The 114,320-nt window shown below is 37.7% G+C and overlaps 1 protein-coding gene, 1 non-coding gene and 1 pseudogene across 9 annotated transcripts; 2 read left to right on the plus strand and 1 right to left on the minus strand.

The window, feature by feature from the left end:
- The first annotated feature begins 22,145 nt into the window (after positions 1–22,145).
- On the plus strand, positions 22,146–109,982 carry PUM2 (pumilio RNA binding family member 2). 8 transcript variants are annotated; one of them, XM_054569255.1, is made up of 22 exons: positions 22,146–22,257; positions 29,506–29,604; positions 44,509–44,577; positions 50,832–50,940; positions 55,435–55,622; positions 56,195–56,364; positions 59,572–59,842; positions 60,075–60,168; positions 64,317–64,442; positions 67,412–67,554; positions 69,452–69,581; positions 78,879–79,022; positions 79,133–79,426; positions 83,936–84,172; positions 97,644–97,911; positions 99,310–99,439; positions 101,416–101,550; positions 104,315–104,452; positions 105,039–105,164; positions 105,347–105,468; positions 106,219–106,411; positions 106,990–109,982. In XM_054569255.1, exons 3-22 carry the CDS (start codon positions 44,527–44,529, stop codon positions 107,119–107,121), a joined length of 3,201 nt encoding a protein of 1,066 aa, XP_054425230.1. In that variant the 5' UTR covers positions 22,146–22,257; positions 29,506–29,604; positions 44,509–44,526; the 3' UTR covers positions 107,122–109,982. The 8 variants fall into 8 exon arrangements, with proteins under 8 accessions (XP_054425230.1, XP_054425221.1, XP_054425239.1 ...); XM_054569246.1 differs by lacking the exon at positions 29,506–29,604; XM_054569264.1 differs by lacking the exon at positions 29,506–29,604 and having other exon boundaries at positions 101,416–101,544.
- On the plus strand, positions 58,589–58,696 carry LOC129068060 (U6 spliceosomal RNA). Its single transcript, XR_008528877.1, has one exon. It is a non-coding gene; the product is annotated as a U6 spliceosomal RNA (small nuclear RNA).
- Positions 75,463–76,971, minus strand: LOC129067894 (charged multivesicular body protein 2b-like; annotated as a pseudogene).
- Positions 109,983–114,320: the final 4,338 nt, after the last annotated feature.

Here is a 114,320-nt window from a genome sequence, read left to right on the forward strand (position 1 = left end):
TCCAGAGTCATTCCCATTATCTTCAGCCATACCTTGAACTGACACAGGGGCGGGGGGAAGAGAGAATTACAAATCTCACAGGAGCTACTCGTATGATATCAGCAATGCCCTCCTTTGTTTAATTTAACCCCCAGGGATGAGGTCGATGCCCTGACCCAGATCCTGTCTTTGCACAGCAATGTTTTCCCTCCCTCGTCCTAGTTTCTCCACCTCTGCAACAAGATATGCGTGTTTGTGTATTCGTCCTGACGATTTGGATGTAAGCGTCGGAATGTTAATTCAATCTACTTTAGACAATGTATATATTGTGTTAGACACAACCAGTTTTCTTTCTCCCAGTCTCTCTCTCTGTTCCTGCCGCTCTTTCATGCAAATCTCTGTGCCTTAGCTGCTCGCTTTTAGGCTGACTGTCCCCCACAGAAGTGTAATTATGACTGCTGACAGCTCTAGGCTCATATCAACACAATATATAGGAGGGATTTTCCTCTCCCCAACCTCAGTTTGAAAAAAAACCCTGGGGAATAATTCTGACTGAATTAGCTTGGTGCCTGGGTTTGTCCCTTGGATAAATCACTGTGTCGCTGAGAGTGGCTTAGCTTGGTTCTTGCAGGGCCTCTAACTGGAAAACACTAAAGGATACTTTTTAAAAACACCAGTAACCACTACAATGTGAGCCTCTGACGGTTCAACACAGACACAACCTACCTTTGTATACATACCCTTCCAATAATGGTTACGCTTGAAAACTGTGACTCTCGCATATTAAAGAAGGTCCACATTCATTACGATAGTTTCAAAAACAGCTCCAACAATTCCTTTCTGTGTATCCACGTCCTTAGACAGTCCTAGTGACTTAATAGTAAACTGGCTCTCTGAAAAGAGAGAGAGGGAAAGAAAAGCCCTAGATGGTAACATTTACCAATTTCTGTGGGTAAACATCCCATTATGGCCAGTTTCAAGCTATCGGCAGTTTAACAAAGGGCTTGTGAAATTCCTGGAAATTTTATAATTTGCTCTCAAGCTCTCATATCATTGTTCCCTTTCTTACTAATCCAGGATTGGGTATCATGTGACTTTACATGGCAATAGCAAAAACCTGAAGCAAGCAGAGACTCAAAAGGGCTTGCACATTGAAGCTTACCCTAGCTTGCTCTACTTGGAACCCTGACTTCAACCATGCGAAAGAGCTAGGTGAATGGGCCAGATGGTGAGATACACATAACCAATTGCTCTGTTCGCCTCTGCCAACAGCCAGAAATGGGGGGCGGGGCAGGAGGAGAGACTGGGCCATTGACTGAAAGCCTCTGAAATTGGAGAAGGCCACCGAGGCTTGAGTGAGCCCAGCCAAGACCAGCACAACTGAGCCAGCCCAAACTGTTGATCACAGATTCATTAACTAATATATTATCACCATGTTAAGTCATACATGTTAAGGTAATTTGTTATACAGCAAAAGCTACTTGATACACTTAACATACTCCCTAAAGGGAAACAACCAAGAGTTATACTCAGTCACTACACTCTGCTGAGTCCAGATTTCTTAGTAATCTTCATTCCTCTCTGAAAGTTTAGGATATAGTTCATCATCCTACAGTGAGAAATCCTCATCATAGTAAGTGAGAAATTTAATCACCTCCAAAACACCTGGTAAATAATACTGGCGAATACAACAGGATATCATAAAGTCCCTTTCAGAAAAAAGAGAAAGAAAAGCAACATATCTAGCGTACTGACATTCGTCATTGTTTGTGGCAGCCCAGCATTTGAACATCTTTCTATATATGAGACCCTCACGTCATGAAGCAGAATCTGTACCTTACTGAAGAAGCTAAAATTTACTCTTCAGACTCCCCTCCAGCTTGGGTATGGGGGCACACAGCCCCGGTTCTGCCAATCAGATGCACTCGCATTTTGAATCAGAACGTGTTGATGTGAAAGAGCAGAAACCGCATGTGGTCAATGAGTGCTGGCAGCGGGGCAGGTTCTAGGGACAGTGACTTGTGCCCGCCTCTGTGCGGTGAGAAATGCACGCCTCAGGGTCTCTCCCACTGTCCTCACTATGTAATTTGTATGTCACGATCTGGAATGTTGTTTCTGCCTTCATATTCCTCAAACCAATTGTTTTAGTCCTTCCCCCTGCCCGACACACAGGATGCCCCAGTCGCCAGCTCTACAGAGTGTGGTGGGCGACTGAAAGCTCTGGAGTCAACTACCCAAGTTTGAACCCTGGCTTGTTGGCTGTGTGATCTTGGGCAAGTTCTTTAACTTCTCTGTGCCATTTCCCCCTCCAACATATGGGTAATAGCCAGAGGGAGAGGGGGGTGGGGTAGGTGGGGGTGGGCAAAGCAGGGGAATGGGGGACAGAAAGAGATTTTGTTTGTGGCAATGGGCGCACAATGCAGTGTACAGAATGTTTTACTGAGTTGAATACTTGAAACCTGCACGGTTTTGCGAACAATGTCACCTAATAAATTCAATTTTAATAAATTAGAGAGTGTTGCCCTGGCTGGTGTGGCTCCGTGGATTGAATGCTGGCCTGTGAACCAAAAGGTCACTGGTTCAATTCCCAGCCAGGGCACATGCCTGGGTTGCAGGCCAGGGGGTGTGTGAGATGCAACCACACATTAATGTTTCTCTCCCTCTCTTTCTCCCTCCCTTCCCCTCTCTAAAAATAAATAAATAAAATCTTTTTTAAAAAATTAGGAAACATCATTTTATAAAACACACTAATTGTATCAGAGTGTATTGCCACAATAACGCTGTGTGACATCTCGAACTCGGTAGCTTGAAACAGCAATCACTTACTTTGTGCGCACCCCTAAAGGTGGTTGGAGCTCGGCAGACCTGCCCTTGGCCTGGCTGTACTTCAGACTGCAGGCTTGAGGGCTGGCCGGCAGCTCGGCTCTGTGTGCCTCTCATCCTCCTGAGACCAAAGGGCTATGTTGTTCACAAGGCAAAGGCACCAGAAGGCAAGAGAAACTCACAGTTCATCCTCGGACCTGGTATCTGTGTTAGCTCTATGTCCTCTATTCTTAATGCCCCGACATTTGGGGGACTTACCCACTCAGGGAGAGGCCGCACCCCTCAGGGCCAGCTAATTCCTAAAGATGGGAAGCGACCTACCTGGGAGCACCCCCTCTATCCCCCTCTCACATACCAAGCCCCGGTTACTCCAGCCCCAGGGCATCCGGGCCCAGGCCCAGGCCCGGGCACCTAGAGGCCACCCTGAAAGCCCAAAGCCTGCCAGGGTGATCCCGTCGAGCCTGTCCTTCGCTATTTACCTACCCAAAAAGCGTTAGCCATAACAGTCAAGATTGGTAAAAATTATTATATTTTCAAGTTAAACTTTTAAAAATCAAATGATACCAATGGAGAACAAGCAACAGACTGGGAGAAGATATTTCCGATTCATATGACTGACAACAAATTACTGTCCAGATTATTTATGTAAGATGTATAAGTCAACATTTATAAATGAGTAAGAAAAGATGTAGCCCAACTAAAACTTTGGCAGTAAGTCATAAATCGGCTATTCACAAAATAAGGGGAAGGGAGGATGAATGGCCAATTAAAACATAAAAAGATGTTCTACCTTAATAACAATTATAGGAATGCAAAATAATGTTAATGAAATAGATTCATTTTAAATGTTTTTAAACTTTCTTGATGGAAACTGAAAAAAAGTGGAACAAATGGAAATTCAAACCATGATCAAGGTTAAGAGATTAATTAATATTTAATTAATTTTAATTAATTAGATATGCTGGTTCTAAGGAGATTAATTAATATTTAATTAAATTTTAATCAGTTAGATATGCTGATTCTAAAGTTCCTATGGAAAACAATCAAACAAATGAGAAAAGCCAGGGAAGTTCTAAAATAAGAGAATTTGAGGGAAGATCAGCCTTATGGGATATGAAGATATATTATAAAGCTAACATAATTAAAAGTATAATACTGACACATGAATAAACAATGGACCAAATTAACAATCCAGAAACAGACATGCATGTTGATGGAAATATAGTTAATTATAAGGTGACCTTTCAAATCAATGAGGGAAAGATGGATTCTTCAATAAACGGTGTGGAGACATCTGGGTAGCCATCCAGGAAGGCATATTAAGATATATCCATACTTAGTGCCTTTACCAAAATTATTAACAAATGAATCAAGGATTTAAATGTAAGAATAAAAATCCTAAAAGGACTACAAGAAAGTATGAAAAATTTTGTTTTTATATCACAAAACCCAGAAGCCATGTGATATGTATCTGCCAGAGTCCAACCAGGTGACAGAAACCACACAGCAATTGAATTAATAGGAAAAAGTTGACATAAAGGAACATCAACTATATAGAACTACTGAAAAGGCAAAAGAACAGTTTGTGTGAAATAATAAGGAATATGTATATTGGTCTCTGCCCTCAGTCTCTGCTAACATTTGATCTTTGACCCTGGTTCCTGACACAAAGTTCCCAAAACTCTTGTAATCCTCTGAGTGACAGAGGTGCCAGGAGCTCCCTTTGTTCTAATAGTTGGTCTTTGACCCACGCCTGACACCGAGCTCCTAAAATTCTTGGAATTTCCTGAGTGACAGGATGACTGAGAGCCCCTTGTGCAGAGAACTAAATCCCTTGGGGCTTCCTGGACGAGAAGACTATCGTTTGTTTGAACGCTGTGGCTCCTGGTGGGCTCCCGGGTGAGGACCCAGAAAGGCCAACAGGATCGGAGGCTTGGAACTTTCAGCCCCGACCCTTACCCGCCAGCGAGGGGGATGGGAACAGAGGCGGAGCTAATAATCAGTTATGCCTGCATGACGAAGCCTCCATAAAATTTCCCAAAGGAGGGCTTCAGGGAGCTTCTGGGTTTGTGCAAGGTGACGCACCCCAACGCCACGGGGCAGGAATCCTGCCCGGGGGATCCTTCCAGATCTTGCACTATGTATTATTGGGTTGGCTGAAAAGTTGATTTAGTTTTTTCCATAAAATAAAAAACACACTTTTCATTTTCACCAATAACTTTACTGAGTTGGACATTTTGAGTATGTCAGCTGTCTCCCGTGAGGTATGACGTTGATTGTTCTCAATTAATGTTTCGATTTGATCACTATCAACTTCACCTGGTTTACCAGACTGTGGGGCTCCCTTCAGCGTGAAATCTCCAGCACGAAACTTCACCAACCGCTCATGACAGGTTCAGTCAGTGGCAGCACCTTCTCCACACTTTGCACAAATCTTTTTTGTTTCCGTTGCATTTTTACCTTTCTTGAAATAGTAAAGCATAATGTGCCGAAATGTTGCTTATTTTCTTTCATCTTCAATATTAAAATGGCTACACAAAAATTCACCAATTTTGAATTTTTTTAAGTGCACATTGATATGACAGCTGTCACAATACAATCTAACAACATTGTTTTGGATGAAGTTAAAAGCAATTAAGCACTACTGAAGCCATCTTACCAGAAAAAAACAAATGAATTTTTTGAGCAACCCAATACATCTCTATCTGGCTGTTCATCTGTATCCTTTCCTATAGACATTATTACAAACCAGTAAACATAAGTGTTGCCCTGAATTTTGTAAGTGTTTCCCTGCATTTTGTGAGCTATCCTAGCAAATTATCAAACATGAGGAGGGGGGTCATGGGAACCCCCAATTTATAGCCAACCAGGGAATTACAATTAGCATCTGAAATGGAGACAGTCTTGTGGGATAGGGCTCAAACTGTGGGGTTTTCACTAGCTCCAGGTGGTTATTGTCAGAGTTGAGTTAAATTGCAGGACACCCAGTTGGTGTCCCCTGAACACTGAGGACTTGCTTGGTGTGGAAAAGCCTCACATTTGATGTGAGTAGTAGTAGAATGAATAGGAGTTAAAAAGAGTTTGAGCCCTGGCCAAGTAGCTCAGTTGTTTAGAGTGTCATCCTGATACGCTAAGGTTGCAGGTTCAATCCCCAGTTAGGGCACACATAAGACAACCAATGAATGCATAAGTAAATGGAACAAATTGATGTTTCTCTCTCTTTCTCAAGTCAATTTTAAAAATTTATTTTAAAAATAAAATTTGAAAAAGAGCCTGAGAGTAGAAATGAAACAAGTGTAGAAAATAAAACAAAATACAGCTCTTAAATATCTCATGAAAACATTGATACATGGAGAAGACACAGTGGAGATGCAACAAGAACCTAAGTGAAATCTCCAAAGAATTAAAACGAAGACAGCTGAGCTGAACAAATGTTGCAAGGAAGTGTTCCTGAATGAAAGGCAACTTGAAACCTGTGCACCAGGAGAAATTGACACAAAATGGTTACTGCCAAGACTTAGTAGATCTTAAAAATAAACAACCTTTCTTCCTCTTTTTTTCCCTTTTCCCTTCCGATCAATTCAGTGCAAAAGTCACTTGGTGACACCAAGCACAACAGGCAGGCATGTAAGGAGTGAGGGACGGGCTGCCGCAGTCCCCAATAGAGTAGTGTTGGAGCCCGAGCTGAGTAAGGAGGGCATCTGGGTAGAAGAGTGTAATAGAATGTATGCTTGTGCGCGCCCCCCAAAATTCCTATTTTGAAATCCTCACCCCCAACGTGATGGATTTAGAATATGGAGTTTTGGGGAAGTGATTACATTACAAAAGTGAAGGCTTCCTGAATGAAATTAATGTCCTTCTTAAAGGGACCTCAGAGAGCTCCCTCGCTCTCTCTTTCTACCACGTGAGGACACAGCAAGAAGTCGCCTATCTGTAGCCTGGAAGAGGGTTCTCATCAGAACCCAACCGTGTGAGCATCCTGATCTCAGACTTCCAGCCTCCAGAGCAGTGGAAAGTAAATTTCTGTTGTTTATCAGTCACCCAGTCTATGCTACTTTGTTACAGCAGCCACAACTGACTAAGATAAAGAATCCTTCTCTGGGATGTTGCAGCCTTAAGTGGGCAAACAGGGGCCATGTGGGAAACAGCCCGCTGATGCAGCCCAAATGTGGGGAGGAAAGTGTTTGGCATGGGTGTTAAATCCTGCAGGGTGAGGAGGGCTTCTGTGTGGCGGCCCCCTCAGCCCAGGGAGTTAGAGCCCCAGGAAACATGAAAACGGCCTCAGTGCAGGAGGCGAGGTGTCCAGCGCGAATCGTTGCACCCTGACCACGACCAGGGGCCGTGGGGAGCAGTGAAGGTGAAGGGGCTGTCCCACTCAGCAGAGCTCCAAGCAGCAGGTTGTCAGGACCATGTGTAGGTGACAAGAAAGGCAGACAAGGAACCACGGAGAGGTAAGATGTAAACGAAGAACACCACTCCCACAGCTGGGACCCAGTGTGCCTACCTCAGCATAGCACACAGGGCCCAGCATGACCAGGAGGCCGTAGGCTGCCCTGACCATGAGGCTGGCCCCAGAGCTGTCCACAGGGACCAGCACGACTGCAGAGACGTGATTGGAGACATGGGCATTGCTGGTCAATCTCCCTCCCTCCCCTGCGTCCCACCGCTGGGCTCTTACCGCCACCCTCTCACTTTCTTTCTTTCTTTTTTTCCTTTACTTCTCTACATCTCAGAACTTCAGTAGAAACTACCTGTAGTCTATTCGAGGTAGGTGGTCTGAGCCTTGTGCAAAAGTCAATGATTATAGCAGTCCAGGGGTGTCTGAACCACAGGACAAGCAGGCTACTCTGAAGACTTCGGTTCTGGCCCCAGCTGCGTCTGGCACCTTGCAGACTCAGACCCGTGTAAATGCTGGACGCCTCCGCCCAGTTCCAGAAAGGAGAGGTCTTCATGCAAACTCCTAGTACTTTCCCTATAGGGCAGTTGGTATGGAACTAGCTGAAAAGGATTCTGCAGTGAAAATGGAAACTCCATGCAATTATAGGTGGAAAGGCAGTGATGTGAGGAGAATATCAACAAAGTTATCCAGAGGCACTCTTTCCAGGTCAGGCAGCTTGGGACCAGGGACACGGATAAGAAAGCCTCAGAATTAAGGACGAGGAAGATACGGACGCAGCCAAGACAGAGAGGTTTTCATCAGTCACACCTCAGTGAGGGTTTCACCGATTCTACAGTGCAAAGAAGAGAGTGAATTTCAGGCCTGAATGACGCTCGGGAACACACCTGTAGTAAAACTTTCTGCGTTGGTGGATGCGTTCTCTGCCTGTGCTGCCTGATACAGTAGCACTAGCTGTATGTGGCTGCTGAGCACTCGAAATGTGGCGAGCGCAATTGAGGAACTGCATTTTTAATTTTACTGAATTTGCATTAACTAAAGTACCCAAATAGGCACATGTGGCTAGTGGCCACCATACCGGATAGTGCTGCTTTTATAAAATTTAGCATCATTATATAATTGACGGTTGGTATATTGTGTTATTTTGGTAGTTTTCGATGGTCTTGGATAATCAAAAACTTGGTTTTTGTATAGATAAAGTTCTTAAAGAACCCTTCTTCACTCATGAAAGTCAAATTTGCAGGGCTCTGGAGTCAAATATAGGCAAGTTAAGAGAACACAGTTACTAACTGTGGTCCAGATGATAGTTTCCAAAGCAGGCAAAGCAAACGAGAAACCCCTTCCAGAAAGGCAAGATTGGAGCACAATAATGACCAGCTGCTATCTGGGTTTTGTCCTTGGTGTTACAAAGGGGCTCTGTGATTGGTCAAGTGCAGGGCAGATACTTCCAGTGGAGTGGGATTCCTCTGTGATCCCACCCGTACCTAAGCCTCCTCCACCAACACCTATCAGACCGAGTCCTGAAGAACAAGTGGCATTGTTCTCTTCGGACCAGCACCCATGGGGTCTCCCATGCACAGGCAGTAGCAGAGTAAGGGTACCAAACTTGGGGAAAGAAAGAATAGATGGGGAATGAATGGGGCAGAATGGGGTCAACAGGAAAGGGAAATAATCTGATGCCTGAGGTAAGAAACCAGCAGTTTTCAAGACCCCTTTGGTGAGGATTTGTTAATGTATAAGCGGCATGGTCCCCTTCTGGGACCCATAAACCAGTTGGAAGAGGAGGTATGAGACAGGTTGACCCCGCTGAGGGTCCATGGGGCCTCTGCCCTGAAGAGAGCGGTAGACAGGAAGTTTAGAGTTTAGAACCGCCACAGAAATGTGGGGGAAGCAGAGGAGCCATTCTGGGGCTTCCTTGGTCTGAGAGAACCGAGCAGGCTGAGGCCTGTTGGCTAAGACTGACCTCAACCAGTCCTCCCAGAGCCATCTCCCACTTGTCAGACCTAAGTGTCTTGTAGCTTCAGTCGGGGTCCCAGAGAGGCCACTGTCATGTTGTTGTGCCTGGTGCAAGGGGAGACCCACTTGCGGCCCCACCTGCTCTCAGCAGTGAGCAGGCGCTGGGGATGAAGAAGAGCCGCTCAGAACCAGGTTAATTTGCTTCAGATGCGGTGTTTTTCCTGTGAGCCTCGCGGGCTGCTGCCCCCTCTGGCAGATGGAATCCTTAGCGTCTCGCGGGACTCCTAAAACTATAACCCAAGAGCCAGCACATCTCAACAGCCCCTGGGTGCCAATTCACAAATCAGGTGTCCTGCCCTTGCTCCCACACGCCCTCTCTGGGCTCCAGGGCCCTGCAAATGTCCCTCCAGTATGTGGGGACATTCTTAGGGAGCACCACATGCGTGCTCACAAACCAGCCACCTTCTCCTTGTTCGTCTCCTGCGTGTGGTCCTGCGGCGAAGGCACCTCATCTCCTGCTCATCACAAAGTGCCCCTCATGAGAATGCCGCGTCTGTCCTAAGAACACTCTGTGTTCCCAGATCTGCTGATTGAGGTGCCGAAGTGCTGGCCTCCGGAAAGGAATTTCCCTCATTTTGTGCTTGTCTCACCCAAATCCCAGACCTCAGCAACCTGTAGCTGCTAAATAAGGTCTTTTTTTTTTTTTTTTTTTTTTTAATTTAACCTAGCTTTTTTTTGCCCTGGCTGGTATGGCTCAGTGGACTGAGTGCCGGCCTGTGAACCTAAAGGTCGCCGGTTCGATTCCCTGTCAGGGCACATGACTGGGTTGCAGGCCAGGTCCACAGTGGGGGGTGCCAGAGAGGCAACCACACATTGATGTTTCTCTCCTTCTCTTTCTCCCTCCCTTCTCCTGTCTTGGAAAATAAATAAAAAATAAAATCTTTTTTTAAAAAGTAATTTAACCTAGCTTTAAATAATAACGAGATCCTCCTCTACCTCCTGCCTCCCTGTTTCTGGGGTGGAAGCGCCATTGACAGCACCTCCCTACAGGTATTTTGAAGCCTCCGGGAATGCTTATGCCAGCTGTGATGTGCGCTCCTCATCACTCACCAGCTTCCCCTGCCTGGAGAACTGGTGTTTAGGGACATCCCCGGTGCCCAGACTCTGCCAGTGCTGACCTCTGGTCAGCCCCATAGCGGGCCTGGGCTCTCTCAGGAGCTCCACATACGAATATGCCCTGAAAACAACAAAGTGTAGCTCTCAAAGCTCAGAGTGCTCTGATAAAGAAACTGAAAAGTCTACAAGACCGAAAGCTGTTTCTGTCCTCCCTTGAGTCAGGGAACAGCAGTGCTGGAAGCATCCCCAGAAACGACCTAAGGTTATGCGATAGTTCTGCTTGTGAGGACAGCCACAGGCCCCCGGGGCTGGTCACTCCTGGAACTCAGGATGGGCTGATGGGCCAGGCACGTCAGCCTTTGCCTGTTCTTAGCCTCACCCAGCTGTGTCAGGTATACACCCAAGTGTTCACAGGTGCCTCCACCCCTCCAGCTGCCAGAGAGAAGACAGCCGTCACAGAAGTCCTGCTACTCCCAAAGTCCTATAGGAAGTCTGAGCTGAGCCTGTGGCCCCGTTGCTCATGGGGACTGGGTGACGCCAATCTCTAAGACCTCGGGGTTCTTGTGCCCTGCTGAAGACTCCGTGGGTCTCCTGTTGCCCTCTAGGCCTTGACATCCAGAGGACACCTGCCCGTGTCAGACTGACCCTGGGCTCCAGCGTCAGGGTCTGAGCTCTGTTCTAAACTCCCAACACAACTGGCTTATCAGTTATCCCTCTCCCATCTCTACTGGAGATTTCCTCACCCAAATATGCTGTCCTGAAAAAACACCTTCATTTTCTGCTTCCCCCATAGGCACAGCTCTCCTTCCTGCCATCCACCCACCCCCGCCCCCCAGCAAGCCACAGAGCCCGTGCCCAAGGCAGCTCCAGCGTGGCAAAAAGAGAGGGCGTCCGTCAGCAGGTGGAGCTCTGGGGCCAGAGCACAGGGCAGCAGGTGGCAGAGACATCCCTTCCTCCCTGAGGGGGTTAGCGGTGAGGAGGGCCGTAAGGGGTCCTCGCGGGGAGGAGCAGTGATGGGAGCCTCCAGAGGCTCCCAGTGCTTCCCTGAGTCACCAGCAGCCTCGGTGGCACAGGCAGCGTCGATCCCTGCTGCAGGTGGAGAGGCAGCCCGGCCGCCCTGCGGCTGCCGCCCCCATGGAGACAGAGGGAGGACCGAGCGTGGCCCCTCCCTGTGGCCCTGTGGTCCATATTCCAGGAATCTCCAGCTTCTGGAATGGCCTTCTAAGGCCTAAAACCACTCTTGGCACAAAGACAGTGAATATTCACCAAATGAATGGATGATGCCGAAAGTCAGGCCTGCTTACCCACAGCTGCTGGTTTCAGGGCAAATCAGGGTGCGGGTCCTATACCCTTTGTGTGTCGGGACAATGCCCCATGCCCTCACTGTCTCAGTCCCTGTCCTTCAGCAAGAACGCAATGGCACGGCCACAGTGCCCATAGTCTCACTGGGCATGGACAGAAGCAAGGCTGGGGGGCCCCTGTGACTCTCATTTTTACTGGTTTGGGCAGAATCCAGAATCCTGACGTCGCTCTTGTCAGACTGGTTTAGGTGAGTCCGATTCACAGGCCTACACTTCAAAAAAATGTAAACATCTCTCCCACAGCCCACCCTGACCTCCCTGGGGCAGTTGCCCGCTCTGGTGAGAGTGGACACACAGCCAGGGAGCGCCCTTCTTGACCAAGTCTCCTCAGAGGGTCTGGAGGAAATCCCTAGTACAGCTTTTTCCCAGAAATACCCAGGCAAGTGCAAGCAGCCACTTTCCCATGGGGAGTTTATTCGCTCATTCCACACGTGTTTCTTATGTGCTCCCTGCATGCCAGGCACTGTTCCAGGAGCTGGGGTGCGGCAGGGAGCACAACAAAGTTCCTGCGCTCACAGAGCTTACATTCTAGTGTGGGACGACCCAGGAAACAAGCAAACTGTGCTCAGGGAGGTGCTAAGGGCCCAGGAGAAAAATCTGCCAGAGTAAGAGGGATGTAGAATGGCAGGGAAGGACACTGTGCGTATGTTATCTGAGGAAAGGTCTTCAGAGAAGGTCTTCCCAAGAAAGTGAATCTGAGCAAAGACGTGGAGGAGGTGAGATATGTGAGAATCTGCAGGAAAATGGTTCAGGCAGAGGAATTAAAAACACAAAGACCCTTAGGTAAGAGCGTCTCGTGTGTCTGAGGAACAGCCAAGTGTCCAGAGTGGCTTGAGTGAGGATGAGAGGGGTAAATCTGATAGGGAGGCATTGCAAATGCCACGGCAAAGATTCTAGGTTTAATCCGAGCGACATGAGAAAGCATTAAAGAGTTCTGAGCAGAGAGGAGACATGATCTGACTTGAGTTATAAAAGGAACACTCTGGCTGCTGGGTGCAGAATAGACTAGATCTGGGCAAGGGTTGGGGCAGGGATACAAGGCTTTGCAGTATTCTCGCTGACAGGCTGTGATGGAAACAGTAGGAAACGAGTGGAATCTGGATATACTGCAAAGGCAGGGCCGACAGGATTTTCTGAGGGATTGTGTGTGCAGCACTAGAGAAAGATAAAAATCACAGATGACCCCCGGGGATGACTCCAAATGTTGGTCTGAGCAAACAGGAAGAATGAAGCTACCACCCCCCCTCCCCCCAAAAAATGCTTTCAGGGCTGGGATCTTGTATTTCTCTGAAGAGAATGAAAATCAGGAATCAAAAAAGGGCATGCCAAGAACCACTATCTACCCAAGAAGTCGACCCTGCAAATGTGCACGCTGACGTTCATGTAAGTACACAAGGGGCCCAATGGGGACATGACACCTACAGTGGGCCTACGGGTACAAATGCAGGTGAGGCCGGGGCTCCTGGGGACGGGAGGGGGGCGGGCGGTGACACTGCAGTGTGCTCTGGGATATGCATGAGGTACGAGCTACACCCAGACAGAATGCTGTTAAAGCAGGAGCCTGGAAGAGCAGTTGACTCACCTCATTTTGACCAATGTATGTACTAGACCTTTAACTTGAAGAGTCCAGTAAGATTCAACCAGCTCTAATATCATCTACAGCAACACCTTGAGGTTATATTGAGGACTTTGTGTAAACATTGAAAGGATTAGTTGAGAATGAGAAGCACACTACTTAAAAATGAGAACCACAATCAGTTTACTCTGCGTTCTCATAGACAATGAACTATGAATGCTGTGCAGAAGGTTCTAATCTCGGCCTTTAGTTTCTCCTCATTTAGAAGCTGCTGAAAATCCATTAATTAGTGTGGCCAAGAGAACAGTCCCTTCCCCTCAGTTTTTCTCAGTCCATGGGTTCTTCCATGTCCTGCTTTGTGGGAACCATGCTGAGATTGTCCCACATGGTGCAGTTTGCTCTGGGATCTTTACTCCTTGCTTCAAAGAATTAGTTACTATGCATGGTCAAGATTCATAGAGTTTGCTTATGTCTGTACTTCAAAGGAAGATGTGTTTCTCTCTAATGTACTCTATAAAATGCTGAATGTTGGCTCTACTTGTCCACCTGAGGAGGCTGCCTGGTGGGCAGTTCTTTCCCATGCCACGTCGTGTTTTCCCTCTGAGATCAGCCTTCTCTGCCGGTTTTGGTGCGGTGAGAGACATTGTGGAGCCCTTTTGACACACACGGCACACAGGGGACCTCACAGTGAGGGCAAGTGAGTAGGAAAAACTTTTTGTTTCCCCTTCTATATAAACTAAATGGAAGGAAAAAAACCCCCCGCCATTTGTCCCTCTACTACTCTCAATACTTCACTTCTGGTCACCAAGCGTAGTGACCACCCACATCAAGCAATTCTCCAGTCCCCTGTGAATGTTGGCTGGCGTCCTACAATTCGATTCAGCTCAGTCCTGACACTGCCTCCCTGGGGTTATTGCAGACCCCACAGGTTAAGGGCTAATTCCACAAGACTTCTTCCCCACTGCCCCCCAGCACACGCGCTTCAGAGGCCAACACAGGTCCAGATTGTCACCTGTGCTTCTTACCTGTTGACTGTAATTTGCTGGAGAGGCTCACAGAACTCAGGAAAATATTTACTTACTAGACTATGGGCTGATTATAAAAGGATACCACTCCAGCGCACTCCCCCTCTCTGCGGCACAGCTGCGCTGTCTCTCCTTCTTCCCCCTCTTCTTCCCCTAGGCACTTACCTTTGCCTTTCTTTTTCCTACACTCCAAGGGCCCTTCTTTTGCCTCTGTAACTTGTTTCCTGAACCTGCGCAGCCCAGCTGGCTCACTACCTCTGGAACTTTCTAAATAAACTTTCACTTATAATGTGAAAAAAATAAAATAAAATGATACAACTCAAAATGTCCAAATGGAAGGAAGAGATGCATAGGGCAAGGTATGGGCGAAGGGGTGTGGAGGAGCATGCTGACCAATCCGGAAGCTCTGTGAGCTTTATTGTTTAGAGTTTTTATAGAGGCTTTATTAAGTAGGCATAGCTGATTGAATCACTGGCAGTTAGTAATTAATTCAACCTCCAAACCCTCTCTGGAAGTGGGGAATGGGACTGAAAGTTCCAAGTCTCTCATTACCTGGTTGGTTCTTCAGGCAACGGGCCCCTATTCTTAGGGGTTTTCCAAAAGTCACCATATTAACATAAACTCAATAATAGTTTCAAAAAGATTTCTTACGAACAAAAGACACCTTTGTCTCCCTTACACTAAGGAAATTCCAAGGGTTCTGGGAGCTCCCTGCCAGGAATGGCGATGAAGACCAAATATATATTTCTTCTTATTGTTGGCATCAAGAAATATCCAAACCTCTAGAGATTCTTTATAGGACTTTATTTGAACCAAATTAATGACAATGCCAGGAAGCAAGTTCTTAAATGCGCTAGAGGATGACAATTTTGCAGTTTCTTTTATACTTTTAGAATTAAGGAGGAACTGTAAGAAAGATTACATGGAAGTGGGCATTTCAAAGGTGGGTTAACCTAGATGCACAAGAACAATGAACAGGGCTTGTCTAAACCTTTTACTAAAAGAGTTATATGCTAGAGGCATGACTACCCACCATGACCTGCCCAGTTAGGAATTTATGATCAGATCACCCTGCAAAATTAGTTTGGGTTAGATTTATTACAGCACCCCTTTTTTGTCCACATTATAAATAAAAATATCACAGTGAGCCTCCTGCACTACTGGGAAATTTTCTAGAATATTTTGTATATATTTTTCTGGTGGGAGGGCACCTCTAGTGCATCTCTACTGACAAAATGAGAAAACATAATCTACTTTCAAAATCTCCATTCCTGGCAGTCTATCAAGTACAAGATACCAGTAGATTTTTCTTGACATCATGGACGAATGGTGATTTATTTTTGAATTTATGAGCATAATTTAACTCTATGACTCACCTGCTCACAGCCTCAGTCACCCTGACGGTGTGTGAGTCATCCTCTGGGAATTGTTGAAGTGTGACCTATCTGAGGTAGTGCAGTCTCATGGTCCAGAGTTGTCTGTGCCTTAGTCTGAGACACTGGACAGTCACACATCTCCTTGTCTCTAGGATGTAAACTTCCTTATGTTAAGCCAAGAAAAGCCCTGCTCTCCACCATGCCCAAATTGGAGAACTAGCCAGAATTTTCCCCCTGAGAAACCATAACAAGTATGGAGAACCTCACCTGATTTAGGCATGTTCATGTTCAGGGAAATGCCCCTGGTTCTCCCTCTAATGTTCGGTTAGCCTCTCCTTCAGGGTCAATAAAATATTTAAGGTGACTATAGCACAGGCCTCAAGCTTTCAGAGAATACAAGCAAACAAACCCTCAGCCACCATAGTTTACCCAAGCTCGAACAACTGTTCCCAGAACCCAAAACATACCACAGTCCAGATTACCATTGTTTTATTGCATGTCACAGGAGAACAATAGATAGTCAAGATTTAACTAACAATAGGGTCTTCGTTTTACAAAGGCTTTAGGGCAAGGGAGTAGAATTCAAGCCTGCACAAACCTTGCTGCTCTTTAGAATACCACCAGAAGGACAGAAGGAAATTGTGGAAGGACTTTGAGATTGAAAAGAACAGCTTTGGAGAAATGCTCTACTTGAGGCTGGACATTTCACTTGGAGACCAAGGGACTATTCTGTGTTATGCAAAGTCACCAGACTAAGAACATCTAAGAAAAATTTCCTCATAATTTTGACAATGGGAAATTGATATAAATCAAGCCTCCACAAACATGCAATTCCTTAAGAAATGGGGTTCAGTCCTGGAAGGGGTAGGGGGCTTCTGGCAGCTATGCACAAGCTGGTCAGGACTCTTGCTTTGCGTTAGCCCAGAGAGAGGATTCTAACAGACCAAGCTGCAATGAGAAGACAAGCCAGGAGGTAGAGTGGACGTCACCAAAATTTGCCATCTTCCAGGACACTCTTAGTTGACAGAATAAGAGGAAATCCATGGGAACAGACAGCCCCTTGCCTGGATGGTTTGGGTGTTGCCAAAGAACGTTCAAGAGAATGTCACCTGAGTGAAGGGAATCTAGGCCCTCCAGCAAGAACTGAATTTAGTGCTAGGATCTTCCCCTCCCCCAACATGGTTTGCTCAGGCTACAGAAAGGCGGCTTAAAAACCATATCCAATATTCAAACTGTATCTCTGAAGGGAAGACACATTGGTCCCAGATGAGTGAGAAAGCTGTCAAAGATTTCATTCTCATCAGCTCAAAGCAAAAAGAAAGTGTACCAGGTCTGTCTAAGGTAACCTTGATTAGAAAGAAGAAAAAGAGGACTTTCCATTAGGCAAACAGACTTAAAAGGGTGGGGGAAGGAGTACATCACACAAAAAACAGAATACATAATGAAATTTCAACAAATCAATAGGTAAGTGATGGATCAAAATAGGGTGTAAATGTTATAAACCCTGACAAAGTGAAAAGCAATATAAGCAAAAAATTAGGAAGTACAGGGAAGAAGTGAAAGGAAGCAAAAATGTGCTTGCTAATCTCTCATACTTTTTTTTTTAGATTTTATTTATTTATTTTTAGAGAGAGGAGAAGGGAGGAAGAAAGGGAGAGAAACATCAGTGTGTGAAAGATATATCAATTGGTTGCCTCTCACACCCCCTCAACTGGGGACCTGGCCCGCAACCCAGCCATGTGTCCTGACTGGTAATTGAACCAGCTATCTTTTGGTTTGCAGGCCGGCGCTCAACCCATTGAGCCACACCAGCTAGAGGTCTCATACTTTTTGGACTTTTACACAAGTAAAGAGAAACTCAGTTTTGACCAATATTGAAGCATATAGTTTGATAAAGCTACTCTGTCCCATTGATGACACCTGTAATTTTGTTTAACCTTTGAGAAACCTTTAATAAATCAATCTCTTGCAATGAAGAAACATGCATCTAAGCAGTTGCTTTAGTTATTTCTTTTGTTAAATTCAAGTAAGGCCAAAGTTAACACTGTATTTTAAAAATAGCACATACAGATGGAGACTATTCCTGCTCACATCAGTCTGTCTGTGTAGCTCTTATCCATTCTCTACCTGTATCTACTCAGGTAATAATGGTGTTCATTAAATGTGGATATTAGTATTTCAGTGACATTAAAATTGGAATAATTTGAACCCTTCTGTATCTCTTGTTATAAAATAGCTATGAAAGGGGTTTCTAAGAAGTCTCACCCTGGCTGGTGTGGCTAAGTGGATTGAATGCCAGCCTGTGTACCAAAAGGTCCCTGGTTCAATACCCAGTCAGGGCACACACCTGGGTTGCAGGCCAGGTACCCGGTTGGGGGCTTGAGAAAGGCAATCAATAGATGTTTCTCTCACACAATGATGTTTCTCTCCTTCTCTGTCTCCCTCCCTTCCCACTTCTCTCAAAAAATAAATAAATAAAATCTTTAGAAAATACATAAAACATAAAGCCTCCTTTTAAATAAAAAAAAAAGGACAAATTCCATTTTAAAAAAGTCTTATGAGTAGTCCCAGTGGAAAGGGGACATTTGCATAGGCAATATTAAAATGGCATTCTACTCTCTTACACTCTAAGATGCAATCTGTCTAAACTGGTGGTTCTCAAGACTACATTTTATAAACCACTGAGGAGCTTTCTAAAAATATCAATATCTAGGCTTTAAATTACATGATGAAATCAAAATCTCTGGGCAGGGGCCTGGGAGTTGACATATTTTAAATGTTCCCAGGTGATCCTGATATGTAACTCTGGCTGAGAACCATTTGTCTCAACAGGCCATGGAGACACATTCCTAAGATGCAATTTGTGATGACAGAAGGTCAGGACACTCATTCCACCCTTTGCCTCTTCCAGCCCACAGGACCTGTTACTAAAGAAGAGGGGAATAGCTACTCCAGGTAGGCTACTAGCAATCTTGGCCACAGTCTGGGTTGCTTGTGGTCATAAGACGCCTGCCAGCAGGAACTGGGTCAACATGCTTTCTTGTTTACATCATGAAGGAAAGAGGCTGGCTTTTTACCCCAGATGCTCTGAGTTTCGCCTCTGTGTCTTACTGGCTCAAAATGGATGGCATACCCATTACAGAGCCAGTTCCTATCAAGCCAAATGAAATTACTGTCATCGGTTTGCCAATGCTTCTTAAACTTTTTTGTGTCGAGGAATTTCCCAGGAATCTTGTTAAAATGCAGATTCTGAATCAATAGGCCTAGGAGTGGAGCCAAGATTCTCCATGTCAAACAAGCTCCCAGGTGATTAGAATAGCTGTCAGGCGTCATTCACAATGCCCATCTTAACGATATAATATTTATGGTAGCTGAGGAGTGCATTCTTACCTTGTAGGTAAATCTACAAGAGAAGCCAATTATAATCAGAAGGTGCTTCATGAGCAAGGCCAGATTGCAAAGCATGTGTGAAGACCCAGAGGCAAGAAACTGCTCACCTTGCCTGGAAATCAGGAGCTAGAGACAGGTGGAGTCAGATCACTAAAGGGTTTGGCTCTTCTTCTTCTTCCTTTTTTAAAATTCTCACTTGAGGACATTTTTTCCCCCATTGCTTTTAGAGAGAAAGGAAGGGAGAAAGAGTGCGAAACATTGATTGGCCACCTTCTCATATGCACCCAGACCTGCAACCTGGGTATATGCCTTGACTGGAAATCAAACCTGTGAACTTTCGGTCCATGGGATGATGCTCTAACCAACTGAGCCATACTGGCCAGGGCTAAAGGGTTGGGCTTTAATCTGTGTTCTGCAGAGCACAAAACCTGTAAGAGATTTTCCATGAAAAAAGCCTTTTACAGTCAAATTTGTTTGGAAAATGTTGCATACCATGTACCTCATTTGAATATTTACAATACATATTGCTAAGAAGTATGGTAGTAAAAAAGCCTTTTCTCAAATAGAGACAATATTTCATAAATAGAACTAGATATATGACTTGTAGAGCCCAGAGTAAAATGAGAATGAGGAGGCTCTTTTTAAAAAACTATTAAGACTTCCTACATGGTGACAACAGAGCATTAAACCAATTGCGGAACAGTTCTAAAGCTTGAGGTCTTGAGTGACTGCACAGGTCACATGCCCATGAAACTGCCCTGTTCATGGGGATATTGGAAGCATTAAATGAGACAGTATATGGGAAGTACTTTAGTGCTTGCATACTGTAAGCACTAAAAAAAATAATAACTGTTATACACATGGCTTTTAGTTAGGACTCTTGGTTGTAACAGATTTATCTAGTTTAAGCAAAAAAGCAGAATATGCTATAAGGATCCAGGAATATGTTACAGAATCCAAGGGTAGAGGCAGCCAGCAACATACAGGGAGAAAAGGAAAGAGAAACATGTTCAGGATTCTCCTTTTCTCTCTCAATTCTACTTTTTATGATTTCCTCATCCACCTGGTGGGATAAGTTGGCCTAGAGATCCCTGGATCAAGAGACTTCCAAGAGGGAGATTGGGGTGTCTTAGTACCAATTTCAAATTCTGAGGAGGAGTCTGATGGCTCCACATATTTTTACTTCAAGTAAACAGCTGTATCCAAACTCTTTTGCTATCATCAGCCCAACAGAGGGAGAAAGAGAAAGCAGGCAAAATATGCACATCCCAGTATCTCCCACTGATCATAAGACATTTCTTTTTTTTTTTTTTTAAGATTTTATTTATTCATTTTTAGAGTGAGGGGAAAGAGAGGGAGAAAAACATCAATGGGTTGCATCTCACACACCCCCAACTGGGGACCTGGCCTGCAACCTAGGCATGCGCCATGACCAGGAATCGAACCAGTGACCTTTGGTTTGTAGAACAACGCCCAATCCACCAGTCAGGCTAATCATGGGACATTTCAATGCATCTATTAGCACTGAACAGAACATGCTTAGGAAATACAGGCGTGGATAACAGGAAGCAATGAAATGGCTGAAGGAAGACATGAGTGCCAGGAACCAGATTTTCATTTCAGATGGTAGTGATCAGAATGACTGGAGAGCAAGGCTAGTTAAGAAACTACTACAGAATTCTAGACCTGAGAAGCGGAGGAAAAGACTATCTCCAGAAGCATTTAGGAAGTAAAAATATGGAAGGCTTGGCAAGTTGCCTACATGGGGAAAGGCTTATGAGGAAGAAACAAGGATGATTCTTCCTTGGGGGAACTGAATAGTTGGTGGCACTACCAACTGTTGAAATGTGCAAGGGTTGCGGGTGGGGTTGGTTTTTAACATTTGGTGCCAGGAAGGACATTAAGTGGAAATATCTAGAAGCCTGAAATTTAAGCCACAGGTAAATGGTTTTAATAGATTTCCATGTCATTGTTTTTTCGTAATAATTGAAAACCAAAGAGCTCATGCATTCACTATATGATGATTAAATTGTCCTCTGGCCCAGGTACTGGGAAACATATAAACGGTCCTTGGAGGCCCCTCGTGGAGCTTAGAGTCAGGTGGGAAGATTAGTAAAGTAATTACGTTTCTAAGTAGACAATGTCGCGAGAGCCAAAAGTTGTGCAGACATGGAAAACAAATCGGATAAGATGCCAGCGCCCTACCACGTTACAGCTGTGTGTCAAGTAGAGGACACGTGTTGGTTCTCCAGCCTGGACTGAGACTACCAAAGCTACGAAGCCAGTGTCCAACTGCGGAGGGGAGGGTGCTTGTGAGGGCTCACTTCAGGTGATGAAAATTAGCCAGGAGTGACAATCACTGGCCCAGCAGAACAGCCAGAGTTTTCTTTGTGTTTATCCCAGCCAAGCACTGTAGGCCAGTAATTTGCTGAGCTGGCTCCACTTGCCCAGGAGGCAACGACTAGAATGACAATGCACTTAAAAGATCCACTTTTTCCTCCAAAATGCGTCTCCATAGTCCTGCTGCGAGGAAAGGGGTAAGGATGAAATTTAGAGGCTTGGATTACTGAACGGCTCCTCTGGGTGCCAGCACCCCGGAAGCAGAGTGCGAGCAGTAGGGACATCGCAGTTAAGGGAGAACGAGCTACCGAGAAGGAAGCGGAAGATAAGCGAATTCTGCAGTTGAGGCCCCACGCGGGAAGACAGCCGAACGCGGCGTTCGGAAAACACCACGCCCCCGCCGCCCAAGCCGGACGCTCACTCCAGCCAGGGGCCACTGGGTAGCCCAGAGCCAGCTGCGAGCCCGCAAGGTGAGGGCGGGGAGCGCACGCCGGAGAGACGGATGAAACGTGCGAGCGCACAGAGCGTGCGCAAGCGCAGAGCTCCAGCCGGTCGGCGCCGAGAGCGCGGGAGAATCGTCGGAAGCTCCAGAGCGGAGCCGCACCTCGGTGAGTGCTTCCCTCCTCCCTTTTCTCCCGGAGTGCATTGCGTGCGCCCGGTGGGCGGGGGGAGGGGAGGGGAGGCGGTGGCGGCAGCCATGTTGTTGTGAGTCTCTGTGTCTCACCCTCGGTACTTCGGTGGTTCGGAGGAGGAGGAGGGGGAGGAGAAGGAGGAGGTGGGGTGGGGGGGAGGGAGGTAGGTGGAGAAAGAAGATATTGCCGCCACCGAGGGCGGAGGAGGAGAGGACGTTTAAGAGCGACGCCGCCGTGTGCCCAACGGTCGGTGTCCCCGGCTGAGGCAGCGCGGCCGCAGCAGCCCCGTAAGTCAGTCGCGCTTGCTCCCTGTCCCCGTGCTCTGGCGCCGCTGGGGCTGCTCCCCGGGCTTTGTGTGACGGCCTGGGCGGGAGCCGCCCGCTGGTGGGAGGGCGGACGGGGCCTGTGGGGTGCCCGGGACGGCTGCGGCCTGGGGCCCTCTCGCACAATGCAGGGGGAGGGGTGCCGGAAGGGGGTGTGCGCCCGGCAGAGGGGTCTTTAGGCTTTCCCGCTTCCTTCCCTCCCCCACGCCAAAGCCTCGCGGTGCGGGCGCTCTTCCCCGCCCCCCCTCTCGGGCTCTGGGGTTCCGGCGCGCTTCGGGTTAGAGACCGAGCCGTCCGTTCGCCCAGCCGTTGGGTTCGGAAGGGAGGGGGGGCTGGTGGATCCAGAGAAGCGTGTGTGTTGGAAGTGGGCGAAGAGGAGGGAGTGGGTTTAGGAAAACAAGCGTGGGAATTCTCGAGGGCCCCAGTGTGTTCAGGAAAAGCTTGCGGTGGACAGGTGTGGGGTGTGAAAGAAACAGCGATTCGGGTTCGACTCGTTGGGTTCCATTAGTAAGGAATGTTGTGTTTTTGTTCTAGAGACAGATTAATGGATACTCAAAAACATGTAAATTAAGATCAAAGGAAAGATTAGAGGCTTTCAAACATTACAGCAGTAGTTTTCCATCTGAATTGGGCCACATTTAGGGAAAACAAATTGTTTAAGGTTTTATGCCCACACACGCTTGTAAAAGTTAGTGCTACTTCTGAGAACATAGCGAGGGAAAACCCGCTTTTCGTAATTTTTCATTCTAACTCATTTAATTTTTTTTGGTGGGGGGCAGTATTGCGGACAGAATGGGCGTACCTAGACAGTCACGTCCATTAAAATTCGGACTTGGTGTTTTGTCAGCTTTTTAATTGAAGACTGGTGACAGGTATTTTCAGTAAAGGTTTTCAGGAAAAGCTTTATTAGAAAAATGCTTTTAAACGCTTAAGAGAAATGTAATACCTGTAAAGGTATTGTATATCAAAAGTTTTAATAAAGGGAGTCACCTAAGGATATGAAAAGCTTGTCTGCTGCTTAAAAAGCATGTTTACTGCTGAGATTTGTGTTTAATAGATGATTGCACCTTGTGACCCTGGAGTGTTCGAAGATTTAAGGAATTCTGGTTAGGAATACTGTCAAAATAAAGACATGTATTTTTAATTGGCTAAGTTTCTGTTCTCAGTTGTTTAATATCCTTTTTAAAAACTTGTTTTTTCTGCACAACCATCATAAATAGTTCTTGGCATTTCCTTTTTGTAAGAATGTCTTTAAAAGTCCAAGTTGTGGTAAAATTAGGTTATTTAGAAGTTTCTGGTGTACTTTAGGACGGTTTTTGTACCAGAAAGGGTTTTCTCTGATTTTAAAAGTTAAAGTTATAAATCAGAATACTGGTTCTTAAGCACTTAAGAGAGTGTGTGTGTGTGCGCGCGCGCTCAGTTTTCTTGCACAGGCTTAGCTATTTTGATCTTTGAGTTTTGCTGTTAAGAAACCTACTAAACATCTTCAAACAATGTAAAAAAACTTTAATTTTAATGCATAGTTTTTTCAACTTAATTTGAATCCAGAGTTCTCTTAGATGTTTCAATATTTAGTCAGATTTCAGCTTTTTTTAAAGTCTAAATTTCTGCCGTATTTAAAGTGAACTTACAGGGTTGTCACTTTAGTAGGCCAGTTTTTTCTTGGGCATTAAAAGTATATAAACCAAGTACAGTAGTGCAGTCTTAACACATATACTAATACTGGGATTTTGTTTCTCTTAAACCTTTTGGTACATGTTTATAAATCTTTGTGATGGCGAGAGAGAATTTGTCTTCCTGGGTAGGTACTGATCCTAGCTGGCAGGAATAATTATAATTATGACCAGAGATTTGGGCCAGGTATGAATGCAAAACCAATCTCAGTGACCAGGCTGTCGTTTCCTTTTTATAGACACTGACAGAATCTACATAATTTTAAGTGGAGGTTGGTTTCTGCCTCCTCAACTCAAATTGTACATGCTTCTTTATTCATTGACCTTTAAACTTGCTAGTTTTCTAAGATAGGAAGTAATTCTGCATTTTTTAAATTTTCTTAAGACTTACGGTATGGATAGTTTAAATACTTGAATGTTTGTATCTCATGACTTTGGCTTACATTCACAGTTTGAGGCCGTTTTACTGACTGATGAGATTGAGATAGAAACTGTATTTATAACTGGGTAAATTGGTTTGTGACATACTAAGATTGCTTCCTATTACTAAGAAGACATAAAAATAGTCTTACTTGCTCCTATTGCCCCACCTCCCCACTCTTTCGTTTGATGAATTCGTAAGAGGAACTGATCAATTATGGCTCAGCCCCTTTCTTCTCTTTCTCTTTGGGAGTATGCCCCCTGCAGAAAGCATTTTGTTCTGCCTCTTCAGGAGGCCACGGGGACAGACGCTGCCCCTTTCTGGAGGACTGTGGTTATCCAGTGCTACCTGTGACTGGGTTAGGATAATTATGGGGTACGGTGTTAGGAAACTCAGATGGCCTAGGTCTAAATTACGCTTTCCAGTGTAGCTTTATCAGTAATAAAAGGGGCTGTTTAGATTGCCATCAGCCTAACTCTGTGTCTCTCCTGAATTCTGATGTGGTTGGAAAAGGCTTCCTCAAAACTTACCTCTTAGAGGCTAATATTTTAAGTGATTTTATGTTTAGAAATATGGTTAGATGATTTTGTTTAAAATTTACTCCTTTTGTAGTGGGAAAATTGAATTTAGAATATTTTCAGGCTTTTCTAGTGAAACAATAACATTATTACATAGGTCGGTACATGATAAATGCTTTTTCTTCTCAGAGTTTCGGGTAGCAGTGTGTTTAGAGGCATAAGGTTAATGCCATATTTTTTTCCATAGTGACTTTTTCTTTTAATAACTCAAAATGAAAAATTGGAAGACTTGCTTATTAGTTAAGCATGTGTCACTTTCCAGAGTGTCATTTTAATTTAGTGGAAAATGTTGTCTTTTTGCTGCCTTTTTTTTAAAGTCTCTATTTAAAAAAGAAACAAAATAATTTTTATTTTTGAGAGAGAGGAGGAGAGAAACATTGATTTGTTGTTCCACTTATTTATGCATTCAGTGGTTGATTCTTGTATGTGCCATCATGGGAGATAAAACTCACAACCTTGGCATATTGGGCTGACTCTCTAACTAACTGAGTACCCACCAGGACACCTGACACTTTTTTTGGGGGGGGGGGGGCCTTTGCCCGGCGCCTTTTAATATTTTTCTAAAGTGCTTTCAGGAATTAAAAAGGGTTGGGTATTCAAGCAGGTTAGCAAATGGATGGTTTCTTTAGTATATTTCACTTCCGTACATCTAGCCATTGTAATCCTATCCATTTTCAGTTCACACATCACAGATTTTTCACTTAAATTCTGAATCTCTTATTGTTCTTCCATAGAGAGGGAAAAGATTCTAAGAGTACCAGAAGACATCCAAATGTGGGCACCTGTGCATATCCCAGGATTTCCTGTAGCTGCCAAGTAGAAGAAAGGGGATGATGTATGAAAGGAGAAGGGAGAAGAGGTAGTTGGAGTGTTAAGATACTTTACAAGTGGGACAGGGAAAAAAAGGCAATGATTATCACCTACCTAGGATAGAATATATGTTAATGTGTATTTGGACTACAAAAACCTCCCAAAATCTGCTTCCTGGAAGGGATTTCGTCGACATTGATTATATACTGACACATTAAGGTGGCTAATTCAACATCTGCCTGCGACGGTAAAACCTGCAATTGACTACCAAAGTACATAAAAAATGGGGGGAGTGGCAGATGTGTGCATGTATGGGTGTACATATATGCCTGAGAAAAACACTAATAAATATGTAGAGAATCTAGTTTGAGGGTAGATCTTTGTGATTTCTATTGTGGTGGATATCTTGTGTCAAGAGTAGGAAGTTCTGGATATCAGAGTGGTTATCTCTGATTTTAAGCACTGTTTCTGAAAGACTTTTTAGTGATCAGTGGGATACAATCTTAATTGACCATACAAAATGTAGTGCTGGTTTTATTCACTGAAACTTTAAAGGAGGTAAATGAGTGGTAGGGGCAAGCTTACCCTAATTAGTACGGGTCTTTGCTAGGCAGTCAACTAAGGCAAATTGTGGGTAGAGAAAAATATGGAAAGTATTGCATGATCCTGTTAAACACTGACAAAGAACTGTATACGTGTGAAGAGCAGCTTGTGTCTTCCATTTTGGTGACCAGGTCATTTAACATCTACATTGTATTGTAGCAGCACTTTCAGTTTTAATGGTAAAACCTGAATCTTTAAAACTAATTCAACATAAACAGAATTAAGTTTTGAAGGTTAGAGAAGATGACAGCTCCAAGTTTTGCCTACAGATACTTCCTTGGGACACCTTACAGTTGAAGTGTAACTGATTGTTTCTCATTCAAAGGGAAGTCTTAGGTGCCTTCATTTAATCTGTAAAATATGTGGCTCCTACACTAGCAAAAAGTAGTACTTGAGGATCTTGCCAAAGATAAAATTGTCTGCTAATATTTGTCGTAAGTCTGGTTGAGAAGATATTTGTGGAGTAATATTTGATGAACATTCAGTCCATTTGTTACTGCGAATATCCTAAATTGTATCCTTTCATAAAGTGGGACTACCAGAAATTTACACATATTTTTTGAGTTTTGCATGTCAGTTGTGTGCTACACTGTCCTTGGGCGTTGGTGCTAAATGACCCTTGTTTTTAGGGACCTTATAGTGAAGTGGAGAGGAAGATGATTAAACTTGGGATTGTAGTGCAGCACACACAAGTGCTGTTGATTTACATAGGTAGACACTGCAGGGGTCAGGAAAAGCTTTCCACAAGAGCTAAAGTTGAGTCTGAAAAGACTTAAAGAAGTTCATTTAGGTGAGTTGGGTTAAATGGCATTCAGCCACAGGGGTTATAATATGTCTAGTGACCCTGGTAGGAAGATGGCAGAGTTTAAAGTGGAGGTAAGGAGGAGAATTGGAAAGATAGGATTGGAGAGAGAGGTAGGGGTCCACCAGATTTAAGCGCTTTATCTAATTTGAACAATACTGAAAGACTTCGAAATCTAAGATGATAGCTTGAGAAGATTTAGACTATATTGTCCTGGAATCCTTACAGAATTACTGTGTCTTTGTTCTCTCTGAATTGAGATAGGACTTAGGCTCATGACTTTCCTTAAGGGACTGACTATTAAAAAGATGAGATTATGAAACTTTGCATCTGTTAAGAGAATGTTGTTAAAGATATACTTTGTTACAACTCTGTGTCCTCTGTAATAACCCGTTATACGAAATTTCTTTTAAAGCTTAGTACTAGAAATGAGGTGGCCTCCAAAGAATTGGCATGATTCCTTTCTATGGATAATGAGAATTGAATGTAATTTACTGAATACCTTTTATTTTTGTATCTTCAGAAGTTGAACTTAGAGTTTACTTACTCCTTTTGTTATTCAGTATTTGTTTCATTATTTTCAAAGATTAGTTTTTGTTTTATTTTTATATTTTCTATGCGATACTTAGTGCGCCTTCAAAATTTTTATTTAAATGAATATAGAGTAAATGTCACTTAAATTATACTCAGTATTTCTACCACTGACCCTTTTAGAGGTGTGCAACTTTAATAATCCTTGAAACTAACATAGATTTAGTTTCTCTTTTTGGATACTGCAGTCCAGGTGTTTGGGGTATGTTTTTTTGGTTGGTTTTCTTTTTTTTTAAGATTTTTAAATTATTATTATTTTTTTTTTACTTTTAGAGAGGGGAAGGGAGGGAGAAAAAGAGGGAGTGAAACTTAAGCATGTGATTGCCCTAATGGGGACCTGACCTGCAACCCAGGCATGTGCCCTGACTGGGAATCGAACCAGAGACCCTTTGGTTCTCAGGCCAGCACTCAGTCCACTGAGCCAGACCAGCTAGGGCTATTTTCTAAACAAAGATTAAGAATGTTTTTAACTTGGAAATCTTTTGGAAATTGGTTTGGTCCTCCACTCAGAGTTATCGGGAAACAAATGATCACTTGTTCAAGGCTTATTCTTGAATATTTGAGTAACTTTAAAAGTCACAGTTCATAGTTATCACCTGAAAGATTCCTCTTGCTTACTTCAAAGATATGTACAGCTCACATATTATTAGACTTCATAATAGTGATAATAAAATAAACATTTTAAAACTTAGCTGTCATAAGTTATGGCTTTTCTTAGGCAAAAGTTGAAGTTGAAAATGAATGTTTTGTAACTGATGCATTCATTTTTCTTAATTTTCTTGGAAATGACTCAAAATACTGTTTCTTCAAAATATCTTCTTCGGGTTAACATATTTACAAAAGAAAGTTATGATAATATTGGGTTAAAGGTAAGCAGTTATAATTGTAGGACTTGTCAGAGCCTTTATTATGCTAATGACATAGAGAATGAATTCCAATATGACCATGTGCTCAGCCTGCAAAAGAAGGAGTGAGTGCTGGGGATCAGCATGTGTATTGGACAAGGAAGCTCTTATTTCTTAGAACACTGTGAGGTGGTAATTAAAGAATACACTTTGGAAAATTATAAAGGAAAAAAAATCCTTTTAAAACCACTTTAACATCTGCTGCTTAATGGTTTTTTATTTTTTTTCCCAGGTTGTCTCAGACCATGCATTCAAATGGCTTCCCTTATTTTTCTTATAACCTAATTAATGCTTCTTAAGTTATTTCTCCTTGGTGTTTTATTGATGCTAATTGATAATGTGTAACAATTAAAAGTTACAAGATAGAGTCCTAACTGTTGTAGCTCAGTTGGTTGGGTACTGTCCCCCAAAGTGCAAAGGTTGCAGGTTGGATACCCTGGTCAGGGCTGCCTGGGTTGCGGGCGTGGTCCCAATCAGGGCGTGTACCAGAGGCAAGGGATTGTTGTTTCTCTCCTCTTTTTCCCTCCCTTCCCCTCTCTCTAAAAATAAATAAAAAGGACCCTTGGACAAAGACGGGGGGCGGGGCACGGGGGTGGTAGGAGGAGTAGGGCAGTGGAGAGTAATGGGGGAAAATAGGGACAACTGTAATTGAACAATTAAAAAATAAAAAAATCTTTTAAAAAATTACTATATAGTCATTTGAGACAAGTCTTCCATTGTTGGGCGTTCAACCTAGTACTTTTATGAATTGAAAATTGCAAAAGATCGCTTGTACTATATTCTGTGATAAACCTCTAAACGGCAATACACTTAACCTGTATTTATATAGGAACCTTTACAAGAAGACTTTATTTTGTTAACTTCAGCAAGCCTTACAGTTCACAGAAATGCAGAGAGAAAGCCAACAGTACTTCCTCTCCTACCAAAGGTAGATGTTTATTTTCTTCATAGTTTTTTAAAACAAAAATGGGGTCATAATGATACACCTTAGGCAACTTGGTGTTTTAAATTAATATCATGAACATTTTATTATTATTTTAGAGATTTTATTTATTTTTAGAGAGGGAAAGGGAGGGAGAAAGAGAGGGAAGCATCAATATGTGGTTGCCTCTCACAGGCCCCCTGCTGGGGACCTGGCCCACAACCTTGGCATGTGCCCTAACTGGGAATCGAACCGGCAACCCTTTGGTTCGCAGGCCAGCACACAAACCACTGAGCCACACCAACCAGGGCTATTATATTAGTAACATTATTAACTTGCAATATTTAGTGTGTAGCTTTTTATTTAGCTAAATCATTTTTCTATCGTTGAACTTAGGTTCAGTTTTTATTTTTTAACCACTATAAGCAATCTTGCAGAAAAAAAAAATCATATAGGTCATTCCATCATGTAGGTGCTCTTGTTTATGTAAGGTAAATTCCCAGGAAAGAAATTACTGGATCAGGAAATTTTGATTTTTAAACAGAAAAATGTTTACTCATTATGGTGGGTAATTAATACTCTGGAAAGCACATATGTTTCAATTTCATACATTATCTCATTTAGTCTTCACAGGTATCCTATGAGGGAATCATTATTACTCTCAGCTGCAAATTGAGAAACAGGACCAGAGAGTTCAAGTGGCCTGAGTTATTCAACTAGAGACAAACATGAAACTGTAGTCTAGGTTTTTGATTCTAGTTTCTGTTACTCAATGATGAAATGATACAAAACATTGTAGGTAGAAAACCATTAGGGTGTTTGAGGATATGTTCCTTAGCTATAGGTGCTATGGTGAAAGTTCTCAACTCAGTCTGCACAGAGAAGCATCACCTGGAAAGCTTAAAAAATACTAATAAAAATCTATGCCTATTTCCCTGCCCAGACTAATTCAAATAAGTTTTGGATAGGTGGGAGCTGAGTATTTGTAGTTTTTTAAATGTTCTACCTAGTATCCGATGCACTTACCTGTAATAAGAGAAGCATACCTTTTATCCATCCCAAATCTTAATGTGTGTTTTACTCCAGGTGGTTAAACCTTCAAGGCACCAAACTTAGAGTCAACTTCCTTTAGTAATTAATCTTTTTTATTCACATTGCCGTTAGGAATGAAACAGCACAGAACTGGAGTATTGTGGTTTCCACTGGGATTTCCAAATTCAGATCATTGATAGTCTTGAGTGGTAGGAGTACTGAATGGCAAAATTTTTTTAACTGAGTTCACTTCTTCCCTAACTTATTGATAATACTTGCAAAGTAAAGAACAGTTCTGTGAAATATGTAAATCATGTTTTATCACAGTATACTGTCCGATACATTGAGGAGTTTTAAATACACGATTCAGTTGACTCCATTTTATTTTATTTTTACACTTTGACGAGTATATCAAAGAGTAGTGCAGAACTAACCTAGATGAAATAGTTAGAAAACTGAGTGCTAAAAACATAAGTGCAATTCCTTTAAATCGGGTGGTGAGAGAATGTTTAGATCTGCAAATTTGATTTTGCTTTTTTAAAACCCAAAGTGTCATGAAAGTGTGGCTAGAGGTAGTCACTACCATAGTCACTGGGTATACATGTAAATTCCTTTATAGCGCCTTAAAAACCCTTCGAAGTTTACAAATAAGACTAGTGAGATTCTCTTTTAAGTGATGCTGTAAGTTATGTCATAATACATAGCTTCTGTGTATAGGTGTATTTATGAAATGTTTGCATTCTACCATATATAAAGCCATTGATTTCCAAACTAACCTGACTGTAATAAGGACTATATAAATGTGTCCAGTGATTTTTAACATATATTTTATTATTTTTTATTCCTATCCTCTGCTCTTCCCCCACCCTTGACAACCATCAGCTTGTTCACTGTATCTTTGGTCTGTTTTTATTTTGTTTATTTATTTTGGTTTCTTAGATTCCATATATAAGTGAGATTATACAGTATTTGTCTTTCTCTGACTTATTTCAGTTAGCATAATACTCTCTTGGTCCATCCATGTTGGACCAAGATTCCATTTTTTTGAATTACACTTAGCATACAGTATTGTATTAGCTTTAGCTGTACAACAGATTTCAGATGAGATCAGGTGCATTCAGGGTGGTATGGCCGTAGACTATACAAGATTTCATTCTTTTTATTGCTGAATGGTATTCCAGTTTGTGTTTGTGCATACATACAGCTTCTTTATCCATTCATTTAACACATGTATTTTAAATATTTTCAGAGTTACAAGTAATGAGTGGGAAGTAGTCAAGGAGTAAAGTATAAAATGTAAAATTAAATCATATGTGCTCTTTTCCCATACGTGACTGTTATTAGCAGTGAAGTGTCTTTGTTTCTTTTTGTTTTCCAGGTATGCATAAATATGTATGCTTGTATTCGGTTTTTACAAAAGTGGGATGATAGAAACAGACTGTTTTTCACCTTGCCGTTTTACTTAGTATCCTGGAATTTTTGCCATATATGTATAAATACATCCATCTTGTGCTTTTTAATGGGTGTAGTTGATAACTATCAATTTCACTCTCTATTACTATATCCTTAATATTCTTCTTTTTGGTCTCCTTCCTCATAACTGTTAACATTTCATTGAACGGTGGCATAACCAGAAGTTTGCAAAATTGCATTTCATGGTTTTTTCTGTCCTAATTCTCATTTAGAGAAGTTTTAAAGTCTAATGATCATGTCATAGATGGTGTTATTAATATATTGAGGAATACCACCTAAATGCCATTGGAATTAAGAAAAAGACTGCTTGCGGGTTGGTTCCAGTGAAGGAAGCGGCATTTGAGCCAAATTTTGAAGGATTTGTAGGATTTGCACATGAAGAGCGAATGGCCAGAGCTCTCCAGGGACTGTAGTAGGATAAGCAAAAGGAAGGCTGAGGAGTGAGCTTTTAGAGTTTTACAATTAACATATCAGCTGAGTAATGGTTTATGCTTGGTAGCGTGGCATTCTCCACCATTTTAGGAGCTTTGGCTATTAGGGTGGGAGAAGTGGCTATAATTTCCTTGTTTGTACATTTATAAAGAGGGAATACAATACCTACTTTGCTGGATTGTAGCATCTCTACATTTTATGCTAGATCATCTCTAGCATAAAATTGGTCCAACAATGTTTGTGCTTATTTCAAAAATTCATATATTAAAAATGATGATTGAGGAAGTAACACATGACTTTAAATTTATACAGTTTATTATATATAATGTGTACCCTCACCAGAGGACATTATTTTCAGTGCTTTTAGAGAGGAAGGGAGAGAAGGAAATATCAGTGCAAGAGAAAAGCGTTGATTGGTTGCCTTCCTGCACCAGAGATCATATGCACCCTGACCAGGGATTGAACCCAACCTGCAACCTTTCGGTAACGGGACAGTGCTCCAACCAACTGAGCCACACCGGCCAGGATGGATTTTAGAATTTAATAAAACACAGTTCTTTTGCTAGGAAGCAGAATCAAAACCTCAAAAACTAACTTTTATTCAGCCCTGACCCATGTGGCTCAGTTGGGTAGGACAAATCTAAAGGTTGCTGATTCAGTCCCCAGTCAGGGTACATGCAAGAGGTAACCAATTCATGTTTCTATCTCTCATCTATGTTTCTCTCCCTCCCTTCTCTCTCTAAAAATAAAATCTTTTTTTAAACTGGGGAAAAAATCAAAGCAATGATTTTGTGATACTTGAAAAATACATGACATTCAAGTTTCACTGTTGATAATGTGTCATTAGGAACATTCATGCTTATTCATTTTTAAATTGTTTATTGCTGTTTTTCCATGTCTAAAATGTTTATTGTGTAGCTCTTTACAGAAAAAGTTTGTTGACCCTTGCACTGGGCAGAGGAAAAAGTTGATCCATAGTGGTAAGAGATGTCACGTTTATTCAGATGTTCTTTAGTTTATGACTTCATCTGTTTGGACCACAGATCAAAACCTGGAATAAGCAAAAAGTAGCTTCAGTAAAGTTTCAGTGCTTTACTCTTGAGAAAATTTCTTAAGTCTACTAGCGTACTTTCTTTTTTTCTTAATAAAAACCTCCCTCTTCTCATTCATCAGTCACACAGATTTATAGTAGAAAGGTAATAAAATTCAGATAAATAGATGAAAAAATTGGTGTACTCTGATCATGTAAGGACTGTTAGGGATTTTGGTTTATTTCCTTTTAGTATTTTTTAAAAAATATATTTTACTGATTTTGCTCTTACAGTTGTCTCAGTTTTTCCCCTTTTGCCCCTGCCCGGTACCCTTCTCCCCTCCTGCAATTCTCTTCCCCCCCTTAGTTCATGTCCGTGGCTCATACTTACAAGTTCTTTGGCTTCTCCATTTCCTATATTATTCTTAATATCCCCCCGTCTATTTTGGAGCTACCAATTATGATTCTTAATCCCTGTTTTCCCCCATTCTTCCCCTTCCCCCTCCCAGCTGATAACCCTCCAAATGATCTCCATATCTGATTCTGTGCCTGTTCAGTTGTTTGCTTAGTATTTTTAAATTTAGTTGATAGTTGTGAATTTCTTGCCCTTTTAATGTTCGTAGTTTTGATCTTAAATAAGTCCCGTTAACATTTCAGGTAATAATGGCTTGGTGATGGTGAACTCCTTTAGCGTTACCTTGTCTAGGAAGCACTTTATCTGCTCTTCCATTCTAAATGATAGCTTTGCTGGATAGAGTAATCTAGGTTGTATGTCCCTGCTTTTCATCACTTTGAATCCCTGCTTTTCATCACTTTGAATACTTCTTTGCCAGGCCCTTCTTGCCTGCAAAGTTTCTTTTGAGGAATCAACTGATAGTCTTATAGGAACTCCTTTGTAGGTAACTCTGCTTTTCTCTTGATGCTCTTAAGATCCACTCTTTATGAGAGAGTAAATACCTTTGGCATTTTTTTTTTTTTCTAGAGACAAACATATCTAACAACATAATATGTGATTAACCTGGCATTTCAAATCAGTGGGTAAAATAAGGCTTATTCAACAAATAAGGTGCATGGACCACTATTGCTTGAAATAAAACAAATATAGAGCCTTATTTCACAGTATACAAAAAATATTCGGGTAAGTTAAAAATAAATATGTAGCATCTTAGGAGTTTTAGGAGAAAATACAAACTAATATTTTTCTTACCCTGAAGTAAAATATTCAAACCCGGAAGCTATAAAGTAAAATATTGACAATATGACTATATTAGACATTTAAAACTACAGTAATATACATATAAAAAAAAGTTAAAGGACAAGTAATAGAATAGGAAAGTATTTGCCACACATCTAAAAAAGGGTTAATGGTTTGTTTTGTTTTTTCAGGGAAAAAATTGTATAAACATTTAATCAAAAGAAGGATAAAGAATACCAAAAAGTCATTTACAGCTCTTTAAAAAATAATAGAGGTAGGCAAGAAATATACAAAAAACAGGTTTAGTTTCAACAAATAATAAAGGAACAATTAAAATAATACATCATCACAATCAGATTAATATGTCTTAAAAATATTGGTAATATCAAGTATTGGCAACTGTGAAAGGAACTGGGTATTCATAGATTCTTTTTCTTCATCCTAACGCAGTCCCTTTAGCATATTTTGCAGTGCTGGTTTGGTGGAGGTGTATTCTTTTAGCCGCCTTTTGTCTGGGAAACTCCTTATTTCACCTTCTATTTTAATTGAGAGCCTTGCTGGGTAGAGCAGTCCTGGTTGCCGGCCTTTGCTTTTCATGACTTGGAATATTTCTTGCCAGTCCCTTCTGGCTTGCAGTGTTTCTGTTGAGAAGTCAGCTGCTAGCCGTATCAGGGTTCCCTTACATGTTACTACCTCTTTCTCCCTTGCTGCCTTTAGGATTCTCTCTTTGTCTTTGACATTTGCCATTTTAATGATGAGGTGCCTTGGAGTGGGCCTCATTGGGTTCCTCCTGAATGGGACCCTCCGTGCTTCCTGGACTTGTGTGACTTTTCCTCTCCTCCAATTAGGGAAGTTTTCCATCATTACTTTTTCCAACAGGTTCTCTATTCCTTGCTCCTCCTCTTCTCCTTCTGGTATCCCTGCTATATGCATATTATTACATTTCAGGTTGTCCTGCATTGCCCTCAACACCTCTTCATTTTTTTTTAGTCTTTTTTCATTTTCTTTGTCTTTCTAGGAGCTTTTTTCTACCTTGTCCTCCAGCTCGCTGATTCAATCCTTGGCTTCATCTAGCCTGCTTTTGATTCCTTCTGCTGTGTTCTTTAACTCAGAGATTGTATTTGTCATTTTCTCTTGTCTCTTATTGATAGTTTCTGTGTCCTATTTCATGCTGATATAGTTTGCAGTTAGTTCCTTGTAGTTTCACTGTAGTTTTTTGTAATTCTCTCTGAGCTCACTGAGCTCATTGAGCTTCCTTAGAAATGTTGTTTGGAACTCAATATCTAATAGTTTACTTGCCTCTATTTCATTTAGTTCTCTTTCTGGGAATTCCTCCTTTCCCTTCAAGTGGGGGATATTTCTTTGTCTTCCCATTATTCGTGAGACTCTTCTTTTTTGCTTCTGTTTCTTAAGTTGATCTGTCTTGATTTCCTGACTTTGTGGTGTGAACTCCTATGGTAGGAGACCGCTGTTTTTACTTTCTGGATCTGCCTCTGATGACGTCTGTCCCTGTCTGACCTTAGGGAGTCTGTTCTAGACTTCCAGGAATCTACTGTTTGTGGCTGTCTCCTTCAGCTGTTAAGTCATTCTGCCTTTAAAAAAAAAAAAAAAATTTCATGTATTTATTTTTAGAGAGAGGGGAAGGGGAGAGGGAGAGAAACATCAGTGTATGGTTGCCTCACATGCCCCCTACTGGGAACCTGGCCTGCAACCCAGGCATGTGCCCGGACTGGGAATCAAACCAGTGACCCTTTAGTTCTCAGGCCAGTGCTCTATCCACTTAGTTACACCAGCCAGGGCTCCTTTGGCATTTTAATTATGATATGTCTTGGTGTGGCCCTTTTTGGATCCAACTTATTTGGCACTCTCTGGACTTCCTCCTGGACTTGTATGTCTATTTCCTTCACCATATTAGGGAAGTTTGTTTTCATTGTTTTTTCAGATAAGTTTTCAATTTCTTGTTCTTCCTCTTCTCCTTCTGATATCCCTGTAATTCAAATGTTGGTATGTTTGGAGGTATCCTCATTGTTTTGAATTTTTTTTTCTTCTTGCTGTTCTGTTTGAATGTTTATTTCTTCCATATGTTCCAAATCATTGGTTTAATTCTGGCTCCCTCCCCTCTACTGGTGGTTCCCTGTAGATTTTTCTTTATTTCACTTAATGTAACCTTCATTTCTTCCTTTACATTGTTGCCATACTCACTGAGTTCTCTGAGTATCCAGATCCCCAGTGTTTTAAACTCTGCATCTGATAGGTTGGTTATCTCTCTTTGTTTAGTTCTTTTTCTGGGGTTTTGTTCTCTTCTTTCATTTGGGTCATATTTCTTTTTCTCCTCAATTTGGTAGCCTCCCTGTGTTTGTTTCTGTACATTAGGTAGAGCCACTCTGACTCCCTGTCTTAGTAATGTGGCTTACTGTAGAAAAGGCACCTGTAAATTGTGTGGGTCGAAGCCTTGGGTAATCATCAGGGTGGGGCAACCCGATTCACCTCTTTGTGGCTCTGTGTGGAGGGAGGGCTCAGCGAGGGCTCGGAGAGGGGACAGTGCTGCTGTCTGGCTTCTGGAGGTTTGCTGGGCACTCGCCAGGTTTCCGATCACTTCATCCACTTCCCGTATGTGTCTAGTGCCCTTCCAACTGTGGCCCTAGTGGTGAATTCGAGCGTGGGTGAGTTCGCGTATGTCCTAAGTTCGTGCAGGCCCTTTAAACAGAGTCTCCTGAAAATCTGGCAGTTTTCTTCTGCCCCAACCATCACTAGTTTTTAAAGTCAGAAGTTATGAGGATTTATCGGCACTGAGGCTGGGATCACTTGCTCTCAAGGTATCCCTCCTGATTTTTATCCACTACACATGAATGTGGGACTGTCCTTGCCGCTGCTGCCACCTCTCCATGCCACACTGTGTCTCCATGCTTCTCCATGCCTCTCCGCCTGTCTCCATGACTCTGTCCCCCTACCTGTCTGGATGACTGTGGCCTCTTTAAATCCTTGGCTGTCGGACTTCCATACAGCTCGAGTTTTCTGATGGTTCTGGGTGTTATTTGTTTTGAGATCTAGTTGTAATTCTATGGTTGCATGAGGAAGTGAAGCATGTATACCTACGCCTCCATCATGACCAGAAGTCTTTCCCTTTTCAGTATTTCTTAACGTTACTATACAAGCATTTTCTCAACTGTTTTTAATAGCTACATGATATTCCATTTTATAGTAGTGCTATATTACATACTGTGGGACAGTTATTTAGTTTATTATTTCAGGATTGCAAGCAACACTACTACAAACATCTTTGTACGTAAAGTTTTTTTATATTTAGGTTTTACTCTTTGGATTGATTCCCAAAGTTGGGTACTGGTTCAAGAGAATGAAAATATATATATATATTTATATTTATATTTGGCTATATATATATATATATATCCAAATTGTTTTCCTGAGAAAGCATTATAACTTTAGAATATGTTTGTGTTTGTATTAGAGGTAGTTTCCTTCCTAGAGCCTGTTTAATCTTACAGGTCTACCATAGTTGGATATCTAAGGCTACAGGTTACTGCAAATTAAAAGTAACCTAATTAGAAATGTTACAAGTGGTACCATTACTTTCAAGTCCAGTGATACTTAACCTGACAGCAAGACAGAAGGCTGAAGTCCTAACAAGAGCTGACTTGAGAGACAAACACGGAGCACCCAGAGAGCCTCAGAAAGTATCAGTTCTTTGTATAGTCTGTAATGATGCTCTTAATGATAAATAGTATTTGGTGAGCACTTTTTATTAATAGCTCACAAAGCACTTTTGACTGTATTATCTTGTTTGATCTTTACAACAGATAAGTAAATTAAGATTTAGGGGTTTAACAACTTGGAAAAGTGAAACCGTGAACTTAAAATAGCAGGATAATAGTCCATTTTTGAGCCATTTCCACCCTCAGTAATAGAACATTTACCTTAATAAAGATAGTCTGTTCTCAGAATACAGATAAATAAAATGTTACATGGAAGATTTTTAAAAAATGATTAATTGGCATGATCTTTGTATATTGAACCCAGACTTTAGGGGGTTAATATCATTTTATGTATGGTCATAAATTGAATAATGAAACCAAAATTGTGCAGATGCATTGTCAAGAAAATAGGATTTAAATTTGTAGCATTCTTAAGAAATTAGAAAGCTGTATTAAATATTAGGTGATTCCTGATACCATGTTAGCAGTATCCTGAAGCTTTGTATGATTTGCCATTAGGTTTGGGAAGTAGTTAATACTTGGACAAAGTTGAGGCTGTAATGAGAGATCTAGAAAATATAAAGGCAATAAGTATAAGGTTTAAGAGAAATTGAGATCGCAAATGTAAATCTAAAAGGAAAAGTATAAAGGGCTTAGAGTCAAGAACAATATGAAATCCTATGAAGTACTTAGAGAATAGTGAATGTATGCTTTGTCCAAATTTAGGGAATCTTAAAAATTTAGAAATCAAAGAGGTTAAAGCAAACTGTACTAAGACATTAATGTGCCATATTAAAATAGGGAACTTAGATTGTATGACTATGAAGTAGTAGGACACATTTGGACCAACATTTCTTTACTTGATAATTGGTGGTTATATATAAGAATCCATAGTATATGTATATAAAAGTTTATTATGTATATGTGTGTGTTGTGTGATAAAATATTTTGATCTCAAACTGGGTTTTGCTTTAAAATTTAGCGTCATGGTATGGCTAGAGATAGTTATAGTGGATATTGAATGTGCATGTAAATTAGATCATCTACAAATGTTACAAAATTCATAATACAGTGTTGAAATTTTTGCTTGAAATGGGCATGTGTATTTTGAAGAGATTAAGAGGAAAAAATAGTCCTTTGTACTTACGCACATACTTCCATTTTTGGCGTTCATTCCTTCCTGATGATCCACATTTACATCTGTTATCATTTCCCTTTAGTCTGAAGAATTTTTTAAAAAGCATTTTTTGAGGTGGAAGCCTGTTGTAATGAACTTCCTTTTTATTTAAAATGTCTTTGTTTTAGCTTTTAATTATTTTTTAATATTCACCTTAGGATATATACTCACTGCTTTTAGAGAGGAAGGAAGAAAGGTAGTGGGGTTGGGGAAGACACACACATCAACTGGTTGCCTCCTGCATGCACCCTGACCAGGGGTCAGTGAACCTGCATCCTAACCAGGAATTGAACCCACAGCCTTGTGGCGTATGGGACGACACTCCAACCAACTGAGCCATCCAGCTAGGGCAACCTTTAATCTTGCAGCAGATAAAATTCTAGTTTGGCATTTTTTTTTTCTTCCAGCATTTTTTATTCTGGTCCCCATTGTTTGTAGCGCAAACTCAGTGGTTATTTGTATCATTTTCCCCCTTTATGTAATTTTTTTCCCCCTTCTAGCTATTCTCAGGATCTTTTTATCTTCGGTTTTCAGCATTTTTATTATAATGTGCATGGGTATGAGTTTGTTTTTTCTTACTTATCTTGCCTAGGGTTCATTGAGTATCTTGAATCTGTAAATTTTGCTTTCATGAAATTTGGAGAAATCTGTGGTCGTCGTCTTTTTCTTTCTTCAGATTGGAAACCTCTATTGACCTGTCTTCAAATTCACTGACCCTTTATCTCCAATCTAATGTTAAGTGCATTCAGTGAAATTTTTTAAAGATGTTTTTTCGGTTTTAGGATTTCCTTTTGGTTATTTTTGTAGTTTTGCTTTGCTGAAATTTTGTATTCTTTTTCCTTTGATTAGGAGCATGATTTTTTTTCCTCCCCATTCATCTTTGCACACAGTTGTAGTAGTTGTTTTAAGATCTTTGCTAATTCTAATCTCTGGGTTATCTTGGGGTTGGTCTTGATTGAATTTTCCTTTTTCTACGTATGTCTAAAAATTTTGGGTTTTTTATGTTTAAAAGTTTTGGGTTGTGTTCCAGGTTCATGTTGACATTGAAGATGGTCTAGATTTTATGTTCTTACAGAGAATATAGGCTCTGTCTTAGTTTTTGTTTTCATGGGACTTAAACTTTCTGACTTGTGTGGTGGTCAGCAGCAAACATTTTGCTGAGCTCTTTGAGCCTTAATTGGGCTACTTGGAATCTGTCCCACATGTGTAGTTCAGGGATTGTCTAAAAATCCAGGCAGAATTTGGTTGCCTCCTTTTTAAGACTTCTCAGTTTCCAGCTGCTCTCTTTATCCCAAACTCACTGTCCTTTGGCTCTTCAGGGCTTTAAGACTGGTTTTTTAATAGGCATTTAAGTTTTATTTATTTTAAATTACATTTATATTTTTGTTTATTTTGTTCAGAGTTTTATTATCTGTAGGGAGGTTTGGTCTTAGAGGAGGAGGAGCTACTCCTCCAATTACCAGGAAACATCAGATTCATTTAAACTCATTAAGAATAGTGATCATATTTTAACTCAGTTTTTTCTTTATAAAATCTTACACATTAAAGATGCCCCCTAAAAGCTTACTGAATTAATGGGTCAATGAAATATTTATTTTGTGAAAACTGTTAATGAACTAGTTTTTCTAACAAGATAAAAGAATAGCTTATTTGCTGTCACATAGCTTTGATATAGTATCTGTTCAGATATTTTGCCCATTTTTTAATTGGGTTGTTTGTTTCCCTATTTTTTAAAAAGTTTTTAATATATTCTGTATACAAGACCTGTATTGCATATGTGACTTGTGAATATTTTTCTCCTGGTCTGTGATGTTTTTTGTAAAACACATTATGGAAATCAAATTTTCACATACCAGCTTTTCTTTTATGAACTCTGCTTTTGATGTTGATCTGAAAACTCATTACCAAACACAAGTTCACACAGCTTTTCTCCATTTTTCTAGAAGTTTTATAATGTTGGATGTTATATTTAGGTATGTGTACAATCTTTTGTGAATTAATTTTTATATTAAGGTGTGAGGTATGTGCTGAGGTTCTTTTTTACATATAGGTGGGGCAAAACTTTTGTTTTGTAAAACTTTTGTAGGTTTACAGTCATGAGTACACAAAACAGTTTATTCTTGTATTATTAATTGTGTTATTTTTTTCCATACAAACAACTGTAAATGTACTTTTGCCCCATCCTGTATGAACATGCAATTGTTGAAGTGCCATTTGATAAAAAGATCGAAGAGCTTTTCTTAATATCTAACTTTTGAATGCTTATATACTTGGTAGTGTCGTGTTTTGTGTTACCTTAATTAATCTTCACAGCAATCCATGTGGCAGCTTCTGCAGTTATGTTCCCCTGAGGAAATTGCGGGGGGGGGGTGGAGAAGGGAGGCAGAAACAATTTACTTGGCCAGAATCATAAAAGCACCAGCTGCTAGAACTATAATTTGAATCCCTTACTCTTCCCTTGTAAGTCACATTTACGAGTTTGAGCTTTATCTTTAAGTCAAAGATTACACATGAGAGTCACACTATCAGACTGCAATTCAGAAAGATGACTACATTTTTGAAGAGTAGATTGTAGGATGGGAAGACAGGTGAGGATTGCAGTATTTTAGGTAAGAGATGGTGGTGGTCTGAACAACCAAACAACTGGAAAATGGAGAGATTTAAGTAAAACAAGAGGTTGACTTTAGTGATTGGATATTGGTGTGAGAAAGAATTAAGTGGGGAAGAAAGAAGAATAAAGTTGGAATTTCCTGTGGTGTCTCCAGGGATGGGAGGAAGAAGATAGTTGGAAGTTTTGAAGAGGGGAGAGATTTGGTTTATAAATCCAAATATGGGGGTAAGGAGTCCTAAAGCAGTTAGAGTGAATGAAGTTGCTCAGGACAAAGGTTAGAGAAGAGAGTTCCTTGGATACAGTACTAAGGGAACGCTAGCATTTATTTGAGAGTTGAAGTGACAAATAGGAGTCTGTGAAGAAGCCTGAGAAGAAGCAACTAGACATGTAAGAAAGTGAAAAATAATTATTATAAGGAACAAAACAACAGAGAGCAGTGTTGTGGGGAGGGAAGAGTGCTTTGTAATTTCAGAATGCTATGGCGTTTTAGAGAGGACTGACTGAAGAAAATAACAGAATTATATTGTAAGGCCCAAAACTTTGAAGGCTGTGAATTTGTTTCAGACCCAAGTGATTTTTTTCCAGCAGTATTAAACACTAAGGAGGCAAAGGGCCTCTGACTCAAGAACATATTTTCATGTGAAAGATAAAAGGCAACTGTTGGTTAGACCTGGAAAAATAGAAATACATGCTTTAGTTTTAGCTTGAGAAGGGAAAGGAATTATTCTTCAGGAAACATAATAATTGTAGCTGATTAATTTATATTTTGCTTTGAGGTAAAACTAAAGCATTACTTAAATAATTTCAGTGGGAAATTTTATTGGTATAAGATCTACAAATAATGAAGTGCTGAGAAAAGTAGCAAATTTTATAATAAGAACTGCAGTATTTTAAAAAAACTACATTTTGGTACTTGAGCTTGCTTATTTCCTCTGTTCTTTACTTTCTACTTAGTCTTTTTTAAAAATATATTTTAATAGCAGATGTACAGGAACAGCACAGAAGACAGACAACATTAAAAATACGTACTTGCATGTAGTACAGCTCATAAAAGTATAGTGAGTGGATGGAATCTACTGTATAAAAGTGCTACAAACACCATTTTGTAGTTGCTATCAATAAGAAATTTACTTTTTTTTTTAAAGAAAAACAAATGACATTGGAAAGATTTAACAGATTTATTTATATTGTTATAAAGTTGAACTGCTGAAACTTGTTCACTGAAATGTTTTTACTTGCATTGCTTTATGTCCCTGAAATTATATTTTAAAAATTCACAGACAAATGAAAGTGGAAAAACTGTCTGATTTCTGTTCACTATTTTTTCAACTTGCAATGATACATTGGGAACAAAACACCTAAATGTTGAGAACTACCAAAAACGGGAAGGAGGGAATTTTTTTTTTTTTTTTTTTAAAGAATGGAATGTTTCCCATTGTAGTGGATTCTCAAGCACGTTCATCACATATGCAATGTGCTATCGGGATATCTTTCGGCATAATTGTCACATGTTTGGCATGGGTAGGGCACAGGTTGGTGTCTTCAAAAAGGCCAGCCTGATAGGCCTCGCTTGCCACCAATGGCTGCACTCTGGAAGCGCAGATCTGTTTTGAAGTCCTGAGCAGTTTCTCATACCAGACTCTGGAGAGGAAGTTTGTGATTCAGAAATTCAACGGACTTCTGATAACATCTAACTTCAGGAAGGACCATGGTACCAGGCCTGTATGGTGAGGTTTCCTCACCCTTCCAGTAGAGGACACACGGTCATAAGCAGCTTTGGTAGCCGGTTGCTTCCTTTGTACTTTACCACCAGCCGATTTGCAATTTGCAGGTGGTCTCCTTTATGTGAGCCATGATGCAAAGCCCTCTTTACTCACCCCCCTTCTCCTTTTTACTACCCCCCCTCTTTCTCCTTCTGCCGAGCACGGTGAGCACTGGCAGTAGAGCGATGGCAGCTGCATACACAACTGAAAACATCTATTCTTTTGCTCAAGAAACTAGTAGGGTTTCTTTTGGTAGGAAGAATCACCCAAGAATCCTTGCCCAGGTTTTCCCGCAAATTTTAATGTAGATTGTTGTTATGTGCTCTATTTAGGAAAACCTGTCTTCATAGAGAAGTCTGTTCTTGTCCATCGTAGCTCATGCTAACATTAGTAGTAGCTTTAATACAATATAAAAATAGTTGACACAGTCTGTTAAAAATTTAAATTTTTCTTTCTACTAATTTATGTTTTTGTTATTCAACAGGTTTGATCTGTGGATGAAATGAATCATGATTTTCAAGCTCTTGCATTAGAATCTCGGGGAATGGGAGAGGTAAATATTTATGAGTGCAAAGAATGTATACCTCACTTTGATTACTTGAACCATTGAGACTTTTTAAACCATAAATCTTGAACAGTGGCTAATTGTGCAAGTTTTTTAAATCTCAGATTATACAATTATGTAGTGTGATTATCAATATTTTGAGATTTGTGTCTAGTTGATTTGATTGACGTGGTTAAATAATATATCACATTTTGGTAATGAATCATAAATACTTTGCTCAGAAAAGAGCCTTCTTGATTCTTGTCCTTCTGTTTTATATATGTATGCTGTTTGCTTTAGCCATTCTCTCTTCCAAAAATTTCTCCTTGTCGGCTGTTTGTTTAAAAAATGTCTAAGTCTCTACAAGACTACTGAAAAAGATGCTTATCTATTGTCCCATTGTTCTCTGCAGTGGAGTTAATACTTCCTCTCTGACTTCTTATAGATCTTTATATATACTTTATTATATTATTGGTTAAAGTTTATTGTTTTGTATTAGTTTCCTTAGTAGCTTGATAGCTTCAAATGACTAGCACACAATGGGCACTCTAAATGCTTTTTATCAGTCCTGTTAATATATGACTCATTGGGGCATCCCATTGAATTTTATCGATAAATAATGTAAGACATCAAAAAATACTTAGTCTTCCATATACCTAGTGAATATTTAGAAAATTTTAATTGATGAAAACCCTTGTGGTCACATCTTTATTTTGTCATGTTCTATAGTACTACCATAGTGTGGACTTTGATAAAAGAAAATAATGGTGAACAGACCTAAGATGTGTAATTAATTGCTTGCTCCTGGAGATTATTTTACTTTGGTAGATTAGAGACCTTCATGAGACTCACTCCATCCAATGCTGTGCTCTTCAGATGCAGAAAAAGAGTCTAGTCACTCCTCTGGACCACAAGAGGGCACCCTGCAGCTAGCTAACCCTCCCCTTCTTCAGAACAGCGTTTTCCAAAGAGTTTGTCATTTTCAGAGGACTGATTTAAGGGTGAGTTAAGGTGCTTAAGCATAAGTATTGCCAAAGTAAACTTGTTAGTTCAGTGCATAACGTAAAATTCTGGGCCCTATGAAAATTTAAGAGAGGGAATAATTTTTTAGTTAGAACTACAGGTTCACTACAGTGCAGTTGATGCTGCTTAGGCATTATTTACCCTATGGGTGAATTTAAAAAAGCAGTCAAAAAGAGCTTTTGTTTTTTTCCCTGCTGCTTGTTTTCTTTGGTCTTTAGAAAGCAGTATAACATCTTAAAAGCAGGTTTGAGTATTTCAGCTTAGCATCTGAAAACTTGAACTTTATGATTTTTTTTAAGAGCAAGTAAAGTCAAACCCTTACCATAATTCTGTTGAGGCACCTCTGTGCCCCCGCCCCTTACTTCCCAAGTCTGCATTGCGCATATGTTTACAAGTTGGCTTTTTCCTCCTCCTTTTCTAAGTAGTATTTGTAAATCCAAAGACATCTTTGCAGTTGAAAAAAATGCCATCATCAAAGCAGTAGTTGAAAGAGTTTATTTAGTTGTTTGGGGATGGAGGAGGGATATTTGAGGTTTTTGAAAAAGAGACAAGCTGGGGGTAAATAGTATGTAATGCTATGTTAAATGACCTAAGCTTAAATCCAGGCTCTCTTAATGGAAATGTCAAATACAGAGTTAAAGTGGCTAGGTTTAGCCTGTCTACTTTTTTAGCTGATAGCAGCAGGTCAGTGCTTCTGTGACCTTCATCTAGTAAAAATGTATTTTTTAATAAGCTGTTATTCACTAATTAAGTTTTTTTCTTAACAGTTTATCAAGTAATTCTGTTACCTCTAAGAGATAGCTAAGAAGCCTACTCAGGTTTCTGCCTCTGGGTTCTCTCTCCCACAAGCCTTTCTATCTTTCCTCATCTCACAGGCAGCAGGGAACCTTCTGGGATTTCCTTCTTTGCCTGTCTCTCTCTCACCAGTCTTCTCCTCCTTTCCTGACAGGTGAGGTTTTTTGGTTTTTGTTTTATCCCAGAATTCATTCATTTTAATAAATTAAAGCAGCCTTGAGTTTCTTATTTTTATGTTTTCTGAAATTGCTTGTTTATTTTTTAATGTAACATCCTTTTTTTAATGGATTGGCCTATTCTTGACCTTTTCTTTAAAAAATAAAGTTGTCCTTATTATGTCTTAAGTTGTTATAAATCTCTAACGTACAAAGCACTGCATTCTTAGAGACCTATTTTCATTGTACTGGTTTTTGTACATCATGCCCATCATCAGAAGGGCAGTCTCTTCTCCTTCATTAAGAAATAGAAACAGATTTGTATTCATCCATTCATAAATTCATTCCTCCCTTTTTTTTTTCCATGACACATTTTCATCGAAAAACCTATCTGCATTATGTCATGTGGCTTAAAAAGAGCAAAGCTAATCCATACAGTGTTTTCAAACTATACTGCAGAGACGCATACCTATTATTTTCATATACATATACACACGCAAACTTTATAAATAAACACTAAATTCTTGTTTATTTTTTAAATAAAGGGGGGAAAAGGCCCCTACTTGAAATTATTTAGGGAACCCAGAATTTAAATCACTGAGTTAATGTGTTTTATTATGGGAGGATTTTTATAGCTTAGGATAATAAATAATGCTGCTCCTTTGTTTTCTAAAATAATATATAAAGAAAACATTTTTAAAATATTTTAATTACTTATTTTTAGAGAGAGAGGGAGAGAAACATGTCTGAGACAAACATCAGTCAGTTGCCTCTCACCCACAACTGGGGACCTGGCCCAAAACCCAGACATGTGCCCTAACTGGGAATCAAAAACCTGTGATCTTCCGGTTCCCAGGCTGGCGCTCAATCCACTGAGCCACACCAGCGAGGGCGGTACATATCTTTTTTAATGGCATAAATATTAATAACATTAATATTAACATAAATATTAATAATTAATATTCTTCTGCTTTGGCCTGTATGGCTCAGTCCATGGGAGCATTGGGCCATAAACTGAAAGGTCATGGGTACATGCCTAGGTTGGGGTTTGATCTGTTGGTCCGCAGTCAGGGCGTATGCAACAGGCAACCAATCAATGTTTTCTCTCCCACTCCCTCCCTCTGCTTCTCTAAAATCAACAACCATGTCCTTGGCTGAGGGTTTTGTTTTGTTTTTTTTTAAACCATCTTTCTCAGAGCTGTCCTAGATTGGATGTTTTATAAACACCTTAATTTAAAACACCATAATGTAGATATATAGCATTTAAAATTCTTATAATTCTTAGGATTACGTTAATTTCGTTGGTTTGTTTATTTTACATAACAAATTATAGTAGAAAAATCTGAAGTGTAAGTGCATCCCGTAGTATAATCTCTAGCAGGAGTATGTATATTTTGAGACAGTATACAAGGGTTTTGACTGATACTTTGGAGATGGAGAGAGCAAGCTATAAATGCTTCTTGAAGAAAAGAACTGATAAAATGGAGGATCATAGGGGAATGAATTTCTATGTCCAGCCAATCATTTCTGAGTTGGAAGGACAGAGGAGCGGGTTGACAAAAGAAAATACTGAGTTGCCCGGCCTTGGTTTAGAGCTTTTGTGAATTAGAGAACGAATACAAAGTGGTATGGGACGATGCGTTTTACAGATCTTCAAGATCTCTTACCCCTTGTTTTTTCTGTGATGTGCGTCCCCATTTCTACTATAGTAAAAGAGTCTCCAGGGGCAAATACCTATTTTTACAGTTCCAACCAGTGTACCACTTAATTTTTTTTTAACTGTTTTATCCTGAATTGTTGCCTTTCTCTATATTTAATCCTTTTAACTTATTCTTGGTCATCAGTAGTTTCTTTAAAAGTATTTGAACTCTGTCTAAACTGTCATAGAAAGCTGTTTCTAGAATATTAATAAAGGCCTTTGCTAGAAGTATTAATTTTATTAACTACTAAATCATTTTCCTATGTGTGATAACTTAGAAATGTTTTCAAAATTAAGAGCTATTTATAGCATAGTGCTTGGCAATAGTGGGCACACTGGATTGGTGCTTGACGTATATTTTTATCCCCCCATAGTTGTACAGTTTGTATTTTAAAGTAGTGATCTATGACTAAAGCACTACATGGAACCTTATCCCAAAGGACTTTGATAGTCTCCTTAAAGAGATTTTACAATACCTAATACTTCAGAAAATTAGTTTGTTTTAGCCATTTCTGTCTGTGATAAATGCTTCTATGAAATTGTTATTTATTTTTGATTCCTTATTTTCTTACTGATATAACATTTTTCTTCATGAAGTATGGGATAAAAGCATTTCTTTATTCTCTGACCACTTGTCATTTTCTTCCTGTGGTAGCTCATTGATACAGTATTTTTAAGGAATTAACTTGATTTTTACTGTGAATAAATGTTCGATTGTTTAAATATATTAAGTACAGTGTCTTAGTATTACTGGCTTTGTTTTTTGTTTCCATAGTTATATGAAACTTTATTGTGAGTTTTAAAAACTGAAGGAACAGAGACTGTATTTTATTGGGATCCTTGTTAGAGGAGATTATTGTTTCAAAATGTCTAAACTTTAAATACATATTTGCAACCCAGGAAGACCTGAACATAAAAGAACTTACCTTTTTTAAAATAGCAGAAGTTCATTTCCTTTAAAATTAAAAATGAACATTTAAAAAGATCTGTAGATTAGGAACATGTCCAAATTGAATTTTTCCCACGTTCTTCAGAGCAGCTTCTCCAATTTTGTAGTTGTCGTGTAGTTAATAGTACCACCATTCCCCTTGTTACCAAATTTTAAAGTTTTATCCTTTTTATCACACCCTTCCCTCTAATTGCATTCATATTTTATAGACTCTTCTAAATGTTTCTCAAATCCATTTTATTTTCTTAGTTCTTTCCGACAGTACCATTTCAGTTGTCATCTTCGCCCTGTTGTTGTATCTTCTAAACTGTTGAACTTGCCTCTAGTATATCCATTATTCTTAAAACTTACAACTTGAATTGTTTTCTAGAATACAGTGTCACTCTTCCCAGCCTCTCTTGATTCTTTTTGGCTTCAATATAACATGCAATTTTTTTGGCATGTCTTAAATGTTCCTAATAATCTGACCTAGATAGTTCTACCAGCATCATCTTTGACCTTCCTGCATCTATTCTTCTATCTTACACCCTGTCCCACACATACTGTGCATTTTCTGAAGTTGTGCCATTATTTGTGATTTACTTTGTCTTCCTCACCTTCCACTCACACTTGGAATCCCCAACACATGCAGTCTTGTCTCTCAGGCCAAATTCAGCTTTTACTGTTTATTTTATTATAGTTAGTTGATATGTTTCTGAATTCTCTGAAGATAAGATCTCCATGCCCTTAAGGAGGGAAACATAATTTAGTGTGTAGTAATAGAAGTATATACGAGTCTAATATGAGCAGTGAAAGACTGGGCTGAGAGGAATGGAGTCTGACAAATGCTTATTTAAAATGCCAAATGCACGTCTCAGAAAACCATTCTGTTCTTTTCAATAAACATATCCCCAGTCCACCTCCTGTCAGGGAAAGTGAAGAGGAAAGACCTGGATAAATATTAAAAGTGTCATTAGGAATTGACCAAGTGTACATTTTGAGTAATCAGCGAATGGTTGTATCAACACAACTTTTATGTGTTGTATATGTGCGGTATAGAATAGAGCACAGAGCTTTAAATTGTTATCTCAGAAGTATTTGAGGATCTTTTCTTTGTGTCTCTTCTGCTATCTGTAGCTGCCTGATTTGGAATTGATACGTTACTAGTATTCAGGACCTAGGAAGTGTAGTGAAGTTCACTTCCATTGAGTAAGTGAAGTAAGAATGAAAATATATTTTCCATCAAGGAAGCTAGCTGTTGGATAGGAGGTGATCCAAGGGCAGTATTTGGAAGTAAAGGAAAATTTTTATCATTGTATAGATACTTTTATTGTATTTTCTGTATTGAGTCAGAAATTTAGTAAGTCTTTTGAAAATTTTGTAAAGAAAATCTATGACATTCAACCAATACGTATTTTGAAAAATGTTGAAAATCGGGAAAAATTTGATGTTGAATTTGATTTAATGTTTAGATTAACTAGAATTATTAGAGCCAGTAAGCAGGAAGTTATTTTCTTACTGGGACAAATGAGGTATTGGTCACTATGAATTTTCATTAGCATTATAACTTGTACATATTGGTGGTAAGTTTGCTTTCCTCTATATATTAGTTCTTTGTAGTTAGAATAAAATTTAAATGTAATATTTTTCTCCTCCCAAATAGCTTTTGCCTACCAAAAAGTTTTGGGAACCTGATGATTCAACAAAAGATGGACAAAAAGGCATATTTCTTGGGGATGATGAATGGAGAGAGACTGCTTGGGGAACTTCTCGTAAGTTTTTGGTGTATGTGTGAGAATTGAAACCCTGCCTACTCCCAGACAGTAGTTGGAAAAAATTTGTGATGTTTGTGTTGATGATTTATTTCATTAATCATTATAATACACATTTTCGTATGTAAATTGACCCTTAATTAATGGCCCACTTATTTATTAGAAGTACTTGTAATCACAGTAAGATTTTGTTTTTATTTGAAGTGAAAACTCTGATTATAAAATTCTGACTTTCCATTAAAATAGAGGACACATTAACCATAGAAATTTTCAATTTTCAACTGTATTAGAAGACAGTGACTAATTTATCTAATTGTAATTCAGTCTAGCTTTATTAGATATTAGGCACACCCAGAAAGGAAGGAAACTTCCTTAGTAAGGTAGAATTCCCAGGAAGGGAGCAGTCTTTGAATACTTTGATATCCATAAATAGTGGAAAAAGACTTGGGTACAAGAAACTTTTAAGAGAAAATGAACTGGTACGTAAGCAGTATAGTTTACAGGAGTGATAGTATTTATTAAGTTAAAGGGCATAGTTATATTCTTAAAATAGTACTGTTTTTAAATGTTTCTGATTGGTAAAATTGGAGATGTACACTTGAAACTATCAACATATATTTTGCCAATAACGTCTCTCTTTTTATAACTGAGTTTAATGCATCTTGCTAAAGCTATACAAAATGATCAAAGTAACATAAAAGCAAATTTGTGGATGGTAATTATCAGCTATATATTTTGAATGTAAATTACCAGGTAGTTCCTTATTCTGCAAATCATTAAGATACATTAAAAGATTTTAATGTCCTTTGTACTTTTAAATGAAACTAAAATAATTGCCCAAAAGTTAGGAAATGCTAGAAAATTTTAGCTATTAATACTCCCTATTTTTCTTCTTTTTTAATCCTCAGGGAGGACATGCTTATTCATTTTAAGGGGGGGAAGGGCGGGAGAGAAACATTGATGCAAGAGAGAAACATGAATTACTGTATTTTGCTGTGTATATTGCGCACCCATGTTTTTGGCCCAAACTTTTAGGGGGAAAAAATCTTCCATTTTAATTTTTTAATTCAATTTTTTATTTTATTTGTATTTAGATACTTGTTTTTTGTATTCTAAAGTAATTTTTCGCATTTATTTTTAAACATGTTATGGTACAAGAAATTTTATATAACAAATAATTACAAAATACAAGAACAGATACAAGGTATTTCAGGTACTACCCATTATAATATGCATCCTTATTTTCCCCTCAAAAATTTGGACAAAAAAAGTGCACGTTATACGTGACAAAATATGGTAATTGTCTTTGGTACTATCCCCAGCCAGGATGAACTCACAACCTGTGCATGTACCCTAAATAAGAATTGAACCTGTGACCTTTCAGTTTATAGGACAATGCTCCAACTAACAGAGCCACACAGACCCGGACCTCTTATTTTTGTTGTTTGAATTTTAGTTCCAAGTGTACAGTATTGAGGCTAGGCAATCATACACTTTACAAAGTGATCCCCCCAATATTTCAAAAAACCTGGCTGGCACTATACATAATTATTACAGTATTATTGGCTGTATTCCCTATGCTGTACTCTAATCCTAGGACGATTTTTGCGACTAACAATTTGTAGTTCTTCATCCCTTCACCTTTTTCACCCAGCTCCTCAACCCCCTCCTCTCTGGCTACAATCAGTCTGTTCTGTGGCAATTAATACTCTTTACATTTAAAATTGAGAAAAGTTGAAAGCTTTGATAACTACTAATTGAGACTAAAATTTCCTTAAAATAATGGGAATTTCCTTTGAGTTCAACCAGTATGGTAATGTATTCTGAAACAAATAAATGAGATAGGATCCTTGCCCCCAAGGAATTTTTTTTCCTGGATTTTAATCATCATTTATTAGATTAGACTTTTAAAATTTTCAGCTATTTGTCCTGGGATGCATTTTTCCCACAAAAGGCACTTACTTTGTTAAAAGTCACATGCTTGAAAACTTGGTCGATAGGCATGCTTTACCTTTTTGTTTTGGGGGTTAAATGATAAATTATTTACCAGAACCAAGAATTTGTTAAATCATTTGAAAGCAAAACATCTTGAGCACAACATGTATTCCCTGTGTTTTTTTTTAATGTTTAATTTATTATTTTAGTTAATTCCTTACACCACTCTCCCTCTCAACTTTTATGTATGAATAAAATTTTGAAGATGAATATTAGTTTTTACTAGGAGATATGAGAAATGAATGGAATTACTTTATTTACTAAACACTGAATGCCAAGCATGATATGAATAACACATTCCTGTTTTAAAGGAATTGTTGTTCTAAGAAAAACTAATTTCCATTATTACAGGAAACTATCATAAACATATTTTCCGCTAAATACGGAACTGAAGTTCTGCTAAACTGAACTTCCTGTGATTGTTAATTTCATTTTGTTCTGGCTCCTCCAGGTATTTTAACATGCTTGTTTCTCTTAATTGAAATGCTGGTTCCACTCTCAACCTCATCAGTTTTATTTTGTTGGTTTTTTTTGCCCCCTCTCACTTAACTTTTGCCCTTCCCTTAGGGATTCACTCTTAAGACTGGGAGGGATTGATACCCTTTGTTCTTTTTTTTTTTTTTTTTTAAATACTTTTTATCCAAGGACATGCTTATTGATTTTAGAGAGAGGGAAAGAAATGGATTGGTTGCTCCCAGCATGCTCCCCAACTCGCCAAACCAGCAACGAAGGCATGTGTCCTGACCGGGAATCCAACTTACAACCTTAGGGTTTACAGGAGGATGTTCCAGCCAGCTGAGCCACACTGGCTAGGGCTGTTTTATTCTTAAAATATACTGGATTGTTTTTATTGAAGCACTTTTAACTCTATTATAACTGCCTTCTATTAAACCTATAATCTTTGAGGGAAGGGACTATCTTGTTTGTTCTTGCATACAAGATACAGTAAATCAGTATTTGAACTGGGTGAGTAAATGGGTGAATGAGCAAATAAAAAATAATAATGACTAATCTCATGGATAAAGATACTGAAATAGGAACATTTAAATATTGTTTAATAAAAGTAGCAATCATTTAAAAATTATTATAGTTATTAAAACTATGACAGTACCTCTATGATAAAGTTCAGCCCTTTGAGGACTAGACCTAATACTGAGTATTGAACATGTTCACAAAAAAGTCAGAGGTAACTGACAGCCTATTGGTTCCTTAAAGAATTTTTTTTTTTTCTGGCAAATCTATGTGAATGTTGTCTGAAATGTTTTATTATATTTGTATTCCATTTATATTCAGATCTTTGGTATTGCCTTTTGTCACAGAAATATGTAGAAAAGGCACTTGTGCCAGATGAATAATTTTTTGTTAAACAAGTAAAACAGAAGGCTTTTAAGCTACAATAGAAGGGATATTTTAAAATATTCTTTAAGTGATACTCAGTTTTTACACCAAGAATAGAAAATTCTGCGTTGTTACTCATTTTTTCAAACTTAGATGTTTGTGTTTATAGCAATACAGCATGTGTTCTGCACCTGCTCAGTACATAACTGTGAGCTTTAGAGGGGCCTCTGCCAGTTTAGGAGGAGTTATCTTTATTCTAGAAATGATCTCTGAAGGTTTTTGTTTTGCAATGTTAGGAATAACCAAAGGAACTTCTCACAGTTGACATACAATATTATATGAGTTTCAGGTATAAAACATGGTGATTAGACATTTATATAACTTACAAAGTGATCACTCCAGTAAACCTAGTACCCACCTGACACCATATGTACTTAGTACATTATTATCGACTGTATTCCCTGTGCTGTACTTTTTACATCCCTGTGACTACTTTTGTAACTGGCAGTTTGTACATCTTAATATTTATACCCTTTCTACCCATTTCCCCATGCCCCCTCCCATCTGGCAACCATCAATTTGAAGAACCTTAATTTTTTTTTTTTATCCTCCCTCAAAGACATGTATTGATTTTTAGAGAGAGAGGAAGGGAGGGAAAGAGAAGTAGTGATGTAAGAGAGAAACATCAATTGGTTGCCTCCTGTATGTACCCTGAAATGGGATCTAACCTGCAATTGTGGAATGTGCCTTGACCCCAGGCACTGAACCTGCAACCTTTTGGTATACGGGACAGCGCTCTTGACTATCCGAGCCACCCGACCAGTGCTGAAGAACCTTAATTTTTCAATAAGATGTTTATGGGCCACAGAGCCTTTCAGATTAATGCTTCTTCATTGACCTTTTTGGTTGACATATTTAAAAAAAAGAAACAAAACAAAAACTTCACATAGTCTTTTACCTTTTCTTTACCAAATGGCTGTTTAAATATGGATAATCAAGGCATGAGCCCAGGCCAGTGAGTCTCAACAGAATAAAGAACTTTTTATAAAGATTATAATATTCAAAATAAAACAATATACTTTTTTTTTTACTTTAGTATATTGTATAAGTGACATTTGGTTAAAAGTGCAAATGTATAATTACATTCTTTCTCCCAAACAGACCATTCAATGTCCCAGCCTATTATGGTACAGAGAAGATCTGGACAGGGTTTTCATGGAAACAGTGAAGTAAATGCAATACTGTCTCCGCGATCAGAAAGTGGAGGCCTTGGCGTGAGCATGGTAGAATATGTGCTAAGTTCTTCTCCTGCTGATAAATTGGATTCTCGATTTAGGAAGGGAACTTTTGTAAGTATTTTGAATGAAGAAATATTTAATAATTGCTCAGTGATTATTTGGTGGTCTTTAAATCCGTTTATTTTTCTGGCCCTTCTTAGAGCTAAAGGAAATTTAGCTAATAGTAGCTAATAGTGCTTTTATCATCTTCTCTTTGCAACTTCTTGAAATGAGTGGAACAGTAGAACCACTAAGAATATGTATGTTAACCATGTTAACAAAAATCAAACTATATTAATTACAGTACACGGTTTACAAGATGAAAATTGCTTATTTGTGGTAGTGCTTAATCTGAAAGTAACTAAACAAAACCATATATGCATTAAGTAGAATTTTAATCTCGTTTGTGGTGTTACTGCCTTTCCAGCACCGCTATAGTTAAGGTTGCCTTAGCCCTTCTGTTATAAATCACCAGTTTGTACCCAGTTTTTTGGCCTCAGATAAATTAGTTGATGCAAAATTAAAATAAGATTCAATGTTTTTATTGTTTACAGGCACCATAGTATAGTTTTATGTCACCTTATGGTGCCCTTTTTTGTGTGTTCTATTACATATTCAGAATCAAACAGATTCTTTTTCCTCAGGGCACTAGAGATGCTGAAACAGATGGACCTGAGAAAGGAGATCAAAAAGGCAAGGCTTCTCCATTTGAGGAGGACCAAAACAGAGATCTTAAACAAGGAGATGATGATGATTCTAAAATAAATGGCAGAGGTTTGCCAAATGGAATGGATGCCGATTGCAAAGATTTTAAGTAAGATTTTAACTTTCTCAAGAAGAAAAGCATGTCTCTTTAGGGATTGTTACTACTAGCTGATGTGACCGATGTAGACATTTTTTCAATTCTGGTTTATTTTATTTCCCTTTGTACCTTGTGTTAATTTGGAGAAAGATTAATTTTTTATACAAAATACTAGTTAATGAGCCATTGTTTTTAAAAAATAATTCCTCAAAACATCCTCAAATAATGCATTCCATTGAAGGAATAATGTTAGAAGCTGCTGTTACTTTCCTGCTCATATGGTAGTCTATCAGTTTTAACTTTTTCTTCCCTGCTAAAATCTAGTGAATTTTAGATTTAATCTGTGATTTTTCCTGGAAGACTTCTTGGGGTTGCTCTTGAGCACCTTTCTGTTGAGTTTCCTCTTTTTTTCCCCTGTTTTGTATCTTCTACCCCCTTTCCCCCATTTAACCCTTAATCTTGGGAATGAGGAAACATAATTAGCTCTTATGATTTGTGGCCTTTATATGAGTTTGTGCTAATACTTACTGTTCCTGAAATTGGGAGGTGGGGAACATATTAGAGACTTCAAAAAGTTAGCTTTAACCTCAGAATTGTGTTAATTGTAGCTATTTAGTTTTCTCTTTAAGGTATTTTCTTCTAGCCTTTGGTCTTAGATTAAGAAGTGCACCTTTGTCTAAATATTATGGAGTTGTTTCTTCATGCTGATATCCTATACTTTATACTTTAGTAGTCAGATGCTTTGGGGCCTGTACCTGAAAATGAGCCATTTCTTTGACATTTTGTGAACCATGGAATCTCAATTAACTGAATGTAGGTACATGTGGGGGGTACGCTTTTACATTCATTGCCTTTAGTTATCAAAAGCAGAGTAACAGTGGCTCTTAAAAAGTGTGATTTATATTTGTTCTAAGTGCAAAAAAGCATCCAAAACCAATAAACCTCTTTTGACAAGAAGTAAAATTCTAGTCAATTTGTTTCAGAACCTTATCTTGATTTTGCCCTTCTGCTGTTACCTAATCTAAGTTGTGGTCCAGGGCGTGCAGTTAAAACTGAGTTGATTAGAGACCCTTAGAAGTATCCATTTATAATTGAAGTGTTAATACACCATTAACTATAGCAAGAAAAGAGCACCACTGGTAGCACAGTGACTTTTTCTGTTGTATCCTGTACTTTTTGCTGCATTGTAGTTGTGTCGTGTGGAAGGTTATATTTTTCCATAATAATATGAACTTAATACTTACTAGCATTTTAATTTTATTCTGTTAAGTTTGGAGTATGTATTTAAATTATTTATGAATTTAAAAAAGATTTTATTTCTCTATTTTAGAGAAGGGAAGGGAGGAAGAAAAAGAGGGAGACATCAGTGTGTGGTTGTCTCGTGCCTCCTACTGGGGCCCTGGCCTGCAACCCATGCATGTGCCCTGACTGGGAATGGTTCCAACGACCTTTTGGTTCGCATGCTGGCACTCAGTCCACTGAGCCACACCAGCCAGGGCTTGTTTATGAATTATTTTTGATACAGTATTGTACTTGATAGTGTAAAAACATTTTAAACTAATAGATGTGGCCATATGGTCACTATGCTTCATATTGTTAATACGTACATTAACTGATCAGTCATCAGTATATTCATTACAGGAGTAGAACTGAAATAAATGAAAGAACTATAGTAGGCTCTTTTTTTTTAATTAGCTGATTTTAGCATTCTTTCTGTTTTATTTTCCCCCATATACTCTGAATGTTAAACAAACCTTTGGAATATTCACGTGAAAAATTAGGTATGGTTTAAGGGGACAGGCGGTTGAAATTTTTTCTAATGTATGGACAATGGTTGATTTTTAAATAAAATGTGTAAGTTTACCTAAATATCTGAGAAGTAATTCTTAAATTCTGTAATTGTGTTGTAAAATGTTCTGTGTTAGCAAATTTATCCCAATGTAAAGTACCTGAAGGTGAGGGCAGAGTTACATAGACATAACAAGTAGCATTGAAAGCCAAGGAAAATAGTTAAATGCCATTTATTTAATGCACTTTTATGTGAACATGCTGTGTACTCATGGTTCCTCAAAAATTTATTTTTTGCGAAGGAAAGCTCTTATATAAAATATTTCTGTAGAAGAAAACTGTGTGTATAAAGTGAGGATTGATTATGTCTAGAAATAAAGTAAAAATGAAGTTTAGACTATGAGAAATTTTGATTTTTTTAAAAAGTCATTGCTTAAAATTTAGTCCAGTGCTCGCTTCGGCAGCACATATACTAAAATTGGAACGATACAGAGAAGATTAGCATGGCCCCCTGCGCAAGGATGACACGCAAATTCGTGAAGCGTTCCATCTTAAAAAAAGAAAAAAAGAAAAAATTCAGTCCAGTGGTAATTCATTTTTTTTTTTTTAAAGTTAAGGAGGGTACTCAGTAGGAAAATATTTTTGATAACTATTACACACTTTCATTTCTTTCTGATTTAATTTAAACTGAAACAATTCGGTATTATGAAGACGGATAATATCATACGGGGTTTTCACAAATAGGGTTTTTGTTGTTGTCCCTGTTAGTTGGAACCACAAGGTCATTTCTTTAGTCTCTTCAATAAGGAAACAAGCATGGAAGATGAAATGATTTGCTCAAAATCATATTCAGAGTTAGGAGTCAGCCTTTTGTCTTAGTTCAGCTCCCGTTTTCTCTTGTATTCTACATTCTATACCCTTAAGTCAGGAAGGCCATAATGATCTTTTGTGGCTGGTTTTTTTCTGATACATTAGTAAGCAGGCTATGGCAAAATTATGTGTTGCTGGTGGGAAGGGCAGGAGTATGGTGGGTGGGTATCACTATTGAGCTTTCCCATATTTGTCACTTAGAGTTTGCGGTTTATACCTACTATTCATTTTTGTCTATGATTTGAGAAAAAAACTTTGAAGTAGTCTAATCTTAAGTTGTGGTATCGACTAATTTTCTTAGCTATAAAATTAAGTTACATCTTTATGCTGTTCAAATTGGGGAGAATATTCATTGATAATTTTTAAAAAGGAAACCATGTCAATTCTTAAGAATTTAGATTAGACAGAAAAAAAATTAGAAAGTGAAATGGTTAGTGACCTGGGGTGCCTAATTTGCTCTCTATTTTACAGCCATTTATTTTTTCTGATTTTCCTCTTTTCCCATTTCAACTTTTGATTTGATAGTTTTACTTATAAAACCTTTTTGTTTTCTTTATACAGTCGTACTCCTGGAAGTCGTCAAGCCTCTCCAACTGAAGTAGTTGAGCGCCTCGGCCCCAGTACTAATCCCCCAGAAGGACTGGGGCCTCTTCCTAATCCTACAGTTAATAAACCACTTGTTGAAGAATTTTCAAATCCTGAAACTCAGAATCTGGATGCCATGGAACAAGTTGGTCTGGATTCCTTACAGTTTGACTATCCTGGTAATCAGGTACCAATGGACTCTTCAGGAGCTACTGTAGGCCTTTTTGACTACAATTCCCAGCAGCAGGTAAAACATTCCCCTCCTTTAAAGAAGCTCCTCTTAAGTGTGGTGGGGTAGCCTGGAGTACTACGAGGCATTGCTAAGGAGTGTTCTTGAACACATGGTGTTTTATTGAGTAAAATGTTCTTGTAGTTGAGAAGGTGATTCAAATAAGTTTGAAGATACTCTATGTTCAGTTTCCTAAATAGAAATGTAATGCTTTGACACTAACCTTTGTATTAAATATTTTCCCTAATAGCTCTTTCAAAGGACTAATGCATTAACAGTTCAGCAGTTAACTGCAGCTCAGCAGCAGCAATATGCATTAGCCGCAGCTCAGCAGCCACATATAGGTGAGTGTAAGCTAGCATTTTGATTACCCTATTAGAAAATTCTGTGTTGAAGTGTTTAGATGTTTTACTTTTCTTTGGAATGGTGTTATTTCATTACTTTTTTTAAACATCTCATTGAGATCAAAGATTAATAGATTACATGGCAGGAGTGAGGATTTAGTGGGGAAGAATTGTTTCTGAGTATTATTTGTATCCTTGGTTAAATAAAAATCTATAACTCAGTGAAAGCTTTCAGCACATAAGTTTTTTTCCACAGTGTGAAGTAGAGACAGTCAGACACTTGGAAATTCAAATGTAATTATTTGTGTACATTATCAAGTCAGAATGTTTGTTTTTGAAATGGTTTAAAAATAGAAATCCCCCAAAAATGTTCAAAAATACTTTTTTCCTTCATTAAGGTCATCGACCTTTAGTCTTTAATGTGAATTATTACAGTGATACATTTGTTAACTGCTAGAGGTCAGTATGTGTTGTCTGTATTGGGGTTTTTAAGTTGCAAAGAGAATACCAAAGGTTTCCCAGCTATACCTTACATAATTATAACATAGTACCTAAACCAGGAATATGACATTGATAAATGCGCGTTGTATAGTTTCACATTATTTTATCACATGTGTAGATTCACGTAACCATTTTTATGCACATCTGATATTGGCTAACCTTGATTTATTTCCTAGTTCTAAAAGTTGTGATACTCTTGACATCAGAATCTCTGGAATGGGGATATGCTGAGTTGGTTCTCTTCCCTTAACTTGGTGGTGGTCTCCAAGAGGCTTCATAGGTCTCAAATTTTATTTTTGTTTTTAATCAAAGATAACCACACATTTCTAGATGACTTCTAACAGCAGCATGAGTGCTGGGCTCATTTCTTTTCTCTTTTCCCCCAGCTTCCTTTATCCCTGTATTTAGCCATTTCCTTTCTTTCTTAGAAATGTACTGACTTTTGTCTGTTCATGGGCCAGCACACTTTCTATTTCCTGAGGCTTTATGGTATATGTTTTAATATGTGACAAGCTAGTACAGCCATTACTCTTTGGAGTTTTAAATTTTCTGTTCCTGCTTATAGGCTTAGAATTCACTTATTTTACTTCCAGAAGATTGGGTTAAAATTTTACTTTTTTAAGATTGATTTATTTTTAGAGAGGGGGGGAGGGGAGAGGAAACTGAGAGCGAGAGAAACAGGCTGCCTTTTGCATATCCCCAGCCGGGGACCTGGCCTGCAGCCTAGGCAGGTGCCCTGTTCAGAAATTGAACCAGTGACCTTTTGGTTTGAGGGATGATACCCAACCCACTGAGCGACACAACTCAGGGCTCAGGTTAAAACTGTAAATTAACTTAGGGCAAAATCAACATCTTTATGACATTAAGTATTCTTATCCAGAACATATGTAAATTTACACTTGTTCACGTCTGCTTTTATGTTATTTATGAGTGCTTTAAAATTTTTCTTATGTAGGTTTGCATATTTCTTGATAAGTTTTTACATATTTCATCTTTTGCTATCATTTTAAATGGCCTTCTATTTTTTATTATCTTTAAATTGGTTTCTGTGAAACCTCTGAATTAGTAGTATATAGTAAATTTTATGAGTGATATCTTCTAATTGAATTATTCTTGTGTAGAACTTCATTTTACCTCTCCTGACTAACAACTGTTTAAAAGTTTGATGTTTTATTTTGGCGAGAGTGTGGGTAGATTCTCATACTCTTGGCAGGAGTATAAATTGATACAACTTTTCTGGATGACAGTCTGGGCATGTGAATCAAGAATTTACATATAATTTGCCCATTTAAGTGAATTTTCATAAGGGTGTGATGATAACGCAGAGACCTGTATACTAAAAGAATAATTAGCAGTGTCGTTTTTGGCAAAAGATTGTGAACCATCCATATATTATATACCTGTATTAGACTGGTTAAATCATGTTCTTTCTATACAGTAGAATGCATACTATGCAGCCATTAAAAAGAATGAACTAGATAGTATCTGTTGATGTAGGGAACTATGGTTAGTTGCCAAATGAAGAAAGCATAAAATACCATGATAGCCTAGAATATGAAGTGAAAGAGCCTCTGTGTGTGTGTGTGTGTGTGTATGCTTTTAAAACTTTAGAATGATATATATTTATACACATATGTGCATATATAAACATAGATACACATAGATGCATATATGCATGCAAAGATACAAATATATATCTGTATATTTATGCATATACACACAAGCATGTTATTTGGTATGTTATGTTATAAATATTTCCAAGTGAATCTGTGAGCTTAAAATATGTGTTTCTCCATGTTTTTGGCAGAAGTTTCAATATATATCCATTAGGTCAAACTAATTCCTTATTTTTCAAATATTTGAAAACGTACTTCATGTCTGCTTTATAATGTAAGTATGGAGAGAGCTATATTAAAATCATTTCTAAAATTGAAAAAAAATTTTAGTTTATAAACCAGCTGTCAGTAAAAGTTACATAAGGACATTGTTCCACTTTATATACTACAGTGGTATTACGGTTTTGTTTTGTTTTTTTAAGCATGAAAATAATAGATTATTAAAACATGATGTTCTGGCTTTTAGATTTTATAGTGGTAAGAGTAGAACATGAATACCAATACATCATTTGATATTCTTGTGATAAAGATAATTCATGATAGAGAAGCCAGAGGAAAAAAGAAACCTTTGACCTAGGGCATAAGTTAAGAATGTAGATTGAAAGTGGGGGGATGGGTAGAGCAAGGGAGAGTAATGGGGGCAAGTGGGGACAACTGTAATTGAACAAAAATAAAAATGAAGACTGATAGAGGAAAAAAAAGAATGTAACTGAGCAAATGATATTTTAAATAATAAAAGGATTTTATTGAACTCTCTGTTTAAGTCTTATTTCCGTTATTAAAAGCAGATTTTCGAAATGGCCATGTTATACCTGGGCATGAAATTAATGTGGGTTGTGGCCAGTATTTTATAAAATTAAATAGAATCCAGACATTAATAAAGAGAAAATATTGAATAGAAAATGGAGTGCTTTGCAACTTTATAAGGATAAATATCTTTGCGATTATTGTGGTATGTATGTATATGGATACTAGGTCAATATGAATAATATTTCATATTAGGGTCACTGTCAAAATATTTGAAAGCCACTATAATACAGTTAGACTTAGGTTTCTGAATATTCAAGGTAAATGCTTCTTTTGAATGCTTTTTAAAAAAGTTACTTTATGTTCATCTGCTTTTACACCCATACCTCTCCCCTTAAGTAATTTTTAAACTTGAACATTTTATAGTTCCTTAACTTTAAACACGTTCTTTTTCATTATTTCTTTACCTTCTACCTCTCTATTTTCCCGAAGAGGCAATTCTAGCAGCACATTTTCAAACTAATATTTTAGTAGCTTATGGTGAAAGGTCTACACGGTGATTACTCAATACCAGTAATTTTTTCTCTGTAATAAGTACTGCAGATGGATATTTTACAAATCTTTCTTAGCCTTTACTGAATCCTTACTGGCATATATTCTCAGAACTGGGCTTCGATATACTCTGCTTAAAGTTTAATCGTTTTCCTATTGCTTTCAGGGTAAAATCCGGGGAGATTTTTATTGATCTTTGTTCTTATTATAGCTCCAGTTATATTTTATATGCTACAACCCCACTCCATCCTGCCTACCCCTTCCAAAGCTTTTTAGATGCCCCTTCTCTCTATGCCCATATCATTTTATACTATATTCTAATTGCCAATTTCTTGTTTGTTTTTCTCCCTAGATGGGTTTGTTAGGGCAGATTATTTCTTTCTTCCTTGCTGTTGAATCCCTAGCTCATAGTATGGCTTACTTAAGATTGGATGAAAAAGTGCTATTGAACAATATTAATTCTACCTCTAAACATTTATTATGTGCCTATTATGTGCTGGTAGTATACAGTCATTTTATATTCAGTATCCTATAAAATATACCTATTTTATAAAAGAAGAACCTCATAGTCAGGTTGTTACATGCCCAAGATCACTAAGAATTTAAACCATTATATACATATTGTATATACATACATCCTCTACCTCAACTTCAGAGTAAGAATGTTTTTACCTAATGAAGAAAATCATACTTTACATTTTCATTCATTATTTCTCCCCTTTTTAAATACAGCTGGTGTATTCTCAGCAGGCCTTGCTCCAGCTGCATTTGTGCCAAATCCATATATTATTAGTGCTGCTCCTCCAGGGACCGATCCATATACTGCAGCAGGATTGGCTGCAGCAGCCACATTAGCAGGTAACCTGTCGTTCTCCTTGTTCTTATTATGGGTTTAGTTTTAATCTTGGTATACGTTTTATTTTGGTCTATTTGGGCAATTTGAAGTTCCTAGGAACAACTGAAACTTTTATACAGGATGAGCTGGAGTTTCCAGAGAGTGAGTTTATTTTTCAATGCAATGCTACAGGAAAAATGGAAGTCTGATAACTTTTCTCCTGTACATACAATTGGTTTACATTTTAGTTTTTTAGTCTCAGAAGTCTTCCACTGCCAAATAAATCTTCATTCTTGGGGCCAGTCCTACAGAGACAATGCAAAGTAAAGTTATTTCTCAAAAAATAAACTGGAGTGCCCTGGTTGGTGTGGCTCAGTTGGTTGGAGTGTCGACCCGTAAACCGAAAGGTAACAGGTTCAGTTCCTGGTCAGGGCACATGCCTGGGTTGCAGGCTTGGTCCCAGGTCAAGGCACATACAGGAGGCACCCGATTGATGTTTCTTAAATCAATATTTGTCTCCCTCTTTCTCTCTCCTTTCCTTCTCCTCTCTCTGAAATCAATAAGCCTGTCTTTGGGTGAGGGTTAATTAAAAAAAAACTGGCTGAGTGTTTTAAATACTCAGATCAGGGAGAGAGTGTAAGGTAAAATGCTTCTGCGGTCTTGAGACTGTGAGTATGTAAAAGTAAACTTTATTTAGCAATGTTAAAATGTGCGATTGAGCTGAGGGACAGATGGGGTGGAGTTAGAACTTATTAAAACTGTCAAACCCTGAAACCACCACTCAAAAACTGAAATAAGCACCCAAACTATACAGTGTTTCATGTTAATTGTATTGCAGTAAAGCTAGGGAAAATTCTTTTTCTAAACTGAAGCTGTATTTATTGGAGAGTTGTGTGCTGGGCAGGCACAGTCTTAATGAGCAAAGCAATTTGCTGATACTCTGTAGGGTTTTTGAGTGGAGATGCTTTTAGGTTGAGTTAGTTGCAAAGACAGAAATGAGTTTGTCTTAGGCATGGCTTATATTGGTTACCAAGGCAGGAACAGGGTGATGTCAGCCACAAAAGTGTGTTCACTGGAGTGAGTCTGCTGATTGGCTGACTTTCTTAATTCCCAGCTGTCACTGATCTTTTTTTGTACTTTCAGAGATAAGTTCACTGAAATGGATTGTCACTGACCAGTTAGACACTTTTAAGACTACTTTTGGTAGTTAGTTATTATCATAACTATGGAATAGTTTTTGTCTAGGAGTTTGGGGACTTTTTTTTTTGTTTTTAAATACTCAGGGGTTTAAGAAGTGAAAAAGTTTTAATTTCATATTCTTGTTTAGTATCTTAGTTCGCAGACTGAAACTAGTCTGTCACATTTGGTAGTTTTTGATACATATCTGCATGTGATTCCATAAGCATGTAAGCTTTTTTTGGTGCCATTTAACTGGATGTTAGCATGTAAAGTGCTGCTATATCATTCATACAGGAAATTATTAACCTATTCAACTGAAAGAAGCAACTTTAGGAGGTCATTGGTTTTGAGATGAGCATGCTAGGTATTCTGGACTTCAGCTTTCTAAGACCAGTGTTATCTAGCAGAAATACAATGTAAGTCATACAATATAATTTAAAATGTTCTTTTAGCCACATTACAGAAGGAAAAAAATTTAATTTCAGTAATGTTTGATTAAGCCCAATATAATTTTTTTCATGCTAAGTCTTCAGAATCTTGTGTGTATTATATACTTACAGTACATCTCAATACAGGCTATCTGACTTTATTAACTAACCACAGGCTATCAGTAACTATCAATGCCTTCTGGCTTCTGTTTTCGACAGAGCCGTTCTTGGTAGATGTCTGACTCTTGTTTGGCATTGTGTCCTTCCTTCATAAATCCTGTTTACTGTTCTGACAGTCCTTGTTGTACATTGTGCTTAAACTATCTTTAGAAATAAATTTTATTTTTAAACTTAGTAAAGCTTTTCATTTTTGTGATTTGGTGGATTATACTGGGCTTTATTTTCTTCCAAAACAAAAATGAAACCAAGAATAATACTTTTAAAGATCTACAAACTATACTAAATTCCATTTCAGTGGAATTTTAGGACATGTTTGCTGTGTCAGTCAGGAATCATAACATTTTGTTTATTAAACATTTGTTTAATGGTGGGCTTATTGTACATGATGCTATTTACTCTCCAGGAATCAAACATTGTTTAAAATTAAGTAAAATAGAGCAAAAACAATTCTGTTTTTCTTAGTTTGCTTTCTTATGTCTGTGTTCCTCTATGCTTATATTAACTAGTTATTTCTTGTCTTGACTCACTAGTTTCATTCTCCTAACCACATAAACTCTGATGTTTCATCTGTTTTCATGTGCTTTTCAGTTGCCTTGTGAGAATTGTGACTAAGTTTGTTGCAAATATGAAAAATATTTTAAAATTCAGAGTTTGCAATTCAAGTATAGTTGTGGCAGTCTTGGTACCAGAATGTTCCCTAGTTTTATGTTATAGGTTGCAAATCAAAAGATAAGGATGTTGAATTCTCTTTCTGTAAATATTTTCAATAATCAGAAAATATTAAGAGAAGTGAATTGATGCTTTGGTTGGCAGGCCAGCACTCAATCCACTGAGCCACACGAGCCAGGGCAGAAGTGAATTGAGTATGGAGAAGATAACTTACTGTTCTGTGGTTTCTGTTTTCTAAATGTATGTTTGCCAGGATCAAACCCATAGACTGGCATTCAGGAAATGTTGGATAATTAAGTATCCTGTCAATTCATTGTTCCTCTTAAGTTTAGCCTCACATCTCTACATTAAGACCACTGCTGTCGTTCCTCAATATTTACTCTTTAAATGATCAGTGCCTGAATGAGATTTTCTCCCTTAAAGAATAGGAAAAACAAATGGGTATAGCAGGTGTAAATGGATAGACAATTAAAAGGACATCTGAGTCTTATGCACTGTCATTTTTTTTTCCCCCCTGCATGGGGTGTGGGGTTTAGGTCCGGCAGTGGTTCCACCTCAGTATTATGGTGTTCCGTGGGGGGTGTATCCAGCCAATTTATTTCAGCAACAAGCTGCAGCTGCGGCAAACAACACAGCAAATCAGCAAGCCGCATCTCAAGCTCAGCCTGGACAGCAACAGGTATAGGCCTGCCTTCCTTCAGTTCATACCTGAAGCGTCTTTGAAATTCTGTGAGCTCCTTGTGTTCAAGATCTGTGTCTTTTCTTTCTTTTTATTTTCTTCAGTATGTGATATATAGCATATATGGGATGGGCAAAAGTAGGTTTACTGTGCCATTGTCACATTCTTTTGAGTTATTAATAAAGCTATCGTAATAATCATAACCTGCATGTCTTTTTCCTGTTACAAACAACTATGAACCTACTTTTGCAAACTCCTGTATAGTTGGTGCGCAAGTCTTGTGCACCATGATTGTTTTCTTTTTCTAATTTGTAATAAATTATATGAATTTAAAGATTAGGTTGTATTCCATTTCTACATTTCTTTTGAAATCTCTAGCAAATTTTAAATTTTCTTTTTGGTTCCTAAAATGTAGAATGTTCCTATCAAAGTAATGTTCCTATCAAAGATAATGTTCCTATCAAAGTAATTGTCACTTCAATTTTTTTCAGTTTTCTTCTGGATATTTAAATTACTCTTTTAAATATTAACAATATATTTCTGACCAGAAAGAGAAGATTACTGGGTTCTTTATATTCTTAAGCACGAAAAGATGAAATATTTTCACTAAAGGTTAGATTTAATTTCTTCAAACAAAATGTGTATCACAAAGATTTTTTTAAAGTTTTAACTACTTTCCTAGAACTATTTTGGTAAATGTAAAAACTGTTGACAAATACCAGATTTCTGATGTCAAATTCAGCATATTTATACCAAAGGAGCAAGTTAATGACAAGTATAGTGTTACTTAGCAGTTAAATTTTATTCTAAATTTCCTTTAACATCCAGAGTCCAGAACAAATAACACCCCTTTTTTTAAATTACAAAATCATAAGCATGTAATTCTGTAACATAACAGTATCACACTTAAGCATGCCATATGACATTTTAGGTGAAATGTTCGTATTAAAACTATAAATTACTACACCCATATTTTTACCCTGCCAGCCACACTCAAGCAAATGTTACTTCTGCCAGAACCTGTAGTTAATACTAGATTAACGTTCTGTTGGAACTGTTTTTTGGCTCAGTCCTTGTAGATATAACATCATTTAATATATTACTTTTTAATCTAAATTTTTTTTGTCTTTAGGCAAATGTAAAGATACCACATTACCTGAATAATATACCTGTGTGTGAATGCTTGCTCATAGGATGATCTTACAATGAATCCCCCTTATTTAGTAAATTTTATCTTTGTGAAATTAACATGTATTATGCTGTGTATAACCACTGCAGCAACTGTTTTACAAAGTAGTAAAACTTCACCAGCCTTAGGAGTTTTCACCTTCTTAGGATGTAATCTTTTGTTCCTTTATTCACCCCAAGGTTTTACTTTATAAAGCAACTTTTACTTATCTTTATTAAGGCTTCTGAATTCTGAAAACTTGGTTCAATTTGAAGTTTTCACTCTATTACAATCGCATAATAGACTAACTGAATAATGATACTTTATTTCCTTAAGCTTTCTGTGTTTTAGTTTTTAGCCTTAAAGAATAATAAACCCCATTTAAATGAATTTTTTTGTCTTCATCTAAGATTTTGAAGATTTTGCCATATCCCCCCTCCATTAAAATCTTTTGGGGGAGGGTAAGTTAAAGAGCATAAATACTAGGAATGATTTTTCTGAAAGACCTAAAATTTCCATGTTGCTTAATAAATTGTTCTAGTTGTCAAGAGTCAGTGATTGTGTTTTGATGTTATTTTGTATTATTTCATGTTAAATCAACATTTCATTGCATGCAAGTATGTTCAAAGACTATTCAAAGGCTATTTGTGATATATACACAGTTGTCCAACATAAATTTATCTGTTATTTTATAATTACGTTTTTAAGGAAATCATTTGTCCTTTGTAGGTTCTTCGTGCTGGAACAGGTCAGCGCCCTCTTACTCCCAATCAGGGCCAGCAAGGGCAACAAGCAGAATCACTTGCAGCAGCAAATCCAACTTTGGCTTTTGGTCAGGGTCTTGCTACTGGCATGCCAGGTATACAGTTGGTTAATTGTAGAAATTTGAATAGATTTAAAATATTAAATGTAGACTGTCACACTTAAGAGTGAAAAAACTCAAGAGAAATCTTAAAATCTTGCCTGCCTTGCAATAAATTATCTAGAACTCAGATACCAAGAGATGAAATTACTACTGTTCATGAGACTGAATGACAGGGATAGAAAATACATATTAGAATTTTCAACACAGCCATTTTTTCCTCTCTTTATGACATTAACCATGGCATCTTTCCAACTGAATGTAGCCCAGAATTCTCAGTGCAGTCCTTCAAAAATTAAAACCTATTGGTTATAGTTGGCATGTGAGATAAAAACCTGTTTGCCATTTCTGCCTTAAAAGAATGGTTATTTAGTTAATATTAAGTTTGCATTTAACATGTTTCAATCTTGTTTAGCCCATTTATAATATTTTAAACTATTGATATTTATGACCTAATAGCAACAGTGTCTAATGAAAGCCTAATATAGAGAAAAAAATGTAAATTTCTACCCATTGCCACAGTACAACTTTAGAAAGGGCCAATAAAAATTCATTTTTTGTTAAGCAGATTTTTATAAAACTAGATACAAAATTACTAGTTTAATAATAATGGAAGGAGGGAGGTATCTTTGAGCCACTAAAAGCAGCACTTGTTATGTTTTTAAAGTGAGATTTAAAGACTATATTTGAATATCTGTAGGTGAAACGTCACTTTCTATTTTGCTCCTTCATTCACTCCCCTCCTGAAGACTCATTTTCTTCTAAGTATCCTGTTTTTTTACTTTTAGTATATGAGTAGTACTGCTACAACTGTAGGTTATTAATGAAAGGTGAGTTTCAGTTTCCATTTAATTGTATTGTAGTTAAATTTTGTATTTCAGATCATTTAGGAAATACACTTAAGGTATTGGGAAAAACCCTGACTCACATGATGGAGGTTTTCTTTTATGTGCTAAGTGCTGCTCAGTACCTCTGTGTGTTGTTTAGAGGATTTCTATGACAATTGCCTTTATTCTGTTCTCTGAAATTCTAAGGTCTAGGCCACTGGATAAAGAGATGATGTTAATATAGCTTTCCCCAAAGTGCAAATAATAATAGAATGGGGTCATTGTGTTTTCTTTTTTTAGCTACATATACTTGTTTCACAGAAGCTACTGTCCTGGAACCATTGTGGATTAGATACCCTGGCAAAAGCAGCCCTTTGAGAAATAGACTGTGAAGCTGCAGTTGCAGGCACATGGAGGGACATCGAGATAGGGCTAAAAAGGACGGAGCTAGGCATTTATGAAAGCTACTGCTAAGATTACTATGGGTTTCTCTTGGCATTTTGCTACAGGTAGAAAGGGGAGAAGAGTTAACAGCATACGCCAGTCCTGCTTAATAGATTCAAAGTAGGACCTTGATTGAAGAGATTGCTTCTGGCCTTTGTGTATTTTCTATTGCCTGCAACTCTTGCTAACCTTTTTAGGCTCTTCGTGCTGGATGTTATTCATTTCTTATAAATAACCTTTGCTCCATTTCTCCATACTCAGTGCATTTTCTTATTTACTAAAAACATCAAGTTTTTTTGCTATTAATTTTATCATCTTTGGTCTTCTCAAATTTTTATATTTACTTCCATTCTATGAGAGAGCTCTTTATTGCTTTTTTTGGTTCTGTTCAACAGTGAACTCTTTGTTGGTAACCGTAAAAGAAAGCCATCTTTTATACTATATTTGCCCCCAAATAACTGATTATATCTTTAGAGTGATGATGAAATTAAAAATAGGTACAACTTTAGGGAAAAACCATTATTTTACTTTACCTTCTGAGCCACAGCATTTAATCTTTTACAAGTATAAATGTAAAATTTATTCCCATTAAAGGGGCCTTACTAGGGTTAGTATTTGTATGCCCAGGTGACATGTTGACTGTTCACATGATTCCCTCACTCTAAAACTTTCTCTAATGCCTTTTTACATCTGCCCAGGACTACCATGAAGTAATTCTCACTTTCTTGTTCAAATGGTAATATAGATAAAAAGCTTAATGTGCTAATAAAAGAACTAGCTACCTTGAGAAAATTAAGGGTATTTTTGTCTCAGACAGTTAACTTTTATACCTTGTATCCCTCTTTAGCTCTCATCTACCAGATCCCTGTTCCTTATACTATATTGTCAACTTTTAATCCTTCTGCCCAAACCTGTGTGCCATCTGTTGTTTTTCAGTCTTGTGTCTCCATTCTTTTTCCCTCTGCCATCCCATTCTCTACAACCACTGTGCCAGTTTATCTGCCTCTTCATCCTAAAAAGCTTTCTTTCTCTCTGTTGTAGTCCCCTCTTGGATTAGTTGTCAAAATTTACGTTCTGTTCCACACTTCTTTTAAGCCTTTCCTCTGTGATTCCTTTACAGTATATTAACTCAGTGATAATCGCAAAGTATGACCACTCTCTACTCTTGTTTTTCTCAAGTTTTTATTGTATTCTACAATAGTCACTATGTCCAACTCTGCAACTCATCTCTGCTGTCATTTGTGTGATATTTTACTCTCCTGCCTTTCCCACTTATCTCATTGCTTTTTACCAGTGAATCTTGAGGTAAATATTAGAATTAATATGTTTTTGTTAAGGTTTTTAGATATTAAAAAACATTAAAAAATATTTTGTTGACCCAACAACATAATGTTTGAAAATGAGAGATTTTAAAGATAGTTACTTAAAGCAGTAGCGAATACCTAGGAATAAATAACAAAAAGTGTGCACAATTTCTATAGGTACCAGCTTTGTTTAGATATTAAAGGACATCTTAATAAACTGATACCTTTGGACAACTCAGTATTTTGAACATGTCAGTTCTCCCCATATTAATTTGTATTTTCAACCTATTCCCAACCAAAACTTCTAACAGCTTCTTAATGTCGTATTTTGACAACTCGTACTAAAATTTAATGGAAATGCAAAGGATTGAAATTAGCCAAAACACTCTTAAAGAAAAAATAAGTAGGACTTGTTCTGTTCTGACTTAGAGTAAGATTTACTCTAAAACTGCAGTTAAATTATTACATGGAGACACAATGCAACAGACCAGTGCAACAGAATAGAGCCCCCAAAAGCAAAATCCAAAAAGAAATGGATGGACACCATTATAATTAATAACAAATAAAACAGTACAAAGGAGGAGAGAGGAGTGACTAGTTTTATCAATAAGATGAAACATAATTGACTCCTCAACGCAAGTTAGAGGCCTGATCACCTTCCCAGTCAAAAATTTGTGTGTAACTTAAGTGGGCCCTCCAGCAAACACGGATTCCCACCCATTTATCAGTCGGTTGGTTGGTTGGTTGGCTGGTTGGTAGGTAGGTAGGTATAAAGCATGAAATTGAACCCCTGCTCTAACCTGTGTTCAATAATCAATTCCATTTGGATTTTAGACCTATATGTGAAAAGTGGATTCCTCAAGCTATTAAAAGATAACATAGGAGATTTTGTTAAAGGAAATTTAAAAGGAGTAATAAATTTGACCCTCTTACCTTAAAAGTTCCTGTAAAGGGGATTGAAGGTTGGGCTAGGAATAGAACAAAATACTTGCAATACAGGCCAGGGTGGGGGCCTGGGTGAAAGACGGTGAAGAAATTAACCAAAGAACACTTAACGGATGACCCATGGACACAGACAATGATATGGGGGTTGGCTTAGGGAGGAGAGAGGGTGGGACTGGGTAGAGGTGGGGAAGTGGGGAGAAAGTGGTAACAACTATAATAGCATAAACAATAAATTCAAGAAGAAGGAAAAAAAAACAGTGAAACACTTGGACGCCTCATACATACAGAATAATAAATTGGCCCTGACTTGGTGTGGCTCAGTGGGTTGGGCACTGTCCCACAAACTAAAAGGTCTCAGGTTCCATTCCAGGTGAGGGCACGGGCCTGGGTTGCAGGCCAAGTCCCTGGTTGGGGTTGTAGGAAAGGCAACTGATTGATGTTTCTCTTCCTCTTGTTTCCACCCCTTCCCCTCTTTCTAAATATAAATTTAAAAAAGTTTTTTTAAATTATAAATCAATAAGCAAAGTTAGTCCAATAGGAAAGTGGGTGAGTTGAATAGGCTTTCCTGAGGGAAAATCAAAACACTTAATTAGCTTATGAATAGATGCCTTAGGCTCCTTAGTTAAAGGGAAAGAAAAAACCACGACAGAATAGTTCTGCATATATTCCAGGTTGGCCAATTTTTTTAAACAAATTTATTTTTAAAAAGCCCCCACATGCAAACAAGAAAGTAAATAAAGTTAGTTCACGTTACTGTGTATATCCAAGAATGAAAACTAGATCTGGGTTAGCATTCCATAATCCAATAAAATCTTTGACCCATCTATGTTGAGGGTAGCTGAATTTAATAATACTAAAAATGGAACCTTATCTTTGGACATTATAAAATGGATTAAAGATTACAAACTACCAAGCCTTATGTCAACATGTGTACTAGTTCTAAAATGTATTTATATTGTCAGTGTTTGTCCAAAATGTCCATCATCCCAGGTTACACCTATGTAACCTCTTCTGGGTTTTTATATTACATCAATTTTTCCAAATTAGCTTAATTCTAAATTCTCTCTCTATAACCTGCTACTTCTTCATTTCTTCTTTTTATACACATATTAAGTACCAAGACAGTTTTGCCTTTAAAAATAAATACTGCTGAGACATTAACACACAAGTGTGATTTCTGACAAAGTTGTAGTTTATTTACCAAGAAAAAAAGTGCTAATGTTTATTTACCATTTAGCTAGAGTATTGTCATGGTATTGTTACTTAATTGAGAATGATGGTTTCAATTTAGAGGATTTAATGTGCATATTAATATACTTCAAAATTAAACAAATTAAATTATAAATCACATGAAACAAATCTCATTTCTTCGTTTCTTGGAAGAAAGACCAAAACATATATCATTTTAGTACTGCAAAATGTTATTAATTCAGTGTCTGTTTTTGCTGATATATTCAGTTCACATTTATAAGCTTAACAGAAGACAGCCTGGATAATTTTTGTAAGAGACCTCAGTTTTAATTTAAAATGTAATTTTTTTTCTTTCAGTTAAACTCATTTAAAGATGTGCAAAATAAAGCCGTGGCTGGGTAGCTGAGTTGGTTAGAGCATCATCCTGTAAACCAAGGTTCAGGTTTGATCCCTCATCAGGGCACATAAAAGGAGCAGCCAATGAGTGCATAAATAAGTTGAACAACAAATCAGTGTTTCCATCTCTCTCTCAAAAAAAAAAAAGAAGTGCACGCTATGTTTGTGCTGTTTAAGTCAGGTGCCAAGCACATTTTGAAAGGCAATAAACTTAAAAAGTACAGTGTTCTACCAAAGGGGTGGGAAAAGGCAAAGAAAAGCTCATGACAGTTTTTGTTTAGGACATGTTTAAATAACACTCTTCATTTTGAACATTGAAAGATAACTTGGCAACTAAATCACCTATGGTGATAATACGTATTGCCTATAAAGGACAAGCTACAGATACAGTTATTGATCTACTTTTAATATTTTTTACAAGACTTTAGGTTGGTGCCTAGTGGTGTTTATAATAAGATTTTTGTATTTGGTATAAAAGGATTTAGAACCCAAGCTACCCTAAGTAATGAATATAATTTGTGCTGTACAAAAGATTTGTCAACTTTTTTATACATCATCACTCCTAAATAGTTCTCATTAAAATCTGAACTGATCCCATTTGCATTGTTTTTATTCTTTGGCAAGAGATTCAAAATAGCCATGGGTTAGGAAACACCTGTTTACTCATGATCTTCCTTTCTTTTTTTTTTTTTTTTTTTTTTTGCAAAATAAAAGTGTTTTGTAAAAGGAATTGGCAATATGCCTATTTTATAATTATAAATATGCAAAATATTAAGTTTTTTTGACTGAAACTACTCCTAAAGCTTTGAGGAGTTGTTCATTCTCTTTATCAGAGATTGTGGCCTTTGAAGTAGAATCAGATAGTAAGCTTCAGGCAGCTGACTGAGCTTTGGCCATATTTCCAAAGATTTCAATTCCAATTTCGTCAAGAACTTGATTCTCAGTATCTTGGCTTTCTGTATCATCAGAGCTATCAAAGATGTCCTCAGGTGTGTCATTGGTCATTTCTTTAGTCATTTCCATTTTCATGTTTTCCTTGTAGAAATTCAGCATTGTTGGCAATGTCTTTTGTGAATTCATCTTCTTGTTAACCACCTGCATTGTCCTGACTATAGTAGACATTGTGCCAGTCATCTTCATTTGGGAATTCATCTCTTGTGTTTGTGTGGACATAGTAGTGACTTCTGAACTTACAGCACAAGTTCTTGTTTTCTGTTTCTGTAGTTGTGCAAGCTGTTTGTCTAGAACTCTGCAGGCTTACTTCCAGTTTTAGCCATTTTCTTAATTTCTAATTTCAGCTTTTTTCTTGTTTCTCTAAACCTGCTCCATCTCTGCTTATAGCCCTCAGTGTACCTTGTTCGTAGCTCTCAATTCTGTTCCTTTATTACATCACTCGCGGTTTTCTTCTTGAAGAGGGACACATTGGTCAGGGGTGTGCCCAGATGGGCCTGATCCAGTGCGTGATTAGGAAAGGACAGGCCCTTGGAATGTTTGGGGTAGGGAAGTAAGATCATGGAGCAGTGGAAACTCTTTAATACCAGGGGGGTAAGAGTGTAAATTTGCACAACCACTTTGGAAATGGCTTGACGTTATTTACCAAAGTTAAAAAAAAAAATACGCATGCTCTGTGACTCAAGATGTCAGTTACTGTAGATATATATATATTAGAGAAATAAGTATACATAATGCTGCAGGATACATGTACAAAAATGTTTATGGCAGTACTGTTGACAGTGGGGAACAGTGTAAACATTGAATGAATAAACACGTTTTGTTTTCCATCCAGTGAGGTGCTGTACTATAATGGAAGTGGAAACTAGGAAGATCTATGTATGTACAACCACTTGGATGAATCATACAAAAATTTTTAAATAATGTAAACCAAGTGATGATTATGGATAGTAAAATAGTGTATTGCTCTGAGCGAAAGAGAAGATTTTGGTAGAGCCTGGGACATAGGAGTGGTGGGTTACTGGGCAGTTTCTGTTTCTTGACTTGAATGGTGATTACAGTTTCTTGTGTTACAGTCATTCTGTACTTTTTGTTTCTTATTTCACAACAAATTTCTAAACAAAAAAGTAGCATGCTGCTAATAAAGTACATTTTCTGGTTAAGAAAAATATTTCTCTCAATACCGCCTTTTTTCCTAGCTCCCTTCTGTTCCTTTTTACAGCAAAACTCCTCAAAAGCATTGTCTGTACTTGTTTGTGGTTCTTCCATTCCATTCTTTACTAAACTTGCCAGTTTGGCTTTTGTCTCTTACCAAAATGACTTCCACATTGCTAACTCCATTGCTCAGTTCTCAACTCTTAATCACTTTTAGCAGCATTTGACATTGTTGATCAGTCTTCCTTGAAATTCTTTTTTAATTGACCATGTTGTTTAAATGTTTTTCTTTCTCATAGGGTATATTTTCCAAATCTCTTCCCTGGTTCCTCCTCTCTCCAACCTCTTAAAGTGGAGTACCCTCAATACATAGACCCCTTTTTTATTTTCTTGGTGAATTCATCCTGTTTTAAACAGCTTTAAATATTATCTTTATGTTGACAGGCCTCAGATTTACATCTCCAGCCTAGACCTCTTTCCTACACCTGAGAGTTGTATTTCCTTTTTTTTTTTTAACCTTTTTAAAAAAATGTTTGTTTGTTTATTTTTGACAGGGGAAGGAGAGGGAGAGAAACAGCAGTGTGTGGTTGCCTCTCATGTGCCACGCCCCTTCCCCACCCTGCTTCCCCGGGACCTGGCCTGCAACCCAGGCATGTGCCCCAACTGGGAATCGAACCTGCGACCCTGTGGTTCTCAAGCCACTGAGCCACACAAGCCAGGACAAGAGTTGTATTTCCTATTTGACCTCTCCAGTTGGATATCTAATAATCTCAAATTTATCACTCCATAAGGAGTTCACTCTTTGAGGAAAGGCCTTGGATGCTCTGTGTTCCCTCCTAGATTTTGCCTTATGCATCTCTTTATTTAGCTTGTCCTGATTTATATTTATTATAATGATTATAACCAATTATAAAACAATTACTGTATTTAATTACAAACAACCTTTGCATATGAAAGTCTCAGTGGTTTTAGTTTTAAACTTGAAAGTATCAGGTTATCAGTACCTTTTTTCAGGTGGTTGTCAGATTATTGAGCATGAGCTCTTACTACAATATAGGCAGCCTTTCTCTGAGTTCTGGGAGAGACTAAGCCTTGTTGACTTAAATTATCCACCGTATGTAGTTAACTTCTCTCCTATGCACCTACAGTGACACTGGTTATGTATGATCCCTGGGAAAAATGGCAAAACAGTCATTTTCTGTAGGAATCCTCACTGAGAAAGGCTGCTAAGAGGTAAACATCATTCTCCTCCAGCTCGGAATAATGCAAATTGTCACCTGCCTTGTGTTCAGGGTTATGAAGAAACTAATGCCCACCCTGGCTGGTGCCGCTCAGTGGATTGCTTGCTGGCCTGCGAACCAGAGGGTTGCTGGTTTAATTGCCCAGTCAGCGCACATGCCTGGGTTGCAGGCCAGGGTCCGAGGTTGGGGGCTGTGAAAGGCAACTGATCCATGTTTCTTTCCCTCTTTTTCCTCCCTTCCCCTCTCTAATTAATAAAATCTTTAAAAGCAACAACAACAACAAACACTAATGCTTGCATGGTTTTTATTTAAATTCTAACTTGAGAACCTTTACAAATAGACCTTATGATTTTAAGCTGTTTATGTCATGATTTAAGTTTTTAAAGGAATGTTTACAAATGAAAATCTAAGGGAATGCTGGTAATGAGACACTTGGTTTAGAACTTAACTAAAATTGTGTAATAAGCATTTAATAGTGTTCCACTTCACTTCCCTTAGTCTTTTTATCCATCCTTTTATCAAAACTGACCAAATAGGAATATTTTTATCAGCTCTTGATAGCCTATAATTTTGATATCAAGGAAAATACCATTTTGCAGTCCATATGTGAAAGGTGTCTTTGATAAAATTTACCTATACTCTAACATTTTCATATATCGTAATCCCTTTTCAAATGTGTTTTTCATATGGTAACCGAAAGCTTTATATTAATAGTATACAATAGCTGTATACAATAGCTGTGTTTTCTGGTTGACAAAAATACAAACAGGGATAAATAAACATGCATGTTTTCCACAGTAAGTGTTTTCATTAGTAAATGTTTATTTTTATATTATCTAGGCTATCAAGTACTAGCCCCAACTGCCTATTATGATCAGACTGGTGCCTTAGTAGTTGGCCCTGGAGCAAGAACTGGCCTTGGAGCTCCAGTTCGATTAATGGCTCCAACACCCGTTTTAATTAGTTCAGCGGCAGCACAAGCTGGTAAGTGTGACTGTCATTTTCAGGAATAATATTTTTCTGGAGTTTGAGATATTTTAAAAACAGTCATTTTTCTGGGTAGTTTTAAGAAGTATCTGGAATTTATTTTGCAGCAGCGGCAGCAGCAGCTGGAGGAACTGCAAATAGCCTTTCAGGCAGCACAAATGGTCTGTTTCGGCCAATTGGCACTCAGCCACCGCAGCAGCAGCAGCAACAGCAGCAGCAGCCAAGCACTAACCTACAGTCTAATTCATTTTACGGGAGCACTTCTTTGACTAATAGCTCCCAGAGCAGTTCTTTATTTTCTCATGGACCTGGCCAACCTGGAAGTACATCTCTTGGCTTTGGAAGCAGTAGCTCTTTGGGTGCTGCTATAGGCTCAGCCCTCAGTGGATTTGGTTCATCAGGTAAGTTTCTTTTTAAGATGAGTGTACTCTTAAGTGGATATGAGGTTTATGTATGTTTTTAATGTTAAAATAAGCAATAATAAATAGCTTGTAGTATAGAAAGGACAGGATTAAACTGGTTTGTTGGTTTTTGTAGAAAAACTAGTTCCTGCGAACATCTATGAATGTTTTAACTAATTTCAAGCTGTACATCCTTTTCTCAAATATAATACACTCTTCCCCAACTCTAAGAAGTATATTATTGTAATTTTTGTTTTAGTAAGGTTTATTTGGAGCAATATATTTTATACTAATTACTAGCTCTTCCTTATTCTGTACACATAATGTTTGAGGAAGTAAATACTTTTGCCATCTTAAATTTCTGGTGTTTTAAAATAATAACTGTCTTTTTGTGCTTACCAGATGATTTATTCTCATGCAATGCTACCAGTTCTTACGATTTTCTTTATTTTGTGTAGTATATAAAAATACAATGAAATGTTCTAGACAGAATCCCCTAAGAAACTACCAGTATCCCTATCTTCTTTTTTAGATTAAATAATTTAGCCTTTATCGTTAACAATTTATTTTAAAGGATGCTTTTCCCATGTCCTGCTTTCATATAATACTTGATAAATCCATATGTTAAATAGCTTCACAAGATAAATAATTTACCCACACAAACTGATTTTGTAACTAAGGAAAAACTAAACAAAATGGGAAGATGCTTGCTGTTGATGACAGCGTGTAGTGAACATTCTCTGAGGTTTCTAGTAGATTCCGGAGGCATTAGGAAAAAATGTCTTACCCTCACTCTGTGGTACAGTTGGCAGTTTTTTCTTCATGAGGGGCAGGGCTACATATTTGGACCTCTAGAGATTTTCTATTTCTCTCACATTCTAAAATCTCTAATAACTGCTTCTCGTCTATTTTTCCACCACATTAAGTTATAGTCTTTTCTGGTGTGGAAAATGGCAAAACTAACATGTGTCAGTCATTATTAATATGGTTGCCAGTTTTCTAAGTAAATGTATTCTAAATTTTTAATATTTATAAGAGAAATGGTCTTAAACAGCTATAAACTTTTAGATGCAAAATGCTTTTGTTACGAAATTCAATAGGGAATTATCATACTTGCCTAACAAAACTAACTAAAGAATGAGCGCAACAACTTCTGAGGTAAAATCTAGTGAATGTGAAGACAATTCACTGTTTTAATTTTTCTACTTGTGTTTTTTCATTCCTTTTGGAGTTTGGTATTTTTATCTCCAGTCCAAGCATTCTCATAGGACCTTTTTTTTTTTTTTTTTTTTTTTTGCCTCTAACACAATTGACAAGCATTTTCCCCAGATAATCCTAAATATGCTGAAGAAAATCAAAGAACATCTAACTTAAAAAAAAATTTTTGTGGCAATAACTAATTTCTAAACTATATAGACTAAGTAATCCAGGGAAAACAGAGAAGAGCTTTGATAAACCTAATATACCCTTTTCTAATAAAGTATGTTATTGATGGTCTGGTATAGATTTATAGGTCCCCTTACCCAATTCTTCCAAATTCCCATTTGTCTCTTAGTTTTGAAGAGCTTTTCTCTTGCATTCAAGAACTGGTTGGCATGAACATTTTGTTCCCTATAAATGTCCCCTACAGATGCCTCTTTCCCAAAAACTTATCTTCATCATGCCTCTTTCGTAAGCATTGCTCATTCAGTTCTGATTTTCAGTCTGGGATACCTCTGTTTCATCTTGCTTCAGAGGGTACTAATGATTGCCACCCCAAATGCCAGGACATGGTATTATTTCTCCCTCCTTGGGCATTTCGTGAGAATTCATTTAAGTGCTACAATATATACTCTTAAACAAATCTACCATTGCTGTTTCACATTATGGCAGTTCCATGCCTATATGAAAGCTAAAGTATACTGTGGTTATGTGCACATATACACACACAGTAATGTATACACAGTCATTCTCTTCCCTGTATGATGAAATTATTAATGCTTAACAGTGTTGAATACCCTAATTTATAAAAGAGTCGGCTAAGAAGCTTAATCATTGTAATACAGTGATTAAATTATCCTTTTGATACCCATTATTTAGAAAGTGCTGTTACAACTCAGAGTTTGTAATTTAACATTTTTTACACAGTTGATAAATGATTAGTGACTCCACTGTCTGTCCAGCTTCTTAAGATAGCTTCTTTAGGTAGACTTTGTTTCATATTTCATAGCCATACTGTTCCAGATAATTTAGGCATATAGTAAAACTTAAGGATCCTGTTTGTTTATGTTTAAAGCTAGTTCAGTTACTTTTAAATGTTTGGTTTGGCTTTTCCTTTTTGGAGGAAAATAATACTGCATGTGTCAAAACTATGGTTTATTTGATTTGCCAGGGGAATGATAGTACTACTACTCTCATTAGAGAGCAATTGTTTTTGTCAGTTAGTGTTTCTGAAATAAATAGGACTTTAAAATGTAGCCACGTCTTACAAAAATCACTTTGACAGTGTCCTTTTAAATTAGCATAGTTAATATAGCATCCATTGACAATTTTGCCAAAACCAGCTCATGAAGAGCTATTTACTACACTAATTGTTGTTTGTTTTTGCTATTAAAATGCACGAAGTTCCCTGGTATTTCCCTAGTAAGATAATGATAAGATGTAAAATTTTCAATAAAACACATTATCAGTCTTTCAGAATCTGCACTGACAGATATAAAAGGTTGAATACTGTTATAATATTTTGCCTAATATAGCAGTGGGACCCCGGTGTTTCTACTTTATAAAATTTTGAATTTGGCAAGAACCAGTGTAATTAAAGTTTCTCACCTGAATTGTAAGCTTAACTTGCTCTTCCCATCATGTGCTCTGCTTAATTTTTCTCTTTAATCTATACCCTTATGACCTACTTATAATTGACTTGGGTTAATTGAGGTTAGAAAACCAAGTTTGAATAGAAACTTTAAAATTCTTTTGAAACAAATTACCATATTGGTCCGAATATAGAGCGTGTCCTTAAAAAACTTGACAGGTTAAGAAAAGTAGTATGAATTTCCTTTAGATGAAAAAGGCATTTGGTTTAAAAAGGACAATGCTTAGAACTAAGAAAGAAGCATACTTGAAAATATAAGTAGTCTGTGAGACAAGAATTAGGTGTTTTGGACAGCCCCTTCAAATACTTAGTAAAGAATTTGAGTATCCAGACGTATGTTAACAGCGAAATCTTGGGTTGTTTCTGAGCATTGCATGCATAGCTACATGGTAAAGTGATTTCTCTCTTTGTTTATGTTTTTGTGGACACAAAAGGAAAAAAGGACTAGAAGGCTAATAGTCAAATTTATAATTAAAAAAAGAATTCGATATGTAGGACAGTAAGGGATGTAGTATAATATAATTACCATATTTTGCTGTATGTGATGCACACTTTTTGCCCAAATTTTTTAGGGAAAAATAAGGACGCACATTATATATACATGGGTAGTAGTAATTCCGTATTTATATAAATGTTTTCCATTCATTTTTTTATGCTTATGCATTTAAAATGTAACTCTAGAAAGCAATAACAATATCCACGTGCAAACTAATAACCTGGAATACAATAAACGGTTTGTTTCTAAATATAAGTAAATAATTAAATTAAAAAGAAAGATTTTTTTTTTTTCCTGAAAGTTTCAGCCAAAAATGTGGGTGCACATTATACACAGGAACGCAGTAGACATGACAAAATACGGTATGCATTATCTAAGGGGAAATAAAGGCTGATCAATCTTTACCTGAGTAAGAGGTTAACAAGGCCAGTAATAAAATCTTAGGAATGGAAGATTCTGAGGGGTAAGTGAAAGCATGTTTTTGGTGTGATAACAGTAATGAGAGGTATTTTCTAAAAGAAAGTTTAGTTTTTTCACATGCATTTTGTAATTCAGATGCTTAAAGATAAGGAGAATATGTAATGTGAAAAGTACTGAGGAGGAAGCTGCTGTCTATATTTCGCAACTGACTAATATTCGGGCCAATATGGACTTAAAATACTATGGTTTGAACACAACGTAGAAGCCAAATTAAATGTGAATGGTGAGGGCAATATATTAATATTCTATTTGTCAATGTAACCTTTTCTTGGCATTGAGTTGAACAGTCTAAGAACTGGCTCCAGAGATAGAACACTACCAAAATTTAACCTGAATGGAATTTACTCTCTAGCATATCATAAAGCAGACAACTTAAAATTCCAGGGTTTAGAAATCATACCAGGGTATTAAAGCACAGTAATCATGTGTCAGTGGTAAAAATGTGTGAAATAATGAACATAATGACTGCTATGTTAAGTATTTGGTTACCTTATTGGGGTGCATTTATACCCTTTTATGATTAACAAATTAGTGTATATAGTTATCACAGTAATTATCTTCTCCGTAATGTTTCTAAAAATAATTATTGTGATCACTTCTGTTATTTCCCAGCAAGAGTTGGGGATAGGTTTAATTCAGTTAACACTGTATGTAATTAGGGTTTTTTTTATTTCTTCTTCAGTTGGCAGTTCTGCAAGTAGTAGTGCCACAAGGAGAGAGTCTCTATCTACTAGCTCTGACTTGTACAAAAGATCTAGTAGCAGCCTAGCACCCATAGGGCAACCATTTTACAATAGTCTGGGATTTTCCTCCTCTCCAAGTCCAATAGGCATGCCTCTGCCAAGCCAAACTCCAGGACATTCACTTACGCCACCGCCATCACTTTCATCACATGGATCCTCATCCAGTTTGCATTTAGGTAAAAAAAAAAACCCAAAACCCTTTTTATTTGTTTGTATACATGTAAGTGTGTTTGTGTGTGTGTTTATAATATATGTAAAATATTTAATGTTGGATAAAACATGCCAAATTGCTTTTGCTTTTAGATATTAGCCTTTTGAAAAAGTTCTTTTGTCATGAAAATCTAAAGTGAGGGTCTAATGTACGGTAAGGTAAAGACCCCTATTGTATCTTATTTCTTTTATGAAATACAGTGGTGTGTTTTTTCTTGTCTGTGCTTTTGATTTGTGTGTGTTTAGATCATCTGAAAAGTCAACTAATTTATACATGATGGTGAAAGAGAATTTTCACTATCAAAAGTTTTTGCACACCAAAAGAAAAACATTAGTCACATAGTTCTCTAACTTTAAATAGTTTAGTACAATGGTTTTTGCCTTGGCCTTTGAATGCCTTGCCTGGCCATGTTACCAAAGGACTATATCAGGGTATAAGAAATTAGTATGTTTGTGAGTTAAAGAATCTTAAGGGTTTGGTCCATGTATTTCTTTTACTTTTAAATATGTTGTTAGCTTAAGCAAAAAATGGTTTAGGCTTGTATCCTTGACATTGGAGCATTTAGAACTTTTGTTTATATCTGTGTACTAAAATTGCCCCTACCCTGAGATTGCTGAATTAGTGGTTACCTTTTTTTCCCCTCTCTGGGAAGAGTTTGTAGTTAACAGTATATTTTGAAGGGTTTTTAGATATCAGGGGCTTTGTATGAATCCCTCTCTCCTCTGAAAAGTATTTCATTAAAATTAGATTTTGGATTTTTGTAATCCCTAGTTACCTCAACTGAAAGTGGGAGATTCTATTGCTGATTTTTATGGGCTTGGAAAGATTTAAATCAGCTTCTGATTTAAAAAGTAATGTTGTCATCGTAAATGTCATCTTTGACCCCTCCCCCTCACAAACATATAGCCGTTTTTTCCTCAAGCTCATTAACACAGTAAGAGTCCATGTAATAAAGATATCTTTTGTAGTAATCATCATTTAGAATTATGTCATTGCAAAGTGGGCCAGATTCTTTTTTTAAAGACTGGTTCTTTACCTCAAATTCTGGGCTTTTGCTCTTTTGGGAGATATTGAAGAAAAATATATATATATGTGTGTATATATATACACACACACATATGTACACACACACAAACAGTGAATTTATTCAGGTGGGGGTCCTGTGATCTGCTTTGCAGCACTGTTTGTATAAAACTTACCAGTTTAGTCTGACACCCTCCTTCATTTATCATCTTAGTCACAGGAGCCACTCAGTTCCTGATTTCTATTATTTATGTACAGACCTACTTCCACCACCTTTATGTAAGACATGCCTTTGAAACTTTGAAATGGACACACAAATTTGGAACATAAAAAATCCTCAGTATAGACCTTTCATAATAGTTTTTGTTTTATTCGTTAAGATTATATTTGTCGTGTCCTGTCTTTTTTTTCATAGGTAAGTTTCAGGTCAGATTCCTGTCGACTGTTGTTGCTTATGTTGTGCTTTAGAGCCTGTATAAATGGCATGCATTATTCTGTGTAGACTGCTTAGAAATTGGGTTATAAATGATTTTTTAGATGTCTTTATGATTAAACAGCAGTCTAGATTTTTGTCTTTAGACTGTAAAGAATCTAGCCATATAAATGCCTAAGGAAGGTATTCTAGTCAGTTATGAGAAATAATCCTAAATTGGGCCAGCAGTTCTACATTATCCTGATACTTGGTACCCGTTGTTCAACTCCTTAGTTTAGCTTCTGCTTGAAATCTTGATATTTCAGTGCACCTCTCATTAAAATTATCTGTAGATTATTTTCTTTTATAATCTCCATTTTTTGTTGTTGTTGTTTTTAGTTTTAGTTGTAGTATGACAGGCAATGTTGTTAATAAAGAAAACTCTGCCAGGTTGCAAATAACTTAGTAAATTTCATAAATTTGCTGTTTGTGGAAATAATCCTTTGCTCTCCTGTGATTCAGTCACAATGAAAGACTTACATGCTCTCTGGTATAAAACATACTTTAAATTGTATATTCTTGAGGCAGATTCTTTTATGAATCAAGTTATCCAGGCCAATTTATAAAATACATATGGAAATAAATTTGCATATTCAAATAATTATACTGAGTTCACACATTAACAGTATAATATCATGAGGTGGAAATAAGTTCTCAGTGTCATTAGAACTGGTTGGAATTAGTTCTAAGTTATTTTCTTGTGAGATTTGAAGACATATAGTGATTATAGTTAACAACAGGCCTTGATGTCTACATTCATAAAGTATTGGATAAAACATATTAGTTAACTTTTTTTTATCAGCTCCCCTTTTTGCTAGTTATCTAATTCACAGGAAAACCTAATGGCAATATTAGGTGCTTCTGAATTTGCAAAACAGATGTTTCATGTTAAAAATAGTTGTTATTTGATTAACATCAGAATTCTTAGTAGTATCACTACTAATCACTTTTTAATTAAAATACAAATACTTCATTTGATAGGTGTGTTTGTTTTTTTTTAATCCACATCCAAGGATATGTTTATTGATTTTGAGAGAGAGGAAGGGAGAGGGAAAGGAACATCTATTGGTTGCCTCCTGTATGCATCCTGCCCAGGGATTAACCTGCAAACTTTTGGTACATAGGACAGTGGTTCAACCAACTGAGCCATCCAACCAAGGGTTTGATAGGTTTAGATTGCTCATTTTTTGTAAACTAAAATTTGTTAGGATTTTCAATCTTGTTACATTTTTTAGTATATTGAAATCAGGAACATGAAAAAAATATATTCTTCCATTTTCTTGTATAAAGTGTTGTTTTATTTTTAAAGCTCACTTTATAATTTCTTTTTCTTTTCTTTTTTTTTAAGATTTTTATTTATTTATTTTTAGAGAGGGGAAGAGAGGGAGAGAAACATCAATGTGTGGTTGCATTTTGCACACCCCCTCCTTGGGCCCTGGCCTGCAACCCAGGCAATGTGCCTTACACTGGGAATCGAACCAGCAACCCTTTGGTTCACAGACCAGCGCGCTCAATCCACTGGGCCACACCAGCTAGGGCCTTGTATAAAATTTCTGAGACTCCTTTCTAAAAGACAGTAACCACGATATCATTATTCATACCTTTTTTAAGGTTTTTTTTTTGTTTTGTTTTTTTTACCATTTTAACCATTTTTTAAAGAAGATTTTTATTTATCTTTAGAGGGGGGAAAGGAGGAAGAAAGAAGGTCAGAGAAACCTCAGTGCATAAGAGATGCATCAATTGGTTGCCTTTTATGAGCCCCCAACCAGGCACCTGGCTTGCAACCCAGGCACATGCCCTGACTGGGAGCCGAACCAGCAACCTTTAGGTCCACAGGACAGTTCTCAATCCACTGAACCATAACAGCCAGGGCTATTCAAACCTTTTTAAGTTAATAATTTCTCATTACTCTCTTTTATTAAATATCATTATTACTTAAATGTCTTTTTGCAGTTGTATTGTTTGAATCCGGATCAAAATAAAGTTTATACATTACATTAGCTTGACATGCCTTTAAATAGGGAACCATTTCTCCTTTGGGTTTTGTTGGGTTTTTGTTTTGTTTTCCTTTCCGTGTATTTGTTGATGAAACTTTATCCTGTAGACTTTCCCATATATTTGACTTTGCTTATTGCTTTCCCATGGTGGTGTTTAATATGTTCCTCTATATTAACATGTTCCTCTGTATTTTCTGTAAAATGGAATTAAACCTAGAGGCTTGGTCTGGTTGTTGTTTGCTTTGTTACTTTGGGCAAGAGGTGGTCCTGTATTCTTTCTGTGGTACCATATCAGGAGACACATGTCTGGTGTCTCCATTGTGAGGTTGTCAGTCTGATCTTTGCCTAAATATGTCTTCAGCATCTGTAAAATGGTGGTATTCTTAATTCTGTCATTCCTTATGCATTTATTAACTGGAACTTTTCCTCATCAATTGTGAGTTTACCTTGAAATACATAGTTCACATATGAATCAGGGTAATGCTGATTTATTTTATTTTCTAACTTGGAGAATGAGTTGAGCCGGACGCCGTGGCGCGCACCTGTAGCCTCAGCTACTCGGGAGGCTGGGGCAGGAGGGTCACTTGATCCCACGGGTTCTAGGCTGTAGTGCGCTCTGCCCATTGGGTGTCGACACCAAGTTCAGCCTCAATATGGCGACCTCCCGGGAGCAGGGGAGCCACCAGATTGTCTTAAGGAGGGGTGAACCGGCCCTGGTCAGAGAAGGAGTTGATGTCCTAGCAACTTTTAAAGGTGATTTTTTTTTTTTTGTGGTAATTATCATTGTACTGTAAATTGATGGATGTTATGATAGTTGACATACTTCAGTCCATTGCCGTCTGTGACATCAACTTTACAAACCTTTCTTAATCCAAAAATTTTATATTTTTGGCCATTTGGAGCTCCTTCAGATTGGCTCTCATGTTGACTTCAGCTGTTTAAAAGCAGCATTTGAATTACTGGGAGGTCAAAGAAACAAGTGTGAAAATAACAAGGAAAGAGAACTTTCACCATTTTTATCTTGCAAAGAGCAGTGTCAAATTCTGGGTATCAGGTTCAGTGTTAAATAGTAAGTGAATTATTTCCTCATGTTGTATTGATGTGTAGAGATGGGGGGAAATCTTCTACTTGCAGTTGTTTTCTTTAATCATTCTCTCTGATAGAAGTCAGCATCTTATTTTAAGATACTTATTTTAATGTGACAGAACATTAAATATTTCCAGTTATGTTTGTGATTTATTACTTTGATCTTTATGCTCATAATAATTAGATATAGAACTTCTTGGGTATAAAGCAGTATTCTGTATTTTTATCTCATTTAGGGCATGACAAGCTAACAGGTATTTTTCCCTTGTACCTTTCTAATTTTTTTTAACTGGCTTGTTTATTTCTTAAAGGCACTAAAAAGTGTAACACAAGGTTTGTATTTAGTGAAATTTATTATCGAAAGATTGCTGTCAGTTCTGAAGATCTCATTAACATCATGTCTTTAGTAATCAGATAGTATTTTAGCTTGATATGGATTAGACTCAGTATTACAAAGATACCAACTTTCTTCTAGTCGATGTATAGATTTAGCACAATCTCAATGAGAATTTTTTTAGGCTTTTTAAAGAAATTGACAAGCCAATTTAAACAATGTAAATAGAAAATTAGCTAAGAATAATCCAGACAATCTTGTTTTCCAATTACAGTTGACATTCAATATTATATTAGTTTCATTCAGGTGTATGAGATAGCAATTAGACAATTACATAATTTACAAAATGATACTCCCCACCCCCAATAATTCTAGGAAGACAACCTCAAAGAATATAGAGAACTTAATAACTTTGCCTGATATCAAAGCTTACTATAAAGCCAGTTGGACTGGAGCCATTGAACATCCAAATGGGAGAGATGAACTTTTGACTGTTTTATAATGCATACACATGCAAAGAGAGTTTGTATTCTCAAAGAAATTAAGTAATTTGCTTTTATAGTCACGTAGTTAGTAAGGAGTAAACATTTTGAGGCCAGCTCTATCTGGTTTATTCAGTGATGTCACTCCATTTCTCAGTGTTTTATTTTTGTAAAGCAGTTGTCTGAATATATAAAGAATCTTTTCCTGTTTCCTGTATTTAGAATTTTTGTGAACATTTAATTAAATTATGGTAAAATAGATTTAGCCTGTTAAGCGTTGGTGAGAAAAGTGAGTTGGGGGAGGGAGGGATTAAAAAGCAGTGAAAGCCCAGACCTTTCTCCACAGCTGAAAGCAGATTCAAATCTCAACAAATATTTGTGTAGACGTTTTGGTGGTTTTTTCTTTATATTTTGTTGATGATTTTGTTATTGGACACTGGCTACCTTCTCATTTAAAGAATTGTTTTACACCCTACGTGGATTTCTGCATCAAAGCATTATTTGACTATTCCCAATCAGCATGTTCTTGATCACTGTGTTAAGATCATGCTCTTTAAAATACTGTGCTTAGAAAGGTTTTAGGACGATCATTTGTGAAGTTTCTATTTTTGCATGTGCGTGCTTTGTTTTGGGATTTGGGGATGGAGTATGTTTTTCTGGATAAATACTTCTTTTACATTACCTTCCCAGGTCAGCCCTCTTCCCAGCAGCATAGCAAACCCATCAAGAGAGAAAATGAATGTGCCTATAATGTTTGTCTAGGTTCAGAATTATTCTCCCCAGTGTTCATAATTTATTAAGCAAGTCTTATGATTGCATAAATCTTTAGTAAATATGATTTTAGAGGAAAATCCCAGCCCTTCAATTCTTCTTCACCCCAATCAGGAAAGGGTACTGGTTGTGAAATCTCAACAGGAATATTCAAAAGGAAATGCAGAGATAGCCTAATTTATTCACTGTCACCAAAAGTATTGACCGAAGAAAGGAATTCAGGTCAAATCTGAGAGGGTGGTTATGTATATGCGGGGAAGTACTACTTCTCATTTGTTCATACTAGACGGCCCGTAAAGCTCAGCCCGTTGCTTATTCTTTTGGAGGGGTTAGTTTTTAAATTGTCCTCATGTTCAACAATCTAGAGGTAGTTACTTTTCCCTAAAGATAAATTCAGGCAGTTTTTTAAACTATACAAAAGCTATCCTTTTTGATGGAATAATAGAAGTTGGCATGATCATAGAAATGATATAGTACTAGTCTGAAGACACTAGTTCATATGTTAAAAGTTCTATCTGTGTAAATGTTCTTTGATGAATGAAGGAAGAGTATTAAATATCTTCTGTACAGAGGATTTCCCCCTTCCCTTTATATTTTTAAAAAGTTTAGGCACTAGAAGCTAAAAGGTAAGATTACTTAACAAGCAATAGAAATGGAAACTTTGGTTTGTAGTTTGCATTTAATATTGTTTGCTTACATATTCTCACAAAATGGACAAATTCACTGTGGCACACTTGACATGTTTATGCTTTTTACTTTTTATATTAGTCTTCCATTAAAATCATGGAAGATTATAATTTTAACTAAAATCACTTTGGTGTTTAAACTCATCAAAGCCTCATTTTTCCCCAATAAAATTTTTGTGTCTCTATATTGCACATACGTAGGTAGTAATAATTAGAACTATTTAATGTGGTTTGCTCCCTGTGTAACCTCAAGCATACCCCAGATTTTAAAAATAGCACACGTCATTAAAAATGTTCTTTGTGATAGAGTATAACTGAAAGCTTTAAGCAAATTATTCAGACATAATAGTAAAAAGAGAAAAAAACCCTTAGTCTAATTGTTAGCTCCACTTCCTTGAATAAAGTATTTTAGCTTCTCTAAATCTGCTGGGTTATAAGTAAAATGGAGATCTCTTTGTCACATGGGGTTGTTAAGGGAATAAACATATGTATTAGTTTTGTAATGCTGCTTTAACAAATTATTACAACTAAGTGGTTTAAAGCAACAAATGTATTGTCTCACACTGTTCTGAGGGCTAGAAGTCTTCACAGTGTTAGCCCGGCCCTTTTCCCTTTGAAGGCCGTACAGGAGAGTTCTCCCCTGTCTCTTCGCAGCTTCTGGTGGTTGCCGGCAATCCTTGGCAATCCTTGGCATGTAGTTAACACCAATCTCTGCCTCCACTAGTACGCAAGGTTCTCCCTATGTGTGTCTCTCCTGATTTTCCCCCTTTCAGGGACACCTGTCTTGGTATGAGAGCCCAGCCTGATCCAGTATGACCTCACTTTTAACTTGATTACATTTGCAAAGACCCTGTTTCCAAATAGTCAAATTCACATGTACCAAGAGTTAAGATGTAAAGATATCTTTTGTGGAGACAGAGTTGAACTCACCACCGTTTCCCTCTGGTGCCCCCCCCCCGCTTTTTTTTTTTTTTTTTTTTTTTTTGTATAACATATATATACACCAAAAAATGTATAAATTTATCAGTGTACCCCATCCAAGCATCCCCAAGAATCCTAACCTATTCTAGCATCAACCCAAAGTCCCAGATCTCATCTTCTGTGTCAGGTGAGAGTCTGGAGATGATTTGGCCTGGGTCAAAATTCCTCTGGACCTCTGGATCTATGAAACCTAGAAAATCAGTCACCTGCTTCCAAAATACAGCAGTGGGACAGGCATAGGATAGACATTCCCACTCCAAAAGGGAGAGAACAGAAGGGCTTACTTGTCCCAGGCAAGGCGGAAACCCAGCAGGGCAGGTTCCGTTTGGTTTCAGGGCTTGAGAAGCATCGTCTGTGGCTAGATCCTCTGGCCTCTGTGTGTGTGACTCTGCCCTCAGAGTCATTCTTCATTTTGTCTCTTCTCTGTCCCTTTCACTTGAAGATAGATGGCAGTGCTGCTGCTGGTATAAAATTGCCGAAAAACCTGTTAGTCTTTCATTCACGTCAGGGGGGTGCTGGTTACACTCATGGGCTCTGCTTCCTCAGCACTTTGTCTTCAGCTGCTGAGATTTTTCAGATCTTCCAGTGCTGGGGTTCCCCACCAACACCACCACCACCACACACACCCCAAACAATTCTTTCTTCAGTCTTTTCTCTTATTTTACTCTAAGTAACTAGGAGGAAGAAACCAGGCCACACCTTTAACACTGCCTGGATATCTCAGCTGAATATCCAAGTTTATCCTGTACAAGTCCTTATAAAAATCCAGCATAACACATTTCAGCAAAGTTTCTGCCACTTTATAACAAGGATTGCCTTTCCTCCCATTTCCAGTAACATGTTCTTACTTCCTTCTGAGATCGCACTTGGAGAATTTTTAGCATTCATTCATGTTTCTACCAACATCGTTCATGACAATCTATGTATTCTCCACGGTGATAGAAACTTACTTTACATGTTCATCATACCTGTCTGAGCCCTCACCAGAATTGCCTTTAATACCTGTGTTTTTACCAAACATCTCTTCAAGGCAATGTAGGCTTTTTCTGTTACGCACCTCAGGATTCTTCTAATCTCTGCCCATTACCCAATTCCAGAGACACTTGCACATTTTCAGTTATTTGTTATAATAGCACCCCATTCATAGTACCAAAATCTGTTAAGTTTCCTAGGGCTGCTATGGCAAATTACCACAGCCGACTCACTCAAAACACAGACTTTCAGGAGGACACAATTCAACACAGTGCAGCATTTTATGTGGAGTTTATTGCCTCAGTGCCCAATAAAGAATGCTCGATAAATGGTAGCTGCCTTTTTAGAAACTGTAATTGTGTGTAGGAAGACTAGACCATGTTAGTGTGCAGATACTTAGGTTGAATTAGGCTCACAGATCAAATCGTTCGCTTTTCGTTTTTAAGATTTTATTCATTTTTAGAGAGAGGAGAAGGGAAGGAGAAAAAGGGAGGGAAACATCGATCAACCGCTCCCCACATGCCCAGCCCAAAACGCAGGCACATGTCCTGACTGGGGATCGAACCAGCAGCCTTTCGGCTTGCAGGTCGGCACTCAACCAGTGAGCCATACTAGCCAGGGCTGCTTTTTGTTTTTCAACAAAATAATGCACGCCATGGATCCTTGTGTTCTAGCATATAGTATCAATTTTGAGTATTAATTAAATGGGCTTTGTAAAGTAGGTAAAGAAACTGATTATCTTGAATACATAAAACCTATTTTAAAATGAGTTGCCAAGATCTCAGTACAAAAGGTGTGTCCATTGTTGTCCTTTGAAAACTTTTATCTTTCAACGTTAGAAATCTAATCAGTATCTCAAAGTGATTCGTGTGCACATTGAGAAGTATTTCTCTGGTCTTTTTTCCACATTAAAGTCTAGCAACATGCAGATAAATGGACTAAGAAGTCAGGTTATCCAAGGCTGAATGTTCCATATACTCTACTTCTCTTGAAAACTGATCAGAGAAAAAATACTAAAACTACTAATTGGATCTTTATATGAGCTAGAGGTAACTAAAGTTAATGTCCTAAAATAAAAGAGACTGTCTTCGTTTTGACTTCTTTCAGCCCCATTCCATTCTATACCATTGATTCTTTGCCTACTCCAACTAGCTACTCATCTTCCATGATCATACTACCATTTCTTGACCTTCTCAGAAAGTTGCCTTCTAAAGCAGACTCTGCCTGGTAGCCTGTATGTAATTGTAATCTTTTCAGATCCCAAAATCTACTTGGATTGATTTTTATTTGAAATTGGTAGTTGACAACCTGCTATAAAATGAAACCTTAAATTACCTTGATTCTAATTCATTAGCCTCCAAACTCTTCTATCAATAACCCTCAGATAGATTTTTTAAAAAAATAAACATTATCTACTGAAGGTAACTCAGTAGGTCTTAAACAAGATTAAGGAATTTATATTTTTAAAAGATATACACAGGTCTAATAGGTTGAGGAGCTATCATTCCATATCCTAGACAATGGGAAAATGAAAAGTAAAAAGACTGGTCAAGTCATTTTATTTCGTGGTTGTTTCAGTTGCATTGTTTTTCTCCCCTGTGTTTTAACCAGTATTTTAAAATATTCTTGAATTGTGGTAATTAGTTGGGAAGTATTCTAAATATACCTAAGGGAATTAAATGAAAAACTCACAAAATCACATTATTTGTCCTAGGGTAATTGTAAGGTGTTTACCTTCCTTCAGTTTCGTGAGTGAACTTGAAAGATAACTGTAAGCAGAGAAGGAACAGCACACTACTGTGTGATAAGCTCTAGTCTGAGAGTCCTGGCTGACTAGCTGCAAGTCACATCACGTCACTTTGGACCATAGTGACTTCATCTGTGAAAGGATAGTCCAGATCTTCATGACCCATACAGCCTTCTCGGAAGGTGGTTAAGAAGCGGCCAGTGACAGCCATGTCAGTGATGAGCTGAAGGGACTGTTAATCCCTTTCACACATTTGGTACAGCGCACATCTCCTTTTAGACAGCCTGTAGGAGTGGTACAAATATAGATAATGTGTTTGTCTGTTTTTAACAAATCTTGGAATGATTTCAGGTTTATGGGAAAGTTGTAACACTAATACAAAAGAAATTCAGCATATTCTTCACTGAGATACTCCAAGTGTTATTTTCTCACATTCGCTTTATAACTTTTTTCTCAGTCTTCTGCTCTGCACCTCCCTCTCCCCTTGTATTTATATGAAAGGAAGCTGCAGACCTAATATTCCTTACAAATACATCAGTGTATTTTCCTAAGAATAAGGACATTTAGAAAATATAACCACAATTATTAAAAGGAGGCTGAGGAAATTAGTATTGTCAAGTGACCTCAATATTTTTGAAGATTACAGACCATTTGTTGTGTAGAATGTTCCTTAATCCCAAATGGATTTTGGATGACATACTTTCAGTGTTTAGAAAACCAAATTTCAAATGTTCAGTGTATATTACGAAGTGGGTTTTAAATGCTGCTTATTTTGCTAGGACAGGAAGGTATTCTGCATGAGTGATTTTATTTTTAATAAGTGAAAGTTTAGTCCTCTAGAAGTGAAAATTTGAGTTTCTGTTTTTGAAACTCAAGGCAGTTTAACAGTATCATTTTCTGAGGTGTGTATTTTGAATTTGGTGTTGAAAATCTTTAGTGTGTTAAGGATAAAGAGAAAATTGGGCTTTATGTGTGAGGTAATGGTAAGCGACAATATAGAGGTAGTTATAAGAGGGGGAGAAGCAGACAATTAGGGCACCACGTACTGGGAACTGTGTATAAGACACAGGTCTGGAATAATGACATGAAAACTAGACTGAAGAAAATAGAGGAGGTACTCTAGCAGGGTGCTGTAGGTTTGTAGCATAAAGTGACATTGTCAAAGTGGCCCTTTGAGTGGGAAAATACAATTTTTAAAAAAGATATGGATGATAATTGTATCACCCCTATCCTGCTAAAAGGTTAAAGAATTGTTAGAGACTGGAATGGTCTAGTGATCAGTTATTGTTGTAAACAGTTAGTGGAACTATAGAAATAGAAATAATAGCGGACTAGAAGGGTTAATAGTGAGCAAATTGAGACAAGTATTAGGACACTGAATTCTTTCACTTTTTAAATGTTTCCTATATGAGCACTGAGATAGTCATGTAGAACTGGAATGAACATGAGAACTTGATGTTAATGGCTTTAATGTTTAAAATGACTTGTTAAATTACACACTTGTAAGGAAAGATAAAATAGAACTGGCCCTTAGGCAGTTGATTTACATAAAATATTTTTGAATATTTATTATCTACTTAACTGTGTGTCAGACATGTATTAGGGACTAGGTTTCTAGCATGTAAGTGAATGTAATTTTGTGGTACTTACATTGTAGGGGGGGCTGAGGATCAAATAAATAATATGTATGTATAAATATATATAAAGGATGTATGAAAGGATGTGTATATGTATGTATATAAAGGATGATGGGAAATTGAATGAAGAGGAATAAAGCCAGGGCAGTGGGGACTGAAAGTAGAAAAGGGATGTTCTAACTTAGTTCACTCTGGGATTATGACGCTTTTACTGCTCCTTGTCCTTTTAACTGTTTTTGGCCTTTAATGCCTCTGCATAAATTTGCACCGACAATGTGTCCTTGGCATCATCTTAACCCTGTGGTCTGGATGGTTATATATAGCACTGTTCTAGATAGAGATGGAATACAATAGCATAAAGCTGATAGTGGGTTTTGTTTATCTGAACTACAAAATCTGCATTTTTGCTATTTTCTATATATTTTCTTTTTTAAAAGGACACTGTCAAGTACTTTTAAATGGTTATTTGTAATAAGCACAATTTCCAGCTTTATTTATTTTTGTTTCTATTGACTGCCCTTTATTCTTTGGAATGGGATATAAGTTAAAGAGGATCTTTAGTCATTGTCTTAAATGATCAGTATTAGAGCTCTAGGAATAATAAATGCTGTTTCTTACTGTGATTTCTTATCTGTAAATAGTATTCTATGGAGAGTATTTTTAAGTAAAATATTTTAAAAGAGTGCGTCATTAGAATTTACTGTCTAGTATTGTGGGGGATTGACTTCAAAAACGAATTAGTGTGTTAACTAAGAATTTTTTAATATACAAGTATATATGACTGACTGCATTTTAAAATATATTTCAAAAAAGTACAGATTGGCCTTCAGTGTTCCATTAACACAGAGTAAATTTTAGTCAAACTCTATTTCAGTGGCTTAAAATCTGAGCTGACTAGTTATTTGTAACTTGCTTGTTAATGTAACTGAAAGTTTTGTTGGTGATTTCAGTATTCTGGTATTGATATTAGTATGTATGGCATTAGTTGTTATGATTATGTTTTAAACTAAACTGCCAAAAACAAATACAGATTTTTCTCATGTATCCCGCCTCCCCCCCACCCCCATAATCTCATAGCCACACACATTAAGTGAATGTGAGATTTCCCCTCCAATTTTAATTTCCTATTATATAAGATATAATTAGTGGGATGGATATTTCTTTACTGACTGAAATTTTAGTTTAAGTAACTTATTTGATAAATGACTTTGTCAAAACTGTTTGCTGACCACAACTGCTTTGTTGTAGGAGGACTGACAAATGGTAGTGGTCGCTATATCTCTGCAGCACCTGGAGCAGAAGCAAAATACCGAAGTGCTTCAGGCACTTCCAGTCTGTTCAGCTCCAGCAGCCAGCTCTTTCCTCCTTCTCGGCTTCGGTATAATAGGTCTGATATTATGCCTTCCGGCCGAAGCAGATTATTGGAAGATTTCAGAAATAATCGCTTCCCAAACCTTCAACTTAGAGACTTGATTGGACACATAGTTGAGTTTTCTCAAGACCAGCATGGTTCTAGGTAAGTAATGGTGATTTTTGATAATTGCCACTGTGTTTTTGTTTTGGAAATTGCTACCTTGTAAAAACCTAAATTTTTCTCGACGAGGGTCATTGGATCTGCATTAAAGTTGGAAGCTTTTAAAAAATAAATTCCTACTATGGATTATATTTTGTCTTTTATATTAGGATAAATGATAAAAAGACAGGTTTAAATTTATTAAGATTTTCCAGTTTTCTATAATGAGAATTTTTAAAAATATTTTATTTTTAGAGAGGAGAGAGGCAGAAGGAGAGAGAGAAACATTGATCCATTGCCTCTCGCAGGCCCCCAACCAGGACCTGGCATGTGTGCCCAGCAGGGAATCGAACGGGCACTTTGTGTCTGCAGGCTAGTGCTCAAGTCCACTGAGTCACACTGGCCAGGGCTGATGAGAATTTTTCATAATTAAAATATAACAGTGCCTTTTCATTGGATTATTTTTATTACATTAACTCAATACATTTAACATCTTAAAGTTTTTCTTAAAATATTCTGAATTGCATTTGTGGACTTAAGCATCCCTGTTGTGTACATTGTCTAAAAAATAATTTACATGCTTTTGTGTTCCTTTATAGACTTGTATTCAGTATGACTTAACATTTGTTACCAAAATATTTGATGTCTTTATACATTAAATACATGGACTGTAATGCTTGCGGATGTGAATTAGTGTTTTCAAGATACAGCACAGGAAGAAAAATAGTAGAATTCTAGTATTTATCAAATTTGAGATGTTTTCTCCTTTTTTAGTTTCAAGGTAGACCAGAAATTTTTAAAAAATATTTACCGATGAGATAGCTTCATACAAATTTTATCTCCCGATAGTTGAAAGTTCCTTAAGAGTAGCAAAATGAACTTTGTATCACTCAAAAGGGCTGGCTTAAAAAACATAAAATAAAAGGAAGGAAGGAAGGGAGGGAGGGGGAGGGGAGAGAAAAGGAAAGGGAAAAGTCTAGCTTATAAAGAGTTCAGTTACGTTTGGTGAACTCTAAAGGTTTTTTAAATTATGTTGTAAAAAGATGTAATGTTGTATGTATATTATGAAGAATACATGAATAACCAGTACAAATGTTAGTAACTTCCTTTTTTCATTGATTATAATGCAGTTGGAACTAACTTAAGAAAGATTAAACATCTTTATATCCATATTTTTGCCATTATTAATAATACTTCTAAGTTAAGGTATGAAAGAAATGCTTCATAACTTTTGATCTTTTTGTTATATTGGCTGTCCACAGTAAAGAATGTGTTAATGCTGTTTTGGGAAATAATTGTATTTATGTGGATTGGAGGTGTACAATAATCAGGTCAGAGACAGACTTCGCAGGAGCTCGTTTTCAGTGTACTGTTGTAGCATTTAAAATTTTTCCCACTTAGGTTCATACAGCAAAAACTAGAGAGAGCTACTCCAGCTGAGCGACAGATGGTATTTAATGAAATTCTGCAAGCAGCATATCAGTTAATGACAGATGTTTTTGGCAACTATGTTATACAAAAGTTTTTTGAGGTAAGCACCAGTACATGTTTGTGTTATCTATCTATCCAAGTATATGCTTAATACTTAGAGAAGCTCTGGAAGTTGGTTAAGAGTCATTTTCACATAAAAATATAGAAGCTTTGGAGGAAATATTTGCAAATGATATAAAATAAAGGTATTATATCCACAGTATTTAAAGAACAACTAAAACTCAAAAAGACAACCCAGTTAAAAAGTGGACAAAGGACTTGAATAGATGTTTTTCCATAGAAGATATACAAATGGCCAGTAAGAACGTGAAAAGAAGCTCAACATCCATTGTTATTAGGGAAATACAAGTCAAAACCACAGTGAGATTTCACTTTACATCTATTAAGATATCTGCAATAAAAATGAAATGTAAAATGTTGTTAGAGATGTGAAGAGGTTGGAATCCTTGTACTTTGCTGGTGGGAACGTAAGTTTAGCTGCTGTAGAAAACAGTTTGGCAGTTCCTCAAAACCTAAACATAAAATTACTATACAACCCAGCAGTTTCACTCCTAGGTGTGCACAGGATGGGTCAAAGTAGGTTTACAGTTGTGAGTACACAAAACACAGTTTATTCTTGTATTATTACTTATTATGGTATTATTTTCCATATGAACAACTAACTATAAGCCTACTTTTGTCCTGCCCTGTATATACCCAAAGGAATTGAAAACAGGGACTCGAAAGCTAAGTGTTCATTTTAGCATTATGCAGGGTAGCCAAAAGGTAGAAATGACCCAAACGTCCAACAGATAAATGAATAAACAACATGTCATATATATGTATATGCAATAGAATATTTTTCATCCATAAAAAGGAATGAGGCTCTGATACAGGCTGCAACATAAAAGAAGCTTAAGTGAAATAAGCCAGATACCTAAGGACATTTTAGGGTTCCACCTATATGAAATAATCAAGAATAAGCGTATTCATGGAGACATCAAGTAGGTTGACTGGGATGGGGGTGGGGCGCAGGGCGGAGCTTTATGGTGTAGCGCACGCAGCGTTTCTGTTTGGAGCAATGAAAAGATGTAGAAACAGATTGCGGTTGATGGTTACACAATAGTGTGAATATAATTAATGCCACTGAAGTAAACACTTAAAAATTGTTAAAATGATGTTGTATTCAGGGTCCAGCACCAATAATGCCCCTTTTTTATTACATAAAAATCTTTTATTACAAAGCTGTAATTCTGTAACTTAACAATATCACACTGACATTTTAGGTGAAATGTTCAAATTGCTGTCAATTTCTTGCAAGACATCACGTACCCTACCAACCGCTTTCAGTGGCCTTACTTCTGCTGGGCCCTGTATATTACTACGAAAAGTTTTTTATTAAAGTACTGACATACAATATTAGTTTAAAGTATACAGCACAACAGTGATTCAACATTTATATACCTTATGAATCACAAAAATGCTCTTTTAAAAATATGGGCCTACTGTAAAAGGGAGGGTTAATATAAATTCTGATTACTATCCAAAAATATAAAGCATTGAGAGTAAGTCTCAGGTAAAGCCTTGAATAATAATAATAATACAGTCTTTATTTGGATTTTGGTAGGTGTCTTTTTTTTTTTTTTTTTTAAGCAGTTTGCCTGGTTCTTTATAACTAAACGTCTATTTGTATAGTTTATGTCAAAATGTAGTTCAGAATTATCTAGTCTGAATGTATGGGTCAGAGTCATTACATTAAAGATGAGCGTTGTTTGCTTGAAATGAAAAGTGAAGATGTATGTTAGTAACAAGATTTTTGATAGTGTGACTGTACCCCAAAGGTAGTAATGCAGTTATTATTTTAAGCATCTGTGGATCTGTCTTAATTAGTTGTTACCTTACTAAATGCCTCCTTCCTGCATAATTCCCAAATGTGATGTTTTAAAATTTGATTCAGTAGGCTGCAAACAGTGGGTTACTCAAGTTAATCCAAGTAACATGGTCACTTTTTAGTAATATTATTTTCTTCTTTGTCAGTTTGGGAGTTTGGATCAAAAATTAGCCCTGGCTACTCGTATTCGAGGTCATGTTCTACCCTTAGCCTTGCAGATGTACGGCTGCCGTGTTATTCAGAAAGCATTAGAGTCTATTTCATCTGACCAGCAGGTAATTGTAAGTTAAGACAATATTTTTGTATTACTTTATTCTTTTTTATTTCACACTGATCTTGGAATGAAATAGTAAATGTTTCCACCGTTAGATGAAAAGATTTTTTAAATCTGTCTCAAACAGTAAATTATTAATTTAAAAGTCATAGAACAGATCTTTGTTCTGTCCTCTATTCTCTTCATCTTTTCATCTCTAAGTCAAGATATTTGAGTACTTATGATGTGACAAGCAGAGTGCTAGATGATGGGTATTTTTTGCTGTCCCTTGCTTTTTTGATTTCCCTTCATTTTAGGAATATGTTTTACTGTTTTCAATGTTTATTTGGATTGTACTTGTAGTTCTTTCATAAGAATGAAATTTTAAAAATCAATTACATATTTATATATAAAGTTTTTAAAAATATAAACAGGAAAAGTAACCTAAGAATTCTTTTAAAAAGATCTATAGTTCTTTAAGAGAGAGAAAGTACATATAAATTAATGGGCAGTTATACCATGTTCTTGGAAAAGTCTAAATATTTTAAATTAAGGGATTAATGCAATCTGAATCACGTACATACTTGTGGGAATTTTTCTTTTAACTCATCAAAATTTTAAAATCTTTTAAATAGATAAGAATATTAAGGAGAGAAGGGATGAGGATAAATGCTGATGTGCTAAATTTTTTTAAATAAACTGAAGTGTCACTAATTACTGCGGTTTTCATATGAGATAAACAAATTGTCAAAATGATACTCATATCCCCAGCTACTGTTTTGTATATGATGGGGTTAAGCATTACAATGAAACATCAAAAGAATATGAAAGTAAGTATTTATTAAAATATATTCTTGCCCCAGCTGGTGTGGCTTAGTGGATTGAGTGCTGGCCTGGGAACCAAAGGATCACCAGTTCAGTTCACAAACAGGACACATGCCTAGGTTGTGAGCCGGGTCCCCAGTTAGGGGCATGCGGAGGCAACTGAGAGGCAACCGATCCATGTATCTCTCACACATTGATGTTTCCATCTCTTTCTCCCTCTCTCTACAAGTAAATAAATAAAATCTTTAAAAAAAAAAAAAAAGAATATATGGATGGGGGAGGGTGTTATGCATTAGTCACAGCATTGAAAATCTGTGAGAAAGTAACATTCCTCTGGGACTTGTTTTAGAGTAATTGAAGATATGTCACAGTGGGAAAAAATCAGCAAGTTTAATTATGTGGTCAAGCTTAGACCTTTTCTGCTGTATCAAGCTGATACCGATAATTTAATGATCTTTCAAATTTCTTTAATATTTGAAAATATAAAGCACTTAGGAGTAAGCATTAGATGAACCAGTTAATGAACAATGGTACTATATTGTCTGTTTGGATTCTTAAGTACATTTTATTTTGTAATTTAGTTCATATTTAGTTTATAAGCAGACATCTGCTATATTTCAACAGGATTCCTATACAACTATGTCAGAATGTAGTTGAGTTCTTTAGGTGAGAGAGATTTTAAATGTCAATACCTTTACACTCTTATGTACTCCATTTCCTCACAATACTATTTATTATTGCACTGATTACATATTTATCCCAAAGGAATAAAATGTTTGTTTAGCAAAGTCTTACAAATTTTTAAGAAAATATATTGAGCATTTGCTTTTTAAAAAATGCAGTTAGTAAATAAGCTTACTGTAAATAGGTTCAACGTTAATAGTAATCATTTGAAAGGGGTCGTTTTTGTCCATTAAATTAGCAAAAAAATCTGAAATCTCCCAAGAATTACCCAGGCTGGTGTGGCTCACTTGGTTGGAGCATTGTCCATAACCGAGAGGTCACAGGTTCAGTTCCCAGTCAGGGCACATACCTGCATTATGTGTGTGTACAGGAAGGCATGCAATTGATGCTTCTCTCTCACATCAGTTTCTCTCCCTTCCTCTAAAAGCAATGAAGAAAAAGTCCTTGGGTGAGATTTAAAACAAAACAAAACAAGATTATAAAAAAATCAATCTCCCAAGAATCTGTTTCTGAAGAAGGTATTAAATGTAATAAATAAAAGCTATAATTGAAAGAAACTATTATAGGAAGAATAAAAATGTCCAACAATAATTTCTTCCCATAATTGAGATAATACGTGAAAATCGCACATCCCATAAGAGCTCAGTTTCTTACCCTTTTCCATGCATTGATAGACTCGTGCAGTCATTTAAAAGAATTATTTGGGCCCTGGCTGTGGCTCAGTGGATTGAGTGCCAACCTGCAAACTGAAAGGTCTCTGGTTTGATTCCCAGTCCGGGCACATGCCTGGGTTGCAGGCCAGGTCCCCAGGAGGGAGCATGCGAAAGACAACACACCAATTGATATATCTCTGACACATTGATGTTTCTCTCTCCCTTCCCGTCTCTAAAAGTAAAAAGTAAAATCTTAAAAATACCAAAAATAATTATTCGGGAGGGAGGGTGGTGCTAAGTACAGGAAAAATTCTGAATGAGTTACATTGTTGGCTGAGAAAAATGAATGGAAGGAAGATATACACAGTGAAGATAGTAGTTTAAAAATCCAGTTCATCACTAAGCTATATTTCAGCAAGTATAATTACATTATAATCTTGTAATATGTTTTAATAATTTTCACCTTCATTGGCTTTTGCTAATTATACTTTGGGGGCAGGATTTTAAACTTCAATATGTTAAAAATTGCAAACAAAATTTTGAATATACTTTTTGTTCTTTTCACAGTATTTCTAATCCTGTTATGTTGTTCCATTAGGCAGTTATTTACTGTCGTCTTCTCTTTTGTAGAGTGAAATGGTAAAGGAGCTAGATGGTCACGTACTCAAATGTGTGAAAGATCAGAATGGGAACCATGTTGTGCAAAAATGTATTGAATGTGTTCAGCCACAGTCCCTACAATTCATCATTGATGCTTTTAAAGGACAAGTAAGATTTTTTTTGGGCTTCTGTCTAGTTAGCAAGGCATTATTTTAGATTTTGAGTGTTAACACATTTTTCATACAAAAATAGACAAAAGAATGAATGTGCATTAATTTCTGCCTCTTTTTAGAGTGAGTCTATAAGGTTTATTTTTTTGAAGCTAAGAAGTAGAAATACGAATTCAATTTTATTACTTTAAGAAGTAAGAAAACCTCTGTTAGAACTGTAAACCCAACATTCTCCAAATTTCTTGGGAGAAGAGGGAGGAAGACTTAAAACTGTAAAATAAAAGATACAGTAAATATTAATTAGTCACTAATAGATAGTAATTAATAGTTCCTAATTACAGTGTGCACTATCCCCACCCCACAGTACATTTCTTCTCATTATTACATGCCCTCCACCTTCTGTTTTGGTTCCTTTTAATCAAAATACCTGTTAACTCCTACATTGAGCACCCCATGGCGGTGGTCATATTAAATGTGAATTCCCCACCCTTCTAGTTTAATTCAGCATGTCATCAGAAACCTGTGTTATAGATCTTCCCCAAAATGTCAGAGAATGGAAGTTTAATTCTTCCCATTGTTTTAAGGTGTTTGTACTTTCAACTCATCCTTACGGCTGCAGAGTGATCCAGCGCATCCTAGAGCACTGCACTGCAGAACAGACCTTACCGATCTTAGAAGAACTCCACCAACACACAGAGCAGTTGGTACAGGTATAAACGCCCTAATAATTTAAAATGTTTATGTTTTTTGAAAATGGTTCTGATTTTTTCTTTTTAGGAAATAAATTTTTTAAATTAATGCACTGTAGAGACACCCAGTGAGACAAAAGCCTGCATCTTTAAAGAATAATCATTATTCTTATGGAAAATAATTTTTAAATATCTGTACTTAGGATCAGTATGGCAATTATGTTATTCAGCATGTACTGGAGCATGGTCGGCCTGAAGACAAGAGCAAAATTGTTTCTGAAATCAGAGGAAAGGTCTTAGCCCTGAGTCAACACAAATTTGCCAGGTATTGCAGTATTTTCTAATTCCAAGGATCTATTCCTTCAGCTCTTTGGCTTTCATTAGTAAGCACAGATATGCATATAGAATGTAACATTGGCATATAATCTTTAGGAGAGTCATAAAGCATATATAGAAGGTTGCTTTTATTCTTAAAGAATCTACACAACATACTGGTTTGCCCACCTGTTCTATTTCTGAAGACTTTTGTTAAAAAATTATGTCCCCAAGACCTTTGAGTGAATGCAAATTTATTTAGTGCATGTTTCTGAATATCTCAACTTACTAATGACCTAGTTTCTGCTTTTTTAAGATTGTAATTTTTATTACAATTTAATTATAATTTTAAGAAACCTATAATTAGACTTGTGGAAGTCCAGTATGGGTTCTCCTAGGATATTTGTTTCTGTTTTAAAAGTAATTACAGGTATGAGCCCTGACGGAGTAGGTAGCTCAGTTTTCTAGAGTGACATCTCGATGGGTCATGGTTGCGGGTTCTTCCCCTGTCAGGGCACAGACGAGCATCCGCCAGTGAATGCATAAATAAATGGGGCAGCAGGTCTGTGTTTCTTTCTCCTCCTCTCTCAAGATCAACAAATAGAATTTTTTAACAAAAAGTAATTGTAGAGAATTACAAGAGAGACCCATCTTGATTCTTTTGTCTTCTAGCGTGTTGAGCAAGTTCTTTCAAAAGAAATTTTGCTATAAAGAAAAAAGTTACAATATAATTTTTTTGTGTATGTACTTTAATTTTCAGCAATGTAGTAGAAAAGTGTGTTACTCATGCCTCCCGTGCTGAGAGAGCTTTACTGATTGACGAAGTTTGCTGCCAGAATGATGGTCCTCACAGTGCCTTATACACCATGATGAAGGACCAGTATGCCAACTATGTGATTCAGAAGATGATCGATATGGCTGAACCCGCTCAGAGGAAGATAATCATGCACAAGGTAGTGAATTTTATAGCACTTAAAACAGTTGATTCAATTTGTGTGACTTAAGGCTACACATCTAATATCCATAGGCTTTAACTTTTTTCATAGATGCTGTAACTGGGGGACAAATCTAAAATGAATGGATAACTGCAGATGTAGGTATGGGGTGGCGTACCCTTTAATTAAATTCTTAAGGTAATCTCAGTAAAATCACATTCACTTCTTACCTGTTTATCTACCTTTAACATGGTTTTTCCCTTCATGGTAATTTAGGTACACTTGATTCCCCATGTAAATCAAACGATTTTAAAAACATAGACTAGTTAGGCGTCCTGTAGCGCTGGCAGCCCCTCTGCTGCTGTTAGCGTGCATAGTAGAGCGCGAAGAGTGGTTTGTTCCTGTCGCTGGACAACTCTGAGGGTAGATGTCTGGGCAAATTGCATGGAACAGAGCTGCTTTTGAAAACAGCTGTCTTTGGATTTGAGTTTGAAATTTCCAATTACTAATCTAAATTACTCAGATTTGGGGCACTTTTTAAAGAAGTCAGAAACTAAGATAACTTAGGTTTCCTAAACAGATTATTTGTTTTTCAGATTCGACCTCACATTACTACTTTGCGCAAGTACACCTACGGGAAGCATATACTGGCCAAGTTGGAAAAATATTATTTGAAAAATAGCCCAGATCTAGGGCCTATTGGAGGACCACCAAATGGAATGCTGTAAAGGAAAAAGAGAAAGAAGATAATGTAACCATGTGAAAAGAACGTTTATTTTGTGAATTATCAAAACACAACTCAACTATGAATCTTCAAAAAAATTTTTTTTAAGCAAAACTATTTATTGACTTTACTCATCCATTTGTAAATTTTTTAAGGTTCTTGTGTATATTTGGGGGGTGGGAGTGGTGAATTATAAATTATATTTCGCCCTGAGTGGAGACCTATCAGATTGGATTGCTGGCAAAGCACAGAATGCCTGTATATGATGTAACTGTATGAGAAAAAAGCTGTCACATATTTTGTAAATTTTTACCTTGTAAAGTCACAAAAATAGTTTTTAAAGGAAAAAGTACAGTATTCTTTTAATAAACTGGCTTGCAGTCTGGTAGGTCTACAGACCCCATAGCACAACAGGTTTATAGAGATGTATATAGAAATATAGTCATTTTTTTTGTCCTTTGTGTGAAGCTTTTTATAACAGATTAACAATCAACTACATAAATATTATTAATATTTTAAAAAGAAAGTTAAGTTGTATTTTGGTAATTCACAAACTATCATGCAAATAAAACTGAGCAAGTAAGACAAGAATTAAATGATTTGCGATGAAAAGAACTTACATTATTTGCAGTGGATGTGATTTTAATACAAATACTGCCCTAAAACGTTTCTGGCAATGTACAGAAGTATTGTATATACTTACATATGTAATTGTTGTAAGAGGTAGAAAAAAACAAAATCATGGTGACACTTCCATCCACGTAAGTGCACTAAACAGAAAGTTAACCCCTATTTTAACTTTCCTGTTTAGTTTGCAACGAGAAAGTGAAAATTTGTATATTGTTTTGCTTATAGAATTACAAGGAAATGTTGAGGAAGTATTGAGCTTTATTTTGCTTTTTCATAGTAGATTCAGAGAATAGGAACCAGATAGAGGTGAAAGGGGGCCACTGAAAAGTGAATGTGATAGCTCAGCATTCAAGCATGATCGCATATCCAGATAGCTTTTTTTGCTTCCTATAAATATATGCATTGTGTGTGTAGTAATAGATGGTAAGTTTACACATTGAAAGCAAATCTCGTTTCAATGTTTATTATAAAAACCTTGCTAATTTAGTAGTGATGCTTTCCTTGGTTGTACAGGTGTACATTTGTAAACCTTCATGCTGTAAATGGAATTTGTTTTATCTCTTTGGGATACCTTTGCATTTTAGTGTACATTTACGTCCCTGCCCTCTTTGACCTGGCATATAGTGTTGTATAATGTAAATTTATTTCTCCAAATCAAGAGTGATTTTTTAAAAGTTTTTTATCTTTATATGGTTTCAGAAGTATGACCCGCCTTTCTTTTTATTGTGAGAAACATTTTGTTTTATGACATAATTGACTCTGTTAATATGGACATGCTAGGATTTGGATCACTTTCAAGAAGTCAGGGTATTATGCAAAATAGAAAGTATTGGACTGAGATATTTGGTTACCAATGAGGCCAATGCTTTTTCCATCTTATTAAATGTGATGTGACTTTTTTCTTTGTACAGAAGAGTACTGTATTTTTGGATAGCCTACTCCCAAGTAAGAGCAAATCTGTATGATAACATTTTTTTCTCTGGACATAAGACATAACAGTAACATGATGTGTACATTTACAAGCGGCCTTATGTACATTTCCCAACGATCTTTTTAAGGCAAAATTGTGACCATATATGTATAATTAAAATCGTTTTTAATCCTTTGCCTACGAAAATATTTTGGAAAAAACTTGCTTTGTATATTCAGTTTCTGAAAGATAAAGAAAGTGCTTTGTATTTTGTTGAAGTCAGTATTTTGTATAAAACATTTATGTTGACCCACTTACGTTTAGTGCTGAAAACTAATGAACCACGTTGTCTCTTTAGATTGAACACGTAAGGGATTTGTTAGAAATCTACAGAAGAGAAGCGATCTTCTGAGCACAATACCGAATATAAAGGTTTTATCACTTAGCTGCTCATATCATGACCCTGAAAATAATGGCATAAAGTTAGGGGTGCCAGGCATACTTTGTCCTATTTGATGTTGAGTTACTCTAGCTTTTTAACCCAACATTCCATGATGAGGCCATTAAATCCCACCACTTGTCACTGTCACGCCTCATAGTCACACTGGTTCATCAGCCCATCCCAGTCACAGAAGCAGGGCTTCCCCCGACTCAAAGCTGCTCTCTTCCATGCCACTCTGCTTTGTTTTGCCAACCTCAGAGTGTCTGCCCCGTGTCGAACTTTTGTTCCCAGCATCAGCTCGTGGTTTCAGGATCAAAGTTGTCCTTGCATAAGATTGGCAGGGACTTTCCTGAGTTCGCACAGTTGAATTCCTGATTTTCCTTCACCCTTAGCCTCTGTTGGCACAGACAGTTACCTCCGCAAATTTGGCAAGTCCGAGAAAATGGCACGTTGGGAAACGGAATCCTCTCCTGGGGTCCTGGATGGCCCCATGTGTCCTGATGTTGACAACCCCGTTATCCCAATACTGCAAGGCCTATTCTAGAAAAAGATTTGTGGCAGAATTTTTATGGTCTGCCATTTTTAGCGCCCACCTCTGATTTCACCTTTTAAGCAGTCGGCATGGGGTTTTGGTAAAATCTGAAAATGGCGTTTCAGAACAAAGAAGCTTATTTGGGCAGGACCACTTGGGCTTTTACTCTTGAGTGTCTCCTTTTGACATGGATTGTTTCTGGACCAGTTTGTCTAAGTCCTGGCTCTTATTGGTTCATATGAAATAATGTTATCTTCACTTCTTTGTATATTATGTATAAATTAGAAAATGAAAAATGTGTGAATAACATTGTATGAAATAAACCTGGTCTTGTGTTTTTCTCTAGATAAATACCCCTTTGTACCTCAATTGTAATTCACTTTGCCCATTGAAGTTTACTCTGCCTTAAGGAAAACAAAAATATTTTCACATGGACACTAGTCTGGGGCCACTGATTAGTCTGATGGTATTAATCCTATCTTCTGATTAAGGATTTCTGTAATTAAAGTGATTACACACTTCATAGGATGAAGTTTCTAGGGCTGTTTCCTTATCAATAAAATGATTCCAAGGGGTTTTTTTAGGAGTAAATCAAATAACTTACCTTTACCAGTGGGTGTTTGCTTCCTTTCCACCTGCACTTCAGGAGACAGTGTTTAAAGAAAAGCAGTCTGAGTTGAGCATGAGTTTAAAGTTTACTTCCTTGCTTACAAATTTTGTGAATTTGGATGTGTTAACTCAGATACCTAAGTTCAGTGCCTTTGGCTTTACCATGGGATATAGTACCATTTTTAAATCCTTGATGTTGAGAATATGTAAAGATACCTAGGACTTAATTCACAACTAATGCTAACACTTTCCGTTTTTCTGTCCCTTATGTAACTAAAAATAAAAGCCACACATAATTTGATAGCATCCAAAATGGAAATTATATAAAGACTAAACGGGAAAAAATTTTCATCATACACATTATCTTGAATTTTAATTTTGGTTTGGTCCTATTGTGAGCTGAAATCAACCCTTCTGGAATTGTCGACCTACCTCACTTTGTAGTGAAAAAGATGCTCAAAGGGGAGTCTATACACATCCTTCCTCTCTCACTTTCCAACTTGAGGACAAGTGACCTTGGTGGTCTGTTTGCCCCCATGACAGTTTCTCAGGTTAAGGTGGGGCAAGCAGGGGCAGGCAGGCAAACCCCTAAGGAGCAGTATTCGCTACCTTACCTACCTAACTTGACCAGACGTATGCAACATCTTAGGGGGTTCCGATGCCCCGGACTCGGTGAATTCATCTATGAACACCGGTGAGAAGGAGTGGGGTTCGGTGGCATGCCACACCCCTTTCTGAGGCTGCAGTGAGCTCTGAGCACTGCCCTAGAGAAAGGGGAGCAGCTGGGTGGGTTGGGCCCCGAGGAATATGGGCTGTGTAACCCTGGGCCAACAGCCCTCTAGGCCTCCGAGTTACCTGTCTGTAAAGTAGGAATATCCTCACCGCCCACAGAACATTGGGTCTGAGGGATACTTGATGCCAAGTACCTAAAAGAACTACAGCGTAGGTCTTACAAGCTTAACATTTTTGTTAAACGTAATACCCCCAAATTCTGTGGACAACTCAACTTTTATGTCCCAGTCATAGAAAACTTTTCCAATATTTTACCATGATCTTGAACCAAATGAAGTTGCCCTGCATTCTACTTGGTAGTGAAATTGCCTAGATTGAACCTAAGTTCAAATTTTCTTGGACATCAGCGGAATGGATCGGTTTGGAATTAGACTGCTCAGATTCCAAGCCCTTTGACTTTTACAGTGTTAGCTTTAAGCCGTAGTTTCCTCATGGTTGTAGGTAAGGGAAATGGTAACCACCTCCTAAAACTGAGGACTGAGTGAGAATATATGTGCTGGGGGGGGGAGGGGAACAGGGAGGCGGCACTCTGACTCCTGCTGCAGTATGTTAACTGAAGAAAAAAAATTTTAATTTGCCCATCTAACAGCCTCAACATTTGGTTTAGAGCTCATTTATGTTTCTGCAAATGAGCTCCTGGTTAAAGTTGCAGATAAATCACTGAGTCACTGGGAAAGCTATTGATTTGATTACAGCATTTTAATACTTTTTCTTGGCACTAATATAAGCAATAGGGGCTTTGCTTGGAGTTGTGTGTGTGGCCGCCAGCGTGGAGACGGCAAGGAAGTGGAAGGCAACCATGGTACAGACACACACCCCCAACTAGGGAAGCGGATGCGACTGGGAAGCTGCTGAAATCTTGTGCCGGGCTCTGGTGCAGGATCAGCGGTTGATCTCTGCCACTCCTCACACCCAGGCCTGGTATACTTTTTACTGAGCAACTTGAGAGCTTGTTTTTCTGTGGTTATGCTTTGGTGAAAAGAGAGGTCTCCCAACAAATCGATGTTCTGCTAAGTGCTCGTTTAAAGAGTCACCTTGGAGAGCCAAGTGGTCAAAAACCCACTGTGGGTTCGTCCCACTGGTGCGCAGTGTGAGGTTCACGTGAAAGGAGCCACTTTTAGGTTAACATTCCTCAGTAACTTCTGCCCATTTGGCCTATAGCAAGGATAGTGTTGAGAAAAATCTGCCTGTTGGCCTTCTGAACCATTTCCCCTCAGCATCTGCCTGGACAACAAAAATAAGACACAAAGCAGTGGTATTTAGAGATCAGACACCCAGAGGGCCTCACCCAACCCTTTACAACTGTCACAGGATTCCACCACCAGAATCTGAAGATGTGAATGGTGTCCTGTGACTCCTGGGCATGGCCGTCTCTCACTTCCTGAGCGAGCGAAGGGCTGCCCGAGAAGATTGGGAGACCTTTCAGGAGCACTGTGGGTGCCCGTGCGGTTGAGTAGGAGGCTTTCTTCCAGTTTGGGACCATGACTTGACTGAGCACAGGAACCTACCTAGCGTATGGAAACAATGGAAACACGTGGAAAAGGCGGGGTGGGGGGGAAGGGTTAAAGAAAAATTTTAATGAAGACATAACGGACATATATATTACTTTCAGCTGTAAAAGATGATTTGCTGTATGTACAGAGGTGGGCAAAAGTAGGTTTACAATAATACTACAAGTATAAACTTCTGCAAACTCAAACCATAAACCTACTTTTGCCTACCCCTGTATTGCTAAATGGTTACTACAGTATGTCTAGTTACCTGTCGTCGCACAGAATTAACAAAAATTTTCTTTATGATAAGAACTTTTAAGATACTCTCTTTCAAATTACTACAGTACAGTTTTATTAACTACAGTCACCAAGCTGTACAATGACATTTTTAGGGCAGTGAAAACTATTCTGCACGATACTCTAAGGGTGGATACATGACATGCATTTGTCAAACCCCGTAGAACTGTACAACACAACGCATGGACCAGAATGTAAATTCCAGACTTCAGTCCATGATGCATCGACAAGGTTCATCCGTTGTAACAGGTGTACCACATCCGTGCATGGCATTAATCATAGAGGAAAAGGCGGGCAGGGGAAGGGGGAGGACCTGGGAGCTCTCCGTACTTTCTCCTCAATTTGTAAACCCAAAGGGCTCTAAAAACGATCCTATTCATTAGGGGAAAAGGGACTGGGGAGAAAAAGGGAATGGGAAAGAACACCGCTCTCCACACCGGGCCAGGTACACGGTGGGCTCTCAGCAAACACGATTTCCAAATGGGCGTCTGACCTCTTTCTCCCTTTACTCCCCTGGATCAGACTTTGTGCGTGTGCGCGCGTGTGTGTGCGCGCGCAGGCATTGTGTGTGTAACACCTTCTGTGACCACCTTGGCATTGAAGGCCCTTCACTATCAGCCCCCCCCACCCTGCATGCCGCTACCCTCAGCCGTGTCGCTAAGCATTAAGGGGACCTGGCCCTTTAACAGTTCCCTCCACCTGGAGCAGCCTTGCCCACTGCTCCTCTGCCAGGCCCACTGCTACTCAGCCGCGGGGGGCGCCTCCTCAGGAAGCCTGCCCCAGCCCTGTCCTACCCCCGGCTCCTGAATCACCCCATCATAGGAAATACCCCGGGACTGCTTCTCCTGGCTGCCTGCTCCACCAGCCAAGATCTGCCCCAAGACATGCTGGGAGTGGGTACTTGACACGATCTGAAAAGCCCGTGGGAGGAACGTGGACGCTGATCCTTCGGGAGACCAATCTCCAGGGCGGCCGGTCCGTTTCCACCCCGAGAAAGGTCTGTAGGCTGCGGGAAGTAGTCGGGGCAAGAATGTTCAGCAGCATTGTTTGTGCCACCATCAGAAGGGGAATGGTTAACTAAACCAAGGTATAGCCAAACCAGGGCATCTCAACAACAGTGAACAAGGTGGAGTCTGGATATAGATACTGACATTTCTAAGACATAGTGTTAAGTCAAAAAGGCAAGTTGCAGGAGATTGTTAAAAAACTACACACAACCATACGTTTGCATGCGCACCATTTATGTGTACAAATGCATAAGAAAAGGCCTGAATACACCTCACCATACTAGGAAGGGGAGTGGAGTGGGGAAGCGACAGAAAAGACCAGCAGAGGGACTTTTATTGTTTCCTCCTTTACATCTGTATTGTTTAAATTTTTTATAGCATAAATATAGACTTGTATTGTAGTTTTCAAAGATTTTATTTATTTAATTTTCTAGAGAGGGGAAGGGAGGGAGAAAGAGGGAGAGAAAGATCAACCAAAAGAGAAACATCAA

Source organism: Pteronotus mesoamericanus, unplaced genomic scaffold, assembly GCF_021234165.1.
Source record: "Pteronotus mesoamericanus isolate MK-2021 breed Mesoamerican mustached bat unplaced genomic scaffold, CSHL_Meso_final contig_101, whole genome shotgun sequence".
NCBI classification, from domain to species: Eukaryota; Metazoa; Chordata; class Mammalia; order Chiroptera; family Mormoopidae; genus Pteronotus; species Pteronotus mesoamericanus.

What these genes read in the sequence shown, in the direction of transcription:
- PUM2 (XM_054569255.1), top strand. Translation starts at nt 44,527, where the DNA reads ATGAATCATGATTTTCAAGCTCTTGCATTAGAATCTCGGGGAATGGGA. An exon ending in TGCAGCAGCCACATTAGCAG is followed by an intron (nt 64,443 to 67,411) that starts GTAACCTGTCGT and finishes TGTGGGGTTTAG; the next exon opens with GTCCGGCAGTGGTTCCACCT. An exon ending in TCTTGCTACTGGCATGCCAG is followed by an intron (nt 69,582 to 78,878) that starts GTATACAGTTGG and finishes TATATTATCTAG; the next exon opens with GCTATCAAGTACTAGCCCCA.